This window comes from Gymnoscopelus braueri (assembly GCF_963280865.1).
Source record: "Gymnoscopelus braueri genome assembly, chromosome: 12".
Classification (NCBI taxonomy): domain Eukaryota; kingdom Metazoa; phylum Chordata; class Actinopteri; order Myctophiformes; family Myctophidae; genus Gymnoscopelus; species Gymnoscopelus braueri.
In genome coordinates this window covers 34,287,758-34,407,757 of record NC_137614.1, presented here as the reverse complement: position 1 = coordinate 34,407,757, position 120,000 = coordinate 34,287,758, and the positions used below count along the sequence as shown (strand labels likewise).

Genomic DNA, 120,000 nt, shown 5'->3' with positions numbered 1-120,000 from the left:
GTCTGCCATCTATCTATTTTTCCATCCACCCATCTTTCTGTCCGTCCCTCGGTCTCTTCTCAGGGTTTAACCCCATGTGGGAAGAGACCCTGGTGTTCACGCTCCACATGCCAGAGCTGGCCCTGGTGCGTTTTCTGGTGTGGGACCATGACCCCATTGGCCAGGACTTCATTGGCCAGCGCACTATCGCCTTCAACAGCATGATAACAGGTAAGACACCTCGTCTGACCCCGACCGCCGCCTTCTACTGGACCGCGGAGTGTCATCTGCTCACCTCACTTCACTTTGGAGGCTTTAGTTTCAGACATCATTCAAAAGGTCAATGTAAGGGAATGATAGTTTACTGGTTTCTTACTCTGCCCCATACCCAGCAGAGTAACGGCAAATTCACACCAGCAGCAGTTGTGTTTTTCTGCTACCGTAAATGGGTGTGTACCAAACATTTGAAACACCCACAAAGGTGTCACAAACGTGACTGCTTGTGTGAATTCGGCTTGAGAAAGGAAGCAGCTAAATGGTATATGACAACACCAATGCACAAAAAGCTGTCTTTCTATAGAAATATGCGTTTAACTGCTACTACAGTATGTACTTTTAGGTTTTATGTTTCTGCCTGTTTGATGTCTTTTGTTGACAGTTGCTGTTGCTGTATTTGCGTTGCAGGTTACCGTCACGTGTACTTGGAAGGTATGGAGGAGGCGTCCATCTTTGTTCATATAGCTGTGAATGACATCACTGGTAAGGTAGGTACGACCACAGCAGCTGGCCGACTCCTACTAACAACAACCCATACAATCCTGCTCCTACACAGCAAGTTCGAATTTTGCATCGCCGACCTGCAATAACTTTGTTTACTCACTTTCCAAAGATTAGAGCTCCATAGCATTGATGATGAAACGCATGAGTATAGGAAATTAATGGTGCGTGCGTGCTTCCGTGCGTGTGTGCCCGTGCGTTTGTGTGTGTGAGAGAGAGAGAGAGGGAGAGAATCAAGGATTGGTAACGGTATGTTTAAGATTTGTTAAAAACACAAAAAGAATTACAACACAGGACACCTAAGGACATTGAATAAGAGTGAGGGATATTGAATAATCTTTCCTGAGGTTGTAGATTGGTTAATGAAAAAAATATAACTCCTGACTATGGAGAAAACATTTCTCACTGAGATTCACAAGTCGATGTTAAATGCTTGCAAGTTCTGCTTATGAACTGTGTATGTACAGTATCAATAGGAGGAATGTGTGAACTAATTAATGCACTAAAAGGTGAGCAATAGAACAGTTACTCAGCCTGTGTGTTCCAGGCTGTTCTGTTGATGTACTGTGGGCATGAAGATGGCATTCACCTGGTTTGATGCAATTCTTACTGTGATGAACAAAACAATGAAATGGCATCAATCCAGGATGTTTCCATCTTTTTGCATCCTCAACCATTCCCACAACCATTATGTCACAGGAAGCCCTTAATGGTATCGTTTGACCAAAATAGGCTGACTCAAATGCTTCAAAGTTTCATTTGTCCTCCTGTTAATTGACACCAAAATCAATATTAAAAATATTTATTAACACACACACACACACACACACACACACACACACACACACACACACACACACACACACACACACACACACACACACACACACACACAAACACAAATGAATGTAAACATACACACAAACGTAAATATACACACAAATGTAATAATAGTATGTTACCTGGCTAAATCAAAAACATATCTAACCCTACCTAGTACAGTACAGCTTGTCTTCTACCCATATCTACACATAATGCTGAAAGAACGGCTTTCGGTCGTACCTAAAAAAACATCAAAACATTGTGTAATGTGTTGCATGGATAATTTTATTAATAAATCAACAACACCGACCAGACTTCTTTCTGAGGAATGACCAGATTGGCTGTGAAACTGTGGTTTCACATTCCGATTCTATGCCTAGAAACAGATTTTCTTTGAAGCTTTGTGCCGAAGCTGTAAAGACCAAAAAAAAACAGACATTCAGGAAAGACCTATAGCCTATATCAGCCTCTATGGAGTTATTTCTCCACAATCATCATAATACATGCTAAATAACGAAATATCAACACGTACTGAACTTTAACTTTTACAATTCATTTTCACTTTTCAACAAGGACTTTCTACTTTTCAAGTTGTCGTGATGCATTTGACCTTCGTCAGCCGTAGCGCAGACGACCACGTTGTTGTTCATGTTACTGTGTGTGCTTCCTGTGTTATCTCTCTTATCTTGTCGCCCCTCCCACCTCTCTCTCTCTCTCTCTCTCTCCCCCTCCTCTCTGATCTGTCCTCCTCTTGTCTGTTTGTGATTTCAGTGGACCCCTCTTTGTCCAAACGCTGCATTTAGAGGCATTTAGAGCCCTGAAGCTGCCACTCAGAACTCAGGTGTAGTGAGACCCAATCAGCATCTTGCATGCAGCACATGCCCCACCCCCCTCTCCCTGCCTTCGTTTTACCCACCCCTCTCCCACTTCACTCCAATGATGCGACCCGTTTACCCTCGCGGGGGCCCGTCGCAAACATTCGGAGGGAGAAACAAACTAAAAAAAGGCCAACTCATGCGTCACATGAGTTGCGAACATGACTCGCCCGCATCTTCATTGACCCTCCCAAAGTAGATCCAATGTCATTAACCTGCAGCAATCAAGGGCTTTACAGAGGATGAGAAAGAGAGAGAGAGAGATTGTTGTTGGGGGTGGGGCGTGGTCAGGGAATGATACTGGCGAGCTACAGTGACGTTTGTCTTTTTTTTGCAGAGGTGACTTTTTTCCCCTTAACTCAGGACATTTGTTTTTCCAGCACGCTGCACTGCAGGGGTATACAATTCCAGTGCCTTTGAGGACATCTCTCGCCCCCGCCGTTAATCATCTTTTTTTTTTGTCACTAGGAAGAGGAAAGTCGAGAGAACTTTTGGCAGTGGAGGGGTTGTCGGTAGATTGTTGCAAGAGGAGAAAGCTTTGAATCTTTGATTTTTTTTTACCTATAATGACATGCTCAAAATAGGGTTGAAAGTTGTTGTTAAAATAGCAGAGGATTGTTCATTACCCCTTGTATTTTTCTCTTATTTTGAGGTAGATATTACAATAGCTCATCAGTGACGCAAAAGCACAGGGCAAGGCCCCCAGCCAGAATTTTGATTATTTCTAATCACAACTATGCACAGCGTGTTAAAAATTCTGTCTCGTTTAACCACTTAAACCCTCTACTTAGTTCACCGTATTGCAACGTGACACGTTGTGAGCTTGTAGATCTACTATTCTCAACAAATGTTGCCCTCAGAATAGGGATGCTAGGGTTCAAGTGTTTAATTATGCCGAATTATATTGAGGCAGTGTTGCGTTTAAGGAATTTAGCCCTTTTTTTTCAATTTTCTGCACTCAACCAAAGGCTTGCTTTCTTTCTTTTTTTTCTTGTTGTCTCTGTGTCTTTGTCTTCACTGTCTGGTGTTTTGTTGAATGAATGCACAGAGTAAAGAGTTGAGTAAATCACTTCACCCAGTCTTTGATAGTCAGGTCAGCTTGGATCTACTTCTATGTACATCATTTTGTCAAATGACATTGGGTTGCTGTGAATTACATGCTTACAGGAAAGCTTTTTTTGCTAACAGGCAGTTGACCATATTCACAAGGTGGCCATTCTGCTCTTACTTCATATTGGGGTGTGTGTATGCCAGTGATTCTTAACCTTTTCTCAATATGTTTATCTCTGGAACCCCAATTTACACTGTAAAATACCCAGTGTTTTTGTGAATTTAATTCTGAGAGTGTAAATGTTTTAAGACCTTGCACATACGTACATAGGATGTTGAGTGAACCAAAATAATCTTTAAAAAAATAATAAAAGCAAAAAGAAATGTGCCTTCAGAATACTTCGGCCTTCGGTTACTTGCGTATGAAGTAAGAGCAAATGCCAGCCGTATAAATATGGTCAGTGACAAAAGATTCCCAAGTCACGCTTCATGATCCAGCATTAAAACGCATCATAAAGCTCCATGTAGCTGGAGAAGCTTCTGGCTCATTTCCAGACTGCATTGTACAGTATTGCAGTGGTAGAAGTGCTATTGTTTGCCCTCTGTCATTTGCCTAGCTGGCTGTCAAAGTGAATGTCTGGTGGACATCATTGTCATCGTCCCTAATGTTCTTCGATCCCCCAGCGTTGTACTCCTTCACTGTGGTCACCGTTGTCACCAGAATTCCTTGACATTAGAGTTATACCACCCTATTTTAAATGGCACGGAATATCTCAACACACACAAGTCCACATAGTCCAATGTTGTCACCGTGAAAGCTAAATAACTCAAAGTGAAATCTTCATGAGAAGATGAGGTTGTATTTTGTATACAAACGTCGCATTCTGATGCTAGAAATAGCCTGCACATCAACACTGATGCTCATAATGTTTATTAAATCAATAAAAGTACTTGTTTAGTTCATTTCATTACGTTACCTACCATTGGTTTACTTACAACTGCTTTCACCGCTACTTTGGATTTCCAAAAGCTTGACACAGAGTTTAACAAGTAGCATCGATTAGCAATTAAATCTCATGTTATATGGAGCATCATCTGATGTATTGCTACTGCAGATAACAGAGCTTGGATCAATTTTGGGTGTTCTGTATCCAGTTTGAGCATGTCCTGTCCTGTTCATTTATTTCTGCAATAATGTTTGGACAAAGTCACTCACATTATGGCACTTTTTTTTCAAAATAAATGTTTCCCCTTCTGTATACCAAAGAGTGTTTTCTCTCACTATCCATTGCTCTTCAGTATGTGGTGTTTCTCAGTATTCATTGCTCTTCAGTATGTTGGTATGTCTCAGTATTCATTGGTCTTCATTATGTGTTCTCTGTCTTGTTGACAGGCCAAGGCGGCCAGCGGCATAAAAGGGCTGTTTCACAGAAACCCAAAGCAAGCTTCCCTGGACAGCCATGCTGCTGCACTGCACAGCCGTAAGCATCCGTTCGGCGCCCACCTCCTGCGCCGTACAGCCAGCGCGCCCACCAAGGGTCAGCCCAAAGTCCAGAAGGGCCTCCCCGAGATCGCCATCGACACCAAAGACTACAGTTCGGAGGGGGCTAGTGAGGACCGGGAGTCCAAGCACCAGGAAAGGGCCGCTGCTGCCACCTCCCACCAGCCCCCACCACCACCGCCGCACCACCACAACGGGGTGGACACTAATGGGGCTCTCCACCCTGAGGAGGGAAAAGGTAAGATCCCGCGCTTCCATCCTCGATGTCCCTACAGTGAGCCTCTGAAACGGGCCAACCGGCCCCGGTTCCAAGATTTGCCCGTCATGAAGCAGGGGGTGTTTGCTCGTGTGGCGTTTAAAAGCTCAGGCAGTGTAGGAATGTCTTCCGATTGCGTGACGTGTGGGATAGGCTCCAAGGGGAGTCCCGTGACTGAAAGCAAATGCCGGGCCGAGGAGAGGCAGGGGTCCAGGACGGGAGAACAACAGAAACGAGAGAGAAACCCCAGCGTCTCTTCCACCAACAAGCAGGTTCAGCCAGAGCCCCTAGCCGAACCCCAGGCCCTAGCTGCCCAGCCGGATCCACAGCAGCCCCTGCCCCAGCTCAAGCCTGACCCAGAGACCCACTTCCGTCACTCGCCCCAAGCTCTCTTCCAGCCCATCCCCTCCCCCACACCTAAAGCCAGGCAAACCCTGGGCCCCCACCACGACCGCCCTCGGCCCGACCCGTCAGAGAGGAACGCCCGCTCCTGCAGCGTGCCTCGCCGCCGCTTTGCCAACACCGTCACGCCGTCGCCAACTCTCACTCCTCACTGCAGGAGCAGTCTCCTTCCGCGGCATGCTCCGCCCCCCAGCTACGGCGCCGCTTGCGGTTTAGCCCCTAACCCGTTCACGGACGGGCTTTCACTCAGTGACACAAGCAGCTGCGAGAGCTTGAGCGGTTTGGAGTCACCCCCCATGCTGCCTCCGCGCTCTGTCCTCGACAGCCGCAAGAGGGCCGTGGGCACTCTGCAGCGTGAGATGAACGCCCTGTTTGCCCTGAAAATGGACGAGCTGCGCTCTAAGTCCCCCATGTTCTTTGCTGGTAAGATGGAACCAACTCGCACTTAATTTATACTCACCGATGTCACACGCCGAAAATAGCGGATCTACAAGCTCACAACGTGTCGCAATGCGACACGTTGAGAGCTTGAAGATCGTCTATTTTCTGCACACGACATCGCCGTTTAACGAAGTATAAATTAGGCTTGAGCCTTCCTCAGCTGTTCCCCAGTACCTGTAGTAGCCATAGTGGGCTTTTAATACAGAGCATAACCCACCAGTTAGACCCCCTAAACCCCTAGGTTTTGTAGCATTTACCTTAAACCAGCGTCCCTAGTTTAACAGTTTAGTTTAATAGTCCCTGAATAACTCATACCTTGTCACCCTACACCTGATGATTTTAGCAAAACTTTAGAACCATCCAGTAGTTTCTACATCTTATCAATCCGCTCCCAAGTATTACCAAAACGTTACTTCCACTAGTTTCTAAGTCATGGTGCTGCCTTACACTTGAAAAACGAAAGTCAACTCACTGTGTTTTGCTCATTTTCTTGCCTTGCAAATACCTAAACCCAACTCTCGTGCTTGACAGATGAAAGTAATGGTAAGTTTATAACTCAAAAGAATTGGCAGTACTTGTATTGCTTGATAAATGGTGGCAATATTACTGTAAAAAAAAAAAATCATAGTCATCAAGACCACTTACACATCTGCTGGATTCAATCATGTTCCCCATCCTGCATTTCCTACAACACGTTTCACAACCTGGAACGTTCTGTGCTAAAGTCAGTCCAAGTAATGTAAAGATTTCTTTCAGCAGCTGTTCTTCTGATAGCTGCAGCCAGTCTGTTCTCTTTTCAATGTGAATGATGAATTGAAAAGCAAAATGCAGTTATTTTTAGACAAAGCTGTGTTGGGTAACTTTAGAATTACAATAGCTTTGATAGAGCAATTGGATTTTGGGATCCTCTTTATGAATATGCTTTCTTTCTCTCTCTGTAGTGCTCTCTTCTCCTCTCTCCTTTTGTTCCTTTGTTCCTCTCTCCCTCTGTTCTGATGGCGCTAAACTTCCTCTTTCCTTCTGTCCCTTTTGCACGCACTCTCTGTTCCTAGTGCAGAATTGAGGGGATGACCAGAGCCAGGTAAACAGAACCCTTGAATGAATCCTCTGCACTTGCATTCTCAAGTTGTATGATGGTGTCATTCGCCAGAAATAGCAGATGTACAAGCTCTGAGCTTGTAGATTTGCTATTTTTGGCATGTGACACCGGCGTAAGAATGTATGAATCACGCGTCACCCTTCACTGTTCTTTGTCTGTCTGCCTGCATTTTCTCATCACCCTCATCTCACCACCACCCTGCGCTGTTACACACTAATATCCAGAGTGTTCATTTACACAGAGTGTAAAAAACAGAACCGAGAGGGTCAATTTTTTATACCCTCTGAGTTACATGTGAGCACTCCGGCTTTTACTGTGTACAGACAGGATTCAGTATCCACATTTTCCTCAGATGTCTGCTACTCTACACCTGCACTAATGCGAGATGAAATCAGTGTAAGGAACGGGGCACCGTGTTCACTTTGGCTTGTCCTTTCTCATTGGTGCATAGGGGAGCAGTGACAAAGGCACAGAGCCATACAGGGATGGTCCCTGTAGAGATGTAGTAGTAGTCCACAGTAGTAGTCCACAAAACGTACTAGTTATAGGAAGAGCAACCTTCATAAAGCTCCACTGTCTTTTAATTCATTTGAATACCTTTTTATAATTTGTATAATAATACCATGTTATCAGACGATTTTGCAGTTGTAAAAAAGCATTGGTTTTAAATGCCGTGATGTTCACTTGGGTGTATTTCCTACAGTGTCACATATCCTATCTTAGTCTATTTTGTACAAAACACACATTATTGCCATCTGAGGCTGTTTTACACCGAAATTGTTAACATCCCTTGCTTTTTGTCCTCTTTATTTCTGCAGACTGTCCCACAGTGCAGAGACTTGCTCCCCCTCTTCCACTACTCGCACCGATCACTGAGGAAACTAGGGACCGACGTCTTGTACGCTCCGTCTCCACTCAGCCAGAAGACCCATCCTCGCCTCACCCTCCATTAGTAACATTGCACTCACCATCCACAGCAATAATCACAACCACAACCTCCCCGTTAACCGCACCTGCAAATGGGCTGGCAGACAGTCCTGTAAAAGTGAGGGGAGACACTAAGAAGTCCCCTTCATTACCTGTGACCATTCTTCCCCCTCAGGGGCCAGCCTCTAAAACTGTCCCAACACAGTGTAGCCAAGATCCCTGGGTCAGCAACGGCCCTCCATCGTCCATAGAGCACGCGTCAAACCCAAAGCAAGCCCTACAGACTCAGACGGACCAAAACATGGATAAAGTAGAGTCTAAAACGGAGTCCTCCAAGCCACCTGCCCCGGCACCTCCCACTCAACCCCCCGTCACCGCCATCACTCAGAGAACACCCGCCAGGCGAGCACTCTTCAACACCCCGATGCCACGTGTTCCCGTACGGAGGACCAAAAGCGAGGGACAAGTCCAGGGGGCGTCGGCCGAGCCGGGCGAGTCGGCAGTGCCGGAGGTGTGCACCGACGCCACAATGAACGATCGCCTGTGGAGCAAGCTGGAGCCAGGCAGCCACCGAGACAGCGTGTCGTCGTCCTCCAGCATCTCGTCCAATGACACCGTCATCGACCTCTCCCTGCCCAACTTGGTCAGGAAGAGCCTCACCAGCCTGCCCATAGCGAGTGGGACCTCCGAACCTCCATGGGTGAACCGCCCTCGTTCGGCCATAGTTTCCTACGAGACCCCGCGGGTCAGCAAGAGCAAGTCCAACCCCAACCTCCTGCAGGGCGACCATCCGGAGGATGAGCTGCAGAGTCGACCTCTGGGTATGCCACGGGAAGACGCCCTGGACTCGCCCAGCAGAACGGCACAGCGGAGACACACCTGGAGCCGGCTCTACATGGAGGGGCTGAAGCAGTCGTCCGCCGCCACGTCCTCGGCCAGGAGGCCTCCCGTGGCCCCTGTGGCCCCCTCCGCCTCCATGTCTAAAAGCCTGGGGGACCTGACGTCGGACGACATTGCCTGTAACTTCGACAGCAAGTACCGCAGCATCAGCCGGAGCTTCATTGTCAGGCCCACCAGAGAGCAGCTCCGCAGGGGAAGCCCGCAGAAGTCGCGTCCGCCCAGTGACCTCACAGAGCAGCTACGGAGGTTGACGGATGTGGAGCCCTTGACGGCCAGCGACTTTTCTCCTAGGACAACGCACATGGCGCCCCAGGAGGAGGTCATCATGGATGAGCCCCCGCTGCGGAGGACGTCCTCACGGAGCCAAAGCAGAGTGCGCTACATTGCTAACAGAGCCAAGCAGGCTCAAGAGAGGCAGAGGTTGCAGGGCCTGGCCCAGGGCAGGCACGTCAGCGTGAGCGTTAGCGGTAGCATTAGCAGCAGCGGTAGCGCTAGCCCCATCGAGGAGCGAGGGAACCCAGAGGGGGCATGTTGCGTGGCCCGTAGCCCCTGCTCTAGCCTGGACCTGCTGAGTCAGCTGGCCCCCGTGGGATCCCCTTCCCCCCGACATCCCCAGTCCTCCCCAGACCCCGAAAACAACGAAGTCTTTTTCATGCTCAAGCTCTAAGAACTGACAGATTGTCTTGGAACTGAGCGTGAGAGACACTGACAAAAAAAACACTCTTTTGAAATTCCATCCAGTTTGTTCACAAGTGGAAGATTCTTTTTTTTTTAAGGAAAGTGCTTTAAGCCAGTTGCTGAAACTGGTTTACAGCACCCAGAATATTTCTACATCTTCCAGAAAACTGTCCTGCTGTATTGGTTCTTATGATAAAAGATTAATATGCTCACAAAAGGATGTTACATTTTTTAACAAAACCAATGCCGCACAGAAAGTCTCAAAAACTAGGTATAGTAGTGGAGAGCAGTTATAAAAGTATCCGTTTTAACACTGTCTTTCGTTTGCACCAAATGTTCAATAATTGCTAGAATGTATGTAGTTCCCCAGTTTTTATATGCCTGTTTTAAGTTTATAGTGACTTACTCTTGTCTGAATAGTCATTAACAGTAACAAAAGATGATTATTAGACGACTGAATTTAAAATGAAACCCTTTGGGTTTTTTTTTACATAATATGCTATACTTTTAATTCATTTTAAATCTAGATTGGTATTTTCTGTTCATACAGTACTTGAACATCAGTATCACAGCCAAGTGCTAGCAATATTTTTAAAAAGACATCGTATCATATTGAAGATCATATTGATGGCTTTGTTGGTTTTTAACTAAAATCAGAGGGCTTGTCCTGCAGAAATAGGATAAAATCATTCCTGGAATGCAGGTCTTTGAATTGTCCCCATTCTTTGTGTAGTGAATACCTTGTAATTTGACCAAACTGCCAATATTTCCATTAACTCCATCACGAGGCATGTTGTTCCACCAAGATGATATGATTACTTTAAAATGGTGGTAGAGTAGACTACAATTTAGCATACAATGTTATGTTTTGCCCTTTTATGTTGACTGCATGTCTTTTATGCACCGTAATATTTATCCCAAGGATCTGTTTTTTATTTTACAAAGAGTTTTTATATGAAGATTTGTTAATATTTTGAACCTCCGTTCCGTCACATACGCATCATGTCTGAATCCCAGTTTCCATTGGTCAGTGGTACTCCAACGAGATGGGAATGATTCGTATCAAAGCACGTTTATTTGTAGGTCTATGGTCTATGTTTGCACTGCAGTGCCAGTTCTTTGTGCAACACTTTAGGGGCAATATTTAATTCAAACCATGTGTAACAATGACCTGAATAAATCTCTTAACTGAACATTACAGCTCTATGGCTCATTAATTTAGTTTACTCTGCTCTCATTGAACAATTGTCACTTGTCTCGGTGTTGAAAAGACAAATGGTTAACAATTCGGGCGTCCAGTGGAAGTAAGCCTTACACAAGTTGACATGTAAAAGCCATTGGCCTTGGTTTTGGCAACGGCCTGCCCGTTGCTCTAATTATGGTCTCTGCTTGCGGCTGTGTTTACCAGCCGTCAACTCACTCAACCTCTCTGGCACAAATCTCAAGACCCCCTGCGGGGAGAGAGAATGGTCACAACAATTACTTAAGGTTGCACAACAGATTACATGCTCAGTCAGTTGTTACAGGATAGAAAAACATCTTTTCAGTAGAGCTTGCCCCCCTGCGAGACTGGAGTGCCCAGGAATTATGCTATAAAACAACTTATCTTTGAATCCACTTAAGCCCCCAGATATACTAATATAAATGACGGTCATAATTAAATGTGAGAAGTTGCAAAACCACATTATGCTTTCTTTTTGTCTTTTGACATGTCAATCAAAGGCCTAGTCATTGTCAAGTCTGGTTTCCATGGCGATGGCCACCTCTGTGAGCTGTCACATGCTGCCAGGCCTCTTCCTCGGTCCTCGGTGAGACTTCTGAAGCGCAACATGCTCATTTTTCTCCCATAGACTCTGCCCCCGCTGTCCCACACAAACACAAAAGATGGCTTCATTGAGATTCTGGGCTCGCCCCCCAAGTCCCTTTTAAAGCCGTATTTGGCAATTTGGCACAGCTTGGCCCCTTCAACCAAAATCTTGAGTCCTGGTGAGCACTTTGGAGCTTTGACGGAATACTTTTGTCACCAAGGGCGAAAACAACCCTCACTGTCGAAATGCAGCCGCTGCTTGTTTTTGAAGTCTTTCTGAGGAAGACATACATTTATGGAGTCAGTCAATAAGGTTCATGAGTCATGCTCAAACTTGTAAGGGTCTTAGTTGGCCAAAGAAAGGACTGTACACTATAAACGTATAAATGACATTAATAAATATTGCTCCCTGTTAATATTTGAATAGGGGGCATTTCTCTCATAGATTGCAGTCTATCTATATAATTAATCATTGATATAGGTTTTCTCCTGCGTGTAAGGACTGTTGCTCTTTGCGAGAGTTTTTGTTTACGTACTCTAAAAATACAAAATGGTGGGTGCCTCAATATTCATTGAGGCAAGAAGTGAGATCACTTAGGGCATTGGGGTCGTCTGGTGAGACAGATATGTGCAGCTGGGTATCATCTGCGTAGCAGTGGTAGTTGACATTATGGCATCTAATGATGTGACCAAGTGGCAACATATATTGTGAGAAGAGGATGGGTCCTAAAATGCTTCCTTGGGGAATCCCATACTCTGTCTCAACTGGATCCGATACAAAATCACCTAGGGAGACAGAGAACTGTCGTTCAGCTAGATACGATCGGAACCAGTTAAGGACACTACCAGAGAGACCTACCCATTTTTCTAGTCTGTCAATTAAAATACATTGATCAATAGTGTCGAATGCAGCACTTAAATCTAGAAGGATGAGGATAGACACTTTATTTTTATCACTTGCTGATCTGAGGTCACTGAATACTTTCAGTAGTGCTGTCTCAGTACTATGCTGGGATCGGAAAACTGATTGAAATTTGTCAAGAATGCTGTTATTGTTAACACTTTACCTGCCAATCACGAGTATAACCGTTGATGAAAAATACACCCGTTTACTGCCAAAAAAATCCATCCACGAGTATAACCGTTTTTTTTTTTGGTCTTTTTTTTTTTCAATTTATCCACACAGAACCAGAGATATCACGATCCAAAGATTTCTAGCTCCATTCACTCCTTGGTTAACTTATTACTTTAAAATCCTGTATCTCGGCTCCTGTGTAAAAACAATTTAAACACTGGCACTGGGGGAAGTAAAATAAAAAAAACCCTCTGGCAGGGAATGTGTTAAGATGATTAATAAGTTGATTAAAAACCCTCTTCTCAAGGAGTTTACTGAGGAAGGGGAGGTTGGATATGGGTCTATAGTTGTGCAAAGCAGTGCTGTCCATATGATCTACTGGTCCACACATTTCAACATAAAGTTGATGATGAAATTGACCACTTCTGTAACTGCTCACTTCTCTCTTATTTTATCCTTTTGTAATCAGTTTCCTCCCATAACGTAAAAAAGGCAAGTAGTGTCAAAAAATGAGATGGTTTCATAAGCCTTGTGCGGTACAATACTGGTTTGTAAAAAATCCCTAACAAAAACAAATTATCCAAATTAGGCCCTATGTTCCCTCAGCTCTATATTCCCTCAGCCCTATGTTCCCCCATATCAATTTAGACCCTATGTTCCCTCAGGCTTATTTTTCCCTCAACCCTGTGTTCCCTCAGCCCTATGTTCCCTCAGCCCTTCTGTACAGTATGTTCCCTCGGCATCACAGATGGCCCTGCCATAATGTGCTGTTGGGGTCACCTGTTGGGGTCCCCTGAAGGAGGGGGGGCTGCCCTAGTTCCACTCGGGGTGTCACCCCAAAGGTCAGTCTGTCTGTGTGTCCCGGGTATACATCGGGCACCGTCCAACCGAACGACCTCAAACTCTGCATGTGTGTCCCATATGATCCGGTGTGTATAGTGCAAGTGGCAAGTTGGTCGGACCAACGGTGTCCGAGAACTGAAAATATGTGAATGTCTGTAAATGCGGGTCTGCAGAGAACACACAAGTCTCTTGTGTGTTTGGCATAGTGTGGGTACCGGCTTCCCTGAGTGGCCAACCCAACCCATCGGCCTCTCAAACTGGCAGAGCTTTGCATCACATTTGTGTTGCTGTGCCATTGTGTTTGTTATGTGGGCACTGCCATCCCTGTTTGGCTAACCCGACCTGTCAGCTTCACTGATTAGCTGAGCTTTACATCACAATTGTGCCGCTTCGCTAATATGTGATAACAATGTATTATAACATCCTATATTAAAATTGGCTAATGGGAGGGAGGGCCAGCGGACGGACCCAGCCATAAACAAACCACGGCCACGTCACTATGACAACACAAACAAACCACGGCCATGTCACTATGACAACACAAACAAACCACGGCCACGTCACTATGACAACATAACCAAACAAACCACGAGTCAGCTCAATATGGGCACAAAAGGGGGCATGCCCATATATGGGCATATACTGATGACATCAGGAATCTTCTTATGGACATAAAAGGGACAAGGACTGACAGAGAAGTGGGGACAAAAATAGACTTGTGACTTGACTTGACTTGAACGCCAATGACTTGTGACTTGACTTGACTTGAGCCCTCTTGACTTGAGACTTCAAGTCTTTTCAAGTCACTTAATACCTTACAGCAAGCCCAAATATTAAAATGTTTCAAAAGAGTCCCACTCACATCAACTATTAATGTTATTAATCAGAAATCCCGGCCTTCAGTGACACTTATAATCAGGGTTTCAACACATTTTATTTTTCCAGAATTCTCTATTGATTCTTCAGACCATATTTGACATAGAAGTATAAATAGCTATGTAGATGCTTATTATGTAACAAAATAGTTTTAAAATCCAACTGTACTGTATGTTACATTCTGCCCATGTATAGCCTACTATTATGCTGCCAAATCATTGCAAGATTGTAGCTAGGTAATAGGCTCATAAAATTCAATTAAGCACTGCTTTATAAATTAGAACTAAATTTGCCACATTGAAAGTGTTTAATACTAAACCCAGGCAATGCTAAAACAGAGCAATGTTATTGAGATTTAGTCATTTAATTTTTAACTAACTGTATACCTTCAACCCCTACAGTAACAGAAGGGATGTTCATGTACAATTCACCAGTGAACTAGAAAGGAGAACTACAGTCTATTGACTTGGCTTTATTGGCTGTTAGATTAGGTAAATCATATCAACACGTTTGAATAAATCATTATAAATAACTCCTATAATCACTCCTACACAGAAAGTTTGTGTGTATCTGTATCTAAGGCTAAAGGATACCTTTATGGCTTCCTTATCGTTTCCTCAATAGACACTGAATAGACTGTGCTGCACAGATACAGAGCTTTTTTCCCAATTAATTTTCGGTTCTTATTTATAAAAGAGACAAAAACTATGGAGGGGACGATAATAATATATATATATTTGTATTTAATATATCATGGGGCAATGAGTATACTGTAGGTAGCACTGCACCGGTTAGTTTGCGTCCTCGTTGGGCATAGATGTTTGAAAGGGAAATGACCTTGTACAGTATGAGGGCCCCTGCAAGAATCATCAAGGCATTCTTACTGACTAGAGAGGCAATCCTATACAAAAAACGTGTTCTTTGGTTGACCTTTTTGATCACGCTTTCGGCCACTTTGTCACCGGAGAGGTTTGCCTCCAAGATGGAACCCAGGTAGGTAATTTCCTCCTTTCTTGTGATAACATCATCACCCGCTTTGATTGTGAAACTCTCAGCCTTGCTAAGGTTAGTACTAGACCCAAAGAGGACGGATTCAGTTTTACCCAGGTGTAATGATAGTTTGTTGTCAGTGAGCCAGATGCGGATCGTGTCGAGTTCAGAGCTGAGAGTTTTCTCAACCTGCAGCCTGTCCCTGTCCGAGACCAGCAAAGCCGAGTCATCTGCGAACAGGAACAGTTTGCAGTCGCAAGCTGAAGACATATCGTTCACATATATCAGGAACAGTAAAGGTCCTAGTATACTTCCTTGCGGAACGCCACAAGTCACTGGAAGGGGAGGGGACTGGTGTTTACTTCCAGCACTTGTTCCCTCCCTTCCAGATAGGATCTCATCCAGCTCACCGACGTATCATCAAAACCTATTGCTTTTAGCTTATCGATCATAATTGGGTAATTAACGGTGTCAAACGGTGTCAAATGAAACAGTGTTGATATGATTTACCTAATCTAACAGCCAATAAAGCAATAGAGTAATAGACTTTAGTTCTCCTTTCTAGTTCACTGGTGAACATACATGTACATGAACATCCCTTCTAAACATGGAACTCCAAACACTATTTGGGGAAGTGTCCAAGGAAGGCTGTCATAGATACACAATTGTCATAATCGATAAAAATAAATGTATGATAGTCTTGATCCAAGGCCAGGTTTCCTTATGCAGAAAATATAGCCTGTTTACTTTTCTCATAATTACATGACTGCATGAATGTTCAAACAAGTTTTAGATTATTTGTGATGCTATGTAAATGCAATTCTGCAACGGCAGGAAAAACACAGCATGTAAGATGCATTTTGAGAAATTTAAATTTTATATGTTAGGAACAGAATAGGGGCTATAGTCTGGAAGCATAATTTTTTTCCCATGCTCTCTTTTCTTTGTTCCATATTTATCCAGACCTGGAAATTACTCAAATTAAATTCCATACTTTTCCATACTCGCCACTTGCCACTAGTTTGTTTATAATGGCATTGTTAATACACTTATTGACATATTATTAGACCCTAATAAGCACGAATTAACAGTTAATAAGGCACTTTTAAGGTGTTTATTTACCTAATTTGTTAATAAGGCTATAAGTGTTAAAATAGCATTATAAACACATGTATTGTTGTGCAGTTATGCACAGAGCCTTTTAAGGATTTATTAACCTTAAGGCATTGCTCCCGCTTAAGACATGGTACATGTAGATGCAAAACCCGTATTTAAAGTGTTAATAAGTGCATAGTTAACCGTTAATAAATGCATAGTAAACTATGTTATAAAGTAACAACACAGCTTTAAAAAAGTTGAACACTGACATGATAGGTAAGTTAAAGGCACTGAATAAATGTGTTTGTAAGGCTATTATAAACAACAAAGAGACTTAAGGCTTATATTTAAGTTACTTGATTCAATATAGATATTTGATATTCATTTTATCATAATACAAAGCAATTGTAACTCCATTTTAACCATGTTAGACTCAATTAAAACATGATATTGTCCTGCTAATGTGCACCTGGGGTGCACATGAAAGCCTGAGTAGAGTCTAATAATCTAACAATATACATGCTTACAATGCTATTATTAAGACATGTATAGCCTTATTAACACATATGGTTAATAAACATCTTATAAGTGCCAAATTAACTGTTAATTAATTCAATAGTATAAACAATTATATAGATTTTATTAACAAATAATAAGGTTAATAAGCATCGGATAAGGACTTACACGTTTTTTAATTAACTTAATTAATGCTTTTAGGTTAATAGGATGTTTGTTTCAAGTGCTACTGGGCATCTGCTGCCAGGTTTAAATGTGTGCATGTTTGTGTGAATGTGAAGTAGGGTGTTGCTGAAAAAGAGCACTTGTGCTCAGCATACCTACCGTGGGTAAATAAAAGTAAAACATATAATAATAATCATAAGCCTGAGAATAGAAGAATACTGCACGGTGCATGCACGGTGCATTGTTCCCGAGTTGCGTGGCGCCTGCGCAAGTTAAACAGGTGCAATGGTGCGCCTCGCCAGTCCGGATATTACGTTTGTGACATCGACCCACCATTCACCGTATGCATTAGGCAATTTTTATTATGCATGCTCCTCATGGTATCACAACACCACCAAGGCCTCAAAAATAAGGCTCCAAACTTCCCAAAACAAACTAGTACTTCTTCGCCTCAAACTCACAACCCATCTAACCCCGGCTCACTTTGGGGTTGGGTTGAGGACAGAGTACAGCAACTTGCAATGGGCCTAGTCTACAAGATACAACGCAACACTCAACATTGGGATCCCCCTGTACCGTCCATCGTCCACGATCACAATACCAGAGGCAGCTCCACGGATCATGTTCAACCCAGATTTGGTACAACAAAGGGAATGAACTCTTTCTCATGCTATGCAACAAAAATGTGGAATGCCCTACCTAAAGGAGTGTAAAACACTCACTTTCAAAACTGCCCTTAAGAAACACCTTCAGGAGGCTGCAATTCCAAACTGGCCCCTGTCAAAGTCTTAACCTTTTTTTACGTTATGGGAGGAAACTGATTACAAAAGGATTGTAAGTGAGCAGTTACAGAAGTGGTCAATTTCATCATCAATTTTATGTTGACGTGTGTGTGTGTGTGTGTGTGTGTGTGTGTGTGTGTGTGTGTGTGTGTGTGTGTGTGTGTGTGTGTGTGTGTGTGTGTGTGTGTGTGTGCACATGCGCTTACTTTTTTTCCTTCTTTCTGCATAGTTTTATTTTAATCTCTGCATATTATTTATTTTTTATTTCATCTTATTGATCATTACTGTTTAGTATTGACTCATTACATTACATTACATTACAGTAATTTAGCAGACGCTTTTATCCAAAGCGACTTACAATAAGTGCATTCAACATAGGTTACAGAAGTGGTCAATTCACCAACTTCATGTCATGGGTGGATTGGAAACAAAAGTCAGCCTGGGAATATTAATTACAGCGGCCCTCATATTTATAATTAAAGAAATAATAATATTAATAAGCTCATCTGTCAATCAAATAAATACAATAAAATAAATACAAATTAAAGGGCCCCAGCATGATAATCTATAGGGCAAGACCCCTACGGTCTTTTTTACAAACCAGTATTGTACCACACATGGCTTATGAAACTATCTAATATTTTGACACTACTTGCCTTTTTTTACGTTATGGGAGGAAACTGATTACAAAAGGATAAAATAAGAGAGAAGTGAGCAGTTACAGAAGTGGTCAATTTCATCATCAATTATGTTGTGTGTTATTTGTGTGCTAAATAAATATAGCAGTAAAAGTGGTTGTGTGTGTGTGTGTGTGTGTGTGTGTGTGCGTGTGCGCACATGCGTACGCGCACATGTGCTTATTTATCTTACTTTCTGCATAGTTTTATTTATTTTAATCTCTGCATATTATTTATTTTACACTCATCTTCTTGATCATTACTGTTTAGTATTGACTCATTACATTACAGTAATTTAGCAGACGCTTTTATCCAAAGCGACTTACAATAAGCGCATTCAACATGGGTAGGCAAGAATACTACTAATCACCAGAAGTCTTAAGTGCATTCTCTTCTAAAACAAGCAACTAAGAGTATACCGCTAGCACTAAGGTGTAAGTGCAATTTATCAGCTACCTACTTTCTTAAACAGATGAGACAAATAGGAAATTCAAAGTGTATCAAATAGGCTACACAAGATCCAATAAAACAAGAGCTTGTACAACTAATTGATAACTAGTAAGCAAGGCTAAGAGGAAGGCTCAGGGTAGTGTTTCCTGAATAGGTGGGTTTTCAGCCTGCGAAATATGGGCAGTGACTGTGGGGAGTTCATTCATGTGTGCCATTTGACGTTCTTACTAGACTGCCTCTCTACCCACTAAGCTACGGCTGCCCCAAAGGACAATTAATTTGATATACAGTACTTCCAGCAACTACAGGCATCTAATCTATAAACTGTAAACATAGCAACATCATTTGGTGCAAATGTGTGTGCATGTCTGTGTGTAGGGGACACAGAGAAACTGTCAGAACCTTCCCTAAAACATCCGGGACACAACGCTCCATACGTCCCAGACTTCCAAACTGTGGAACAAACTCCCCTTTGCAGTTAGAAGTTAGAACTACAGACTTACTGTACTCCCAATGTTCCGCCGTAATCTGAAGAAACCTAAGACTCCGCTTTAGCCTATAGCACTTGACCTAGCCTTGACAACCATGCAGTCTTATGCAAAGGTCAACATATAATTTCCTATAGTTTGTATAGTTTCAATGTACAGATAATCTTTTTTTTTGTAATGCACTGTTTAGACTGGTGCAAGGTTCTTGGTTGACCTATGATCCTATTACTGAGGCACTACACTGTCTCTAAGCATTTGATGTAGCCTAGTGTTTACCTTGTTTATTGTAAATCGCTCTGGATTTAGAGCATCTGCTAAATGCCTAAATTGTAAATTGTAGGTCTGCTTTGCAAACCATACAGTATGGTACTGCACAGGCTTATGAAACAGCTTTTTTCACTTTATGGGAGAAAACTGAAGACAAAAGACTAAAGGTCCGGCGAATATGCGAAAATACGCAAAATTCGGACTCGTTCCGAATATTTAAAAGACGCTTTTTCGCTTCGCGAAACTGATGTGGACGCTTGCATTGAAGGTTTTTTTAAAAAACGTATTTATTCGCATGAAGAATTCGCCCCGGTGTGTAAGGACCTTAAGTCTGACTAAGTTACAGAAGTGGTATATTTTATCACCAACTTCATGTCATGGGTGGACTGGAAACAAAAGTCAGCCTGGGAATATTAATTACAGCGGCCCTCATCATCCTATAATTCTACAAAGCTCTGTGAGTGAGTGAGCGCGTCCCTAAAATCTCTTCTGCCCGGTTCTCCTCAGTGGCTGGAGAGCATGACCCCTTCACGATACATACATATAGTGGCTTGGTGCTTCAACAGTAAGACCCCACCTCCTTGATGCTCTTCACTACATACAGTAAGAGCACCCCTCCTCCTTGGTGTTCCTCACTACATACACCTCCTTGGTGCTCTTACGAAGAGAAATCTGGTCATCATGCAGTGTTTTAAAAAAATCCTACTCACCTCCAAGCTCATGTTTGGCTCACTGAAAATATATATTGCACAGTTTATTGTAGGCAAAAGCTATGGGAATTCATTCCCCGCTGATCCTCAAAATAACTACTGCTGGTCCTGCACCAAAGCAGTTCAAAACTTTCGAATGCCTTGCATGGTCGTCTTCTAAAAACTTGGTGGTCCAAGCAGCAAAGCTGCTAGAATCCTACTTTAACTGTTGTAAGCTGGGTCTCAGAAACCATAACCGCTACAGTTCCAAAACTTGGCAAATAGATTGGAAATCTCACCCACTACCAATTGGCCAAAGGGTGGCATACAGTATAACAATTAACTTTACGTTTTGGCCTATAACTTTTGAACGGTCTCACAAACAAATTCAGTTTTTTTTTAATTGGATTATGTGAGTCCATACAAATCTAAGCTAAGTCCTTGCGCAGCCGGCCTGGGTTCGAATCCAATCCAACTCAAGTCCATTTGCTGCATGTCATTCCCCTACCTATTCTCTTTCCAGGTTTCCTGTCTCACTACTGACTGACTTTTTTTTTTTACAATATAAATTGTCTTTATTACAGCTGTCAGATATGGTCAAAGTTTGGGACCAGAGGTTCCAAAACGTCATGAGACAAGTCCATGCATGCCTTGGGATTTTGTGACAACCACTCATTGATATATGTATGTGTATGTGTATGTGTGTATGTGTGTGTGTATGTATGTATGTGTATATATATATATATATATATATATATATATATATATATATATATATATATATTTATATATTATATATATATATATATTATATATAATATATAAAAAATAACATATTCTGCGGACACGGCCCCTAAACACAGTGTGATGAATTATAGACGACATATTTTACTATATCAGAACTTTCCGTGTGTCCTTGAGCAAGACGCTGAACCCCTAATTACTCCCGATGAGCAGGTTGGTGCCTTGCATGGTTTCCTCCGCCATCGGTGTATGAATGTGTGTGAATGGGTGAATGCAATGCACAATCTATGTAAAGCCCTTTGGATAATAATCGCTATATAAATGCACCATTTACACAGCTCTCCTTTACCAATATTAGATAGGATGCTATGCTATTACAATTCATGACTAGCTAGTGAGCCAAAATAACTGGATTGAGGTATGCTACTAACTTTATCAACTGTCTGGCTAAGAAAACCACAGGTATGTCTATAATAATTGTCAATTGCAATTAAGTGTATATAGCCTCATGTATACTGTGTGAGATAAGACATGGCTCATAACTCTGTAGTCGGCTGAACTAACACAAGCAACACCAGCTGTAGCCAAATCTCCAGCACTGAGGGTTGTGCACTTGCATACCTGCTGTTGCATAACTTTTGGAAACAAATGACTTCTGGAAATGGTGTGTGTGAATATTTGAGGTATGTCTATAAAGAATATGTTTGACTCATCCCATATTAAAATTGGCTAATGGGAGGGCCGGCGGGCGGGCGGACTTCTGACGTCACTCTGACTCAGCCATAACCATATAAGCAGTTCCCAATGCAGCTACGCCCAAGTATGGAATGTGTCGTCTAACCTCAATGGGTTGTCATGGCATCAGTCGCAAACAAATCTGTCAGCTCCATATATGGGCACACAACGGTGCATGCCCATAGATGGGCATATACTGATGTCATCAGCAATCTCCATATATGGGCATAAAGGGGACAAGGACTGACAGATACAGAGATCTGGTTGTCCAGAGCCACAGATCCGACCGCTATGCCCATATTTGGTCATGTGCATATATGGGACCGACCGACTTCAAACGCGGCGCTCCCACTCGAGGGAGTGCGGTGCCCGCCGTTGAGTAGTTTGGCTATCCTGTTGTTCACTCTAGATGTGAGGGCTGTGTTGCGGCCTAAACCTCTAGTAACAAATTGATAAAAGGAACACAGGTAGACAGACAGATACAGAGATCTCCATATAACACGATCTCCGTACAACAGGTACTACTCAAGTACAATGGGTATTGCATAACCGGGTGGGGCATACATTCCCAACTAGCATTGTTCCGACTTGCATCGCCGATCCGACCGATTATGCCCATATATAGGCATATATGGAGATCTGGTTGTCCAGAACCACTGTTTCGACCGATATGCATGCCCATACTGTATATGGGCATATACTGTTGACATCAGGGATTATGCCCACAATCAGCATCATTAGCTTCAGTTGTGTTCACCTGTAATGTCTGCTGTGCACAGCCAACAAGGTAGTGTGCCAACATTACCTATGAAATAAAGTAGTTATCCTCCTATAATTTGACAAACCTCTGTCATGGTGTCATGGTTGGTGGTTGGGCCAAAATTGCTCTGCCCGGTTCTCCTCAGCGGCTGGAGCAATTGATCCGAAATTGCACACAGCCATTGACCATTACCATGTGCACCTAACAGCGAAGCCCGTTTTTCGATATTTACCAAATCTCAGCTGTTTATTAGCGTTTTTGTGTAAAACACTGTCGCCATGGTTACAGGGCTGACTCCCGGGTTGCCAGATCATGTGCGCATATCCCCCCATGGATGCGTCGACCGGGTATGAACTAGTTGAAGGTAAAACTGACTAACATTTTCTTAATATTTTACTATCATCAAGCACACACAATTTCTCTAGGAACTGCTTGTTCTTTAAATGTATGACTCATCTTTCCCCCAACCATACCCCAGCAGTCACAGGCCCTTTCTGTCTCCTCCCTCCAAACCCAGCCCTTATAAGCCCCCCAACAGCTGTGGTCTGTGATGTGCTTTGTGTGCTCTGTGCCGTCCTGCAGGAGTTCCATTAAAGCAAGCTCATTTACACATGCTACTGAGGTAAGGACACTGACACTAGTTGGAGTATAACTTTTTTCTTATTAAAGTCAGACACAGATAGTTAAAAGAAATGGCATAATATATTATTATTTATTTAATATTGTTTGTAACAATGTATTTTGTCATTTTAAATATTTCTTTGAAAGTTTACAAAGGATGTAAATAAAGGCTGTTTGTGAGGGTGTCAGAAGCTTACAGTACTGTGTATTTTCAGGTGGGTGATCATGGACAGTCGTAGGGCATTTGGAGTATGCATAGTTGCACTGCTTGTAGGTGTGTTGACTACAGGTAAGGATATTATTAACTAACTGTTTGTTTATTCACTTGTATCTATGAGTGAATGCACTTTTTCCCAGTTCACTCTGCATGCACATGCGCACATCCCTTTCTACAGTCACCACGGTGTCTAGAACAGGGTTTTGTCTGTATGTCTGTCTCCTCAAATATACTGTAAACCAATCAGAGCTCATGCAACATCCATGACAACATCCATGACATCCATGACCGGCTTAACGTGCGACGCTTACCCCAAAAAACAGACATACAAGCTATCAACGCACGCACAGCTTACAGATCTGTTCTTTTTTTTTGTGGGTAGGGCGAGCCGGCTCAGCTTGTAACATCCGTGGCTCAGGGGTCAGCACTTTATATTTGAAATCTGAACGTTTATGTACATGTGAGAGTTGTAAATGTCAAAAAATCAAAAACCAGGACCAATCGCTTAAAGGGATATTTCACTTAAAAATAAAATAGGGTAATTTTGTCGTCTACTCAGGCTTTTGGGAGCACCCTGGACAGTTTTTAAGTTGCTTGATTCAGTATTTAGATATTTGATATTCATTTTATCAGACACGTTCCCTTCCTATACAAACCCATTGTAACTTCAAACTCCATTTTAACCATGTTAGATTAATCGGAAACACCCGTCCTTGGTTCTGGTGACTGTCCTTCTAATAGGTGAGGAGACCATGTTTTTTCAAATATTTTTTTCATTTATTTATTTATTTTAAATTTGAAAAAAATACAATAAAAAAAATGTATAATAATAAATGAAAAAAGTCATAACAGGTACTACTCACATACTAGGAGGGCAGGATGAGTCACCAGAACCAAGGACGGGTGTTTTTGATGAATCTAACATGTTAAAAATTGAGTTTGAAGTTATAATGGGTTTGTATAGGAAGGGGGCGTGTCTGATAAAATCAATATCAAATATCAAAATACTGAATCAAGCAACTTAAAAAAACTGTCTGGGGTGTTCACAAAAGCCTGAGTAGACGATAAAATTACCAATTTTTTTTGTAAAGTGAAATATCCCTTTAAATGACTGTCATGGTATGACAGTCATGTTTCAGGGCTAAGCATGAACCAGCGCAGCAGCTCGCTCGCCCTAAAGAGCAGATATGTAAGCTGTCGACACGCCATGTCGCAGTGCGTTGATAGCTTGTATGTCTGTTTTTTTGGTTAGGCGTCGGCGTCGCACGTTACGTGTCGCTCAGGGGTGAGCTCTAGGGGGTGCTCAGGGGTTCGGCAACCCCTTAGCTCTGACACTATGGGGGCTGGGGGCTCGCTCAAGCATGCTCCACATGCACGCACCGTCAGCGGCGGTCTTTAACACCTTAAAGTTTAAACAATAGCCTCTCAAGGTTCGCGCCGTCAGTGGCGAGCCGTTCTCAATAGCCTCTACCTGGCTGCTTTGCATAACATTAGGCTACTCGAGAAAAGCCATGGACTTGAATTTAATGTGTTACATTCCTCTCACAATGAGAGACAACAGTGAAGGGAATCACTTAGCAGAGGACCCAGTTCTCTGAGACAAGACAAAGACAAGTTGTCTGATTATTTTAACTACTTATGTGTGGGTGAGTCTATAAGGGCTTTTATATAAAACTAAAAGGAAAATAGAATAATTAATTAATTGAAACTGTTGGAATTTAATTTCACCTCATGACCCACACAAAGTACAGATACTTGTAGCACGGAGACAATAAGGAAAAAACCAAACTCAGACAGGCAGCCATTGGTATAAGGAAACATGTTTGTATTCAGATCAGAGAGACATTAGAAGGTTACAGTATCTCACAGGTGTCCGCAACATCGGCCGTCCGTCTCTCCGCCGTGTAACAGAGCAAGCACGAGGTTTTAACATTGTCCAGTAACATAAACATATGACATCATAGGATGTGACATCAATCGTCCAGCCGTCGGAGGTGTAATCCTGCCATTGGTGGAGAGCGATGGTTACGTCGTCTGATGATGATGGTAGATTATGATGGAGGATGATGGTGACAGTTTATCTTATGGAAAAACAGCGTCCCCATGTCTGGGTCAACAGGTTTGACATCTGACTCTGACCCACTGGTCAGTGGAGATTTGGTGACACTAAGGGAGACAGCTGTAGAAGAGAAGAGAACACCCAGATACCGTGTTCCCAAAACAAGATTGCCGCAGAGAAAGCCTGCTTGCGTTTGACCTTGGCTTGTAGACACAGAGACTAAGAGTACAGAGTACTTTTACCATGACAAAGTACAGGCCCATATGAGACCATAATTAATAGGACATTTTAAGGTTAAGGGACCCTAGACACATTATGATAATTCAGATAAGAGACCAAAATGACTCTATCAATCCTACATCTTATCATGATTTGGATAGGGTCAAAGGTCAAGCTGATCAGGTCTCACCTTGTGACATTATTCAAAATCAAATCAGACAGGTAAAGATTTAAAGGACTTAAAGGCAAAAATAAATGGTTAGTTGGATAACATACACATTTATACTTCTTCAAGAGGACTGTATAATTTATTTATTCAAATAGGAAGCAAAACAGGGTTTATAGTTCATGAATTCCCAAGACACTCCACACGTGTCCAAGTTTTCCCTTTGCAATTTTGCAAATAACTTTATTATAATTCAAAAAAAATCTCAGCTAATGTCACCGTCCCAAGCAAATCTTTTCAACATGTTTGGTTTAACTAAGACAGACAATTTTAGCACAGTTTAATGGCATGGCAGCAGAGAGATTGTAGGGAGGGACAACTCACCAGTCTGTAAGTTTTCATATTGAAATCTGACAAGAGACCTACGTCTCGGGTCATTGATTGTTTCTGTACACGTTCAGAAATAGAAAAGTTACCTTCCTCCTTGTGGAGCTGCAGTCCTTGTGCTTTATCAAGATACAAGTATTTAAAATGGAACGGGACACTTCTGTACTATGTAAATTTGTACATCACTTTACACTTTATTTTGGGAAAAAACTTACGTGATATCATCTTAAAACTCAAGAAATACTTCCTGATTGCATGTAGGCATGTGGCATCAAACATCTGTCTATCCAAGACATAAGTTGAAATCTGTAAGACAGAATGGAAATCAAATTTACTGTTCGGCATAGTTTAAAACAGTTTTAGAACCAGATATAAAATTAAAGTTTAGCCCTGTATGTACAATTGTATGTACAATTGGCAGGTAATGTGACCTTATAGTTGTCCAGGAATTGGATTTATGGGGGGTGGATTACATTCTCATTCTAAAATGAAACAAACACAAAATGAAAATGAAACACAAAACACAGCATTTAAACATTAAATCATATCATATATAAATCAAATATTAATCAAACTCCCCTCTATTTGACACCCATATATCTACAATATATTGTGTGTCAGATGATTTGTTGATGAGAAAGGGGATGAGAAAAAAATTATGAAAAAATTAAAATTAAAAAATTATAATTAAAACTTTTAAAATTAAAATATAACAATGAAAAATAAGGAATAAACATCTTTGTTCTGAAGAGTATATTGAAATGAGATAAGTACAGAAAAATCGCTTCTGAAAATTAGCAAATCTACAAGCTCATAAAAAAATCTTAAATTAAAATGATAAAATATTTTCAAAACTTTTAAAATAAATCAAAATGACTTTATAATAAACTTAATATTATAGTTAATGTTTCCCAATATTGATATGGAACAAATTGTATCTTATTGTGGGTTAATTTAACGGATCTATGTTTTAAATGGAATTCAATAGTGACTCAGTTGGTAGGATGACGTTGCCATAGAAACGTGTCTAACATACCGCTAACACTTCCTGCTGAAGGAATTATGGGAAATGGAGTCTAAGACCAGAAGGAATTATGGGAAATTGAGTTTTAAGAGACCAGAGTGACTTTGTTCTAACTGACTGGAGAATGACTAAAATTTTGACTAAAATGGCTAGAACTAGCGAGACAGACACACGCATTCCTTCACGCATGCCTGCATATCACTCATACATAGATAGCAGAAGGGAGAAAAGATAAACAGATAGGCACTTTCACTCCTTCGCTCCCTCGCTCGCCCGGACACACACACCGCGTACGACAGCTTGCTGACCCATAGAGAGAGAGAGAGAGAGATAGAGAGAGAAACCGTTCATTACTACACACAGACAGACATACAAACATACCGAACATAGATATCTTCCAGCAACAAACTAATTTTGGAATGAAAAAGATTTTAACCTGATTGGTTTACTTATTATTTTAAATTATATTCAAAAATATATTTTAAATAAACTAAAACTTATTTTTAAGGCAAATATAATTATACTGATGGTTCAAGGAATTTAGAACAGAGTTAAAATATATATATTTTAAACTTTTAAAACAAGCCTTCATAGTATAGTGTGTGAATGTATTCTTCTGTGGGCATAGCCTTGTTATGATACCAGCTCGGAACAAGAGAATGTAAACAGATAAGACATGGGAGAAGTGAGAGGCTGTATTAGATATGGGGTTTAAAACCTATTGTTAAAGCTCAATATATTAAATGGATGGATGATTTAACTCCAGTGGTCAAAATAAAACAAACATATAAGACAAAACAAAAACAAAAAAATGTACTGACACAATGTACTAAAGTTTCTGAATCAAGGGTGACAACCTAGCAATTGTCGTCTGGGTCGAACATGTTAGTAATGTTCGGTATGCAGCTGGCTGGTAATATTTCGTACTAAGAGGGATGGTAAGGGTGGTACTGACATTGAAAACACAGATCTGCATACATGGTGTTACCTGTAGCAAGCAGGTAAATGTAGCCAGGGGGAGAGCAACACTGAAATACTCTCTTATGGGTTGATATGAGACCCGTTGTGACATTAACCCACATATAGCAAATAGGCAGTGTGAAAGGGTGGCTTATGTCTGACTGGGTTAATCTTAGGTCAAATATCAGTATAGAAGGAAAATTAGTACATTATGACAATTGTAAGGATATATTCATGCAGGCACACAGACAAACCCCCCACCTCTGATAGTCAAACATCAGTGTACGGGGTGTCTCCGGTGGTCTCATAAACATATACAGAGACAAAGACAAACTATATAATGACCCAGGTAGATAAGAGAATTTATGAGACATTCAGGAATGTCCTCCCAGGAATATAAGGTGATAAAAAATTTTTACTTGACAGGCTCCCTGGCGGAGCTTTGTTAAACAGTCATTTACAAACAGGCTGATAATTATGAGACACATGGTTCGGTAAATACAATACATATAATAAAGAAAAAGGTATACTCATCAGAAGGTTCACAGGGAGTTACATGGAGGTCCCAATCACTGGACCATGGTACAATAAAAATAAAAATATATACTCATCACATCTGATGTTGGTTCAGGGATCCCGACCCGATGGCTGGACCATGTGGAATTTGAGACATGTCGAGGGTCCAGTCCAAAGGTCCAGCGATCGTGTCCAGGTCCAAAACCAAAATAAATTGTGATACTGTTCAAAGTTAACCTTCATCTGAATAGAAGTGATAAGTCGTTACACCCAAGGCTGGTTCGTTTGATACGTATTAAAATATGGTCTGCCGGGGAAAGAGAGTCTGATAATAGCTCAGTTCCCCCCCCGTACACCATATTTCAAACATATCCTGGCTCGAAAGACCAATTGTTGGAATTTAATTTCACCTCATGACCCACACAAAGTACAGATACTTGTAGCACGGAGACAATAAGGAAAAAACCAAACTCAGACAGGCAGCCATTGGTATAAGGAAACATGTTTGTATTCAGATCAGAGAGACATTAGAAGGTTACAGTATCTCACAGGTGTCCGCAACATCGGCCGTCCGTCTCTCCGCCGTGTAACAGAGCAAGCACGAGGTTTTAACATTGTCCAGTAACATAAACATATGACATCATAGGATGTGACATCAATCGTCCAGCCGTCGGAGGTGTAATCCTGCCATTGGTGGAGAGCGATGGTTACGTCGTCTGATGATGATGGTAGATTATGATGGAGGATGATGGTGACAGTTTATCTTATGGAAAAACAGCGTCCCCATGTCTGGGTCAACAGGTTTGACATCTGACTCTGACCCACTGGTCAGTGGAGATTTGGTGACACTAAGGGAGACAGCTGTAGAAGAGAAGAGAACACCCAGATACCGTGTTCCCAAAACAAGATTGCCGCAGAGAAAGCCTGCTTGCGTTTGACCTTGGCTTGTAGACACAGAGACTAAGAGTACAGAGTACTTTTACCATGACAAAGTACAGGCCCATATGAGACCATAATTAATAGGACATTTTAAGGTTAAGGGACCCTAGACACATTATGATAATTCAGATAAGAGACCAAAATGACTCTATCAGAAACAAAAACAACAAATTAACAATGCAACAAAATAATAAGAAATATAATTACATTAACGCCGTGGTGTCATAAAATAGAGCCCCCATAGCTCAAAAATCCACAGCTCACCACGAAGGGTGTTAGAATCAGAATCAGAATCAGTTTTATTGTCACATCACAGGTTTACAAGGTAAAAAAGTGGGTGAAATTCTTTTTTGTACATCGTTCCCATCGCAACGTTAGTTCCATAGAAAGAAGAGGGGGGGGGGGAGAAGAAGAGGGTGGGGGGCAGGTGGGAAGGAGATCAAAAACAAGAGAGCAACAGAAGGCCAGACAAGTTATCTACATATTTACAAATTACCTGAGATAATAAAAAAACTAAACTAAGGTGCCTGAGCATAGCAGCAATGTATTGTATACTGTGCATGTTATACTTATACTGTGCATGATAGACAAAGGACGTTAAGGTGCTTAGAGGAAAAGGAGCACAATAAAAAGACCCAAAAAAAGTCAGTGCGTTATACAAGGGATTAAGGTGCAAAAGGTCAGTGCGTGTCCACCTAGAGTGGACTGACCCTAGTATAATCCGCATGTAGCTCCATGAGGGAGTGCAACAAAAGTCATTTGTACCTGGTGTAGTCCACAGGTGTGTCCGAGGGGGGGCTAAAGTCCAAGTAATTGTCCCTGGTATAATCCACAGGTGTGTTCAGGAAGAGCCAGAAAAGTCTGCGCCGCCTGCTGTCAGGCTGCTGAACTCATCCAGGCTTATGCCCCATTCAGCATTCTGACAGCGGCTGGATTGAAACTACACCAAAATCTGGTGGTGGAACTCTTGATACTGCGGTAGAGCCCCTTGCCCGGTCGCGGTCGTTGTAGGGGGTTGAACAGTCTGTGACTTGGGTGGTGCTTGTCCTTGATGATGCGCTTGGCTTTGACCACGCACCGCTTTTTGTACAGTTCCTGGAGCGCTGGGAGCTCGATTCCCATTATCCGCTCTGCCGATCGCACTACTCGTTGTAGGCTGACCTTTTCTCGGGCAGTGCAGTTCCCGTACCAGGCCGTGACACAGCCTGTTAGGATGCCTTCAACAGAACTGTTGTAGTACAGCCTAAGGATGCGACGTCCTACTCCGAGCTTCTTCAGGCGGCGGAGCCAGTACAGTCGCTGCTGAGCCTTTTTCCTCACGTGTGTGGAGTGCGTCTCCCATTTGAGGTCCTCCTCGATGTGTACTCCGAGGAACTTGAACTCGCTGACCCTTTCCACTGCAGCACCGTCGATGAGGATGGGCGCATGGTCTCTCCGCGGCCTCCTGAAGTCCACGATCAGTTCTTTGGTCTTGTCGACGTTGAGAGAGAGGTTGTTCTCACGGCACCAGTGTGCCAGTGATTTGATCTCCTCTCTGTAGTCAGACTCGTCGTTGTTGACGATTCGGCCTATCACTGTCGTGTCGTCCGCGTACTTTATGATGGTGTTGGAGACATGTGTGGCTATGCAGTCATACGTGTACAGGGAGTAGAGGAGAGGGCTCAGCACGCATCCCTGGGGTGCTCCAGTGTTGAGGGTCAGGGGGTCGGATGTGATGCTGCCCATTCTCACCACCTGATGTCGGTTGGACAAGAAGTCCTGTATCCAGTCGCACATGCTTGGGTGTAGCCCTAGGTGTCTGAGCTTTTTGTCAAGTATTGCTGGGACAATGGTGTTGAATGCTGAGCTGTAGTCCACGAACAGCATACGTACATATTTGTCCTTCAGCAGCTTGTTGTCCATGTTATGAGCGCCCCGTAAAAAATAACGTTATTGTCGGCTGCTCGGCGCATGCGCCGTGCCTCACAAGCCTTAAGGCTTGCTGTTGGCTTGCCTGCTTTGATATCAAGTGATTTTTTTAATAGCACAATCATTCACGACGTTAAGTGAGCCAAAAAGAGTGCTTCCCAAAATTGCTTAGACTATTGTCTCAGCCAAATGAGCCAATCATAGCGAGATCAACTGGCTCAATTGGCTTGGGGTCCAACTTGTTTGGGAATCGTTAGGACGTGGATAGAGACACACGGCCGGAAGCGGAAGGCCTACAAATCCAAGCCCACTTTTGACACTCGGGGTCCGTTAGAACGATGAACTGCAGCTCTCAATGCAATCTCTATGAGAGGCATTGTAAAATACCGTCATTTCACTGGTTAACTACTGAGGCTGTAGCGATTTTTTTGGTGTTCTAATAATCTGTCCCATTTGTTTAATTTGTCCCTTTTAATGTCCCATATCTTTCATCTCGATATACTACCCACAATATACTATAATATACTCCATAAGTATGTCAAAACCGCTAGCATCGGAGATCCAGAGTTTAAGTGGTCGCATGGTATATACGTCACGGACGCATCCCTTGAGGTTTTCAATACCCAGAAAACTGGCGAAAGTGGCCGTTTTCAATAGGTTTTGGTCATTATCTCTGGAACAGAAGGTCCAATCTGCTCAGTTCAAAGCTTGTTGGATGCGTGACTTTGAGGAATGACGCAATGACACATTTTCGGGTTATTTTATTTTTTTAGGGGAGGCGAGGTCTTAGTTGGGCAGGCGACCGCCTCTCCTGCCTCTACAGTGGGTACGCCACTGGTCGGCGCTCGGCGCTCGTAAAGACAGTGATGTCACTGAAATGCGACAACTTGTCTGTCTGCTGTCTACCCTCTGCTGTGTTAACATTATGGGTAACTCGTTAAAGTGGCAAATTAAATGTGAAACACCTCAACTATTAAGAAAACAAGAAGATATGTTGACAAAGACACTCCATACATTTGGAAACATATTTTTATTTAAATCAATATCGTCTTCAGTTAATGCAGGATAATTTTAAAAGTAGGCTAACTTTCATATCCTCTCATAGGGAATGCATTGGCAGCTGCAGTTCATCGTTCTAACGGACCTCGGGTAGCGGCGCTGTCTCAAAAGTGGGCGTGAAATTTGTAGTCCCAGTGTGTCTCTATGGAACAGTGAACACTAGATGTGCCACCATCTATATTGTAGTTCGGACAAACGTTGCCGTTACCTCTCTCCATCGGGAGAGGGAGACAATGACCATAAAACATAATGGATTGCAGCTTTAATGGGATCCCTGATTTCACTGTCTGGGATCAGAGCCACTTGCAAAACTTCAGTAATAATAATAATAATAATAATAATAATCCAGTGGCACTGGCCACAAATACAGTGTGTGATGATTACAGCCAAACATTATTCACTGGTCGCCGAGCTTTTCAACAAATTTGTAGAAACATCGTAACATGTACATGTCTATCCTGTACATGTCATAGTAGGTGAACATTCTGCAAAAATAGCAGATCTAAAAGCTCACAAGCTTGTAAGGGTGTAGATCGGTTATTTTTGGCGAAGAGATTTGGTGTAGAGGGACAAAATGAGGGGACGAACTGAAGTATGTAGGGTTTAAGTGGTTGCTGTTGTTTGCAATGCTTGAAATATAAATTAGTTTGTAGCTGTCCAATTATAAAGGTGCTGAAATACTGCATCTGCTTCGGTTTTAATCGTTTAGAATAGATCACCGGCACAAGAATTAAATGGTTAAACAATTCAATTTGTGTATTATTATTATTAACCTAACAAGTGCTCAAAACAAACATTTTGAGTAATACATGAAAATATATTTCATCTTATCCTGTGGGCCAGTTAAACTTGCTCTGAATGTAGCCTATAGATAAAAAGTAGGGATGTACTGTATTGCTCCCTGCTGCGTTATCAACTTTCTATTAAAATTTCTCAATTTTCTCACATTTAATACAAGTGTTGTCAAGTAAACATTATTGGTTCGAGTGTCCTGTTTCTTATTTAGTGATCAGCAGCACTGGGGGAAAAACTTGCCGCAAGGGCCTCCTAGTGGCTCTGATCAGGGCCTGTTTCATTTGTAATGGTTGAAACATAGCTAAATTCACCTTTATGATTGCACACAGTCATTTAGTTTGCTATTACTTTACTATTGATAGCTAAAGATTAGACAGGAGACCACAGTATGTCTTATTTTAAAGGGTTGTGAGTCAGAGTGGTTTGGTGACAATTTGCTCTATGGATGGTGTGAACAATGTACCTATGATCTCCCAGCCTTACATTTATGACATTTTATATCTGCATGCTGTCAACTATTTTTGCTCCAGTTAGCAACTATAATGGCTTTGGCATGTTGACACTATACTGTATGTGAATACAATGGAAAACAAACTCTAGGCCAGCGCTATGTGGCTGGCAATAGATCTTTTCTTTGGCCAATTGAAGCATATTTTCCCGACCAGCCTGACATAACCCTTCCTAGAGGGTTCTGTATGAAAGTACTCCAACATCCCAGCATGCTCTGGCTGCCCTGTTGGAGGGGGTGCTCTCAAACCATTTTACGCGTCTCGACATCTGACTCTTCCCCCGTTGGCAACTGCGAGGGCCTACTGGAGTCCAGTCAAAGCGCGATGGGGGGCATCGTCTACTGTGGCAGCATCCCGTTTCTCACGAGGCGAGGGGAGCGCCTTGCCGCAGTCCATAAAGGACTGTGATAAATCAATTATCCACGTGGGGTAGGGTGGCTATGCATGCAGGCCGTGAACTGACAGGCATCTCCGCAGCTCCTAGGTCTTGCCATGATCTTCTCTAAAGGAAGCTGACAGAGTGTCATCATTTTGATATGGAGGAAGGAGGGCGCTCCCTGAATATATGGCCAGCTTGCCTTTTATACGCCGCAATTATGAGGAAGTCGTGCCCCCCTGGCACCTCCGCTGACAACCCCTCCTCCCACCAACCCTGGCAGGGCATGTTAGGTCCTGGCCGGACACGCTGTGAATGCCATTGGTCACAGTTCAGGGGCAAAGAGAAAACAAGTTTGAATGTCACGGATAAGTGTGTGACTTACCGGACGGATACTGGGAGGGTTGGGGTAGAGGGGTACTGTAGAGAAAACCAAGTACTATCATTGTACTCCACTGGCTTTTTTGGGGGGGTATTTACTCTAGTACTGTAGCTAGGGCGGACATAAAGGAACAGAACACAATGCAACTATACATTCCGTTGAGGTTCCAGCATCCACTGTCTACAGATGCTTGGGCTGATGAAAGGAAACCGCTAATGAGCTGAAACACAAGAAAGAAGTGGCTTACAGTAAAGCCTGATTTATACTGTGTTGTGTGCCGGCGTCGCACACCGAACGCTCACAAGCACACAGAAAAGCTCACAAGCACATCGAAAAGCTCACAACGCATCACACTGCAATACATTGTGAGCCTGTAGATCTGCTATTTTCTGTGCATGACACCAGCACGCAACTATAACTCAGGCTTTACAGTACAATGCACCTAGCATTAGTTCAGACAGAAGCTTGACCAATTTGACAGCAGTGAGATTCTAATGAGTTGTTTTTCTTTGCATTCTAGATGCCGAGCAGCTAAAGATCACCACAGCAAAGGTATTCTCTTTCACATTGTACGAAACAAAAATAACAAGGAGATTGTGTCAACTTTGAAATGGTTGCGAGCTTAAATAAACAACGGTTCACTGAGGTATTTTTTTTATTGATTGGTTCCTCAGCAAGACCCATACACCATGTCCAGCGGCACTGAACTGGAAGGCTACTGCATTGACCTGCTCTCCGAGCTCTCAAAGACCATGGGGTTCACGTACAGCGTCCACCTGGTGAAGGACAACCGCTTTGGTTCAATGGACGCCGACGGCAACTGGAATGGGATGATCGGCGAGGTCATACGAGGGGTGAGTGGCGGTGCATGTGTTGGCTTCCATCTGTATCATCTCGTCAGTGCTGTATGTGATACAGTGTGCAGTGAATGAATGTTCTTTGGAAATCTGTACATGATATATACAGTACTGTACAATTTACAGCCTATAGTAGGAGTTTCACCAACTAGTCCACTAGTCGACTACTATAACTACTTCTTGACACGGTTGTCAGTAAGTTCGTGGACATTTTGTTTATGTACTTTTTTTCTATTATGTACAAGAGCCAAAAATACCCCACATTTTTGGTCTTTGTTTAGAATAACCAAAATTATTATTGTCTCCGCCAGGCTGAAGTCATGGCCGAGACTATGATTTCGCCCCCGTGTGTGTGTGTGTGTGTGTGTGTGTGTGTGTGTGTGTGTGTGTGTGTGTGTGTGTGTGTGTGTGTGTGTGTGTGTGTGTGTGTGTGTGTGTGTGTGTGTGTGTGTGTGTGTGTGTGTGTGTGTGTGTGTGTGTGTGTGTGTGTGTGTCCGTCTGTCTGTAAGCTGCTAATCTCCGGCCCCGATCAACATCAACAAACTCCCTGGAGGCAGAGTGGCTCGATGTGAACAAAATGCCCTCAGCGTCCGATTGCCATCTTCACATTGGCCTGTTATAGCACCACCAGGAGGCCGATTTTTCCTAAAATAATGTTTTGCCATTACTCCTACAGATTTTGTCCAAACATCACGCAAATCAGTACACATTAGCTCTATTAATAATGTCGGACCTGTCCGATTTTTCATATTTCATCCTGATTGAACTACCTGGTCTGGCAGAGACCTGTGCTCCGAGGAGCACATTTTCCTAATGTATTTTCTTTCTACGTTTATAATCTGTTGTCCTACTGTACATGCAGTAGTGTTTTCGACCCGTTGGTCTTCCTCAGCGTTGTGTTTCTATGATAGAAACGCTGCTTCTTTTGTTGTGTACGCTGTCTTTGCAAGGTGTCAGTGTGTGTGTGTTAGATAATAGGACTGTTGTTTGCCTATATCCCACCTCAGGAGGCGGACCTGGCCGTGGCGCCGCTGACCCATACGGCAGTGCGGGAGCAGGTGGTGGATATGACCACGCCGTTCATGCAGACGGGCCTCGGCTTCATCATGGACAAGCAAATGGCGGCGGAGGAGAGCGCATTCGGCCTCCTGTCGCCCTTCTCCGTCCAAATGTGGGTGGGCGTCCTCATCTCATTCCTGCTCACCGGCCTCTGCATCTACATGGTGGCCAGGTGAGTGCTGCTCATGGACCATGCCTGGGACCACCATCTGTACACTGTGTGTGTGTGTGTGTGTGTGTGTGTGTGTGTGTGTGTGTGTGTGTGTGTGTGTGTGTGTGTGTGTGTGTGTGTGTGTGTGTGTGTGTGTGTGTGTGTGTGTGTGTGTGTGTGTGTGTGTGTGTGTGTGTGTGTGTGTGTGTGTGTGTGACGTGTATGGAGCTCATTCCGTAAACCGCTGGACCGATCAGCGCCATATTTCTTGAGCACAATGCCAGTGGGTTAACTTAGTTCCTTCATTCCTTTTCACGTTATTCTTTTTATGTTTCACACTTAATAACTGTAATTTTATAATCAAAGTCAATCACGATCCGATCAGGCGGAAACCGTGTCCAAATTTGGAGACCATAGATAGGTCATAGACGATTGACATCATCGAAGACTGACATCACAGGCTGGCCACATTGAGATCCACATTGGAGCCACACCGTTCCCATGTGGATCCCAAGATCAACATGCTTCTATTTATATTTTATATTTTTTGTGTTACTAGGGGAATGAACCCGCACAGGGCTGAAGCACCATAGTGTTTCCTGTGTCTAGTTTTTGTGATTCTTCTCCATCATTGCCAATTCCCCCTGTGCGCTGTAGGTCCTGTCACTGTCACCCCCCACTGTTGGCATGCCTGTCAAAGCATATTATTCATATTCATCCACAGGGAGTTGCTCAATAACGGCTCCATATAATTTCATGGAATTCGATACACATGATCCAGGTCCCCAGACTGTATGAGAATACATGTGAAGGTTACATAACAGTCATCTTCCATAGATGTCCACTGGTTTCAAATTATATATTATATAATATTATATATAACACACACACACAAAAACGTGTGTTGCACCAAACTTGCAAACTCGCTTACATGTAACACTGACGTATCTAACCATATTTCTCTCTAATCCGTACGCTTGATGACATTCACGATGTTCTAACTCATCCGAAGGAATCTTGTAGACTAAATTCTGAGTGACATCTTTAACTGCTTTGTGCTTTGCGTCTCCCTTGTGCACAAGTAAAATTGGGTTGGTACACTCCCGGAGTTAAATTATTGTATGTTCCCTGCTCTTCCAGGATCAGTCCGTGTGAGTGGGCTGGTCCCGAGGTGGAACAGCGCAACTTTACTCTGCTGCACAGCTTCTGGTACATCACTGGAGCTCTCACCCTGCAAGGTGAGACAGCACCTCTTACACTTTCAAACTATAAAAGCATGCACTCAGATTAGATACTGTACATCTATTGGAGCAGAATGCAAAGACAGTGGTGTCAATTTATCTGGAAGTGTAAAAAGTTAGTCTTCAATCTTTTTACTTATTTACGTTACAAATGAGTTACGTTACTCATTGTATTACTTTATTTATTCCGCTATCCACCCTTCTGAAAAAGTGGTGTACAATACAACCCATTTAGTCCTTTGTAGAACTGAACCAATCTGCACAGCCTCTGCCCAACCCTGAAAACAGACCTTTTCATGACACAAGGACAACCATAACCAAGGTTTTATTTATCTCTTAACAGCTTGTTGTGTACTGCATACTGAATCTTTGGCTTCCCAGGCACTGGTCCTCACCCTAAGGCCCTGTCTGGGCGCATGGTCAGCGCCATCTGGTGGGTGTTTGCAGTACTCCTGCTGGCCTGCTACTTTTCCAACTTCAACGCCATGCTGCACTCGAAAACCAATAAGCAGGTCTCCATCCAGAGCTTTGAGGACCTCGCCAACCAGGATGTCATAGAGTATGGGACGCTCAAGACTGGCTCCACAAATGCTTTCTTCAAGGTACAGGTCATATCTATTTTCACAGTCCATGTTAAACAATGGTTACTTTGAATGCCTGAGGTATTGAAGAGTGATTAGTTGTCTTAGGGTTTGGTTGGTTAATTGAAAAGCTAAAATAGATACAATATCTACAAGCTCACCGCATGTCACATTTGTGACACATTGTGAGCTACACTGAGAGTACATTTGTGAGCTATTGTGAGAATATATATATATATATATATATATATATATATATATATATATATATATATATATATATATATATATATATATATATATATATATATATATATATATATATATATATATATATATATGTATTTTAACACAGGTCACCAGGGTTAATGTTGTTATAATAATAATAAACATAAAAATAATTGTTATTGTTATTATAATTATTATTAATATAGCTTAGCATACGCCATGGATATATCACCCCAAAATACACAAACAATGGTCCACTGATACTGCCCGGCATGTTTACATGTGCTGAATATCTGTCCCCCTTTCAGCACATTCCACTGAAAACTATGGAAGCCCATTTCCAATCCTGAGTGAAAAATAATTTAAAAAAAGGGCCTGAATTGCACAGGTCTTTTTCTTGCAATTGCTATCTCACAACTGTGAGAAAAAGTTGGAATTATGAGGAAAAAAAACTCAATTCAGAACTTTCTACTTGTAGCGAGTGGCAGAAATGGACTTCCATAGAACTTTGTCGATTGTAAATAACTGTACCGACCTTGGTGAAACTATTACTTTTACCTAGTGGCAGAAATGGGCTTCCATAGAACTTCATTGATTGGAAATAACTGTACCGACTTCAGTGATACTATTACTTTTACCCAGTGGCAGAAATAGTCTTCCATAGAACTTTGTCGATTGGAAATAACTGAACCGGCTTCAGTTAACTATTGTTTGTATCAACCGAATAATGAAAACACTGTTCAGTCAGCACTATAAACTGGTGCAATCGATATTTTGTGAGGACCTACGGTGGCTCTGTACATCTCAAATCTTCACTCCATTCCAGAACTCCCTTGACCCCGTCTACCGTCGTATGTATGAGCACATGGAGCGCAGGAAGACTTTCATGGCCAACATGGAGGAGGGGATTAGCCGTGCTCGGGAGGGTAACTTTGCCTTCATTGGAGAGGCCGTCTCCCTGGACCTGTCCGTGGCCCGCAACTGTACACTGACCCGCTCCCAGGAGGTCATAGCTATGAGAGGCTACTCTATTGCAGCTAAGCGGGGTGAGGGAGTGCTATATGGGCCTTTACATCCAAGCAATACATTTTATGATCTGGGCAAAATGTGAATCCAAACCCCTTTCCCCCAACCACCACCATCACCACCACCCCAGCACACTTTACGCCAGGGGCTTCATTTCATAAAAAAAAATAACGCCTGATTTCAAAATTACTCACAACACATTGTTGTGAGCATGTAGATCTGCTATTTTTGCTATTTTTGAAAGAAAAAAAGAAAAAGATTTGAAAAATTTGAAATTGATTTAAAGTTTATTTGTATTTATTTATTTTTATTCACCTCTAATGACAAGTTTTAAAGTGATTAACGAAAGTATGGTTGCAGAAAGAAAACAAGGGACTATAAGTGTCGATCGGAAATCTGATTAATCTGCAATAAACATCAGTTTATGGAGGAAATAATAAATGACCAGAATTGTGAGGCTATATGCTAAAGCTAGGGGGTGGCGTTTGCCATCCCCTGGAACCCCAAATGACACCCTATATACTTCTCGCTCCCATCTTCTTCCATCAGGCTCTCCACTGGTAAAGAATCTGACGCTGGCCATCCTCCACTTGACTGAATCGGGCAGGTTGACATACCTGAGGAACAAGTGGTGGCCCAACAGCTGTGCGGGGGCCAACGACGGCAAGTCCTCCGAGGCCCTGCAGCCTCACGGCCTGCAGGGCCTGTTCGTGCTGCTGGGCGTGGGGTTAGGCCTGGGCCTGTTGCTGGCCATCCTCGAGCTGCTGACCAACGTCCGCAGCCACGCCAAGGACAGCAAGGTAAAAGGGACTCTGTGCTCTGTGCTCTGCTGCTTGATCAGTGGTGGACAAAGTACTGCAACCCCAGTACTTAAAGTCAAAGTATACTCCTGGTCAAATGTTACACCACTAGAAAAGAAGGTTGTTCTGTCAAATTTGTGCTTATAGGAGTACTTGCTTTTATACTTAAGTATTCAAAAGTAGGCCTACAAACATTTAGTTTTTAATATCAATGCATGGCTGTATTTAAATATTGACCACCCAGAAAAAAAGCAGATCTACAAGCTCACAGCGCATTGTGATGCGACTTGTTGTGAGCTTGTAGATCGGCTATGTTTGAAATAGGTCTTAAGTAGTTAATTCAAAATGTACTTTTCCCCCTTCCTATAAATGTAGTGCGGTCAAAAGCACAATATTTGACTTTAAAATGTAATGGCGTGAAAGTCAAAGTATTCAAAAATGCTAATACAAGTAAAGTACAGATACTCAAATAATATGCTGAAGTACAGTACTCATGTAAATGTCTTAGTTATTGTCTACCACTGTGCTTGATGCATTCACATTGGGATACATTTCAATTTGTTTCTTTTCTGTCCCGGTGTTTGCAGAAATCCTGTTGCTCAACGTTGCAAACAGAGCTAGGCCGACGGTTTGGGAGCAGCGGGGAGACAGAGGACCAAGAGACCTCATTCAAAATCAAAGCTTAAAAGGTTTACATTATATCATAGTGTCAGAGAGGGGAATAAACTGTGACTGTATGTGTGAAAACTCCAATGACTGCGAGAAGAAATACAGCTCATATGTTTCATTAGTAAGAACCAGTATGCTGGTTCAACAGCATTCTTTTTCATGCTTGTTACGAAGTGTTTAAGAAACTATTTGTGTTTAGTGTTTGATCCAGGAACAGTAGTAGGAGCAGTAATAATAATATAATAATATATAATATTTAATAAATAAATAAATTGTGGCAATGTCTGTACTACATAAATAGTACAAGACCAACGTAAAGTACAAAGATTATACTAATCCTACTCTGATATATTTAGAAATGAATTTGGTAGAAAGATATAAAATATCCACATCCATTTTAATTATTTTTATTTCCTACGCCAACTAAATGTATATTTTTGTTTTAATACCATTGTTTGACTTTAAGCACCTTTTCTCCCAAATAAATTCCTAGATATCCCAAATTCTCTCTTGTCTCAAAGTATGTATCATATTTCTTGTTATATACATCAAGGATATTCCTCAATATACATTAATAAGAACTTCACAGCACAAAGTATGATCAATATGTAGGCTATCAAATGACTGTTAAGATATGAGATCATATTTGAAGGTAGAATGGCTATTATTAATCCGAACAGTTATGACAACCTTACTTTACTATACCCATGCTTTGACAAAGTTGGCACAGTTTTATTTTGTCACCCTTCATTTATAGAAAATGTGGAATGAAAATAACTTTGCTTAATAATTAAAGGGTTGAACTTGTGTGTATTTAACCACTTAAACACTATACTTTGTTGTAGGTAGCTATAATAGCAGAAAAAGCTGATCTACAAGTCTCAAATGCATGATGAAAATAAAGAACATTGATTATTGAATATCAAGATTTGCTGGGTAGGAGCCAGCTAAACAAGCAAGGAAAGGCAGAATGTCTCTGCATGAAACTGAGAAGGTATTTTGTTGTGAAGGCATCGACCGTGGTGGGCCAGGCGTCAGTGGGGGGAATCGGACTATCACCACACAAATGTGGTATGTCTGTTGTGCTTTAAAATATACAATAATTATCACTACGGCCATTTAGAATTTCAGGATTTTCCCTTGAGATTATTCATTAAGAATTTCAATGAATGTTAAAGAGGATACCTTTAGGGTCAGATCTTGTTGCAATTTGTGTGAAGTCAAGTTAAATGATTACTTTTACTAAAAGGGCTCGTTCTAAGGAAACAAAAACACAACTCAATATTTTAGGTGATTACACAAATGAAAATATGAATAAATATACGACAGTATTTGATGTTTGTGATGGTGATGATGATTGATGGTTAAATACATTTATGTTTTTTTCTAGGTATGATAAGTTATTTTCAAATAAAGTTATAAGCTTTTTCTTTCATTCTTATGGACCAACGATTGGTGTCATTCAAGGATGAATGATGAGGGTTATGTTGAAATATTACTTGACTTTATTTGCTTATTTATTTGGACGGGACAGCGCATATTAATGATACACACAGTACATGATGTAGCGTGAATACACCGGATTTAGCAAGGATTTTCATCCGTAGTCCCCAGCATAAAATGTTGGGGACTAGATTAGACCTAGTACCTCGAAATCCACTTAATCTTTTGTGACCCAGCGATTCCAAATCAGATTGTTTTATTTCTGTGTCCTTTTACAACAGGTTCATTATTGATCATTATATGATTAAAAATCAGATCATGGATCTCGAGATCCACATGGGATGATCAGTGTGGCTACCATATGGATCTTGGGCTTTATGTGACTTCAGGTTATTCACAGTGAATAACCTGTGACTGTTGTCTATGACATGTATGACTCCAACTTTGGACAAGGTTTCAGCCTGATCTGAGCCCCATTGATTGCATCAATTTAAAAATTAAAAAGTGTGAAACGTGATAAAAATGAAGGTACTTTTTGGCCTACTGTCAGTATGCACAACCTTTTTTGCCACTGATCGGTCCAGTGGTCTACCTGTGTCCCTTTTATGCCTATGGATATCTGTATCCGTCAGTGCTTGTCCCTTTTATGCCCATACATGGAGATCCATGATGTCATCAGTATAGTATAGGCCCATATATGGGCATGCCCATATATCATATCATGGTTTGTTTATGGTGTCATAGTGACGTTTATGTTGTCATAGTGAGTGAGGTGGTTTGTTTATGGCCGAGTCAGAATGACGTCAGTGGTCCGCCCGCCCACAGGTGACTCCTCCCTTAAGCCAACTTTAATGTAAGGATGGACGTCTGACCTTGTCCCCTTGGCCTTTATGCCCATATTTGGAGATTTTTCAAAAAGTTAACTCTGGAATTTGAACTCCGGAATTTCAACGGAGCTCTCGGTGAAATGTAGTCCAATCCGTAAAATCCAGTGCCATGAATTCCGTGCAGCCTCAGTCTGTCGCTGTTAAAGGAAAACAAATGCTCCGGCTGCCTCGTAGCCGGCAAATTTTAAAGGATCTAAAGACTGAGTTGGAACAATGTTATATTATATGTTACACTGTTTGGGAACCACAGATTTTTTTAGAAGGAACGTAGCCAGCGGAAAGCTGGAGGTCAGCTAAGATCAGTCCACATCACCGTACGGTTCCAGCAGCTTATCTCCTCCTGGGCATGGGGTAAGCATTTTATTATTATTGATAATGGTCAGCTATGAGTTCACTTCCTTGTAAGGGGGTTTAGCCGGTGTCCGAACACACGTGCCATTTTAGTTATACAGCTAATGAAGAGCCTACTGGTAGGCTACTGTTCCAAAATGTTTACTCGGAGAATGACACTTCTCAAGTTTCCCTGTTTTTTCTCCTTAACATTTTACTGAATCCTCGTGTAGCCTATCATTTTTAATTATTTTGTGAGGGAAATAAACAAACAAACAACACCTGCGCAAATCGGCGTTGCGCAGCAAAACACTTTGTTGTCTGTGTGACGTCAGACCAGCTCTGGCCAGCTCAGTACTGTGAACTCAAGGATCCCCATGAGAAATGAGTTTAATTCCTGCAAAAATCGGCGTTGCGTGGTAACACCTTTTGTTTATAGTGTGTCAGTGAGATGTCAGGCCAGCTCTGAGCGGCCTACAGTATTTAAAGCGATGTTGAGAGAGAGACAAATTGAAAGAGAAATCGAAGGAGACATGTTGGCCTGGACGTTGCAACTGAACAGAGGACCAAAGAGATGTGGTCACGCTGCTGTGGCAGTGGGCCACAAGGTGTACTGCTTTGGAGGCGACTATTTCAGGGAGACCCACATGGGTCAGATTGAGGTGCTCATCTTCGACACAGTGGCCCTGTTCTGGATGAAGTTGCCCATAGTGACAACTGCAGGAGAAGAAAGTACCCCCTCAGTGCGCTGGTGCCACACAGCTGTGCGGATAGACAATATCATCTACATCTGGGGGGGCATTACTAAGACGTCGGAGTACTGCAACGTGCTTTATGCATTTGATGTCAACACCCATAGTTGGTTCAAGCCCAAGACTACTGGGACTGTTCCAGAGGCAAGGATCGACCACTCAGCTTGTGTCTTGGGGAAAGCCATGTATATCTTTGGAGGATTTAACAAGCAGACCGGACGTACCAATGACATCCACAAGTTGGACACCACCACAATGGTCTGGTCTTTAATTAACACCAGAGGCACTCCACCACCTGTTTCAGAACATCGCTTTGCCTACGTCTCCTCACCCGTTTCAGAATATCACTCTGCCACCATCATCGGGACAAAAATGTTTGTATTTGGAGGCCATGGCGACCAGGTCAGCGACCAGTACAACATCTGTGTGTTTGACACAGAGACCAACTGCTGGCTGAGCACACCTTCTGCACGTTTTCTTCTAGAAGAAGAAAGCAAGGATCATTCAGTCTTTGCCTACGATGGAGATCATTCAGCCTTTGGCTACAATGGAGAGCTGTACATATTTGGTGGCCGCAGCCTTTGTCTGGATCAGACCTTCAATGTTCTTTGGAAATTCAATCCAGAGACCCAATACTGGAAGAAGGTTGAGCCCAAGGGGAGTGGCCCGTGTATGATGTCTAGGATGTGCTGTTGTGTGGTGGGAGATCGTGTCATCTTCTTTGGAGGTAACACACTCAATGATGTCCACAACCTGTACATCTTAGACTTAGGGCCTGGTCTGAAGTACGTGTCTGGAGAAGTCAGGACTCCGATACATCAGGTGGGGAAACTGGCAGCCAAGACTAAGAACAGCAGCAACATAAGAATTAACACGAGTGTTCTCGTTACCAGCAAGTCCACTAAGAAAAGAAAAAGAAAAAACAATGAGCCCACTGAAAAAGAAAAAAGAACAAACAGCGTACCCACTAGAAAAAAAAGAAAACAAATTGCCGCCTAGTAGCGGCATATCTTCCCAGTGAAATGCTGATGTCACAATGTATAAAATATTCACACGCTCACACACACACACACGCAAAAATCGCAAAAACTATTACAGGATTCCATTCCTTGGCCTGGCAGCGTGCTCAAGATATTTGCCGCTGAAAGATCCAGCAGTGTGTGAGATTAGCCAAAGATGGACTGACGACACAGGGATACAAACATTTTGGGTGCACACAATAATAATACATGCAATAGATACATGTACATACAGACAAGACAAACGCTGCTCTACCAACACTATAATTTAATTTTCAATTAAATATTATTATAGTAGAAAAATCACAACAAAGTTGTCTCAAGACACTTTACAATAGGAGAGAGCAAAGCAGAGACCCAATATTTCCCCCATGAGCCAGCATTTGCCATTGCTGACAGTGGCAAGGAAATACTGGAAGAAACCTCGAGCAGAACCAAGCTCTAGGGCGGGTGGCAATAGCTATCCATGGGAGCCTGCAAAATGAGAACACACAAAAACTATGGGAAAGGGGTCCTCCCCGAAAGTTGAGTTAGTGGCATGAATTGATGAGACATGAATGCATACAAGTGTTAGTAACATACACTGATGGGATAAGAACGACACAGATAGATGGAGAAGAAGGGTAGGGGGTGGTAGAGGAGAAGAGAAAAAGAGAGATTGGAGAGGAGGAGAGGAGGGAGAGTGGAGCCGTGGGAAGCCCTCTAACAACCAAGTCTAACAAGCCTAACAGTCCTAGCTGTTATGAGCTTCATCAAAAAGGAACGTTTTTAGCCTAATCTTAAACGTAGAGCGTGTCTGCCTCACAGACCAAAACTAGGAGACTGTCCCACAGTTGAGGAGACTGGTAATTAAAGTCTCTGCCTCCCACTCTTCTCTTACTGTAGATATTCTTGGAAATACAAGTAAACCTACAGTACATAGTGGTGGGTGTACACTGGTCTTCTTCCAGCAGGCTGAGCTGACCATTAAGGGCATAGTAGGTGAGAAGGGATCATTTCAAGTAGTATTTTGTATTTTACAGGGAGCCAGTGCAGAGAAGCCAATTAAGGGATGACATATGGGGTGCGTTCGGAAATTGCGCACCGGAGCACACTCGCCTATTAGTTTGTATTGGCCAGTGCGCTCAGTGCTGTATTTCCGAACGCACCCATGATCTCTTCTAGTTCCCATATTATTCATGCATCTCTGCATTCTGGACCGGCTGGAGAGTCTTCAGGGACTTATTGGCAGTGGTGGAAGAAGTACTCAAGTTTTTTTACTTAAGTAAAAGTATCAATACTACAATGTAGGAATACTCGGTTACAAGTAAAAGTCTGGTATTCAAAATTTACTTGAGTAAAAGTACAAAAGTATTGGCATCAAAATGTACTTAAAGTACCGAAAGTAAAAGTACTTCTTATGCAGAATGTCCCATTTTATGTTTTCAAAATGTATACAAATCTTTTTAAAATAGCAGATCTACAAGCTCAACGTGTCGCACCATGACACGGTGTGAGCTTGTAGATCGGCCATTTTCAAATAGCCGAAGTATATGGCTGGAGTGGTTAATGTATGTTTTGTAATAATAATCAGAGTCAACAAAGTAACTAGTAACTAAAGTTTTCAAATAATTGTAGTAGTGGAGTAAAAAGTACATTATTTGTCTCTGAGATGTAGTGGAGTTTAAGTTTTGAAAATTGGAAATACTCCAGTAAAGTACAAGTACCTAAAACATTTTCTTAAGTACAGTACTTGAGTAAATGTACTTAGTTACTTTCCATCACTGCTTATTGGTCATACCACAGTGTCACACACCACATAATACTACAAACCGAATATAAGGTAAGCCATGTCTGAATAAATATACTATGAGAGGGGGAGGGGGGGGGCTCTCAAGAGCTTGCTCTTTAGCATGCAGTATATACAATTGACTCATTAATTTAATTGGCTGCCAATCCTGCCACATGGGACGTCTTGAAAAGGTATTTCTCAGTTGGTATACAGAGACACACACAACAGTATCACATTAGCGTGATAGTTGTCATGGTATGCACAAACGAAGGAAATCGGTATGGAGTTTTCTGTAAACTTTTAATCACGGAACAGTCGCAGCTGCTGAGCTCGACTTGACGTGACGTCATTGCCCCAAGAGCGATGTTGGTTTGGTTGTCAATCGCGTTGTCAAGGACGCATTCCGAAGCAACATGTCCGCTGTTGTCAAAAATCAACCAAGAAACGCTCGGGATTATTATGTTGGGGATGTAAAAGATCTGAAACGAAACGGTAACCAAAAGCCTGCACTTAACTCAACTGCACTGTCTGTCAACCACAGCAGAGCTATAGTTCAATCTCTCTGCAAGTCAAGTTATTGTCCATTGACGCTGCAGTGATGCTGTAACTGTAATCATCCACATTATTGTCCGCAGGTTTTGGCGTGTATGTTTACCCAAACAGCTATTTTCGATATGAGGGAGAATGGACTATGGGAGAAAAACATGGTGAGTTAGCTTGTTAATTTAGCCTACTTTAAAGAAGTTACCCAGAGTTGCCAGCGTCCATGGTGGAAAGTAACTGATTACATTTACTAAATTTTGAGGTACTTTTACTTTAGTTGAGTAATTCCAATTACCAATACTTTTACTTTATTACCTGTTTTTCTATGTGTACTGCAGGTGCATATTGAATACTTTCTATATAGAAAGAGAACGTGACGTCACACACCATTGAAAGTAATAGCTGAAAACCTCACAAGATGGCGCCACCTGACCATTGAACTCCATTGAGTGGTTCTCAAACTTTTTCATGTCAAGGACCCAATTGGACCCTCAACTGAAAATACTTTATACACCATAAGAGAAGATTTATGTTAAAAATGTTTAACATTTTCCCAACGTTTTTACAAAATCTTAATGATTTTTCAAAATGTTTTGAAAAAAGCAAATTTCGCGATGCAACGCATTATCTTGTAGATGCCCTATTTTTTAATAGCTGAAGTATAAAACGGGGTTAAAGAGGTTCAAACTTTAACCCTGATGCTATTACTTAATTTAGCTGGGGACCCCCTTGAACCTCCTCAAGGACCCCTGGGAGTCGCCGGACCCCACTTTGAAAACCACTGGTCTAGAGTTGCCTACCAAACAAGCTGCAATCATCGCATTTTACAAATACATCCTTCTCCATTGTTCAAACTCCATGCACTCTGAAACATGGAACGGTGAAGCTCCACCGCTCTGAACTTCCGAACAAGCACCCTGAGTGTGCTCCAGTGCTCTCGTGTTTCCTAAGGCACCCTATGTAATTGTAATGCAATTGAATCACAACCACCAACACTTTACTCTTGCAGAGTCAAAAAGTTGTGTTATAAAAGTTATATTTAATTCAACAATCTGATTAATTCAGTCACAGACATAATGTTGACCCTACCTGTATGTGCACAGACCTGTATGGCATGCATACAGTGTGCTTTGTTCAGTTTCAGCAAGTCCTACTGTACATCAACCAACCTGTGCATTGTAAATATTATGACATCTTCAGTCTTGTGGAGTCTCGTTTATATTATTTTACTCTACCCTTTGCAACAAATACTTTGTATTATCAACATGACTGCACACAGCTATAGAAAGCCAAATTCCAAGTAATGCTTACAATCGTATATTCTGGTTTGTTTTGTCTTTTGTCCAGGCAATGGCAAATTGCTGATGAAGGATGGGAGCTACTATGAGGGCGAATTTATCCGTGGGGAGATTGAGGGAAATGGGTTGAGATACTGGGCTAAGACAGGTAAGAAAAACTATTTAATTAATTACCCCTTGGGTTTTTAATTATGGTAATGCAATACAGTAGCTTCAACATTTGTTGAGTATTTCTCATATTGTGGTTCAGCACCCAAAAGTGGATCTGGTTCTCTGCCCCAGAGGCTGTGCCGCTGAAGAACTACGCTATTAGAGGAGCATTATGTTATTTAGCAATTTTGTCTTGACTCCGATTAACACTGACTAATCCTCACTGTTTTAGACTTGCAAGTGCAGTATCATGGTGGTGCTAAAATAGATTTTGGTTGTGCCCTTCTTTAGGGGATCGTTACACTGGGCAGTTCAGTGGAGGTGAGCTGAACGGTTATGGTGTGATGCAGAGAGCCAATGGTGAAAGATATGAGGGCCAGTTCTCTTTTGGCCAAAGAGATGGTGGGTATCCATCCTTTTACAATATCTTTTGATGAGACACAAGCCGTGGGTTGGCAGCCCCAGCTGCCACACGGGGACTGAATGTATTCTTTTCACAGCAGCTAAGTTTGACAGGTAAACACAGCTGAAGGTAATAATGTTAATTGCGAGTGTGTTTCATTACATTTTTCTGTGTGCCAGCATGAAGTTAACTGCACAGGAGCTGTTCATGCTGGCACACAGTAACACCTAAAGAAGCACACCCACAATTAATTGTATTACCTTCACTTGTGTTTACAAAATGTCTGCTGGGAAAAGATGCTGGATATCAGATTCAGTTTAATTACATTTTTATGTTAAAAATAGGCTTAAAAGGTACAGCATGCACGTACTGAAACCATTTAAAAACAGCATACTATCTGAATGTAAACCACAGCAACATAGGTGGGAGCAGTGATAATCTTGCTTTAAATATAACATGGAGTACTATATTATTTGCTAATATTATTTCAGAAATTCAATTATTTAACCACTTAAGGGGTGCGCATGCTACCATTTTCGGTGATCACCCTCTCACCACGGTGGATGGAAAACTAACATGACGTCACTGAGCGAGTCACCGCTCACCTCAACACATCTCTCTGCTTTTACTGACTGACATCACCGGACTATGAGCGCCTAGTATCAAAATCACCTTTTAGGTGAAAACGTTTCCAAAATGATCACCTAAAATGGTAGCATGCAGCCACCTTTAGCCCTATAGCCAATCTACAAGCTCAAAAGGGCACACACGTATACGCACCATAGGTGTTGCATACAGGCAACGACTGATTGACAAATATCAGCCACAGCATTGAATTAAGATACGCAATGCATTTGTTCATGTTTTCTGATTGGTGAGCATGTTTACATGAAAAGAACATGATAATCGTCTATGCAACCACACAAAACTATAACTATTATTATTTTAATTCTGAGGGACATATTAGGGTTTTAGAGATATTTTGTCGGGACTCGGGACACGCAGCTTGAAACCGGGACAATCCCGGCCAATGTTTGATGATATAGCCTGAATGTCAAGGCAAACCTAACGACAGCTCACTCTGGTTTTGGTTCCCAACAGGCCATGGTTTCCTCGTGGACAAGGACGGACACACGTACGAGGGGTCGTTTTATCAAAACAAGAGGCACGGTGAAGGTCAGATGCACGACAGGTACAAAGCGACCATTAGTTCCTTTTAAATATCTTAAATGTAACTTCCCTGTCATACGTGGTGAGACCTGAGACCTCTGCCTCTTTTTCTTCTCTCTGGTCCAGGAATGGGGATCATTATGAAGGAGGTTGGATCCAGGACCAAAAGCAAGGCCACGGAGTCGTGCGCTTTGGAGATGGATCGATTTACGAGGTCAGTCCATACTGGTCTGATGTGCTGATGTATGATTGAAAGGCTGCATGCCTCTGTAGTGTTGATGTGAATGCTTGATGTGAATGCTTTGAGAATACACCCAGATAGCTGTCTTCATTGTGTCGCACAGAAGTGGTCAGCTGACTACAACAACGTTTGTCTGTACACTGAGTTATTAAAGTTGACTAAGAATGAAACGCTAAAAATAATTTTGATAAATGACATTTGGGAAAGGTTTCAGAAAAATTGCAGCCCCATTGATCTCTATTTTTGGATTTTTGTTTAAAGTTAAATATAAAAAAAAGTATAAAACATAAGTGGAGAAAAAAATGTGGAGGTAATTTTGTGGCCTACTGGCAAGCGAGCTTACAACGTTTGCCGCTTATTGGTCCAGCGGTTTGTGAGATTAGCTCCAGACAGACAGACAGACGGCTAGCCTCTTGAAGAGCCACGCCATAAACATATTAAAATCTCTACTAACTCTGGTATGTCCCCCCCCCAAATTCTGCTCAAATTTGGAGATGACAATTTATATTGATGACATAGAGTACTGCAGGAACATTCCCCACACTCCTTACACTACGGTGTGGCACGGAAGGGGTCGGCTGTCCCAAATATGGAGTTCCACAAGGCTCCAGACTGGCCTCCAAGTGCTGACCGCACAGGGAAAGCCACGCCGCTATTAGACCCCGTCTGGTTTTTACTTGACCACATTCTGACAAAGATGGATTGCATCCGTGGACGTAAATGTGAAAAAAGACTGGTGGTATCATTTAAGAAAAGACATCTAACACCTGATATAAATCCAAGACACTTTGGAAATACTGTATGGTCCTGCATCAGCACAAAGTAGCCCGTGAACTAATGGAAAAGAAGATTCTATATGTGCTGCTCACGCCAGATACATTCGTACATGGATATAAAGAGGTTTCAAATGGGTTTCAGATGACATATTGAACGAGATAAAGGCCTTCTGTAATACTGTATCTCACCGGAATCCACCTCAACCAATAAAGAAAAGTATACAGCAACTGTGGAATCATCAAAAAGCAAAATAATCAATGCGTTAGACATGAGTCATGGTAGAGGCAATCTTTTTACACCCTCATTCTTACATTAGGGTGAAACGGTCCGGAGTCTGATCCAGAATCCATTCTTTTGGACCACTTTAGTGGTCTATAAATATTACTGAGTCCAAAGCTTTATTTATACTCTGTGGTACGATGGAGTATAAATTAAGCTTAACCCTCCATTTCTGGCATGAAAAAAGTGCCTGTGCAAAGGCCTTTTCTTTGTTTAGATTAGGTTGTCCTGATATAGGTACAGTACAAAGGTACAACAAATTCTAAAACTAATTTATGCCTTAAGACACCTGACTGAAATAATTTACCTAGTTTTTACATTTGATCTTTTCCCTCATTTTGCCTGGAGATATTAGGTTTTTAATGTGCACTGGAGGCCACTAGGGGGTGCAATTGTATTTCTATTGAGGGCCTTTATTTTTACAGACAGTTGTACACTCTGTTACCATGAGATTCATGCAGTACTGATGGTGAACAAATCATTACTCATAGACACATGTACAGCCAATCCACTATGCATTCTTAGTATAATAGTATACTGACTGGCCTGTCATAAGCTTGTTGAATGCAGTCCATGTTCCAGTAGAGTAGACCAAAGCCTGATTGACTGTATACTTAGTTGGTGTGCCAGTGTTCAGCATCAAAAATAGAAGATCTACAAGCGCAGCGCAACACATAGTTGAGCATGTAGATTAGCTATTTTTGGTGCGCTACACCCACGTTCAACTAAGTATAACTCGGGCTCAACTGTTCTATCCACTGGACAACAGCAGCCAGGCTCCTTCTATTTACTGTAGTATCATGCTCTAATGTAGTATTGTGCTCTAATGTATCTCCACAGCAAGTACAAATACATTCATTTGTGCATTTCCTTCACTGACCGGGGTACCCCAGGGGTCTATACTTGGTCCCCTCTTTTTTTCCCCCCTCTACACCAAATATCTTTGCTAAAAATAGACGGTCTACAAGCTTCTAGATCAGCTATTTTTGCCGACGGTTCTCCTATTTTTGCAGAATGTTAACCTACAGTATTATAACATGCCCAGAATAGGGATGCTAGGGTTTATGTGGTTTAAACACTCGTGCTGTGTATTTCAATTCATAGTTTATGATTATCATAGCCTACACACAATATTTACAATACAACCCATTTTGATGGACACAATTCCCCTTTCTGTCTGTTTCGTCCATTCTCTTATGTTCCTACAATTTCCATGATGCATTCCACTGGCAACCCACTGCCTGGCACGACCATGTGGTCGTGCCATTACATCAATATCGTTCATATTTTCTGGGGGTAAGATCGCTATTTTAACAAAGCAAGCAAGGTCAATGTCACTGTCACCCAGGGTGATACTAAAAAGTATGAAAAGGGTTTCACATTCAGTTTTTTTTATTTTACCCAAGTAGGAAGCTTTCATCCTGAAAAATGAAGCCAATGTATAAGTAATTAATATCTGCATTCTATCTAATGGCCAGCACATAGAATGAATCAAGCTCCCTCTTGTCCAAATATGGTCACTTCTGGTTACAAAGAGACATGATGGCAAAATCCAATATGGCGACGGTCAAGTAGCCAAACTCGAGGCTTCAAAACGGGACTCCACAATCAATGCATGACGTCACGGTGACCCTGTCCATATTTTCTTTTACAGTCTCTGGTTTGTCAGTGACACGATGGAACTACAACTTTTCGGCATGTTTCATATGCCGTATTTCATGTGGTATTATATGGCTGCGAGCATAATGTTACCGTAGCCCTACGACAAATACTGCACATAGAGACCATGTTGAAAATCGCGATGTTTCCCTTTAATATCAGAATGTTGAACACAAACTCCACCCGAGCCCTGACCTGAACTTGAACCCGTAATCATTTTCAGGACTCATTGATTCTGGACTGGCAGGGGAGCCTAGCGCTGTGGCTAAGGAAGCAGGGGGTAAAAAGGGATAGAGAGAGAGAGAGACAGAGAGAGAGATATCTAGAGAAAGGCCAGTATTGATTCACTGGCAGGCAGCTCCTGACAGCACGCATTCCCTTCAACCCCAGCAGCCACTAGCTGGGTGGAGAGGAAAGTGCCTAATGGGGGGAGTTATACTTAGCTGCACTCTGGTGTCGCACACTGAAAATATCGGATCTTCGAGCTCACAACACGGCACAACGTGACATGTTGTGACGGTTGTAGATCTGATATTTTCAGTGCGTGACACCACCGCGCAACCAAGTATAAATCAGAGCTAAGCAGATTAAGATGTAAATCCCACAGAATTCCCACTCTCTCTCCCTCTATACCCCCCTCCAAACAAATTAAAAGCCTGCTTATTGATTATTATGAAAGCGGAAATGAGGGTATGAATTAAATCCGGCAGGCCTGAGTCCCAGCATTTTTTAGCCCGGGGCTGTGGAGAAGCCGAAAGCGAAGGCGTTTTCCTTCAGCACGGTTACAATGCCGCCGCCACGGTGTGCTGACCTGCGTTCTTTAGACGGTCGGTCGTCTGCTGTCACCCACACATCCTGTGTTTTCACTTAGCAGGTGTGTGGACAGTAGTGTGACCGCTAGCGCTAATGTAGTGGGATAATAATTACTGGGCTGAGGGGAGGTCATGGTTATCCCAGCCCTCTCCCCTTGTTAACCCATTAAGACCTGAGGCGATTCTTAAAAAAAATCTAAATCCTAACAGTTTTTTGAAAAAAATAAAAAAAAATATTTTTTCACGATTTTTCAAAAATAGCAGATCTACAAGCTCATAGCGCGGCACTCGGTGCCGCGCTATGAGCTTGTATATCTGCTATTTTTTAATAGCCAAATAAATCTAAAGTGACACAGATGCGGTCCAGGTAAGCAGGTTGACTGACTCTGTGAGGTGAATTTGTCAACTCTTTTTATGGCGTGGCTCCTAAAGGCTGTGTTGTTTGTAGCTAATCTCACAGACCACTCGACTGATGAGCACCATAAATATTTTTCACATTGTGAATATTCTTTGTAAATATTTTTCACACTTTTGTGAATTAATCTCGGATCCCACAACTGTGCAGGACTGTCGTCACTAACATGACGTCGGAGATCCACATGGAAGCCACGCCGTTATTACACCCTGCCTTGCTTCTGTTTTCTCTCCTGAGACAGACAGTCGGACAGCTTCAGATGGCTTATAGAGTATAGGATACATGGGAGGTACAGATGGAAAGGCTCACATTGCAGATTCAAATCCAGCGCAGGGGAGCCTTTAACCACTTCGCATTCCCCAGACACTCATCCACTTTCCGTCATTAATGAAGGCAGGACGGGAGAGGCAGTTCTCTTCCCCATAAATGATTCTCTTAATGCGAGGCCAGCATTAGAAGAGTACACAAACTATCTTTTCCCTTTCTGCTAACTTTGCCAGTGTGTGGTTTAAACTTCTTTTCTTTTCCAACAACACTACGGGGCCGGTGTGATAACTGAAGGTTAGGTTCAGGATGACTCATACTTCTTTCTTTTTTTTTGGTACAGTAAAATGTTTCTCCACCTTCCTCTCCTCAAGTCTCTCTCTCTCTGTCTCTCCCTCATTCTCTCTGCCTCTCTCGCTCTCTCTCATCAGTGGCCTAGATTTTCCTCTGCACATTATTTTTTCGCCTGTGCCTTAGCCCTAGGCTTGTCGATGCGATCAGAATTAGAAATTCTAATGGACGTGTCACCACTTTGAAGTGCAGGCTTGAAGAGCTTTGAGTCTGCTGCTCCCTGGGATACGCCAGGCAAAGTCTGTGCATTGATCCCTCTGAATTTGTTTGACTTTGACAGTCTCCCTCCCTATCTCTCTCTCTCTCTCTCTCTCTCTCCCTCTCCCTCTCTCTCTCCCCCTCTCTCTTTCTTCTTCACTTTCTTTCTCCCCGGCCCTCTTCCTCATTCATTGTCTTACTTGCTCGCTCTTTCCCGTGTTCTCTCTATCCTTTACTCCTTCATAGTATCCCACCCTTCACGCACACGAAAATGCACCCATGCACATAGAAACAGCGTGCACACACGCGCGCATGCTCACACTCACTCACTCACACACACACGAGCGCACCCTTCCCTTGCATACATTACAAGTGATGTGCAAGCTTCAGCAGTTTTTCTGAAGTGTGGCTTTCCTTTAGTTATTCAGGGAATGTGCGGCTGCCTATTTCTCAATGGACTGCATTTGACTGAAGACTCCTTAATGGCGATAGATAGACCGCTGTCTGCGTGATAGGTGTACATATCATAGAGAACTTGCTCATGAACACCCATGCTCCTGTACGTGTTTCGCATATTAGTGTAGTTACATTTAATATGCAATACTATATCGTCGCTGTCAGGCAGAAACCTTGTATGTCCAATACTTTTTTGTTTGTTTGTTTTCCTGCAAATTAATAATGAACCTTCGTGTCCGAAGTAGTAAATATTTAGTTACAACTCACAAGCTCTTAATACTTTTCATTGGTTAAATATTAAAAAATCCAGAGACCGACTTAACCACTTTCAACATGGCGTCCATATTATGGGCATGTCTTTAGTTTATAGGTACAAAAATGGCAGCTCTACAAGCTCACAACTCGTTGCATCACGTTGTGAGCTTGTAGGGCATTCATTTATGATAAAACATACAAATATTATACATGGAGATTTTTCAGGCGCAAGGTTGGCCGGCAGCAGCACTATGTAACATTTATATTTTCATATTATCTGTCTCTTCCTGTAAACCTTACCATGATTTCCTCCCTTAAAAACACTAGACCAGATCTTAAACTACAGTATAATTTGTAATACTCCCAGGCAGTGTAAATGATGTAAAAAGGTTAGGTACTGTAGGTTGTACCATTGGCAACATGTAAATATTTTACTATGATTTAATGTGGCTGCTGTGAATGCATACAGAATATAACAATCTTTGGTATTTCCACCGTGAGCCTGCAAAGTTCAGCTGGCATGGACTCAAGAAATAACAAGCAAAGGCCTTGGAGCAGGATTGCAGCCAATATAGCTCACCCTTTAGACCAAAATTCGGATAATTAATAGAGCCTGTCAGTCCAAGCAGTGATGTTTTATTTTTCACAAGTCCCATGTCAGACGTTGTTATGCTTAATCACATGAAGCCTTTTAGCGTCCCTATCGTAATGTGGGCATGTCGTAACAGGCAAACATTTGGCGAAAATAGGCGAAAAGCGAAAGCTCACAATGCGTCGCATTGAGACACGTGAGCTTCTACAGTAGATCGTCTATTTTCGCTATTTGATCAAAAACTCTGTTCACCTTTTTTACAATACAAAGTACAAAATGTGCTATTGGGCAAGTGCAATATCTGGTGGTTGGTTTCTTGTTGTCTAACATTTATTTTGAGATGTTATGATTTATATGTACAGTACTGTATTATGAATGTTTCTTTCAAAAGTATTGAAAGATTTGCACAAATGAGATTTTTCCAAAATAGCAGATCTACAAGCTCGTAGCGTGGCACTCGGTGCCGCGCTATGAGCTTGTAGCTCTGCTATTTTTCAATCTGGGAACCCATCGCCAAATAAAAAGGAAAAACAGCACCCTCTGCTGTTTTTTACTCTTTCACTTGGCTCTGGGAGGAGCTCAACGTAGCACCTGTGCGCAAGGAAACCGGGGTTTTTGGTCTACCCTCAGCGCTCCACTTCCGGTGGTGCGCTTATGTTTTCATTCCCACTAACAATATTTCTACACGGAACACTAACACCACTTCTCCCAGAGAACATGGATCGTTTTTGTTATAAGCCCACTTGTTTCTATGATGAAAGAGCAAGTTAAAATGTGAATATCTTTCCGTGGTTTTGTTTGCTCCGAGGACGCTATTGTTAAATGAGTTTCGGTTTGTTTTCAGTGGGAAGCGAGAGCACAGACAGTAAATCCCGCCCACTACATTTGATTGGGTAAAGCACGGCCTGCTTCCTGATCTGAAGGCACGCCCACTTGTAGGCCAGTGCGTACACGTTATGACGAACCCCCCCGACAGATTCAAGCGGAGAGCAGAATCTGTTCTTGAGAGATTAGCTATTTTTGAATAGCTAAAGTATAAAAATAATGGTTATAGCTAAAAATCTAAAATGACACAGAAGTGTTCCCGGATTGAAAGTTGTTAATCAAACAGAATCCCTTCATAATGACCATATCAGTAAAACTCTGTCACTGTGCTGTTTCTGTGCTCAGGGCCAGTGGCGTAACAATCTGTTTAACGGACAAGGGACGATGGCCCACATCTCGGGAGTCACGTACGAGGGACTGTGGATGAACGGGAGACCGCTGGGTGAGTGGAGAATTTTCCCCCGACACGGTCGAGGCAGAAGGCCGCCACCCTAGACCTGTGGTCTGGGACCCACTGGTGGGCTGCGAGAATACTGCAAGTGGATACTGCAAGTGGGCCCACAACTAATTGGCATTGTTCACAAGCTTTTCTTGTGCTCGCAGGTTTGCGCACGGCTCTTCTCTCCAAACCTGGCCACGTGTGGTCAATACATTTCAATGATAATGCTCACCCGCCGTGGAAAAAATATCTTCACGTGCGCGAGTTTCTTTGTTTACTTCCGTGTACACAACGTGTCTTCCAAGGTAAAAAACGCTGGCATGGGGATACAAAACTATGTTTTAATATCAGGCAGTCAATGTGTTAAGGTCCGATCGCTTGACAGCACAACCAGTGCGTCCTCCAGGTCGGATGACAGGTGTTGCACAGCTCTGTCACAGTGAATGGTGATCGTATCCAGTCATACTGTTCTGGTGCTGTTTCCTTTGGGAAAAACTTGTGAAAGCGTTCCTGGAGGGCTCGCAGGTGAGCAGTGAATATTGTAAGATTCCACACATTCTTCATTGCATCATTTTAACCTTACATATACATCCTTTGTTTAACCCAGTAACAGTTATGGTTAAAATGCTATTTGTAATCATTTTTAGATTGTATTTCAATCATTCTGTTGAATTTTATTCAGGTGTGTAAAATATTTTTGATGACCCAAAATAAATTCGAGACCCCACCGTCAGTGTCCCGCCACCCCAACTTTGGGAACCCCTGCCATAGAGTACGCACATTGGTGTCCTTTATGTGTCCTACATCATGAACTACCTCCATGAGCCAGCCCGTGCGTCAAGGCCATAATTGGTCGCCGGCAGTATCAGAGTTTGCCACTTGTCAGCTTTTGCTTAAAAAATCCCTCCCGGTCCCATTGGCTTAAAAAAAAAGCTCACTTGATTTTGCTAATCTAATGGTGTGGTGGGCCCTGCCTGAAGATCTCAAAAAGAAGTCCAACGCATCTCTCTTACCTCATCATTTCTCTGCTACATTATTCCCTCTGAATTTTTCTGAATAGAGCACAAAACAGAGCCTATGTACCTCAAAGAGGAAACATTTCAAACGGAATTAAGAAAAAGGCTGTAGACAGCCCTGACACAGTGAGATGAATCTATTCCCTTCTGCCACCAAGCTTTGATGCTCACTGATAGTATATACCGTATACAACTGACAGTAATGAATGATTATAATAATAATAATAATTACACTGGCTTTTACTGTAGAAAAAATAAATTGCCATAAATAGTTGATCTACAAGGTCACTATCTTGTAGATTGGCTATTTTCAGCACGTGACACCGTTGTATGAAGACGTATAAGTTGGGCAAGGCACGCTCCATCAGTGACGCTTTGGTACCTAGTCGGTACCCACCATGCTAGCCTTTTCTCCCACACAGCGTTTTGTGTTGGACACCTCTGTTCTGTTCTGTTATTGGCTTTATTTTGCCTTGAGTTATGGTGTGTAATTCTATGTCTATGCCTAGGCATAACAAAATGTGCTGTTGTCATGGCAATGACTATCAGGCAGCACATGGCAACCTTTTTCTTATTTTAACCAAAAAGACGTGGGAGTATTTTCATGCGTTTTCTTTTTCTTTTTTTTCTCTCTTTCCCCATAGCCTTCGTTGTCATTTAAGAACAGAGGAGATTTACTGAGATGCATTTAGATATTTAGGGAGACATACATGGTATAAATTGGTCTCCCTCGTGTGGTTTTCTCCAAGTAATTTAAAAGCATATTTCTTTAAATTGTGAGATTCAAGATTCTACATAACTTTTGTCTGGTACAAAGTAACAGTAACATTTCTTTGATAAGGCTCAACAATCCATATTTAAAACATTTAGGCGCACAATCCATATTTAAAACATTTACGCACGCACGCACGCACACACGCACTACAAGGTCAGAATCCATTGCCTATATTAATTCAGAGTGATGATTGCACAGGGAATACAATATTTTTGTCGATGTTTTGTAAAGCACATTGTCTCTGCCAGGCTGAAGGCCAGGCACCCTGTCCGTCCGTACGTACATCCGTGTGTGTGTGTGTACTGTATCCGTCCGTCTGTGAACAGCTAATCTCCAGCACCGTTGGCTCAATCAACATGAGACTGTGCACACACTCCCTGGATGCAACAAATTACTCCTACAGATTTTGTCCAAACATAACGCAAATCAGTACACAGTATCTCTATAGTCATGAGATCAAGACGGATCTGTCAGATTTTTCATATTCCATCCTGTTTGGCTAAGATTTGCTTCCAAAGTTTGCAGGAGTGGTCAGTTTTGAACAAAATGCCTCAAATCATGGAACGCAGTGTCCGAATGCCGCAAAACTTTGCATGCACATTCCCACTAGGCCGAGGAAGAAATGCCACTCTTTTTACATTGGCCTATCATCATAGTGCCTGCAGCAGGCAGATTTTTGCAAAACACATTTTTTGATATTACTCCTCCAGATTTTGTCCAAACATCATGCAAATCAGGAGTGGTTCGCTTTAAACATGCCTCAAATCATGAACGCAGCGATTCCACTCACCTCTATAATGACTGAATTCTTGTGAATCTGCTACGTTTGATACTTTTGTGTGACGCTGTAGTGTGATCAAGTAGGACCTTAATTTAAGAAAAAACACAAAGTTAGAATATTGAGATAAGAGGTTTCTGCCCGACAGCAACGATATAGAGTAACCCTAAAATGACACAGATGCTTTCCCGGATTTAAAGGTATGATAACGTATAGGCTTTCCAGGTCTAAATGGGTTAATTGAGTTTACAGAAATAAATAAACTAGTGAAAGCATTCTCACTCTCTGCATATGCCATTGGTCAATGACCATGTGCAAGCTCAGACACACACACACACACATACACACATTGGTTCACAAAGGCTATATACTGTATGCCACGTGTAGCTCAGCCTTGCTGGGTTTGCTGTTTGCCCTGCATTTAAATCAAAGTCCTTTATAACTTTACACCGTTGAGCCAGCTCTCTCTCTTCTGCCGTTCTCTGTGGTATATCCCTAAGCCCATACAGCACAGATGAATTAACCCTGGTACTGCTCGCTGAGTCACTCCCCCGTCTCCTCCCACAGCAGAGTTGTGAGTTAGAGTTTACAGAAATAAATAAACTAGCATTCTCGCTCTCTGCATATGCCAGTGGTCAATGACCATGTGCAAGCTCAGACCGCTGAGGAGAAAAATTGATACGAGATATATATATATATATATTTATATATATATATATATATATATATACACACGTGCGCGCACTGGAGAAAGAGAGAGAGAGAGAAAAAGGAAAGGCTTTTCACACATTTTTCATTATCTACAAAAATTGTAAGAGGCTAGCCACCCATAGTGGGTCACAGAACCGCTAGCCTGTGCGACCCACTGTACTGTATATAACGTGTGCAGCAGTGCTCTCTTGCCGTCAGCAGAATAATTGTTTCAGCTGGAAAGTCAGACTGTGACAGGGATGATTATATGAAACTCCATTCATCTTCTGCATCAAGAAGGAAAATGTACATAATTCGGGGCCAAGGTATGTGCTCTGCATTATGTCAGACTTCCAAGGCAGTAGGCCGTATCCTGGAAAAGAAGAATCTTATTTAAATGAATAAGATTCCTCCTTTTCTAGGATATAGCCCGCATCCATACAGTCTGAGGACGGCTACCCAGGCCTCTCTCCTGTTAACCATCTTCAACCTGGCGTGCCTATTTCGACAAATAAGTCAGAACTGGGGGCTTTCATTTTTTCGCAAATCTTTTTCTTCCTAAAGAAATAGCTAAAATAGAAAATCTACAAGCTCGCAACGTGTTGCATTGCGGCATATTGAGAGCTCCTAGATCTGCTATTGCCGCTGTTCGCCATACACCGTGTATATATAGGGCTTTAAGTGGTTAATACAGATGTCCTACTGAGTCCCCTTGTTCTTTTCTCTGCCACTGACTGACCGCCTGTCTGCCTGACTGACAGCCGTGCTGGAACGTTCCAGCCACCGTTTGTAGTCTGGCCTCTCGCCAAGCAAAGGCTGCGACAGTTGGAATGGGGGTCCCCGCTGACACCGGGGGCTCCCCTCGGCTGTGACCCCGAGACCTCCCCCAGGACCCCCTGCCTGTCACTTTATTGATGTCTGCAGATGTGCCTGCTCGCATGATAATGACCTCCGATAGAGGAGCCCCCCTCAAAGTGCCAGTGTATAAATCACACACGGAGGGGGGAGATACGACGCAGTGATGTGTGTGTGTGTGTACTGTATGTGAGCAAGTGGTGTGTGTGTGTGTGTGTGTGTCTGAGCGTATGTGGTGTTTGTGTGAGTACGTACACATGCGTCCTGTGGAGATTCACATTGCATTATTGATGGTCCTTAGGGAGGGATGAAAGTGTGCCTGGTGGTGTTAGTGGGGGAGCGCGGGGAGATGGAAGCTGGAGACAGATATCATAGCGCCTCATGTTTTAACACATTCCATAGGCCTGGCATGCATTGACGTCCACGTCCAGGGACAGCCAGAGGTTCCTATAGAAAAGACTTCTTGACAGGTTAGGCCCCTGCAGGCCAGTGGGGTGGAGGAATAAGTAGGCAGAGTGCCCCACCCCACACCCAAGAGCCAAGCCCTGCACTAGGTCCGTACGCAGCCTTGACATACCCCTGCCGATGAGGTCCGCCACCGAGATTATCTTCATTCCCCTTTAAAGTTTATGCATGTATACACACGTGCACGCACCTGCAGAGAGTACGGTGGATCTGAAATATTTGCGTCGATGTGCCGCACCGTCCTCAGCAGGCGCAAGCGACGGCGTGCAACTCACACCTACAGTACCAGTGTCTGTGTGTTTTCTTATCGTTTAGTGTGCAGAGGCACGGTAGCTTGGTAGCTGTGCCCCTGTCTGATTCATTTGAACTGCCGCAGACCTGACAGGGGCGTAAATTGCCCAGATTAGGCATCCGGCAGCTGTGGCATCTGTTGCTGCTTTATGGTAATGCCGCTTGTCAGCAAGGAGCCGCCCCCCCAAGGTGTTATTGATCTATCCCTCCTCTCATCTCTCGCCCCATTGTTTTACTGCCTCCTCCCCCCATAGCTCCAACCCTGATCATCATTGGCCATTATGAGGCCTAATGCCTGCTGCACCTGTGCTCCTCTGTTGAATGCTAATGCACAGGTAGATAATGGACGCTGCTTGGCACTTGGTTGGTTGGTTGGCAGGCTGCTCAGTGCTAGCTCATGGAGCGCTCCCATGAGCAACATATCACCAACAATAGGCCTACAAAGAGTCAAATGTTGGTTAGAGGTTCAGCAGGGTGATTTATGGTAAGAATATGTGTGATTGAGGGGAGGAACTGATCATGCCTTAAGGTTGCCTCTCTCCTAATGTACAGTATTCCTTCCTACTGTACAGGCAATACCTAACTCTAAGCACAAACCTGTGTCCGTCCAAGCTACTGCGTGCCCCCACCTTTGCTCCCGTTCAGGTTTCCATTGACAGCTACACAATGTGGTATGACAAGACATGACATGATAACTTCATTTTCCACGACACGACATGACACGTCTCGACCCGTCTTGTCAGGCAGAAGGCATCTGGTGTACATGCTAATGGCAGCGGTATGATCTATGCATGAGGTGGGACCCCGGCGGCTGCCTCCGAGATCGCTCCCAAAAAGCCTCTTCCATGCCGTTGTATGCTAATTTTGCTAACCTAGCAAGGAGGGCACGGGAGGAGGGGGGAGGAAGGGAAGCAAGAGGAAGCCAGCGATAAAAAGAGCCGTCTTCCTCGCCGCAACACTCTGACCCATTCCACTGGGTTTCCAACTCTCGCTCAAGGGCTGTTAATGAGCGCGTGCGCTGTTTTATTGAATTTCTTTTCTTTTTTGAGTATTCACAGTTGGTACATGGAAAGCGGTTTGAAATGTTCCCTTTATTCTTTCTGCCTGCAGCAAGGGAGCGAATGAATGGCCCTGATTAGACATTGAACCCTGTTTGTATATGACAGGTGGTGCGTCGAGAATGGTGATCGAGGGAGGCGAAGTCTTGGAGGTCTTCCAGGAGGCTCCATTTTGTGTGGAAGTGCGGCTGCAGACGGAGGAGGGGGCAAAGACAACAGGTGAGGCAACAAAATGGACACCCCCTCAGAGGAGAGAGTGGGAGCTTCGAGCGCCAGATTGGAGATTGTTTCCAAAGAAATAAAACCACCTGCTGCCCGCCGATTTTCCAACACAACTGTCCGCAGTTTGCCAATGAAACATCCTTTTCTTCAGTAACTGAATTCCTCACTATTCAAAATCATACGGTTTCCAAGGGCAGGCGATCTGCATGTACACAATATGAACAACAAAGGATAGAAAGAGAAAATAATCACGGAACGGCCCAGGCCCACAGCACACCTACTGTGAATACTGTGTATAGGCTCAGGGAATTAGAGGTTCAGGCTGCTACGCATATACATTTATATAGAGTTCGTATAGAGTTCCCTCACATCTACCTCGCACCGCCGATCCGACCAATATGCCCATATATGGAGATCTCGGTCTCCGTCAGTCCTTGTCCCTTTTATGCCAATATATGGAGATCACTGATGTCATCCGTATACTGTATATGAGCCCCCTTTTGTGCCCATATAGTATACTGTATGGAGCTGACTGTTTCTGCCTGATCAGTGATGCCATGACGACACATTGAGGTTAGACGACACACTCCATATTCGGCCCAACTGCCCGCCCACTAGCCTTAAAGGGACTACACCATGAATTTTAACTTGTTCTTTTTTGTGTGTTTCTGGTCTCCCCTACCTCTCCTATCCCAAAAATACCCCAGTTTGAACACTCAGGCTTTCACAGCAAATCTGGGGTTTTCTGTAAATTGGTCTCAAAACAGGCCAAACTGATTTGGTCCCCGACGTCAGGATACAATCCCTCCCGTTTTTCAGTTCCAACCAAAAAAAAGAAAGAAAACATTTTTTTTTCTTTTTTTTTCTTCTTCTTATTCATTTGTTTAACTTTTTCCACACAGAACCAGGAGATAACATGCATACAAACTGGCTCAATAGCGCCCCCGCCCTAAACAGGACAATGTGGTATTGCAGGTGAAAGTGCTTTATAAGCCAGAGAGAAGTTAGTTGGAATGAGTATATCTGAGGCTTGATTTAGGCTCAAACCTTTTGAAAAACGTTTGAGGGACATAAACAATATGATATTAAATATTATTATTATTTTTTAAATTCATGGTGTAGTCCTTTTAAGCCATTTTCTTTAAATGGAAAAGATCTGTTGTATTGAAAAGTAAAATTTTCTCTTCCCTGTTTACTTCTTTTTCTACTATATTGCAGTATACTGTATGAGCAGACTCTTATGCTTAATATAGTCGGTCTTATGATGGTGTCACGCGCCAAAAACAGCTGATCTACAAACTCGCAACGCGTTGCATCGCGAGTATTCGCAATGCATTGTGAGCTTGTAGATCGGCTATTTATGGCACGTGACAAGTATAAAGTATAAATCAGTACTCCATTCCCACACTGCACTTTATTTATTGTGCCGTTGCCTGTTTCCTTTTCTTTGGTGTTGCATTGTTGTGTTGTGTGCTTTGTTGTGGTCATGGCTGTTACTGCTTAAACTTCTTTGCTTGAGTTGTGTATTGTTCTTAATCTCTGTATAAATGCCAGTCTGTCTATCTCTCTCTCTCTCTGCTGTGCTATACAATAAAGCCAAACAAATTAAATGTATTACATGATATAATATACATTTCTTTTTATTCATTTAATTTGGTTCCAGGTGAACGTGGCAGGGTCCTACAGATATCGGCGGGCGTCCGCATTCCTGATCTCTCTCCAACAGCGTCCAGCAGCCTGCTGAAAATGGCTGAGGACATCAAAGAAGCCGCCATCCAGACGCCCTTGTAGGTGATGCCAACCCACGGCAGCATTAGATTCCGATGCCAACATGCCAGAATCACCTAGATCAGACACAAGCACCCCACCCTACCACCACCGCCAATACCGCGATACTGTACATGACGACTGGATCAATGCACTCCTTCTAGCCCACACGTAAAACGATGCTTCACGCTTCTAAATCCATGAGAGGTGGTGAACAAAATATATATGTCAAGGGAGAATGCGCCCCTGGTTTCATTCTCTATCAAAGTGTGTGCTCCTACGCTCCAGTTGTGTCTTTCAGGGAGGAGGGGGGGGGCGGACAATATCCCTTTGCTTTACACGGATCATGCCTTTATGGCTGTAACGGCGTCTTCTTTTAGCTGTTGAGACATAGCTACTGTATGGTTGTTTGCCTGTAATCCTGTTTTTGGCCCCGTTCTGTGGTGAGCGCATCTCAAAAGAGCACGATGTACTGAGTTTAAAATGGTATTGTCTGTGTTTCTCTTGGCGAGATGGCAAAGGGGGGGGGGGGGGGGGCTCACCACACTGAGACACAAAATGTTAGCTGTGCATGTACTACATGTGTTCTGCTGGCGCAAGACTCTCTCTCTCTCTCTCTCTCTCCATCTCTATCGCTCCATCTACCTCTCTCTCTCTCTCTCTCTCCCACTCATCCACTGTCAACTCTTGTCCTCCCTCACATTCCATCACCCGCTCGTCCGCCCTTATCCATCGCTCTTCTCCCACCATCATCCTGCTCACCCACACCCTTTCTCTCTCTTTCTCTGTCTCCTCTCTCTCTCTCTCTCTCTCTGTCTCTCTCTCCCCACTCTGCTCTCATCTCTCCACTCAGTGGCTTTCAGGTTGTCAGCTTCCCTTTGATGGAGCGAGCCTTTGAAAAGAGGGACTCCAGAGGCCCCCCTCCCGCGCCCCCCCTCGCCGCAACTACCGCGACGGCGGCAACAGCAGCAGTGGCGGAGCCCCCCGCTCTCACTCCCCCGCCCTTGGCGGGGGCTAAATCGGGCTCGGTGGCACAGGCTGACTCGTCGCTCCTGGAGGGCGTGTGGGAGTCTGGAAGCGGATCAGACGGCCTTGCGCTCGGGGGCGGGGGAGCTGCCACCCCCAGCTACCTGGATGGTGAGGAGAGATAGCGGGCGCACATGGCAACAAGCCCTCTACCAGTCCCACTCACACAGTACACACACACACACACACACAGACACAGACACGCACATCGACATGCACGCATCCATGCGCAGCGCTTTAATTCCCCCGCGCCCTTTTATTTGCATCGGCGCGTCTCGACTTCTATCTCTTCATTCGCCCTCCCCGCCTCTTCTTTAAATGCTTATTTTAGAGCGAGTGGAGAACATCACTGGGCCAATCACAGCCAGGGGGCTGATGCCCGCCTGAGGTTGGCAGAAAAGAGAGAGAAAAAAGGGGAAAAAAAAGACTGCCCCCAGCTCTGACTTAAAAGGAAGCTTGGATGTTTCGTCTGCTGTAATATACTTATACACTTAAGATTTCCCTCGGGGAGCTCCCTGGATTTTGGGGGCGAGACGTGACTCTATCAGGCTTTGCAGATGTCTTGGTCGGCCGAGCGGAGGAGAAGCTCTTCTGTCATGGCACTGGGTTTGCACACCTCCTCGCCTAGGTTAGTGCCAGGGGCCTGGGCTCAATGGAAATTGAGGGGCTTTCATAGAGCACAATGACATTCTTGAGGAACAAATGCAAAGCCATAGCGTTAAAAAAAAACGCGTCTAAACACGTCTCAATGGAAGAACTTAAAGAGAAGAAGAACAGAGTATAGTTTGCGTGACATTTTGTAAGAGTTCGGTATTTTTCTTTTCTTCACAGAAAACTAGGCTGACCATGAATTTTAAACACCCTAGCGTCAATATTCTGGGCATGGCATGCTAGGCGAACAGTCAGTGAAAATAGACAAACATTCGTTGAAAATAGCAGATCTATCAGCTCACACCCCATCGCATCACGACACATGTAGTTTAAAGGAGCAGGCCAGACCAAAATACATGTGGATTGTATCTGCCTATAATCAGTCACCAACATACTTGATGCAGTTGACTTTTATCATGCTTTCATTCCTACAGAACGGCTCTGTTGCGTGAACTCTCGCGAGATTATCGCGTCTCGCAAGATTTCGCGTGGAGCGCTCCCACCTCCCCTCATGACAAACAGTGCATGTGTGAGTGCCTGGACACTACATGGAGCGACGAAAATAGCCGAATTAGCGATATGCTCTAGGCTCCATTCTAGCTGTGGGAGGGGTCTGCAGAATGGAGAACAGGGCCTTCTATGAAGAAAGTCAACCGCATCAGGTATGTTTGTGACTGATTATAGGCATATACAATCCACATGTATTTTGATCTGGCTCTCTCCTTTAAGTGATTATTAATACAGATTGTTGAAAACCATTCTCGGTTTAATGTTCAATAATGGCGTCAATAAAACACACCTTCTGATTCCTTTTAAGAGTTCGAAGGTTAAACATCTAGGCAGGATAATGGGTTTTCAAGTAGGATAACTCCCAGGCAGGATAACCCACACATAAATGTATTGTACACCATCCATTGTCCAGTAAGCATCATTCAGCCGCCCCCACAGCTCCCCCCAGAGTGTGAGTATAGAGATCACGTTGGCAGTCGGACAGGCTGGCAGACGCGATACCAGCGGAAGGGCAAAAGAAGCATGCTGAGAGGTGAGCGGGGTGTTTGATCAATGTCATTAATGTCTTCCAAACGCCGCTCACCTGCTGGCAGGTTAATGTTACTTTAACCTTAGCGCTCCTGCCCTTCCTTCCTCCTGCCCTGCCCCGCGTCACTTGCCTAGCGCGAGGCTAGCGCCCACTCGCTAGCAGTTAGCATGTGCGAGACAATTACCAAGCCCAGAGTGGAAGGGTGATAAATATTTCATAAGGAGAGTCCATTAAAGACACACGAGGCTCCTTTCTCTCGCTCCCTCCCTCCCTCCCAGATGAAAGAAGGCTAGACTCCTCATTGTTGGGAATGGTAATGATGTGATAGTAGGGGCCTGTTCAGACCTAGTGTTTAGTATCTAGAGACACTGTATATCCACATTGTGTCTAGATCCAGTTGAGACTGATTCCTGCATATTCATATGCGTCTCAAGTGACAACATGCTATTGGATCTCGCTTCTCCACTCAGTATGTAAATAACCGATGTCACCTATGTACAGCACACTTGGGTGGCTTGGGGCATACGGTTCCCCAAACTGTCCTGGGATTCACATAATAGCGTCCCCTGCTCAAAATCAAAACAATACACACATGATGTTTCAAGCAGTATCATTCCTACTAAGCTTCATGACAAGCCATTGGCATATGCAGGGACTAAGAAAGCAGATTCTTCACTTTTACCAAATTTAAGCTGTTAACATTTTTTGCCACGGGCTATGGGATCTGTATTCTGTAGTCACGGCTGCGGTCCCCGCAGACTATGGGATCTGTATTTGCGGTCACTGTCCCATACCCCGAATGGATGTCAACACTGTGGTTTCATGGTTGTTGATGTTTTATGTCAGGGTGACATAAAACACACACGCACACACGCACACACGCACACACACACACACACACACACACACACACACACACACACACACACACGCACGCACGCACAGGGAATCTCAACCCCTCCATGGAGTTGACAGGTGTTAATTCCAACTAACAATCCAATTGATCAGCAGAGCTGTATTGAAAGACATGAAAGCAAAAAGAATCCAGATCAAACCTCTGTTCGCCAACATGTATCAAACACACGACGCTTCTCATCCTCATTAGCTCATCGCTGACGCGCCCACTCACATGCACATGCAGTGTACACACACATAGTCAATAAACAGAGATGGCGGTGAAAAACGAGGGCGAGAGAAGAAAAGTAAGAAACAAAATTAGGGGGGCATGAACAGTACAGTGCACTGTACAGTACATGTAGCTACATTGTTGGTATTATTATCTTTTTTTACATTGTAGTGCATCAAAGGGCCGATTGAACTAAGCTGTGCCTATACAGTATGGAAGTTACTCAGATTCACGCTGATTCTCAACTTATGGTCCAGAGACCACTAGGGTTCGTTTAGGGGGGTCCCCAGCTAAATGATTGATAGTTAGGGACCAAATGGATCTTTACAGATCTATTATGGGTCCAGTTGACAATTCGAGTTAAATTAACACCAAGGATTTTACGGTGAGATACAAATCGCATCAAATGTGCATCCATGGCCTAATGCATATCACATTGGGGGTCCTTGAAAGTACATATTTTTTTTATCACTGATCTACTGTATTGCATAGTTAATTATTTTACAAAATGTGTTTTACATGCGTCTCCTTTTCTAGGAGCCAAACTCGGAGGGGAGCGATCAGGGGAGAGGCTGTCCACGGGCATCATCGCTGATTCTTCCTCAGGTAACCTTCATCTAACCCAGTGTATTCCTGTGGACACTGCAGACAGTTTTGCAGACTTGCTTTTGTTTATTTTCTGGCTCTGCAGGAGTCACAACCCTTTGTGTCCGGTTAGCTCAGTCGGTAGAGCTCTCGCCTTTGGACCATAAGGTCATGGGTTCGATTCCGGTCACCGCCAACTCAGCGCATGAGTAGCACGGCTTGGGTGCGGCAAGTCGTGCGGTAAGTTCTGGGAGCTGATGGTGGGTGTGGCGCTCCACCTCAGCAATCCATGCAGGGGTCTAGCGCATTGTAATGGGGACAGACTCACGCGTTATCGGCTGATACTGGCAATAAGCCTCTCCCGACCTACTTATCTGCAGGAGGCTAGCCATCTATAATAGGGTCGGTGGGTATTTGTGTCCAGAGCGAATCTCACAAACTGTTGGACCGATCACCGCCAAATGTCTTGTGTAGAATGCCAGTAGGCCAACCTAGTACCTCCTGAAAAATGTTACTTTAATTGTATAATGGAAGTCAATGGGGCTTGGATCGAGGTGAAACCATACCTAAATTTGGAGTCATACGTCATAGATACGTCATAGATAACTGATGTCATAGACAACTGATGTCAGACTGGTGAAGTACGTCATCCACATTTGAGCTACGCCGTTCCCATGTGGATCCTGATATCCAAATGAAAAAAATTGAGTATATTGTAGTTGCAGCCATTGACGTGCCTTGCCACAGGTAGGAAATACGATCATCCAGTGTCTGTGTATTATGCTTAACTGTGCTACATTACATGGCTAACCACCTATGGCACTTTTCTATCTATTGAAAGTGGGAGGGATGGGAGAGGTCATTGCTAAGTGGTTGTTACTGCTGATGCTGTGAATACTAGCAATTAGGGTGCAAGTTGTTGAGTTTGAATCATCGGGTGGCTCTTGTGCTTGAACAGAGGCATCAAACTCTTTAGAAATATAGTGTGCGTAGCGTACATAGCACATTTTCTCTCCACTTAAAAGGGACATGCCTCAAAGAATAGCAAGCAATCAGTCATACATTACCTTGTATAAGATGTGTGTGTGCCTATTGCCTGATTTATACTTGGTTGCTCGCTGTTGTAGCGCACCGGTTGCAGATCTACAAGCTCACAACGCATCACATCACAATGTATAAATCACATTTAAGGTAAATACAGGCATGGACGCCTCCTGGTGTATTTCATAAAGACGCTTGCATTCTCACTGCCCCCTCACTAACCCCCCCCCCCCATCCTCTTTCTTTCCTTTCAAATCACGTTCTAATACCTTCTTTTTTCTCCCCTGTGTGGGCCATGCAGGCCCACACAATTTATCCTTCTCATTCAGTACGAGTGGCTTTGGCCGGGTATTGTCCTGCCTCGTTCGGCTAACTTGTGGAGGATTGGCTGTCGGATCTGGAATAGCGCTGGATCAATGGGGTGCTGATGGGAGCCCCCCCTCCCTCTCTCTCTCGCTCTCTTTCTCTCTCTCGTGTTGAACAGCTGAGCCAGGCCCCCTCTCCAGTCGATACGCTTCTGATGTTGAAAACCCACTCCCTCTCCGTCCTGTTTGTTTTTGGGGATTTCTTTTTTTTTTCATTCACCTTACTCCTTCAGTCCCTCCCTACTTAGCAGCCCTATTTTCTTCCCCTTCCTTTCTCCTCCGCGTCATTCACGTCTCGTGAACGCCATAGGACTGAGATGAGGACTCGGCCGGTTAGAGTTCAAAAGCAGTCCCCTCTCAGTCGAGTGGAAATGCACCGGGGGATAATCCGGCCTTCTCCGTGCTGTCAGAAGAACACAGAAAGAGGGAGCAGGGGAGCAGGGGGGGAGGGAGAGAGCGAGAGAAAGAGAGGGAAAGGGAGAGAGAGGGATGGATGGATAGAGAGAGAGAGAGGGAGGGAGGGAAAGGGCAGGGGGTGTAGACTAGAGCGAAATGAATGAATGCCATGCTGAAGATGAGAAAGAGATAGATGGAGAACGAGAGAGTGAGGGAGAGAGGAGAGGGAAGGTCACGGTGGCTCCCATTTAGTGCGTTGTTAATTTCCTGATGGCCTGGGCTCATTTGGCAGCCGTTGATGCTAGTGAGGTGAGAATGAGAGTGGAGCGCTAGGCTGACCTCCTCTACAGCACCCCTACGCTCCACGCATGAAGCCATGAACTTCACCTCTACGCTCCCTGCATGAACCGTCAACCTCTCGGCTCCCGCACACAGTGTTCCATCACGTAGTGTTCCATCAGTGTTCCATACTTGGTTGCTCATCGAGTCACACACTGAAAATATACGATCTACAAGATCACAGTGTGTGAGCTTGTAAATCAACGCGGTGCGACGCATTGTGAGTCGTAGATCAGCAATTCTTGATGCATGTCACCGGCACACAGCTAAGTATAAATCAGGCCTGACTCCCTAACCTTATAAACACACACACGCACGTACGTGCGAGCGCACACACACACACACACACACTGTACCTGTGTAAGCGTGTGTTTCCACGGTTTCACAGCCAGGGCTCCCTCCCGCTGGAGTGCTGCTTCATCAAGTCTGGGAGCCGGTAGCAAAGGGCATCATCATTAGATTAGACTCTGATCGCTCTCCCTAAGTAATTATCCTCCTGCCCAGACTCCTGCAGCATGCAGACTTAATTGATTTAATGGAGTGTGTGCTCTCTCTCTCTCTCTCTCTCTCTCTCGCTCTCTCGCTCTCTCGCTCTCTCTCACTCCACCTCTGTTTTCTGTACTTCAGGGGCAGGTTGCCTCTCATTAGAGTTTGGGACTTGTTTTCAGAGACGGTGTGGGGAAAGGGTCCTCTGATGTTTCTACATAGTCTGCCTTCTCACATTTCATCTCTCTTATTTCTAATAGTAATGACCACTTACTGTATGTCCGCCGTCGTAGACAGTACAACCAGCAGGCGAACAGACAATAGGATGTCAAGCTAGTTACTGAAAGCAAGATGGTTTCACTGTTCTATGTTATTCGATTAGTCAAACGCAGGGAATCATCCCGAGAGACATTTCAATTGAGACACGGAAGTCAGTAATAGACTGCATTTCAACGTAAGAACACTGGAGGCCAATGTACCCAGAGACTGGGCTTTTTCTGTTCATCTGAGAAAGTTTATCTACTGTACAGTGTACACAGTAAAATCCAGAGCGTTAATTTACATAAATAAATGTAAATTAATTAACACTCAGGATTTTGTGTACTTTCTTTGATAGTGCTGTTTAAATCAACAGAGGAGCAACTGAGAAAATGAGGGATGAAGGTGTGTACTTGTGAGGGGGGGGGGGGGGGGGTTGCCTGCCCTTCCTATGGGATACATAGATATACAACTACATACTGTACATACATATCTACTTCTGGAAGCCGAGAGGTGTGACCTTGATTTATCAAGTCTGCCCTGGGTTGGCACCCCACCCTCGTAAATCCAAGGCCGGGTCCCCCTGGATAGTTTTGATGATCAATAAAACATAATTGGATTTTTCGCACATATTTGACCAGAAGTATTATAAAAGCAGATGGAAAACTGTAAATTTTGCCTTTTAATGCCAGTCAATGGCACTCACTCTGTAAATAAATCTTCCTTGAAACGGCCCACCCCCCGCTGGGGCCTTTTATGCGCAATCTGCACGAGAGAGTTATAATAATTTCCTATTGAGACCCCATGATAGCCGCCGGCTTCGTTCCATGATGCATGAGACAAGAACCAATTACCAACGACCACGTTTTATCTAATGCAAAACTGGGGGACATTTTCCCTACAGCGAGATGTCACAAGAGGACAGAGCGCTGAAGACCAAGTTCTCCACCTGGTCATCTGCTACTGCAAGATGCACATTATTCAACTGCAACGTACAGTTAGAATTTTGGTTTGTTTGATTACAATTTTTTTGGTTACATTCTCGTTCCTTTCACTCTCAACATGAACCCTACCATCCCTATTCTAATTCTATTCTATTCTATACTAAGAACATTTGTGAAAAACTTGTTAAAAATAGAACATTTGCCAAAAAACAGAAGAACATTCTGTGAAACTAGAAGAACATTTGACAAAAACAGAAGAACATTTGGCAAAAACATTGTGAGCTTGTAGATCAACTTTTGCTATTTGACATGCAATGTAACAAAGTACATAGTGGTTAATCAATAATCATGCATTAGCAAAAACGCAGCTTGGCTATAAGTGAAATGCATGCAATGAGACTCCAAAGACATCACCAAATGTTGTTGAGACTTTTCCTTCTATCCATCATTCTCTAAAGGTCTGGTCTGCTATTTGTATGCATGCCACACACGGGGCTCGTCTATTCTATCAGCGTCAGATGACTTGACGATTATAGCGGCGTATGATAATCATTGGCATATTGATTTAGCTTGTTTAAGCATCGACTCTGACAGAAATGGCAGAAGCAGATGCCTGGCTAAGTGATATGAGCAGTGGTGAATATCATATTGCTCAGGGCTAATGCGCAACCTTATTGCTGTTTAATGAACCGCTAAGAGACAATCATTTCCATTTGCCCACCTTCTCCACATTATAGAATGAAGCACAAACACAATTCAGGCGGCGGAGTAGCTCACGCGGCTCAGTAAACAAAACCGAATCCCCGTTTCATGTGAGGTCAGAGCACTTCTTCAGAAAATCAACTCCCTCCAGATGCACAGCACCTATGGAGGTAATTGAAGGTAGAGCGTAAAAAAAACAGGTAAACACACAGACAGACACAACGCCATTTACACCTCCTCTTTACTTAGCTGGAGGAGATAATGAGGCCACACTGCAATTAAGACAATCAGGTAGGCAGGTTTGGGCAGATCCGGCCCTGCGTGGTGCACACGTTTCCAGCATAGCATGCTAATTGGCTGTAACACTGACATGCGGAGAACCTGAGGGAGCTGAGTGCGGCGAGGGCCTCCGGGGTAGGACACACGAATACAGGGAGCCGTAACCTCCACGTCAGTCCCTTTATGACGAAGGACAAAATCAGTGCCGGCAGGGAATGCTTAATTTGAAAATTAATGGGCCATGGGATATTTTTTTGTGTGTGCCACCACTTAAGACACTTTGCAGGCCCAGCGATGTTACTCCTGTCCTGCCCTCTTCCCCTGCCTGGGTTTTATGGCTTCAACGCTGGCAGAGGATGAGAGGACCTTGCACACGCTGCAGTTATTGCGTTACTAATTTGATTAAATACTTGCGCGTCCTTGTTGCTGGTCGGACGGAGGGGTGCCCATGCACATCATGATTGAGCTGTGCGGGCTAAGTAGCATGCTGGACTTTACTGTTTAGCCTTGTGTCAGGACTTTTCAGGGTCCGCGGCCTGCGGCGTTGACTCAAATCTCTCACCTCTTCCAACTCTGCTTTACTGCAAAGGCAACGCTGTTGTTAGAAGTCCAAAGTGAATATCAGACACAAAATTTAATATGTAATATGACTTGACATTTTGAATGACATTTGGTATTTAGCCCCTTCAGTTCCTCGTGTTAGTGTCACTGACCTAAATGGCTCCAGGTGAACATGATTAACCCGAGCTCTGACCCATCTGTTTGATGCTGCCTTCTAGGCCTTCCACTCAACAGCCATCTTGGATTTCAGCTGTTATTACAAAGGACACCTCTGCACTAGTGTTCCTGACCTTATTGTTTATTTTTTAGCTGAGCAGCTGCAGCACCTGTTGTGCAGTTGCCCCCTCCCAATAACACACACACACACACACACACACACACACACACACACACACACACACACACACACACACACACACACACAGAGAGACACACAGTGTCTGCAAGAGTTCACGACCCCACTCTGGGTGTGTTTTGAAAGGGGAGCCGGGTCACAACAGCCTGTCAGTAAGTGGAAGTGGGAGACTGATTGAAACTTTGCCAGTGTGGTAACTGGCTGCTGTACAGTTCCTACAGCCAGAGGGACCATGAGAGGGATAACATTCTGACAGGACACCACCACACAGCAGTGCTTTAAAGGAGAAAGCCTTGCAAACGCCACACAGAAAGGCGAAAGGGCCTTTCTGTGTGGAGTTTGCATGTTCTCCCCGTGTCCCCTAGGGTAGGTACCCTCACAAAACACATGCAGTAATCCTGTGTCTATACAGCCTCCCCCTGGTCAGCCGGGGCGCCTGATGGAGGGGAAAGGAACTGTTTGGAATAACGTGTTCCTTCCACGCGCTACGTCCTTCCGGGGGAAACTCCCCCCTGTCAGGTGATAAGAAGCGGCCTGCTCACTCCTCATGCATTGAAGGAAGCATGAGCTCAGTTCGGTGCTCTCCCCAGGCTGGCAGAGGGAGAGTAGCGCCCAGGATTACAAGTTTAGGCATTGGCACTGGGTGAAAAAATGGGTTACAAAATTGTGAGCTAAAAAATTTAATGAAATAATAAATAAATAAAAAATCACACCCTGTGTGAAGTGGGCGGTGTCTTGCTAGCTAATCACAATACTGAATGGAGTCAACCAATCATGTACAAAAGATAAATACATTTATTGAAACACTCTTTATGATGGACGAAACCATAACTTGAAAAAAACAAATTTTTGGTTTTTTTCAAGTTATGGTTTCTTATATAGGGCTATGCACATGTGTCATGTGACACTGGCCAATCACAGTCCTGAATAGACTGTGATTGGCCAATCACAGCGCAGGATAATTGTACAAATTTCCTGGGCCCAGATCACAGCGCAGGAAAATGTACATTTTTCCAAATCTCACTTATAGGGGCGGTTTCACCGCCCAAAAATAAAGGAGAAAGCGTATATCATGGCTTGGTGTTCTGGGGAAAGCTGGCAGAGTCAGTCGATATACTCTTTGTGCTGTATAGAAGAACTGTGGAGTTCCATCTAATAATTGCCTAATGAAATGAATTGGCCACTCCACAACGTTTTTCTCCATCATTTGCTAATTGTTGCTAAATGAGCAGTCTCAAATGATGATCATACATGCTCTCAAATTAAACACATTAAGTGCCAACTTATGAACATAGAACTTAAGGGCATCATGCTCCCCAGGGGATTTAGTTTTTTACTCTATGGCCTTTTCTTTAGCACATCCATTAGGCCAAAATGTACACTTACACACCAGATAATGTGTCTCACAATCTAATGGGTGGACTGCCTTTAAACTTGCTGAGTGCAGTCATGCTCCCCGATGAACCCTACTGATTTTGAAGACTTCAGTACTTTACTCTAGCGCCACACTCAGGCCAGTGGGAGACTTTGCCAGTGTGGCGGTAACTGGCTGCTGTACAGTAGCGATTAAGTCTGTTGAATGGACTGCTACTATTTTCCCCTTTCCAAATCCTTCCATAAACACCTCTATCCATTCTGATTTTCCAGGCCTTGTACACAATGCTCAAAGCTCTTTCATGTCAGGTCAAAATGCATTTCTCCTTTCTGTGTGCTCGTATGACCGGGTCGTGTGTCAAAAATAGCAGATCTAGAAGCTCACAACGCATTGTGATGCAGCACGTTATGAGCTTGTTAATCGGCTATTTTCAGCGCACAACTTTGTCGCACGATGAAGAATAAATCAGGCTAAAGCGCAAAACATGGGGACCTTAATGGGACAGTATATTTGATTGCTATGTATGCTGTGGCAGTCTCATCTAAACCCTCTGCCACAGACAGAATTCATTTACCGAACAGACACACAGTGTTTGTTTGTCAAATGTTCCAACATCAAAGAATTCCGACCATGACAACTGAAAATTGGTGGTGGGCGAGAGCTTTCCTTTCTTTCTCCCTCTCTCTTCCCCCTCCGCAGCTTAATTTGTCGTCTTTGGCTGGTTTTTATTATGAGTGGGTGACATGCAGACGTGAGTAATATTGGACTGTAAAACCTCATTTCTAATTATTTAATCCGGCTTTCTGGGTCGATAAAGCCAATCAATTTGAGTTAGGAAGAGCCCCCCCTTCACACACCCAACCTTGTGATGAGTTGCTGTGAAATAATCATATGCATAATCAGAGCTAATATTCACACATTTTGTGCTCTGAATGGCATCTTTTTTTTATTAGAGAAGGTAATGTGCTCGTTTGATCGTGCGTTCCATAAATTCTTTATTGCACTGCCTCTCATCTGTGCCCTGTTGTGTCTGCCTCCATCTCGTCCTTTGGCTGTCTTTTCTTCTTCCTCTCTCCTCAGCTTTGCTTCTTTTCTCACTTCCCCCATTATGTATTCTGTACCTTCTTTTACTCTTTTCATCTTCACCATTGCATCCCACTCTCTTTTGTCTCCTTCCTTGTCTCTATAATGACCCCCTTTTCTTCCTCGCACCTCCATGCCATCACGTCTTTTTCCTCTCTCTCTCTCTCTCTCTCTCTCTCGCTCTCTCTCTTGCTTTCAATATCCTTCTTTGACCCGAGAGACAAAATATATGGGGCATATATATTATATATATATATTTATATATATTTTTTGTGTTTGTGTGTGTGTGTAACTAATCAATAAGTCGACAAATTTCTATGACTATTATTCAACTGAGAACTTCTTCAGTTCGAGCACAGCCCGACTGTCCGAATATACAGTATCTTTCGTCTGTCCTTGTTGTGTTTTTGTCTCCTATTCCGCCGTACGGAGTCAAGTGCTGTTCACCTGTGTGTCTCGAGTGGCGGTGGTGGGGTGATCAGCAGATGACTGTGGCTCAGTCATTCAGAGACAGAGACAGAGAGAAAGAGACACAGACAGAGAGAGAGGTCGTGGGGGGTGGGGGGGGGGGCTGCCTCTAATTAGCCGCTGGTTGCACCATGCCGGGAGGTCAAACGATCCCAGCTATATGCCTCCGGCCTGCTGGAGAGGAAGAGAAGACAGGAGGAGGGAAAAGTTACTAATGCTTCCCCTCACGCTGTGCTGTGGTCCCAGAAGAAAGATCTCTAACCTTTCTCCATCCGCACCCCCCTCATCTTTCCTTCTCTCTATCTCCGTCTATCTCTGTCTCTCCTAATCATCCTAATTAATAAGCACCCACAGAGGGGTCAGGATGACGCTGGCTGTCTCCTCTGCTCCCCCCAGCTAGCTGTCTCTGCGGTAGCCTCCCACTGTAGACAACAGCCTACCTGTTCCAGCATCCTGGGATAGGCAGGGCAGACAGACATATATAACGTACGCTGAATTCCATTTTTCCCCAAGTGTGAGTTCGCGTTTTTTTTGTGACTTGATATTCGGAAGCTCCACCGGAAAATCTAAAGCTGGTCACTCATGACCTTTTGCATTAATTTTAGACCTTACATCTAGCTTATATTATCCCAACCTATGCCAGGAAAACATCACATGTTTACAATAATCCTTTTATACATTGTATCCCTGTTACGAGGAAAGGGGAGTAACTTAAATGGGGGCTCGTCTAGGATCCCTTATTTATCTCTCTTGTTTATTTAAATCATTTTTATGACAATTGTCATTCCCCCTCCTCTAATCCCCACTTAATCAGAAATACAATTACTATTATTATATTTTATTGGTTTATTTATATCTATGAATTTACAAATTTGTTCTTATCACAATTTCCATTGACGACAAAGACATCTTTTGATTGATTGATGAAAATATCACCTTTATTCATCAACCTACTTTAAAGTCCACACCATAGGAATATATCACCTTTTTTCATCAGCTTACTTTAAAGTCCACACCATAGGAATACAGTACTAAGTATAGAATGGACATTCCCATTCATAGCAACGCTGCACTTCGCTCTCAAGCACAGAACAGAATGTAAACAATCCATGGGGGCCTCCGTGACGCGTTCAATGTTCAATGCAATGGATTGAATGGTATCCTAGCAATAAGCATCATTCGGTCACCCAGCAAAGTAGATGGCTGTGAACACGGAAGCAGGGCACTCATGACCTACTCTTTTATATCTATGGTTCACACACACATTTTGAACCACAGGAAATTATTTTGCTGTTGGACTAGACTACAATACCATAGCATGCACTGAGTCTGAATAGGCCAGAAACCCTGCCTTCCCATTCACTTAACAATTAACATAGATCCCTTAGCTATGCAGTGGCAAGTCGGCATGACCTACAGTTTTTTTAAGGCAACCAAAATAGAGAGACTAAATGCATTGTGATGGTAAGTACCAGTCTGAGATTGTGTCTCTAACCTCGGGATTCATTTGGGCTTGCATTATTTGGTCTCTGTTCAGTTGGGTCTCCTTATTATTGTCTTTGGCATTCTAATGACATGGATTCCTGTTAATTTAAGCAATAACCCCCAAGAGGCTGTTGTTCTTAGTGTTTTTAGGTACAACAGGTAAAAGGATTAGGCACGACGTAGAGTTACTGTAGCAGCAGTCCTGACCCCTCTCTGAATGAACCTTGAACCAACCTTGTTGGTTGTGTGTTTTAAATGTTTGTGTTTTTATCCATTCATTTCGGTGTGCTTTTAAAAATGTCAATACAAATATTCTATTCAACGCAGTAATAGTGATACATGCAGTCACAGGTGTGTGTTTATAGTATTTTCCAACAGGTTGAAACGCGCCTCAGCCAATCATAATCAAGGAACGTAACTATATGTTTTATGATATAAAGTAAATCTGGTCATGGCCTGGATGTCACTGAAGATGCTTTTCTGTCACGTGTCCTGCATATAGGCCTCTTCACTGGACAAGAGGAGAGGGATGCCCCTCCACCAGCCAATCAGACGGTTGAGGACAGCCGTGCCAAGTTCCTGGATTTAATGATGTCCCCGCCTCCTTCTGAATTCCTCCCCTTTCAGTTGGATGAGTTGAGCAAGGTGAACGTCTGATACAGGTTTTGGTTTTTGGGGAGTGGGGGTCCATGCCTTTGCTTTAGATATCCCCCCCCTCTGGTCAGTTATTTTCATGGCCGGTGGGGATATTGTTTTATCGCGGCTTCTGGTCAGACTAAATTAAATGCATTTCCTTTTGGAAAACTGATGTTTGATATTTATTTGATAATATCACAATTTCAAAATGTATGTTAACCACATAAATCCGGGTCTGAAATGTGATGCGTTGTTAGCTTGTAGATTTGTTATTTTTGCTATTTGTCGTGTGAAGAAGTATATACTGAAGGGCTTAAGTGGTTAAGAAAATGTCGACCCCATGTCTGATAACAAGCAGCTTCGGCTCTGTCTCACAGCAGAATAATATGCAGACTACAACATACTGTATACTGGACCTGTGAGTGTTATTCTGAGAGTGTAAAATGGACCCATAATTTAACCCCTCACAGCTAAATGAACTCTCAGGAATTAAGTATTCTTCCACAGAGCAGCTGCGTACTGCAGCTGTTTCATATCGTTGCTGTCGGGCAGAAACCTCTTATCTCCAGATTTAAACTCTTTATGTTTTGTTCGTAAATTAATGCCTTACTTTGTTACAATACAGTGTCACACAGAGTAGCAAAAATAGTCAATCGACAAGCTCACAACAAAAGATATGAAAGTGAGTCTGTCTGTGGGTTTTATGAATATCTAACCAATGAAAAAAAACTAAATAACTACATTGGATCCATTTCTTGAAAAGTTACGGTTTCAGACATACACTGGCCCTCATTTATCAACGCGGTGCAGACCAAATAATGGGCGTACGGCGAGATCACCGCACCTTTCGGCATTTATCAATATATCCTGACGTTGGATTCATCCTACCGTAAGCTGAGATCTCACGTCTGGTCGATAGCAGTTGTTGACGTTGGCTGCGCCCGTTTATTCCATCCTAGACCTGCGGAGCAGCATTGTCTGACTGTCTGACAGGCATCTGGACACATAATCCACTCATAAATGTATATCTACACAAATAAATAATCCCTGTGAAAATATAACATTATAAAGTAATTTAAACAAACTGCTTTAACAGTCATTCAGATAAGATTGTAGATCTGGCTGCATTGAAAATAGCAGATCTACAAGCTCACAAGCCAGCGTCGCATCACGATGGGTTGTGAGCTTGTAGATCTGCTATTTTCAAAATATACGAGCGCTTCTGCGAGAGCACTCTCGGGAGTTTAGACTGGTGCAGCGGCACTGCTGTTATATTTTCATGGCCACCGGGAGATCAGACATTTAAACCATGGTCCAACACACACCAGCCTTCATCCATTAATGTTCTCTCCAGGCTATCTCTCATTAATGCGGAGCGGGACGGGACTCGCCCGTCCGATGGTCCGAGTCTCACTGGGAAATGGGAATAGCCTACATGACGGCTTTATTTTAGTGTAACTCGAATGCGCACTGCTCGGTATGGGTAAATAAATTAATATACAAACGTATTCCATTCATGGCGATGTGATTGGTATCATAATATGTCATTCATGTAGGCTACAAGCCTACGTGACAAAGATTGTACCGGTACGGATTACATGAAAAACACAGCTCTGTGTGTGTGTGTGTGTGTGTGTGTGTGTGTGTGTGTGTGTGTGTGTGTGTGTGTGTGTGTGTGTGTGTGTGTGTGTGTGTGTGTGTGTGTGTGTGTGTGTGTGTGTGTGTGTGTGTGTGTGTGTGTGTGTGTGTGTGAGAGAGAGGGGCGTGTGTGAGAGAGAGGGGCGTGTGTGGCGGGGGAAACTCTTTCTTATTGGCTTTTCATGATGTCTTTGGTCGTATTCTGGTTCTTCATGTCGTAAAATCGGGGCGTTTTGAGAATATTTAAGGGCATGTTATTTAAATGACGCTCGGTTTCAGCCGTGACATTTATCAAGGCTGGGACCAAATGTACGCTCGGATCGGCTGTGTAGGATGCGTTGATAAATGTGACTTCGACGTTGGTGTACGGCCGAATATATGGAAAAATATACGCCGGTTTATACGCTCCGTTGATAAATGAGGGCCAATGTTTCCACCCTACACCGACGATATTCAACATTAGTACACAGTAAAATCCTTAGTGTTCATTTAACTCCAAAGAGTGTACAAATGGAAGCAAGTACTCTCTTAAGAGTTAAATTAACATTGAGGATTTTACTGTATAGATGCACATCAGGTTCCACAATGCTCAGGACTCAGGCCATGGTCTTGTATCTCGGATTAAAATGTGTGTATTGTTGGTTTCACATTTTGTATACTGATTTTGATTTATTTATTTGATGTGGACAACACAAATACATTGGACGAACCAGATGTACTGATATGTACTGTTTGTTTCACAGACAAGTGTAAAGAAGGCATTGCCTGGCAAAGGAACTGACAAACAAGACAAGAAGACAGATCGCAGGTACATGCACACACACACACACACACACACACACACACACACACACACACACACACACACACACACACACACATTGTGTTTAGAATCCGAGGAATAATAAAAGCTTCTACAATTTGAAAGTTTGCCAGACGCATCTCTGAAAAACTGCAGGTGTGCCTCTGTACGGTACATTTGAAAACAATCTCTCCATGTTGAACAGCATTTCTGTCCAATGCATCAGAAATGATATGCTATGTGCGTTGTCTGGCAACTCACAAACACATTATGTCGGCTTTTCTACAGCTCATCCCAAATAACCGGAGGTGGAATAAGTACTCCGTTGTATACTTAAGTAAAAGTAGCAATACCACAATGTAGAAATAGTCTGTTACAAGCAAAGTCCTGTATTCAGAATTTTACTTAAGTTGAAGAATCGAAGTACTGGCTACAACAAAAGTAAAAGTACTCATGTGCAATGTCCTATTTCATGTTTTTTATGTTTTCAAAATGTAAAAAAATCTTTAGCCAATCTACTATCAATGCAGCCTTGTGAACTTGTCATTGACTATTTTTGAATAGATTAACTTTCAAATAGGGCTTAATTGTAATAATAATCTAAATCTACAAAGTAACTAGAAATATTTCCCTTTGAGGTGTAGTGGAGTACAGTATTTGAGTAAATGTACTTAGTTACTTTCCACCACTGCAAAGACCACAGGTGGACCAGCCACAGCAGCTTGTTGGGTTTGTCAAAAACATCATCAGACAAAATAGCGACATTTCTGCTGCACGTTATTTGCAACAAAGCCGCTTGATTACCCCTCCCGCATTCTCCATTTTGTTTAATGGAACAATTAGTTGCACTGTGCGCCGCTTGTGTTTTTTTCCGCCCACTCTCCCAAAATGGAAAAGACGGAGATAATTGTGAACACTCACCTGCAGCCACTTAGAGAGGATGCCATAAAGGGTAGGGGCATATGAGAGAGAGGGAGAGAGAGAGAGAGAGAGAGAGCAGTGCTCATTATTAAATTAATTAAGCCTGATTTAAATGTCATCTTACAACAGTATCGTGCGTCGAAAGTAGCAGATCTACAAGCTCACAATGCATCGCATCCACGACGCGTCGTAAGCTTGTAGATCGGTTATTTTCAGTGTGCAACGCCACCATGCGGAAATTTATAAATTAGACTGACGAGAATAGGGAGTGCTGTTGCTCTGGGAGTACTGGATCGCATGCTAACATACGGACCACCTTTGTTCAGTTCTGGGACTTGGGCACACAATGTTTAGTGAGAAAATGCTTCGCGTATACAATGAGACTGGGAAAAGAAAATCTATTTTCGAGTTGGAAAAAGCTGTCAGCTGAGCTCAAACATCCCTGCAGCTGGAAAACAATACTGTTCAGAAAAACCTACGAGCTCGGGTGTCACCACCGGCTTGATTCACTATTGTTGAAGGGAAACACACAGAGCATTGTCTTCTGCCGGAGGAGACGCATAAGAGGTGCTGCATGGAACCGCAATGCAGCTTGCAAATCAACACTGAGATAAAGTTTTGGAGCATTGCAAAGTCGGGGAGTTATACTGCTTAACTGGAAACGAGCTGCTTCCCCAAGACTGTGTTCTTGATCAATCAACCAAAATCAACCAATGATAGTGTTTCATTACTTTGCTGTACCACCTGTGAGCTGCAAACGCAGACTGTAAAAAAAAAAAAACATAACTGTCACAGAAGAAGTACAACATCAATACACAATCGAGATACACAGAGAGGGTAGATGTGTTTTTATACTTTTATACGTTCACTGTCAATCAATGTTATAAGCACGCATATTCAGGCACACGCACACACACACACACACTCACACAAACATCTGTCATCGCGGTAACTTCTTTCTGAGCACCGCCATCACTACGGTACCACCTGTACCCCTTCGAGAGCAGTGCTGCATCGGGTCCTTCTTCTCCTTTGACTGATTTGAAGGAATGTCCCCCAGAGGCTGAACACCCTATGATTTATTCATGTCGAGACACATGATTTATTAAAACACATACGATTTGTTAATCTTTTAGAAGAATCGAAAGTCCCTTCATTGATTCGGTCTAGTCTGCTCGTGTACCCCCCCCCCCCACACACACACACACACACACACACACCTCTTGAGGACTGCAGCTCCAGCGTCCAATTAGCCAGCTCGATCAAACAGTTTGAACACCGGCATTATGGAGAATATACTTGGTCCCAGAGCCTTAACTCTCAGCTTCAGCTTCTCCATGTACTCTACAGCTCCCTAACTTTGCAGACACCTAATTATGGACTGATCCTAATTATGTGTCCTGTCACTAATGTATCTTTTCCCTAACCGCCATCAATGCTCTCTGAGCGTATGACTGTACAAACTACAGGGAATTTAGATAATTGGGCAAAAAAAGGTAAATCAAGCCGAGTCGAACAAAGCGGTGTGCGGTTACATTCAAGCGGGAATTTTTTTCCGGAGCGCCTTTTTATTTCGTCCATAGGGTTTATTGCCCACTCCCACGTCTGTGGCAGACTTTACAGACGGGGACCCACTGTTGCGCGGCCCAATGCTTCCCTTGGCGACCCGAACGAAGAATGGTGCATAGAGATGCCAGGTGTCCACTGAAAAAAACTAATATGACATCAGTTTAATAAGCTCCTGCCATAAAAAAAAAAACAGCTTGCCAGGAGGCAGAGCCATAAAAAAAAACAGGCTGTGGGGTGTTAAGAGTTGCTCTTGAATTACCACAAGAAAAAACTTTTATTTGACGCGAGTTAATTAGACATGTTGGTCTCTTTCTGGAAGGGCCACTCTCCTCGGTCTGAGGCACCGTAACTCGACCCCCTGCGTCATGGCAGCCACACAGGCGTTTCTTGGCACCGGTGTCAATCAATGACACTGGTCTGTATAAAGTTAATCCTTTTGTTGCAAGTTTTCATTCAGTGGCCTCTCATTCTCCGGGAGAGCGAGGCAAAAAAGATCCCCTAAATTAATTGGATCAACGATTAAGGAGGAGGCATCTCACTCCAGTGGCCAGAGACAATGGGGGAAGAAAAGGTCTCAGCGGGCGCCAGGGTAAAATTGACACTTGAATTAGATAAAGAAGAATGGAGGGCAGAAAAAAAGGAGTGGGGGTAGGGGGGCACCTATCGGTGTGAGGTCTTCAAGGAGGTCTGAGCCCGTTGTTGCCGACAAGATGGTTTTGATTGACTCCCACTCCTGTCCGATATCAATTTAGAAGGGGGCCCGGCGAATGAGTGACATTTTTTACTTAGTTAGTGCCTTGACAAAACATCTCTGAAAAGCACAATGGGGGAAATGCACGTGTTCTTTTCCATGACCCGGCTTGTTCACGTCCGGTAACGAGCGTACGCTACTGAAAAGTCTCCTTTGACGCTCGAAATGAATGGTCCCCATGTCGCCTAACTCCAATTCACTGTAGATTTCGGTTGTGTGTATATATATACTGTATATGGGCTTGTCTCTTTTTTTTCCTGACAGCATATGAGAGCGAAATAGTTAACTCATTCATGCATGGATGTCAGACACTGGTGTGCACCGCCTTTCAATCCCACCTCTTTGGTGGGAACCCGCGCCGAATAATTTCATAACCTCAGACTCCACTTTTAACCTCAGGATTGCAGCGTTGCCGCACCTACAGCGCAGTACGGTATATTTCTGTTGGAGGAGTACCAAGGTCATGTTTTCGCCGCCATGAATGATTCATTGGACATCCACCGTAGCCGAGCCACAAGTGGATTCAAGCGCCTCTTGCCATTCCCGGGCTACATGTGTACGCTGGGATGTTTTCTTTTCATTCAGAGAGGCTTTAGCGGAGGGCCTTTCGTTCCTCCAGGTGGTCTCAGTGGAGCAGCGGGTAGCTTCTTTCACTAAGGTGATATATCGCGTGCTGTGAGGTAAACCAGCGGGCAGGGCATTCGCTGTCGCATGCGCACACATACAGTAGTAGTACACGCACCTACAGCAGTGCACCATTTTAACTCTGAAAGTGTAGAAATGGAAGTTTTGTCTTAAAAAGAAAAAAGCTTACTCCCCATGAATCTCGATGGCGAAGGGCGCATAATAGGTACACATAGGGGGTGGGTAGGGTAGGAAGTGAAGGTATCTGGATGCGAGGCAGGGATACGTCTGGGTTTGTAGCCGGGGGGTGGGGAGGTGTGGTGTGGAGTGGGGGGGGGGGGCGTCCGCCTCTCTCTCACTTCCTAATCCCCCTGAGCTCTCTGCAGGAATAGCTCCGCTGTGACGTAATGCAGGAGGGCTCTGTGGGGGGGTGGTGGGGGGGGGGTCTGAACTCACAGCCAAACATATGGAGGGGATTGTATAGCACTGCAATGGGACTGCAAGACTACCCCAGCTTCCTCCAATATCACCCAGTGAAAGAAAAAAAAAAGATTCTTTCTCGTATGTGTGTGTGTGTGTGCCGGCGCGTGCGTGTGTGCGCACATTGTCTGTGAGAGCTCAAAAGTGTGCTTGACACACAAGTGTTCTTGAGATGGAAAAAAAGTCTGTTTGTGCCTGTGCGTGTATGTGTGTGTGTGTGTGTGTGTGTGTGCGCGCGCGCGTCTGTGTGCTTTCTTGTATGCACGGGTAGAAAATCCGAAATCGTGCTTGTGACAAAATGTGCACGTCCTCATGTGTGCGCGCGTGTGTGCGCGTATGCATCTGTGTGCTCGAGTTTGTGCGAAACTCTCGCAAACACACTTGTGGAATTCTGTCTCTTGGGTCAAAGAAAGAGAGAGAGAGAGAGAGAAAGAGAGCACACTGCACAACTCTGGCACAGTAAATCAGGAGAGGAGGAGGGGGGGGGGGGGGCGAGCGAGGTGTTGAGGAAAAGTTTCCCTCCTCGCTCACATAAATATTAATCTGTGGCTCTCGGGGAGGATAAAGCTGGGGCCTGTATAGCTGTATAGCTGGTAAAAGATATGGCTCAATAGCTCATGCTCACTGGGGTGGACATATTATCTGTGTCAGTTTTTGAAACAGTGCATCAGGTGTGGTGAACATTCAGTAAGGAGATCCACACGGCCCAGTGCTGGGTAGACCCCCCCCTCTTTTCTTTTCTTTTCTTTTCTTTTCTTTTCTTTTCTTTTCTTTTCTTTTCTTTTCTTTTCTTTTCTTTTCTTTGTCACCTGAGTCCTTATTCTGAAGCTTTTGAGGACTCTTAACCACTTGAACCCTAGCATCCCTAGTCTGGGGGATGCTGACATTCGCCGAAAATAGCTGATCTACAAGCTCACAAAGTGTAAATTTTGCGTTGTGAGCTTCTTTATACTTATAGAGCCCTTGTGAATCCGATTAATTCAAGTATAGGGTTTTAAAGTCTCATTTATTGTTAGTGACACGACGGTGTCCCTGTGGAAAATATCACTTCTACAAGCTCACAACTCATGGCATCAGCATCAGCTATTTTTGGCACGGGTCATCATCATATGACAAAGTACCATTCAGGTGTTTACTTTTCGTTTTTTAACAGCCTTATAGAGAGAAAAAAGCTTGTCTTTTTTTTTTATCACTATTTATTTTTACATTTCACTATTATTTGTTAATGTGTAGCTCTGTTTTTTCACCGTACACAACAAAATGCAGTGAATTTAACACTGAAAGTGTAAGGGGTAATTTTTTTACATTTTCTCTGTACTCTGGAACTTTCGAACTCTAGTCGTTATATAATTTGCAATGACATTGTGAATTTGTGGAAAGTCTTGAAAATCGTATTTTTAGCCTGGCCCTCCAGCAGTAGGACTCTCAGAATGGCTATGTTGGTCAGTCTGTCCATTGGTCGGTCTGTCCGTCTACCATTTTGTTCCACAAAAACATTCTTGAAATCTATTTGCTGGATTGCCATGGAATTTTATGGGCATCTTTATGCTCCCTAGACGAAGGCCCTTTCTCATTCTGGCTTTTCATCTTACACACACTTTATCTCAAAATATAATGGGCCGAATGTCATGAAATCTGCTGAGAGCATTGAAGCTCCCTGGAAGATACATTTGAGAGACCTCCATTGACCTATCCTCTAGAGGCCAAAATATATATATTTTTTACACACAATATTTAATAATAAGCTGATTCCAGGATGAACCCTAGTGATTTTGGTTTTCCTTTTTGTTTTCTTCTCCCAATTTCCAGGTGGGCGTAAGGCACCATATGAGCTCTAGGGGCTGCTAGCAGCGCTTTTACACTGTTCAATTGGCCACTTAAAATCAAATAGGCTCACAACGCGTCACGGTGCGACGTGTTGTGAGCTATTTTTCACCTTAAGCATACAGTATAGGCCAAGGCTATTTTTGAGAACGTTTGCCTATAATGCCATGCCCAGAATAGGGACGCCATGTGTTTAATTAATACACCCTTTCCTTCTACATTGTTTAAACAAAAATAAATGTGGTGCAGAATTCCCATCATGCAATGCCACATAGTTGGCAAACGCAGTATGACTTGGGTGGATGAATGCATGCCAAGTAGACACTGGTACCATTCCAAGGAATCCTATGGCCATACAATGCCGTCCACGCCAGCAAGGTTGTAATTTTCATGTGTGGGCTGCAGTCTGAGCCCTATTTTGGACGCGGCAGCGGCAGTAGGTGAACTGTCGGCCCATAGTAGTCAATGTGGTTTGGCTCTCCCTCCTTTGTATATATATAATGTGACTCGTTGTTTGTGCAACGTGGTGGTGCAGGCAGAGTTCAAGCCACCCTGCAACGCTGCATAGCCCGTGACAGTATACACCCCACCTTCCCCCCCTCCCTCCCGTCCCCTCCCCTCCTGTCTGTCATCTTCTCGGTCCCCTCGTTCCCGTCTGTGCTGTATATAGCAGCTTATATAGGTTTATATATGTATATATATATATATATATATATACAGTATATAAGCATGCGGTCCAGCAACGTCTCTGGACCACGGGCCCTTACACATGAACGCTCCGCATTTCACCGTGCTTGCAGCCTCTCCATTCCGAGATACTCTGCTCTCCTTTGCTGTTTCTTTCTCCCGACCCGTCTTTGCCCGTGGGTTGTTTCAGATGGGGGTGGGTGGGAGGGGGGGGGGGGCGCTCTCAAAGCCGTCCCCGTCGCCTTGTGTCTTCAGTGAAAAGAGCACCGCCTGTCGGGGGCTGGGGTGGGTGGGTGGGGGGGTTGACTGTATATCCCGGGCCTCTCCTTTATAAACCCACCCACCCCTCTCCCTTTCTCCAGCCTCATTTTCATGATCCTCGGAATGCACTCCTACTGACTGTGTGTGGTGGGGGGGCACCTCACAATGTACCTCTCTCCTTTGCCCTCTCTCGTGTCTCTCTCTCTCTCTCTCTCTCTCTCTCTCTCTCTCTCTCTCTCTCTCTCTCTCTCTCCTTTACGTACTTACCCCCCACCACTAATGCCCCCACCCCCTCCTGTTTTCGTCATGGGGACAGAAGAAGTAGGTCTGAGGGAGGAAGGGCATTTATTTATTTATTTGTTTGTTTTGCGCGCAGGCCTACCCCCCCCCCCCCATCCCCCCCCATGTGTTTGAAAAGCCAGTGCAGGTTCAAACCTTCAGTCCTCCCCCCGCGGCGCTCTCGTCGGTTAAAAGCCTCTCCAGCCGCGCAAGCCTTCCATGAAAAGACGGCCCTTCTAGGGGGAGTGGGGGGTATGTGGAGGGGGGGACACACGACGGCCATTGAAAACCGGCGACGTTCGCTGTATAGTCAGTAGCCTCGGAGAATGTTTGTGGGTGAGGCAAATTAATGGCATCAGACAGCCTTGTGACAGGAAACCCCATTATGTGACGGCTGCACAATGCCGCCGAGACTTGGTTTCAAAGGCAAAAAGAAACATTTTTTTAAGGAAAGAAAGAAAGGGAGAAAAAAAACCACCCCCGTGCTTACCACTCTATACGTATCCCCCCTTTTGAAAATCCAAGCCCTCTCAGGCACTCTGGGCGTTCCACGTCATCCGCAAACCTTAGACGCAGTGCTTGAAATCTGCCATTCTCGTCCCGGTCCTACGAGAGCCTGACGGAACCAGATCTCAGTTGTCTGTAATGAAGTGCTTTTATCAGTTTGTCATTAATCGAGCAAAGGCCCCACACAGCCACGGCAGAGGAAGCCCCAGAGCAAGGTGACTGGTGACTCTGTTGGGGGGGGAAAAATTATCTGAAGTGTAGCACAATTAATTGCACATGAGAGTTATTGATTAAAGTTATTTTGATTTGTTCCATTTGTTGTAACCTCCCCCCAATTATGTTATGTTAAAGACCTTGATGTAATCATCAAATGTAGATTAATTGTGGAAAAAATAACACAGCCTATTAAAGCATCATGGGAGAACAATATGAAGTTGCCAACTAAATTGGGGAGAAAAAAAAGGGGTAAAAGATAATTGGCAAAAAAAAAAGAATAAAAAAAAAGAATAATATGAAGTTGCTTCAGTGTACTGTAAACTTTACAGTACTGTATGGTATTTGGGTCAAATGCTTTATAGTGTGTAGCATTTGACCCACATACCATATCTAATGGACTCAAATCTAGTGAGAATCGTTCTTAGAGAACTGATTACAGCAGTGGATCCCAACCTTTCCTGGATCACCCTCTGGATCAACCTTTTTGAAAGAATTCACGGCCCACCCATCTGACCACATGACACGACCGCCATTCGGCTGCTGCGTTAAGTGGTCAGGGGGGTGGGCTGCGTGCATTTTCAAAGCATGTTTAATTTAACCCTTTAAGACCGGGAACGCATCTATGTCATTTATACCACAAAATACCAGATGATGAGCTTGTAGATCTGCTATTTTTTTTTTCAATCTTGAAAGAAATCTTTGAATATATATATTTTTAAGCATTTGTAACTCAAATCTTTGCTTTTCTGGGGGTCTTAATGGGTCTAGCCGATTCTACAAAATGTCTTCTAAATCCTAGCAGTTTTTTTTTTTAAACGTATGTTGCTATATCAGTAGCCTCGATCTCCAGGCTTTTATTTTCCTTCGCGTTTTGTTGAAAAAGAAAGCCTGGACCAAGCTGTTGACATTCCCGGCATAGGAAGTGGGACTCCAAATGTTGTGTCGTCAGGGCTCTCAATGCTGCACATTGGGGAGGAGGAGGGGCGTGGGGTGGGGTGGGGCGGGCGAACAGATCGGTGAACCAATGGGAGCCCCCGGCTGTTTTCTCCGGAGATTTTGAATCCGCCCCTCTATGCCAGATATCAGACGCGCTGGGGCAGGCTACTATATCAGTGGTTCTCTAACCTTTTCATGTCAAGGACCACCCAAAACACAAATCAAATATGAGGCTGTCCAGACTGATAAGCGAAGTGAGAGAAAAACTATTGATCTACGAGCTCATAGCGCTTGTATATCTGCTATTTTTGAAGAACCGAAGTATATTATGGTTAAAGTGGTTAAAATAATTGTGACCCTATATTAACACATTTTGCTGGGGACCCCCTGGAACCCCCTCTTGGACACTTTGAGAACCACTGTCCTATACAGTAGCTATCAACACTACAAAATACTACACTCCTGTGAAATACAGATAAATAAAATAAAATATGTGTGATTTTTTCTTGGGCGTAAAGAATGCCACTCTATACGTATCCCCCCTTTTGAAAATCCAAGCCCTCTCAGGCACTCTAGAATGCCTTTATGGCCCTCTCCCTCCAGACATCAGAGATTCATGTAAGGTTTTCCCCACCGTGTCCAACTCTTCCTTTACAGACTTTTTCACAGCTTTTCTCTCCATCAGGTTACAGTAATCCTGGTAGGCTGCAAGCAGAATGAAGACAGTTAACCCATTCAATCCGGGAACGCATCTGTGTCATTTTAGATTTTAGCTACAGTATAACCATTATTTTATACTTTGGGCTATTCAAAAGTAGCAGATATACAAGCTCATTGCACGGCACTGAGTGACGCGCTACGAGCTTGTAGATCTGCTATTTCTTTTTTAAATCTTGAACATTCGTGAAAATCTTTGAATACGTACGTACATTTTTTTTATATGCACAAAATTCAGATCTACAAGCTCAAACACGATGCGTTCCTGGATTGAATGGGTTAAAAGAGGGGGCAATCTGTTTGTGAGGGCAAGGGACCTTCGTTGACCCACTCATCATAAACCTGTTGGTTTGATTCATTTTGAAGGAAGCAGTAGACAGTTGTATAAAGCCACATGATTCCTTTACATTCTTCCCCCTTTGTTCTGTACAGGGAATCAGTTTAATGTATGCAGTCTGAATTCCACTAAAAGGGGTTGCAGTAGAATGACTAATTGTACAGGTTTCTTCCAGTGACCTGTAAGTAAGCATTACCGAGCCACGAGGCCCATAGGGCACAAGCCTATCTTGATGTACAAGTACACCCCCTGGACATGACGTCGCAGGGACCAGTGACCTGTAGTTCAGTCTAAATGGTCCTGATATGAGATGATCTCTGCTGTAGGGCCTTTTGTAGAAGCAGCGTGGCATTCATCTTCATTTGGTTTTCCTTTAAGCTGGTTTTCATTGTGCCCTTGCCCTCGGTGACAATGTTATGGTTCTGAATAGCAGCCACGTTTTAGGTAAAAGGCAACCCTGCAACGGTCTGCAACAATCGACCAAAGCTCTTTGGAATGAAGCTACAGTAGAGTTGGACGACTGGTTCAGTGCATTAAAGGCAACAGGAGTCAGAGGATAATCTCTGTTGGCATTTTGTCTTTTGAAGCCAGCTATGAAGGAAAAGGTTGAAGGTCATGCCTTTTATAAGGCTAAAGTTAATTTCCTGTTTCTGTGCTTGGTAGTAAGGGGAACTTGGACTTTGGTTATGCACAGTAAAATCCCGTTTTAATTTAAATCTGAGAGTGTACAAATGTAACCAAATGGACCCGTAAGTGTCTATTTGGTTACATAAACACCCAGAGTTACAAGTGGATAAATTAACTTTGAGGATGTTACTGAGTAGCCTACCTAAACATGGACTTCTTGCATTTGATTTGTATGCTACAAATGTGAGCTTGTTCTGGATGTTGACTTTTGAGGTGCACCGGCAACACAATACTATAATGAACAGCAAAAACTGACTTATGGGTCCAGTTTTACACTCTAAAAGGAGTTAAATTGACACTCAGGATTTTGGTGACTGAGTTTCATAACAAAAACAAAGAGGTGAAAAAATAAAAACGCAAAACACGTGTATCCCTACACAGTGGGAGCTCATTCCTAATGAGAGTGAAAGATCAGAACATGGGTTGACATCACCCCTGGCAGTCTGTACAAGCCCACGCCTTCACACAGCCCGGCCAGAGAATCCACCTCTCCGCGCAAAGCGGTGTGCTAGATACTGGCCGGAGTCTCTCTCTGTAATATGTTCTCCTTATCCCTCGTGCAGCAGAAAGCACGTCATTCTGGGGGTGGGGGTCTCTCCAAAAAAACTTAACGAGATGACAGCTTTGCAAATGGCCCAGGCCCAGATATCATTTATTGGGGGTGTGCAGGACTGACAGTTTGGTCTCGGGGCAATTTTCTGAAAAGTAATGATGACGTTTATTCCAAGTTTGGTTTCAAGAGCAGCCTGGGCAGTGAAAACAAATGAAAGAGCCCCCCCCCCCCCCCCCCTCTCGGCCCCCCAGAGAATTAAACATGTGAAATGCAATGTGCGAAATGCATTCGGCGGAAAAAGTTGAGCAACCATGCTGGTTCAAACAGGTGCTGTCTTTTTCCGGGGGGTTTCTGATTAAAGATAATAGGCACATATGTTTTACTTTTATTTGTTTGTTTTCAAGTTGTTTGTTTTTGTGCTTTATATCCTCGCTCAGTTCCAAGTTTTAAAAGCTGTCTCCATTTTCGAATGCAGAATGCCTGCTTCGAAGAGCACTGAGCTCTTTACAAATCGTTTGGGAACGCCTTTGATGCCTTTTCCACGCAGCGTCTGCATCGCAACATTTCAATCTCCTCTCTGCATAACAAGTGAGCGTGATAGCAGGGACGGCCCTGGAAGGAGGGGGTATTTTCTTTCACTCCCGATGGGATTAGGAGACAGTTTATTGATAAGATTGCCAGAGACGCCGTTGTCGTAATCCTGTTTTATGGCCGTCTCAAGATCTTTGATCCTGTGCTGCATTCATATGCATGAATGCATAGAAAGAGTTACAGATAACGAGACCCTAATGCCCTGAAAGCTACATTTCCATAGAGTGCGTTAGCTTTAATCGCGCTTGTATTGATTAGTCCCAAAACATGAAACATACAGTGGCTACGGCACATTCCCCCATGTTCAAAGATTTCCATGAAATATGAAAGTTCAATTAAAAGACGAGCGTGCGCTGGGTTTAATGACTTGATTTATTTGATGGGACCTGACTTTGTAGAGACTAACAGAACTTCACTTTATCGTTGCCATGTTTCGCTCTCTCTCTCATCCATCCACTCAGCTCTCTCGCTCCCTTGATCATCTCTCGTCTGTCTTGACTCTTTTAACTCCTTGCCTTCCTGTTTGCATGTCCGTTTTCTGTCTGCAACATTTATGTGTTCGTACTTGTCTCTGTTGTTTTGCTCTCTTTTTCCCCAAGTGTTTTTATATACAGTATATAATCCTCTTTCCCACTTACTCCCTCTATTTTGCTCTCACTCACACAGCTTCTCTACCCCCCTCTCTCTCACCAGGCTAAGCATGGGGTCCCGCTCGACTGCAAACGCAAAGAAAACGGATGCTGAGGGCCAGAGCGTGAGACCAGGTAAAGTTTCCTTTAAGCATAATATTCTGTCCTCCCCGTGCAGCGTTCCTCTGCGCCCCCGAGAAACCCCCACATCCAACAAAACTGAAGGCGATTTCACACAAAGTGGAAGGCGAAAGGTAAAGTAATGCGGTAATCGCATACTGTAAGATATACGCTCTTCTCGCCCGGCTGAACCTTGAGGGGGATGGGGGGCAGCATGGGGGTGGGGGGCGGGCGGGTGGGGGTGCATTTCAACAGAGCGAGCTGGAATAACACGGAGGAGCGTCCAACAATAATGGACTTGCCCCTCTTTACTTTCCGTCCATCCAGCCTATGAAACGCCGGCCACATACAGTATAAATACATGGAACAGAGTTGAGGGAAAGCAGCGGGATGGAATTACTCTGAGCCCCAAAGCACAGCTGGGCAGAAACTGCATGGGCTGTCAGTATGGAGTGCATCTACTCTTTCCTCCGGAGTGGCCCTATATGTCGGGGAGTAGTATTCCCAGCACCAAGGGCCTCCTCCTCCTCCGGAGGTTTGTCCTGGGAGCCTTTTTTTTTTTTGTCCTTCCCACAATGCACCGAGAGCGTTGTGGCTGAGAGGGGGGGCTTTTGGGGGAGGCAGACAGCTGCTCTGTAATTTAGCGGCCCTGCTTTTGGAACCAGAGACGGACTGGATGGATGGAGGGCTTTGCTTTTTTTCTCCCCCCCCCCCTCCTCTCTCTCTCTCCACCATGGAAATGATATTTCCAGCCTTGGCTTAATGACACATAATCTAAGATGGAGGAAATCAAACGCAGCATGAAATGTCAGACTCTCCCTATTATGTTTTCGCTAGCGCTTGTGTATTTGTATCATGTGTGTGTGTGCGCGCGCAACTCGACGTTCTTTGTACACACATACGATACCTTTTAGTAAAGTGCTGCTCTTCCTCATGCAACTTGTACCGCACAGAATAGCTATATAGAACCAAACAATCCCCTTTAACATTCATACACAATAGTGCACCAGAGTGAGCATTCAAAGTGGGTTTCAATACTTTGGCTTGATAAAACAAAAAGGACCACTCCACTTTTGGAGAAACAAAATTACTGGCATATTAATGCATGAACAGAGATAAAACCCACGATGCACTTGAGCACAATGCATTATCATTGTCCACAAACAATTGTTGTAGTTGAACTATGCTCCCACACACTTTACAGCCTTGATTCCACTATGTTCTTGCATAGCATGTGGCACACAAACACACGCACGCACTCAGACGTGCAAGCACTCAGGCACAGACACACACACACACACACACACACACACACACACACACACACACACACACACACACACACACACACACACACACACACACACACCCACACACACTTTCTCCTTCAGTTTGTGTTTCAGCCAGGGAAAGTGATATTTCATATGTCAGGAGGAGACAGGTGTGACGCCATGTAACCAGGAAGAGGGGCTTAGGTTCAGGGAAGCCACTGGCCATAGATACGCATGCCTCCGTCAAGCTTATGGAGCTCATTCCTGCCATCCCATAGTAATACTATGTGAATCCCGGGCCAAGCCACGCTGGTCCCCCCAACGGTAACACGATCGCCCTCTGCTGCTATCAGGCACAGGGGAGATAGTTGTGTTGGCTCGGCAACAGCAGCTGAGGGGAATGGGCCATGGCTGTAATGCATGATTTATACTTGGTTTGCGCATCCTGTCGTGCACCGAAATGACCAGATCTAACGTGTTGCGCTGCGATGTGTCGTGAGCTTGTAGATCTGCTATTATATAGGTGCATTATACAAGCGCACAACTAAAGAAGAATCAGGCCTAAGGTATAAACTGTGTCCATTTGGTTGTGCGTGTGCGTGTGCGTGTGCGTGAGCGTGCGCGTGCGTGTGCGTGTGCATCTCTCTCTCTCTCTCTCTCTCTCTCTCTCTCTCTCTCTCTCTCTCTCTCTCTCTCTCTCTCTCTCTCTCTCTCTCTCTCTCTCTCTCTCTCTCTCTCTCTCTCTCTCTCTCTCTCTCTCTCAATTCAATTACCAATTCAATACAAAGGGGCTTTATTGGCATGGGAAAAAAATGACATGACCAAAGCCAAGTGTGAAATGAAAACAAAAATCTGAAATATATGTACAATTAACGATATACTGTAGGCCTACTAGAACAAGAGTCTCTCTCTCTTTCCCCCCTATACCCCCCCCCTCTCTCTCTCGCTCTCTGTCTCCCCACTCCAAGCGGCACATACTGTACTCTTCAGACTTTTCATGCATGTGTAAATGGAAATCAGCAGTGTAATCATCACAACCCAATCAGCAATTTTCCCACTTATTCACTAGATGTGCCCGGAATCCTGGATGTTAATTCAATTCTGAAAGTGTTCAAATGGATGTGTAAGGGTCCACTTTGGCACTTTCAGAGTTTAAGCAGGGTTCCCACTCTTCTCAAGAAATACATTTCTAGGTTATTTTTATCATGTGCACACACACACACACACACACACACACACACACACACACACACACACTGTACATACACTGTACATACATACATATCTAAATCTTACAGACTTTGTAAGCTTTATAATACCTCATAGTGTTTTGGAACGAGACTATTTGACTGTGACCAAATCTGCTGCCTTTCACCTACCCATGAAAAATACTAAACATTTCATTCTGTCTTGTTAATTACAGACGTCCTCCTTATCCGAACACTAAACACAGATGAAACATGTTGTCGCTCTATTTACTGTTTTTCTACGCTCTATGATAATGAAAATAAACTCTAACTGAACCTTTTTTGAGGAGGGCTAATTTAGATACTTAAGATAAGAAGATTAGAGAATGCACGTCTACTCTAATAACCAGGTGCAGAACAAACATAAAACCAGCATAAAGAAAACAATAGAGTCAATCCGCTCTCTGCTGCATTGCATCAGATCGCTCACGACTGAAGATCCAGATGATCAAATAGCAGTGTGCGGGACTCACTTTATTGTTTTCTTTCATTTAAATACTTTCACATATTAAAGTAATATCTCTGCTGCACATACACTAGTGGGAATTGTATGATTTACATTGCAATGGGCCTACTTTGAAGTCAAGTTATTCTTTACAAAGCCAGGTAGAAGCGCCATCCAATACACACAATCAAAGTTACTGCATTACGGTAAAAAATATCCTTAAGCAAAGGAATACTATGGAATACTTTCTTTTGAAGAGCTTTAAATATTTTTTGACATAACTCATATGGATGGGTGGAAATTCAGCTCATATTAATTTCTCACTGCCAAGCCACAAGGTACTGTACAATAGGGACATGTCAATCTGTAAAAAAAAAAAATTATACACCGCAACGCAAATTCATTTTGGGAAACTTTATGACAATGTCAGTAGATGTACATCAGCTAATGTACACAGCAGCAGTCTGTTCATCAGCTTGTCACTTTGAGATAATTGGGTAAAAGCGTAATTAACCGCCTCGCCAGGCCAGCCAATGTGCCAAGCTGAAAATTCAATGAGTATTTAGTTAAAGTTTAATCACGTCTCACTGGACTCACATTTGAATCACCTCAAATCAGCCTGTTTACATAGTAAAAGCCTCTGTGTTCATTTATCCATTGTTAACTCTGTAAACTCTTAACTAAAGAGTTAAATTAAAGGTAGGGCAACAGATAAGTTATAAGATAACAATAGCAATTGCTTTTTTATGTACTATAATGATTATATGGAAATGATTTAAAATAAGTGACAGAAAGTGGGATGGATCAGTTGAAACTGCAGAATAATGACATCAAGAGTGGAGGAAGTTGCTAGTTTTACTGTACATAATGTACATGTATTGACTGTACTTGATAACATATTGGCCTACTGTATAAAATGTGCATTGCAAATGTCTAGCATTCAAAACCATCTACAGTATGTGTGCAATGCTCTGGAAGCCTTTCTACTGTTAAATATAAAATGAAAGGTATATTTGTCCCTGTATTTGTCGAATGGTGCGGACTAGCAGCAGAAAGGTAATACTACTTCCAGTCCTGACATCACATCCTTGAGTATGAGAAAATGTTTGGGTGGGGCAGATTTAGATCAAACACAATTACCAAAATGTGTAGGCAAGGCAAGTCTTAATATTAACACTCATGATTTTACAGTGTAATCATCAGTGTGGTCACGCATTAGCTTAGGTTTCAAGGGTTAGATGTGTTCAAGATATCCATTTTTTTCAAATAATTACAGGACGAACTTGTCTTCCAGGGCATTTGGACATTTCCATGACTGGAAAAGTGCAATTCCAGGTTTTCCAGGACTCATGGGAAAACACTGATTGTCTCCGCCAGGCCGAAAGACATGGCGAGAGAGTATGTTTTCGCCCCTGTCCGTCCGTCCGTCCGTCCGTCCGTCCGTCCGTCCGTCCGTGTGTCCTGTCTGTTCTGTGTGTTAGCAGCTAATCTCTGGCACCGTTGGCCCGGTCGCTCCGAAACTGTGCACACATACTCCCTGGATGCCAATTCAGAACCTCTGCCCCAATTTGGGCCTGTTATAGCGCCTGTTATAGCGCCACCAGGAGGCCGATTTGTGCAAAACCCTTTTTTTTTACATTACTCCTACAGATTTTATCCAAACGTCATGCAAATCGGTACACAGTATCTCTATAGTCATGTGATCAACACAAATCTGTCCGATTTCCCATATTCCATCCTCATTGCCTATGGTTGGCTTCCAAAGTTTGCAGGATTGGTCCGTTTTGAACAAAAAGCCTCAAACTATGCACGCAGCTTGCGATTTCCGTGAATTTGCACACGCACATTCCCACTAGACCAAGGAAGAAATGCCACCCTTTTCACATTGGCCTGTTATAGCGCCACCAGCAGGTCTAATTTAGCAAAACACATTTTTGGAACAAAATGCCTCAAATCATGAATGCAGTGTCTGATTGCCGTGAAAGACCTAAGAATAAATGGCACCCTTTTCACATTGGCCTATTATAGCGCCACCAGGAGGCCACAATAACGTACCTGACCTGGCGGAGACCTGTGCTCCGAGGAGCACTTTTTCTAGTTTTACTGTGTACTTGTGATCGTGTGATTACAAAACTTTGCTGGAAACAAGCTCTAGATAATTACCTGAGCTGCATGCTTTTCAAGAAGACTAGACATCTTTGAATATAAAAAGGAAGACCCAGCAGCTATCTGCAGAAGCACTAGCTCTCCAACTAACCACCACACACCCTATGTAAGCGAAGCAAAAAATCAACACAAGGTTGAATCCCTAGGCAGTAATTAATCCTCAGTGCTCATTTTTCCATTTTATAACTCTGAAAATGTACAAAATGTAACAAATTTGGTTACATTTTGTTCATTCTCAGTGTTAAATTAAAGGAGGTGTAAGTAATATGTTTTTGTTAAAACTAGATGGCTAGACTCATGCAGAGCCAAAGTTAAAGCTCTGTATACCCATAACAATCATTGCTATAGACTAGAATGTTGCAGACAATTGGACTCGAGTCATAGTGACTCGACTCGAGTCTGACTCGAGTCGCATATTTGACGACTTGCGACTCGACTCGGACTTTGAAGGTAAAGACTTGCGACTCGACTCGGACTTGGAAGGTAAAAGACCAACGAGACTTGAGACTCGACTCGGACTTGCTAGCCAATGACTCCCGACTCGAGACAAGATGACTCTAATGACTCGTTTTGTTTTTTCCCCTATGAATGATCTGTGTGTGAAATGCGCTCACTCTACCGCAAATGCCTCTCTCTCTTCATACAACCCCATGCTCACTCTACCGCAAATGTGCTCTCTCTCTTTATATAAACACATGCTCACTCTACCGCAAATGCGCTATCTCTCTTAATACAACCCCATGCTCACTCTACCGCAAATGTGCTCTCTCTCTTTATATAAACCCATGCTCACTCTACCGCAAATGCGCAATCTCTCTTCATACAAATCCATGCTCACTCTACCACAAACGCCACCACCGCTCCCAGCGGGGTCATTTTGATTCTATGACGGCTGCCGTCTAGTTATCATCAGTGCCAGTGTTGTGAGGAAAAACAAGCAACCAGGTCTAGGAAAACCAGCCCAAAAGAAGCGAGTCAAGCGAAAATAGCAGATCTACAAGCTCACAACGCCTGGCGATGCAACTAGTTCGTGTTTTGTTTATGACCCCAGCCACCCCAACAACAACAGTAGCACCAGCCAGCGAGATATACGTACTTGTAAACATGAAAGTCACTCACCACTGTCGAATTTACTTTATCCATGGTAACAGCAATAAAGTCTTAGTCCGTTTTTTGGTGCGCAACACAACCCTCGTTTAAGTGAATTGCTTTCACCTGCTGCTGCTGTGCAGAGGGTGCGCTACAGGGCATATCTCCGCCAAGCCAGGGTGACCTACCCAGGCTCATGAAATTCATATGCAGGCATAGTAGCCAATTAGAATGAAATCTGCAAAAACGGACTCATATACTGATACAGAACCATATATTGGCTATTTATTATGGCTGTCGGGTGGAAATCTTGTATGTTCCTTTTTCATTATTATTTAAAAACAATTTGAAATCGTGAAAATAGCCAATCTACAAGCTGTAATTATTTAATAATTAAGAAATACTATATTTTAAAGACTGAAACATCAACTAAAGTCAATATTAGAGCAAGTTCATTCACATTTCATTTGAATGAAAATAACTTGTGGGTAAAATTCAAGTCCAGGGCTGAATGTGACATATTGAGACCTATATAACTAAATATTGGTCATTTGCCAACACATTATTTTGTGAAATAAATGGGTTATATTTCACAGATAGTTATACTATTCTTATAATATATTAAAATACAATCATCCTTAACCTTCAAGTTAAATGCATTATTGACTTGCCCACAACAGAAAGACTTGGGACTCGACTTGGACTTGGGACCAAATGACTTGGGACTCGACTTGGACTCGGACCGGAGGGTTGGATTGACTTGGGACTCGACTTGGACTTGGGACCAAATGACTTGGGACTCGACTTGGGACTCGGACCTGAGGGTTGGATTGACTTGGGACTCGACTTGGACTTGGGACCAAATGACTTGGGACTCGACTTGGACTTGGGACCAAACGACTTGGACTTGGGACCAAATGACTTGGGACTCGACTTGGACTCGGACCGGAGCGACTTGAACAATTGTCTGGAATGTTGGTTCAGTAACAGGGGTTTACTCATCTCTCCAACTCTTTAGTAAACAGAAAATACATTTTCAAATTGGGATAAAAGTTTTATACAAACAGGAGATAGAATCCCACAAAGATCGTTTATCTGCTTCAGTTTTATAGTGTTTCAGTTCCAATGTTGTCTTCTCATTTTGTGGTTTCATAGCTTCCAATATAACTTTTTTTTATCCTGTATGAGATCTTTCTCCGGATTCGTTCAGTTTGGTATCCTGACCTGAGAATGTATTTTATGTTTTCTATAGAGCTGGAGAGACACGGAGACCCCTGTTACCGAACAAACACTGTAGCAATGATTACTGAGCTTATGATTACTGATCGGAATACAGAGCTATTTAACACATATTTTAACAATAATAAAATCACTTCCGTTAATGAGAATATACAAATCTAACCAAATGGACCTGTGTTTGGTTACATTTATTCACTCTCAGAGTTAAATGAACGGTGTAGACAGTTTGGACGGTGTCTGTACACAGACAGCCAGCCTCATCGACCACCACAATCCAATGCTCCATGGAGTGGAACTGCCCCACATTACAGCTACCTCCTTGGACAGTCACTTAGGTTTGATTTACCCATCTTACTCATCAGTCAAAGGCAGACAGTACACTCTGGCCCTTTTCTATCCAGGGAAGCTGGATATAAAAGGAGTGTTAAATCTGCAATTATTATTATTTTCATGAATAACACGTTATTTCAACCAGTATGGTATGGTAAGAGTATGTTAATATAATAAAACTATTACATCCGCAGTGGTTCCATTGAGAAATGTAGACCCCTGTGTCGAGGAGGACACCTACTGGTTGAAGAGTAGTACTGCCTGAAACTCATAAGTGTGAATCTCTTCCCCTGGCCCAGGGCGATTCCCTCAAGGATGAGCGGTAGATATTGTGTTTCCCACGAGAGAGGCCAGGTTTTTGAATGAGTGTTACAGTTGCAATTACCTCTCTCCGTCAGGGAGGATGTAAAACTTATGATTGTAGCTTTCATCTAACTATGAGAGTGAAAGAAATGGAGCGGATCAATTTTTACACTCTCTCAGAGTTAAATGAACACTCTGTGATCACTGTGCACTGTCAGCCTCTAAGCCTTTATTAATTACTCTTGTAAATAAGAGTATTATTTATAGATTTGGCCAAAACCCAAGAATTTGTGACCTGTCCACAGTGATGAACCAGACTATTCCTGAATTTCATTTCACTTCACTTAGTCAGCCCATATTTTCTCTGCCATTTCGCTGTTGTTTTCCATTAAGGTTTAAATCATTCAGGGATCCAAAATAATACACATTAAAATCCTTAATGTTAATTTATCTCTGAGAATGTACAAATGTAAACAAATGGACCTACAGGGTACACTTGTTTTCGTCTTCTTTCAGCTAGTCACACATGCTAACACATGTTGTGTTTCCAGATTTTCTGGTTCTGTTTTCTGCGTTTTACACAGTGACTCCAGCCACCTGCATGTCCTCTCTCACTACATTCATAAACCTCCTCTTTGGCCTTCCTCTTCTCCTCTTGCCTGCCAGTTCCATCTTCAGCACCCTTCTCCCAATGTACCCCTTATATTATACCTCCTCTGCACATGTCCAAACCATCACAACCTTGCTTCTCTTGTTTTATCCCACAACCTTCTAACCCTGGCTGATCCTCTAATGTACACATTTCTGCTCTTGTCCTTCCTTGTCACTCCTAATGAGAATCGTAGCATCCTCAATTCTGCCACCTCCAGCTCTGCTTCCCGTCTTGTCGTCAGTGCCACTCTGAGTTACAAATGGATAAATGGACACGAAGACTTTACTGTGTAGATGTTTGTTACGATGCCGACTCTGCCGAGGAAATAAGATATCATGCATGATTTGACTGATTTGTTTTATTGGCACTAATCTTCATTGGTCTTACACCCTTTTAGGTTTAACCTGAGATAGATCGCTAATTAGCGCCCAGATCTGCCTCAGGGTTTGCACTCGGCCCCTGCTAATTACCGGAATGTTCAATCACGTGCTGAGTGTGTGAGCCGCTCTCAAGGAACTCATAAGCCAAGAGGATCGATGGACCCAGTCAATAGGCTCCATTAAGAGTCCGATCTGAGTGTCCGTCCTTACTGACGAGTCAACGCCAGACCTGTACTAATGAATCCTAGTGGGGTTGGGGTGGTCTTTAAGACAGTGGCAGCTTTGATGAAGAGCACATTCAAATGGCACTGTACTTCCCAGAAGAATAGAGTCCAACCAATAGCAGATTCTTGGGTCGATGTTGATTCCGATTTTGGAGAGTCCTAGACACCACCGATTACTGATGGTTTGAGCGGTATTTCACTGAAAAGTGCAACATACTGTATTGATTATTTTTTGATTGATTAATTATTTGTTTTATTTAATCATGTAAGCCCTTAACCACTTAAGCCCTCAAAATAAAGTTTAAAAGGTTAAATCTGGGCTACAGTGGCTGCATAATTGCCAATATCAAAAAATTGCATATATATGTATGCCAAATCGATATATCGGTCTACAGCTGAAAATATTTTGTGCGGTTACACGGGTCATGTTGAAATAGACCGGAATATGATTTGTGTAATCTGATTAATTCATGCGGTTTATCGCTTTGGATAAATGCACTTCTGTGTTGAAATACTGTACCCCTGCCCGGGCCATCCAGACGAATATGAACCTCATGATGGAATAGATGATTTCATAGTGCGGCAGTAGTTTCATTTGTTGCTTGAAGCGCTAGACATGTACCGGCCATTTTATTGCCTGTGTTCTAATATAATCATAATCCATGTCTGCGGCCGGGGGCCTCGTTTTCACAGCAGTGTACTTTAATCTCAAATGATTTCATTGTAAAATGAGACCCTGACATTTGTCCTTCAACTTATATCTACCTATTATTTCTGTTCCTCATGCAGGGGAGTATGTAATCATGGTGAGAGATGTGACTAGCCCCCCATTCCTGGGGCATGTCTTACCTCCTGCATTTACCTTAGTGAGAGTCCTCCCTGCAAAGCCCAAGAACCCAACCCCAACAGACAAGAAGAAAGAAAAAAAACAAGCCGGACAAGTGATATCCATTCACTGAAGAAGTGTTGTGCATTCTCCAGAACAATTACCAATTACTGTAAGTGTTTCTGTAATACCAGAGCAACAACACACTCAGTGGTAGAAAGTAACTAAGTACATTTACTTAAGTACTGTACTTAAGTACAGTTTTGAGGTATTTGTACTATTTCCAATTTTCAGTACTTTTACTCCACTACATCTCAGAGCCAAATATTATACTTTTACTCCACTACAATTATTTGAAAACTTTAGTTACTAGTTACTTTTCAGATATAAATTATGATATTATGAAACATACATAAACCACTTTAGCCCTATTGTATACATAGGCTATTTGAAAATAGCCGATCTACAAGCTCACAACGCATCGCGATGCAAAGCGTTGTGAGCTTGTAGATCTGCTATTTTCAAACATTTTAGTACTTTTACTTTTGGTACTTAAGTACATTTTTATGCCAATACTTTTGTACTTTTAATCAAGTACATTTAGAATTCTGGACTTTTACTTGTAACAGAGTATTTCTATATTGCAGTATTGATATTTTTACTTAAGTAAAGAATTTGAGTACTTTTTCCACCACTGAACAAACTGAAGCGTCACTCAGCATCTCGAAGTCATAGGAGAGTGTGTGGAGCCAAGACATCAGTGAGTCAATGTTAGAATGCATCTATTGTTGTGATCATACTGTAATAGTTGTCATGGTACTGTAAGAGTCGTGCGTTTTAAACCGTGGGCAGGGAATTCTGAGCCGCCAGCAACTGTCAACTTCAACGGAAACAACTACTAGAATAGAATGTTTCCTTCTGATGCATTGTGAATTTGATCCTTCAGCCAGTCGAGGCCTCAATTATTCTAATGGGATCTTATGTGAACGGAGCAGCCTTGTTTGACCTCAATAAAAACAACAACCGCTCAATGGTGATTACTCAATGGGCCGGGCACGGCTGTAAGTGCTGGAAAGAGGTTATTCAAGGCCAATGTACATGACGGGCGTGTGTGTGTGTGTGTGCGCGTGTGCGTGCGTGCTTGCGTGTGTTTATTTTCATTCATTTCACATGTGCTCTGTAGTCAGGAGCAGCGTCGCTCCCGAGTAGGACGGGACAACAATCCGAGACGTGACATAAAGCAGCCCCGCCAAGGCTGCTCGAACCCGCCGTCTCGAGGTTGCTATTAATCACGCGATAAATCAGAGTGTCACTCTTTTTCTAAAGTATACCCCCCCCCCTCCCCCAGTTTTGATCCTGCGGTCGCGTGTTCCAATGTTCCACTGGTGGGGTGGGTTCCATGATGAGGTCACGATCCTGGGGGCCGACGCCCGGCGGCGGAGAGACCAGCCGAGTGCGTCATAACAAGAGTCAATTTGAAAATGGCAGATCTACAATAGCCGTGTTGTGAGCTTGTAGGTCTGCTATTTTCGAAAAATGTTGACTCGTCACATCGCAACACGTTGTGAGCTTGACAAAAAAGGAAGCATTTGAACACCAGGGTTAACGTGATTAATGGACTCACTTTTACAAGTTGAATTTGTATTTATAGTGGAGTACAGTGGAGAGAGAGGCAGGAAAAGAGAAGGGCGTACAGTATGAAAGCCTACAGTACAGATAAGTGAGTTGGACTTCAACCAGCACGCTGGACTGGTTTAGCCACTTGGGAAGACTTGATGACTTTGAACACTTCCACACATCTGTCCCTTTGTTATTTGTTTATAAATAGCACATTGCTCCTATATCTCAGCTTTGCTACCATCTCTTTTTAACCACTTACAACCTAGCGTCCCTATTTTGGGCAAAATAAGGACTGTAAGGCTTTGGTCTAGCACTCTCATATCTCAGAATCCCTGGCATGACATGTCCCACAAATTGAACTAAGATCACAGTAGGCTCAGTGAATATTCTAAAAGGCATTTGCAAGAAAATCCTGAGTGCTGCTTTCGCTTGTTATGGACAGTGATTGAATAATTCCGATGTCTTACCTACTGTAAGTAAAAGTAGAAATACCACAAGGTAGAATCTCTGTTAAAGTAAAAGTCCTGTATTAAAAATGTTACTCAAGTAAAAGTACAAAATGTTGGCATAAAAATGTATTTAAAGGAGTAGTTCATCCAAAAAAATACTTATTTTGTAACAATTACACACCCCATGAAGCCTTGAATTCATGGAGAGGTTTTAGTTTTTGTATTTTTGTATTCTTGAGCCAATAATTTGGTTTGTAGAAGACTCTGGTCTCTTTGAGTCTCCTACCATAGACTCCACCGTTCATCAAATTATTGGCTTAGGAATGCGTCAAAAACAAAAAATCGCCATGAATTCAAGGCTTCATGGAGAGTGTAATTGATAGAAAATAAGTAATCTTTTGGGTGAACTACTCCTTTAAATTACCACTAATAATGCAGAATGTTTAAAAAAAAAAATCAAAATCGTTTGAAATTAGCAGATGTACAAGCTCACATGACGTTTAATTGTGACACACTGTGAGCTTGTACATATGCTATTTTCGAATAGCCGAAGCATTGAATAGGGTAAGTAACCATTTTCTAAAGCAGCCAAATAATTGTAGTAGAGTCAAAAGTACAATATTTGCCTCTGAGATGTAGTGGAGTACAAGTTTAGTATAAAAAAATTGAAATAATCAAGTAAAGTAAATTCAAAATTCAAAATTGTACTTAAAGGGATATTTCACTTTCAAAAAAACTTTTGGTCATTTTATCGTCTACTCAGGCTTTTGTGAACCCCCCAGACAGTTTTTAAGTTGCTCGATTCAGTATTTAGATATTCGATATTCATTTTATCAGACACGCACCATGTTAGATTCATCAAAAACGCCTGTCCTTGGTTCTGGTGACTCATACCGCCACCCTAATATGTGAGGGGGCCGTGTTTTTTCAATTACTTTTTTCATTTATTTTTAATATTTTTTTTGGAAAATGAAAAAAATTAAATACCATAAAAAATAAAATAAAATAAATGAAAAAATTAATCGGAAAAACACGGCCCCCTCACGCATTAGGAGGGCAGGGTGAGTCACCAGAACCAAGGACGGGTGTTTTCGATGAATCTAACATGGTTAAAATGGAGTTTGAAGTTACAATGGGTTTGTATAGGAAGGGGGCGTGTCTGATAAAATGAATATCAAATATCTAAATACTGAATCGAGCAACTTATAAACTGTCTGGGGGGTTCACAAAGGCCTGAGTAGACGATAAAATGACCAAACGTTTTTTTGAAAGTGAAATATCCCTTTAAGTGGGATACAAAAAAAAGTATGTTACTTTCCACCACTGTTTGTGGAACACCCTCCGTACTGTTTATAACAGAAGCAGACTCAGTAGACACTTTTGAAAAACCATTGCAAACTTCCAGTATTTTGTGTTTGCAAGCATTGTTCTGTGCAGTACAATCAGTAAAGTTGATGAATTGAGTACAAAGGACCCCAATGGAAACAAGCCATAGGCTTTCTTGGGTTTAAAATCCTCTTAGCAGACCTTGTATTGAACTATACTTTCCTGTGCTTTTTTTTGGCAAATTGCAGACCTTGTATTGAACTATACTTTCCTGTGCTTTTTTTTGGCAAATTGCAGACCTTGTATTGAACTATACTTTCCTGTGTTTTTTTTTTTGTGGCAAATTGCTAATAAAGTATTCAATCAATCAAGTAGTGTACAGATCCGGTTTCACTGGTTTTGTCAGCTAAAGGTGTCTCTGCTCTTCTATAGTGGCTTAACTATAGTTTTGGTCGATTTTAATTGTTACATTGGCTTGATGACAATGTCTGGCATTGTGTGGTAATATAACAACATAACCAGGTTCTACAGTACTCCTATTAGATCTTTATGACCTCGTGTCCTTTTCTCTAGTGCTTCTAGTACATGGCCCCAATGTATTTGGCCACGTACCCCCATCTGAAAATATCTTGTGTCAGGGACAAAATGTATCAAAAATGTTCACAACGCAAGATGTTTTGAAAATAGCAGATACGATACGATGCGCTGTGAGCTTGTAGATCGACTATTTTCAATCCTGCCGATGTAAATTATATACTGTAGGCTTAAAGTGGTTAAACTAATTAATTAATAAATACAATGATTAAAGATTTTTTGGGGGGCTTTTATGCCTTTATTGATAGGACAGTAGGCTGACATGAACTGGGGAGATGGGGGAGTGACACACAGCAAAGGTCGTCGGGATCAGGATTCAAACCCGCGACACACTGTCAGGCTGCATTGCAGCCTCGGTGCCCGGGCCGCTACGCCACGGCCCGGGCCTTTAATTTTGAGTGACCCCATGACCTTCATTCTAAGCACCACCAAAATGTCAACTTTGCACATAAGATATCTCTTAATTTAACAGGCAGCTTGCAGAATGAACGCTACCGATTTTGGCAGCCCTGATAGCTCCCTGTCGATACTAACTTAACTTCAGTGAGCACAGACAAAATTCCACTCACAGTGGTAATGTACAACTCTATACTCTCTACTTTTTAAGAGCATAGTCCAGGGGCATAACAGTAGGAGGTGATAGTATACATGGAAAGAGTTATTGTCTTGTTGACCATTTTCTACCACAGATGTAGTGAATTTGGGTGAAGTGCTACTCAACTATGCACCAGAGGTATGTGTAATATATTGTTCCACTCCTGGGCAGTGTCATGTGCAGCTCATTAGTGTAGAAGCAGCTTTTAGCTGTGGAGCCTAAATCACAGCCATAAATTAACATTTTAGCAGGCCTATCCCCACCTCCAGTTCTTTAGTCACAAGCTATGAACAGACTTTTTTTTTGGGTGTACTGTTTTTATGCCTTCCTCGTTTCAGGGCGCTCGTGCAAGTCAAAGACGTGTTCACCGTAATGAAAGCGAATTGAGTTCAATTAGATTTTAAGGTTTAATAACGCACCACAGTGAAACACACATGAATAACTAACACATGTGCGCCTCACTGCTTATAAAACAAAGAATGTTAAGTAATTAAGGCTTAGCGTTCCCACATGACTAAGGGCCCCAAGGTAAGTTGCTCCAGTAGGCCGTGTTGGTCTACCTGGTTAAGAATGCCTCCATTATTCCTTCCTGTTTTTATTCACCACAGTTGATATACAGGCCGGCCTCCTGGTAAAATACAGGTGTTCCAGTGAGATCAACTTTTCCCACTTCAGTTAATGGTGCAAACTTTCACCTCACTTATCAGATTACAGCATAGGCTTAATTGGTCTTGGGCTCATGTTTCCCAGTTTCCATATAATGAATCTTTGCCACTGCCTGCTGAGGAGAGTTGATTTAGAAGTACTGTAAAAAGTTATATTGTTCTAATTGTAGCCAATTTGGTTGGTAACCATTTAAATTTCATACTGTAACACCAGGCTAAAATACAAGCGCACTGAGAATACTTTCTCCTGAAATAAGTTAGGACATTTTTTAACGGAACCTTTGGGCATGATGCAAAGACATTGGGAAATAAGTCAGATAATTCAAAACAATCTAAGTACAGTAAATCCCAGTTTAATTATATGATTTTGGAAGTGTGTGTGTGTGTGTGTGTGTGTGTGTGTGTGCGTGTGTGCGTGCGGTCATTTTTGGCACAGAATAAACTAATGGCATGCAACAGGGGAATGTTATCAATTTTTAAAAGCACATAACCGCTTCATAAGTTTCGAAATTAACGAGATTACAGGCGTAACTTATGTTGTAGAACAAAATATGAAACTTTCTGTTAATCACAGACCTTATTTTCTGCATAAATAAATAAAAACTATGGGAAAAAAGTATTAGAAACCTGGCAAGGGAACCTATTGCAAACTCACTTCTGAGTTTTAGGATTGCAAACTGTAGCACTCTATTATGGAGCACATTCTACAATCAGGTGACGGTAAGCTTGGAGGACTTCAGAATTGATTGTGAAAATAATTCCCTTTAAGCTGCAATCCAGTACTTATTTGAATGAATAAATGTTATATTATCTGTATGGAAGAGTATGTTAATATAATGTAACTAACACATCTGCAGTGGTTGGAGGTTGTCTCTCCCTACATTTCCATTAATAAATCTTGACCCTGGTGTCAGTTAGCACACCTGCTGGTATCAATAAAGTTACTTGAAGAAGGCGGCGCACCGGATTGGACATTAGACATGCCGCCATCTTTATTGAAGCTCGGTCCTAGTTGCAATTACCTTTCTTCGTCAGGAGAGGGAGACAACAGAAATAAAACTTATTGATTGTAGCTTTAAATTGTGGCCATATTTTACCTTTTGGCTGTTAATTATACAACTTCACCTTGATGTTTGATCATCCATTTTTGAAAAGTTCAAAGGTCAGCATACAAATACATTAGTGAACAAACTCTTCATTTGACACTCAATCTTATGCTGAAATAGGCCTAATGTATCTCACTGAATTGTCTTGAATAATACTGTACAATAGCACACATTAAGTGGATTCAAAGACTTGGCTTTTTAAGAATAACCATTGTTCAAGGATATTATTAAATGCAGCTTTCATAAAATGTGCAGCACTGTCAATGTCTACCTCTGAACACTGGTTCACTGTGTGTAGTCACTATGTGACATGCTGCGGTTGGCTACTTTGATTCTATGGTGCCAAACATCTTGCTCCAGCCTTGCCTCATCCTCGCTTTTCGCTCCCATGCTGGTTAGAATGCACGCCCGCTCCTCTGTATTCGCTACGCTGTCAGGACATTTTCCTTTTCCTACAGTGTGAAATATTTTGTGTTGCACATCAACTCAACATTATCCAGACGTTTCTGCGCTGAGCTGCTGACTGCATCCCGCTGTGCGCTACAGAATTTCTTTTTTTCTCCCTTTCTGCACTCCCCTCTTGCCCTGCCATTCCACCCTGGCCTTTCTTACCCCCCTCCCCTCCCTCCCCACCTCCACCCAACCCCTCCCCCCATTATGCTGCAGATGTTGGCTTGACTTTGTGGTTTGTCATTTCAGCACAAAGGGCGCTCTGTTGATGAGGAACACTCCGTGAGGGCCTGGCACTGTCCTGGAAGGCTGCCAGCGTAATCTGTCCTAGACAGCCGGGTAGAGAGAGCCAAGAGGAGGGTGGGCACGAGCTAGGCATGGACTCACAGCTGCGAGGGGTGGGTCTACGCCACCCCCAGGCCCTCATCCCCTCAGCCCCACCCTCATAGTCTCGTCTGTCCCTGCAGCTAGCACACACTTTCATTGGATGCTTTCAATGTGTCACGATGGTGGTCTCTCGCTTCCCGGTTCACCACATGAACCCTATAGCGTCCCTATTCCGTTTCCGTCATAATAGGCGAACAGTTGCTGAATATCAGTCTGCGAAAGTAACAGATCTACAAGCTCACAATGCGTTGCACTGTGACGTGTGGTGACCTTGTAGATTGCCTATTTTCGCTATTTGATAGACGACAAAGTATACAGGGTTTAAGTGGGTAATTTGGTTCCTCTTTATTGAGACGCTCGACCCGGCAAACCAGATAACCAACACTGGCAGACGCGGGTCTAGCCTATAATAAAACCCTGCACCTGAGAATGCACGGCTTACGTCAGCATAAAGTTTGATTGAATGATTGACTGACTGGTTTATAGCGCTTTCTCAGTGGGCCCAAAGGGCCCCCAAGTCACACTGTGTCCTTACTTAGCTTCTTGGAAAAGGAAATGTTCTTGGTATGAACAATAAAAGTGCTCTGGCACACATGATCAATTGGGAACATTTGGTATGCATTTTGCACTGATTACAACAAGGCCGTAAAGTCACCGGCAATCCAGAGCGATGCTCCCTCATGTATTCATTAGTCACAGAGCTGAACCTCTCACTTTTTAAATGAAAACACAGCGAGCTTTTCACCCCCTTTGTCTTTCTTCCTTTGACAACAACGCTATGTCTTGTCTGCACTTGCACATACAGTAGGCAGCGCCGCTTGCACGTGTTTAGAGGTGACTAATGTACATTTCAACTGGTGAGTAATGGCAGGTCTTGTGCCTCTAATTGAAACTGTCCTCGGAGGAATAACGTGTGCGGTGAGAAGTCGGGTTAACGCCACCAGGTGGAATATCCGGGGCCAGCCATAGTTTATAGCTTTGCCATGGTAACGGTGCATGCGCTAATTGGAAAAACATGCAGGAACTGACGGCTCCTGAAGAACTGGGAGAGGATACCGAATGCAAAAGACTCACAGATTTTCAACCACTGGGAATCTTAGGTGCTATATGCAATTAGAAAGCCATGGCGTTTTTGAAGCCAAAGTGAGAAGTGCCTTGGTGTCACTAAAGGGATTCATCTAATGATCTGAGCCTCAAAAAACAAGACAAGTTGGCTCTCTTGAGTTTGTCCTGGATTTTCCTCGCCTCGTGGAGTCTTTTGTTTTACTCCTGAATGGGTTAAATATGGATATTCTGAGCTGAACAGCTGGGCCTGAGTTGCGCGCTTTGGACAATAGTGTATTCTCCGCCTGCGCAAATCCAGAGCCGGGGGAAGATTTATGACTCCCAGAGACGACAGTGAGATGCTGTCATCTCCTGGCGTGCTGCCGGCTCTATTGCTGGATCGCACAGCGCTGACACAGGGCCAAGGCCTGTGCTCGCACCCCCCACTGGTTCACCATGCACAGGGCAGGAGGCACTTGCCAGGACCTGCCTGCCCTAATACCAACTCAAGAAACAGCAGGTTAGACTGGCAAGCCGGGCTCCTGTCAAGTCCCACCACCAGTGATGGAAGAAGTACCAAAAAAGTGTATACATAAGTGAAAGTATCAATCCCCACTCTGTTACAAGTAAACGTCCGGTATCAAAAAGGTACTTGGTAAAAGTATAAAGTATTGGCATCAAACTATACTTGACCAAATGTAAAAGCACTCATCATTATGCAGAATGTCCCATTTCACAAGTTTTCAAATGTATAATATTTTTTTAGCCAATTTACAAGCTCACAACGCCTAACATACGTTGTGGGCTTGTATTACTATAAATCACCTTTAAGCACACAATTAATTCAGTCCTTTCGGATGAGAGAAGATGAAAATGTTGAAGATAAATAACTTGTATATCCTGACATCATGGTCAATGCAAAATATAGTATTCTGTTCTGGGACAACCCTCCAGCATGATCAAAAACACTGCAGCATTATCAAAAACATGTGGAATCACTTATTTTGCTCTATATTCAATTGCTAGTTGTGGATAATTAAATGCACACACAAGACTGACATCACAGTGATGTCTGTGAGTGTTATTTTATTGTTTTGTGTTTTTCCACAAAATAATTTCACCTATTTTCTCAATCCTACGTATACTCCTGAAAGGAAGTAGCTCTATTTATGAGATCTACTTCATAATTCATGTCTGAAAAATTAATATAAAGAATCTTTTATGGGGGGAAAGTTGTGCCAATTTATATTTTTTTCCTGCAGAAGGTTGAGCAGATAACTGTGTGCATGCGTGCGTGCGTGTGTCCGTGCGTGCATGCATGCACGTCTGTCCGTCCGTCCATCCGTCCGTGTGTGCGTGCATGTGTGTGTGCGTGCGTGTGTGATGTTTTCGGTGGGCCCACACATGCTGCCCAGCAACAGACAAGGCGCCTAACTGAATCACCGTGAAGACCATCTGGGGAGCTGAAAGCGCCATGCTGTGCCAAGCTGCAGAAAAATAACTCATCATCGCGCTGCCCTCCGAGGAGGACAGCAGCGAGAACAAAATGGTGCCAGCCGTGCCAAGGCAGCGCACGTTGACTCATTATTGCGACGAGAGCTGGGGATGGGCAGCTCACAGCTCACAGCTCGCCCTCTCATTGTCTAGCTGGCTGTCTGGCATCCACTCACTGAACATTTTGTCTGTCTGTATGTGCAGCTCAGCTTGCCCCTCGTCTGTCTCCCCCTGTAATCATCTGAGAAGACCGCTTTAATTACATCATGCAGCCGTGCCTGTTTATACATTTGAGTCAGTTCACGCACGTGTTTTTGTGTTCTCCAGTTGAATCTGTGTGTGAGTGTGTGTCTGTGTGTGTGTGCGCACGCGCGTGCACATACTCATGCGCTTTCATCACTTTGAGCCTGTTCGCGTCTGCGTGCATGTCAACGTATGATTAAATCCAGCCAGACATGCCTCGCATACCGGCCGCGCCCCTCGCTGCGTGACAGGATATTTTGTCATCCCGCAGTCTGTCTGGATCGTCAACGTGTTCTCCCTGCAGTGTGATGGACTCCCGCTCCAGCCCAGATTGAAGTGACTCATGGCCCAACGGGCCGCCTTTCCCCTGACCAGCTTGACTGGTGTGGTGTCATCTTCCACTGACTAATGGCACGGGGGGAGAAGGAGTAGGAGTAGGAGGAGGAGTAGGAGGAGGGGGAGGAGGAGGAGGAGGAGGAGGAGGCAGCCAGAGAGATCCACTGCTTGCTGTACCTCACTGTACTGTACCACGGCATCCACCACTGCTGCCAGCTCACTGCACATACTGTAAACACTTGAACCCCCTATACCGGCGATAACCAACCTGTGGGCCGGAATGATTGGCAAAAAACTAAGATTTTAATTACGTGAATATTTAAATAAACATATTTGTCAGAACACAATCGATTGATTGATCATTCAAATTAACATCTGAAAAGCTGGCGTGTCAAATGGGTGGGCCGCAAACACCTTTGAGATTTTCAAGTGGACCCTGATCCACTAAAGTTTGATGGGAACCACTTCTCTGTAGTAAACGAATACTTACCGTAGTTGACCAGGGCCGGCTCTGTTCTTTCTTATGCTCTACACCAGTGGTTCTCAAACGTTTTCATGTAAAGGACCCCCAAATTAATATGTACTTGGCTGCGGACCCCCATCTGAAAAGATTTTGTGCCTAAAAGAAGATTTGTGTAAAATGATTACAAAATATATTCCAAATGTTTCAAAGTTTTTTTGAAAATAGCAAATCTACGCCACATCACGACGCGTTGTGAGACTTGTAGATTGGTTATTTTAGAATAGCCGATGTATGTATTTAGTGTTAAAATAGTTTTTTTAGTGCTATATTACCTCATTTAACTGGGGACCACCCCAGGGATCCCTGGGGCTCCCGGGACCCCACTTAGAGAACCACTGCTCTACACACCAAATCTATTATGTTCCGCCTGAATAGGGATGCTAGGTTTCAAGTGGTTAAAGCTATTGTCTTAACACAGGATAAAAGTGTCGACCAATGACTACTCATTCCTCTTGACAGTAGTCACTGTCATACTGTCAGCCATGAAACAGTGCATTTTCATTATTATTTTTGCCTCCTGTCTAAAATTGATTTCAACTTGAGCAGTTCCGTAACAAAGAAATCCATTTACCTTCGCTCACTTTTGACGCTAAACGAGCCGCTAAGGCCCTGCTCTGGTTTCCAATAAGCCGGGGGGGCCCCAGAGCCACTCACATTCTCTTCAGATACTAGATATCTTATTGATATCGTTCAGCCTACTGTAGTGATGTGTGAATCCACTCAGCGGAGATCAATGATGTGAGATGACTAGTGTCAACTCGCTGTGATTCTTACCAGTTGAGAAGAGGAGTAATGACGGCGTGCATAGCCGGCTGGAGAAAGCGCGAGGGCCCGACACGCGGCAGTCCGCAGACGTGGATCTATCGACGACAAGGCTTAGGGACACAAATGAAAATCTCGTCTTATTGATTGGGCAAGGCAACGCACTGGCGTTCCCATGGATTTTTCCAACAGTTGTTGATTGCTAATCAATGAGTCTTCAACAGCCCCCCACCCGTTGATCACTCCCGGCCCACACTCTCAGTCGACCAGACACAGCTTCATCTTCAGAAAACTGCCGTATTAGCCAACTGTCAGGATCTTTACGGTGTGATTTTGTCAGCCGAAACCCCCGAGTGTCAGGCACGTGGCAGAGTGCATGCATGAACATCCGTAAACTGACCACACTTAACTGAGTGTGTGTGTGTTTGTGTATGTGTGCTCATGTGTGCATTATGTGTGCGGGCTGTGTGTGTGTGTGCGGGCTGTGTGTGTGTGTGCATTCATACGTGTGTGTGAGTGTCGGGTCCTGAATGTCCTATCGATTGGTCTGTTGACCGTTCTACTTAACCTGCGACTTCTGACGTGGAGGCGGCTCGTCTCAGTGGGACGCTGGGACAGCCGGTTCAAAAGGACACCAGTGAGTGAGGACTTGGAACAGTTCTCCCTCACATCTCCATTGTTGTCACGCGCCTCAGCTCCCAGGCATCCGCCAGCAAGCCAGTGTGGGGTGGGTGGGTGTTCAGGAAAAAAAGAAAAGAAAGTTGATGCATACTTGAACTCTACTTGCATCTCTGTATGAAAGACATGGGGGAGAGAGAGAGAGAGAGAGAGAGAGAGAGAGAGAGCATACCAGACAATCCCTCAGCGAGCAAGTGGGCACGTCCAACGGCAGGCACAAATGTTGGCAATATTTCCAGTGATCTTTTTCAGTGTCGCTGACCCCTCCCCCCCACTCCCACTCCAGCCGTCTTACAATTGCCTGACATGCCCCCTTGATTTCAACATACTGCACTTGTCCCCTTCTCCTTCAGCTGTTCTCAGACGCACCAGCCGTTTGGCATCAGTTTGGCATTCCCCTCTCAAGGGCGCCATGAAATAAATCTCATATATATTATATACTACAGTGTAGTGTACAGTATTGTACTCAGAGAGAAACAGCAGTTTGGGTCTGATGCCAAACTCTTATATATATTTTTTACGACACAGGTGTGACTAATCTCCAGATGTCTGGACAGAGGGGG

The 120,000-nt window shown here is 43.3% G+C and overlaps 4 protein-coding genes across 4 annotated transcripts in view; all 4 read left to right on the top strand.

The window, feature by feature from the left end:
* The window catches only part of LOC308097640 (1-phosphatidylinositol 4,5-bisphosphate phosphodiesterase eta-2-like), a 169,485-nt gene extending 158,585 nt beyond the window's left edge, over window positions 1-10,900 (top strand). The window contains exons 20-23 of the mRNA XM_080445561.1: window positions 64-210; window positions 664-743; window positions 4,897-5,242; window positions 8,021-10,900. Of these exons, the coding sequence (XP_080301687.1) occupies window positions 64-210; window positions 664-743; window positions 4,897-5,242; window positions 8,021-9,696 (2,249 nt within the window). The 3' untranslated portion in view covers window positions 9,697-10,900. The remainder of the gene's footprint in view (window positions 1-63; window positions 211-663; window positions 744-4,896; window positions 5,243-8,020) is intronic.
* On the top strand, window positions 5,257-8,004 carry LOC308097641 (uncharacterized protein). The gene has a single exon (XM_080445562.1). It carries the CDS (start codon window positions 5,329-5,331, stop codon window positions 6,109-6,111), a length of 783 nt encoding a protein of 260 aa, XP_080301688.1. The 5' UTR covers window positions 5,257-5,328; the 3' UTR covers window positions 6,112-8,004.
* Window positions 10,901-34,644: 23,744 nt separating the features above from the next.
* On the top strand, window positions 34,645-41,949 carry LOC308096513 (putative glutamate receptor; the record flags this gene model as incomplete). Its single annotated transcript, XM_080443933.1, has 9 exons — window positions 34,645-34,717; window positions 35,327-35,358; window positions 35,481-35,660; window positions 36,671-36,894; window positions 38,014-38,111; window positions 38,496-38,716; window positions 39,750-39,969; window positions 40,499-40,749; window positions 41,337-41,949. The coding sequence occupies 9 exons, from the start codon at window positions 34,645-34,647 to the stop codon at window positions 41,433-41,435; spliced, it is 1,398 nt and encodes a 465-aa protein (XP_080300059.1). The 3' UTR covers window positions 41,436-41,949.
* Window positions 41,950-44,611: 2,662 nt separating this feature from the next.
* Window positions 44,612-107,298, top strand: LOC308096512 (MORN repeat-containing protein 1-like; the record flags this gene model as incomplete). The annotated part of the gene is made up of 17 exons (XM_080443932.1): window positions 44,612-44,905; window positions 45,315-45,387; window positions 45,537-45,722; window positions 48,256-48,327; window positions 49,511-49,609; window positions 49,903-50,013; window positions 51,116-51,206; window positions 51,311-51,398; window positions 58,654-58,750; window positions 64,784-64,894; window positions 66,561-66,684; window positions 67,518-67,801; window positions 71,044-71,112; window positions 81,731-81,873; window positions 84,246-84,310; window positions 96,938-97,008; window positions 107,129-107,298. 17 exons carry the CDS (start codon window positions 44,612-44,614, stop codon window positions 107,296-107,298), a joined length of 2,148 nt encoding a protein of 715 aa, XP_080300058.1.
* Window positions 107,299-120,000: the final 12,702 nt, after the last annotated feature.

Bases quoted from the DNA above. Each gene is read 5' to 3' on its own strand.
- LOC308097641 (XM_080445562.1), top strand. From the start codon at position 5,329: ATGAAGCAGGGGGTGTTTGCTCGTGTGGCGTTTAAAAGCTCAGGCAGT.